The sequence below is a fragment of the Electrophorus electricus genome, chromosome 2 (assembly GCF_013358815.1).
Source record: "Electrophorus electricus isolate fEleEle1 chromosome 2, fEleEle1.pri, whole genome shotgun sequence".
NCBI lineage: Eukaryota > Metazoa > Chordata > Actinopteri > Gymnotiformes > Gymnotidae > Electrophorus > Electrophorus electricus.
In genome coordinates this window covers 10492140-10619948 of record NC_049536.1, presented here as the reverse complement: position 1 = coordinate 10619948, position 127809 = coordinate 10492140, and the positions used below count along the sequence as shown (strand labels likewise).

The 127809-nt window shown below is 40.4% G+C and overlaps 12 protein-coding genes across 18 annotated transcripts in view; 4 read left to right on the top strand and 8 right to left on the bottom strand.

The window, feature by feature from the left end:
- Window positions 1-15976, top strand: part of deaf1 (DEAF1 transcription factor) — an 18768-nt gene extending 2792 nt beyond the window's left edge. Inside the window, exons 2-13 of one of the 2 annotated variants that reach the window (XM_027021462.2) lie at window positions 1321-1418; window positions 1690-1819; window positions 2067-2213; window positions 2378-2517; window positions 2659-2724; window positions 3099-3137; window positions 3226-3349; window positions 3960-4088; window positions 6982-7226; window positions 8685-8750; window positions 11924-12013; window positions 12378-15976. In XM_027021462.2, coding sequence (XP_026877263.2) covers window positions 1321-1418; window positions 1690-1819; window positions 2067-2213; window positions 2378-2517; window positions 2659-2724; window positions 3099-3137; window positions 3226-3349; window positions 3960-4088; window positions 6982-7226; window positions 8685-8750; window positions 11924-12013; window positions 12378-12482 — 1379 coding nt within the window. In that variant the 3' untranslated portion in view covers window positions 12483-15976. Of the gene's footprint in view, window positions 1-1320; window positions 1419-1689; window positions 1820-2066; window positions 2214-2377; window positions 2518-2658; window positions 2725-3098; window positions 3138-3225; window positions 3350-3959; window positions 4089-6981; window positions 7227-8684; window positions 8751-11923; window positions 12014-12377 lie in introns of those variants that run through there. The other variant, XM_035523730.1, reaches the window with a different exon arrangement.
- Window positions 15977-18651: 2675 nt separating this feature from the next.
- Window positions 18652-23067, bottom strand: drd4a (dopamine receptor D4a). The gene is made up of 4 exons (XM_027021459.2): window positions 22834-23067; window positions 21820-21932; window positions 20782-21380; window positions 18652-19141 (listed from the first exon to the last, which is right to left on the bottom strand). Exons 1-4 carry the CDS (start codon window positions 23065-23067, stop codon window positions 18936-18938), a joined length of 1152 nt encoding a protein of 383 aa, XP_026877260.2. The 3' UTR covers window positions 18652-18935.
- Window positions 23068-38662: 15595 nt separating this feature from the next.
- cdhr5b (cadherin-related family member 5b) lies at window positions 38663-44807 on the top strand (the record flags this gene model as incomplete). Its single annotated transcript, XM_035523719.1, has 15 exons — window positions 38663-38747; window positions 39493-39665; window positions 39941-40000; window positions 40129-40218; window positions 40314-40400; window positions 40521-40622; window positions 40791-40973; window positions 41197-41287; window positions 41422-41519; window positions 41795-42001; window positions 42725-42838; window positions 42943-43009; window positions 43325-43456; window positions 43978-44156; window positions 44370-44807. Coding segments are annotated over exons 1-15 (2106 nt in total), but the record flags the coding sequence as incomplete, so codon positions are not given.
- Window positions 44808-48523: 3716 nt separating this feature from the next.
- On the top strand, window positions 48524-53341 carry LOC113584485 (brain aromatase). Of its 2 annotated transcripts, none has more exons than XM_027021421.2 (10): window positions 48524-48634; window positions 49129-49322; window positions 49550-49700; window positions 49833-49987; window positions 50248-50424; window positions 50738-50852; window positions 50946-51057; window positions 51162-51324; window positions 51427-51668; window positions 51906-53341. In XM_027021421.2, the coding sequence occupies exons 2-10, from the start codon at window positions 49187-49189 to the stop codon at window positions 52149-52151; spliced, it is 1497 nt and encodes a 498-aa protein (XP_026877222.2). In that variant the 5' UTR covers window positions 48524-48634; window positions 49129-49186; the 3' UTR covers window positions 52152-53341. The 2 variants fall into 2 exon arrangements, with proteins under 2 accessions (XP_026877222.2, XP_026877221.2); XM_027021420.2 differs by having other exon boundaries at window positions 50738-50882.
- Window positions 53342-53478: 137 nt separating this feature from the next.
- Window positions 53479-63482, bottom strand: ap4e1 (adaptor related protein complex 4 subunit epsilon 1). Of its 2 annotated transcripts, XM_027021418.2 has the most exons (21): window positions 63134-63482; window positions 62896-62967; window positions 62640-62763; window positions 62451-62524; window positions 62237-62358; window positions 61954-62113; window positions 61483-61649; window positions 61318-61391; window positions 61112-61234; window positions 60863-60972; window positions 60517-60656; window positions 60141-60253; window positions 59890-60008; window positions 58835-59137; window positions 58581-58692; window positions 57484-57622; window positions 57128-57377; window positions 56332-56964; window positions 55684-55874; window positions 54184-54344; window positions 53479-53969 (listed from the first exon to the last, which is right to left on the bottom strand). In XM_027021418.2, the coding sequence occupies exons 1-21, from the start codon at window positions 63272-63274 to the stop codon at window positions 53809-53811; spliced, it is 3489 nt and encodes a 1162-aa protein (XP_026877219.2). In that variant the 5' UTR covers window positions 63275-63482; the 3' UTR covers window positions 53479-53808. The 2 variants fall into 2 exon arrangements, with proteins under 2 accessions (XP_026877219.2, XP_026877220.2); XM_027021419.2 differs by lacking the exon at window positions 53479-53969 and having other exon boundaries at window positions 54261-54344; window positions 56313-56964.
- A 352-nt stretch (window positions 63483-63834) lies between these two features.
- On the bottom strand, window positions 63835-68596 carry gnb5a (guanine nucleotide binding protein (G protein), beta 5a). The gene is made up of 11 exons (XM_027021455.2): window positions 68298-68596; window positions 67690-67826; window positions 66838-66879; window positions 66676-66752; window positions 66344-66476; window positions 66071-66214; window positions 65841-65932; window positions 65639-65687; window positions 65449-65545; window positions 64925-65091; window positions 63835-64503 (listed from the first exon to the last, which is right to left on the bottom strand). Exons 1-11 carry the CDS (start codon window positions 68554-68556, stop codon window positions 64492-64494), a joined length of 1209 nt encoding a protein of 402 aa, XP_026877256.2. The 5' UTR covers window positions 68557-68596; the 3' UTR covers window positions 63835-64491.
- A 360-nt stretch (window positions 68597-68956) lies between these two features.
- Window positions 68957-86888, bottom strand: myo5c (myosin VC). Its single transcript, XM_035523591.1, has 41 exons — window positions 86762-86888; window positions 86294-86404; window positions 85975-86143; window positions 85559-85703; window positions 85238-85394; window positions 84924-85067; window positions 84636-84717; window positions 84361-84468; window positions 84078-84184; window positions 83576-83841; window positions 81677-81758; window positions 81418-81558; window positions 81102-81224; window positions 80903-80986; window positions 80360-80488; window positions 80123-80220; window positions 79955-80041; window positions 79587-79698; window positions 79123-79334; window positions 77624-77789; window positions 77332-77478; window positions 76692-76856; window positions 75395-75488; window positions 75252-75315; window positions 74937-75117; window positions 74098-74191; window positions 73749-73812; window positions 73492-73572; window positions 73138-73318; window positions 72671-72764; window positions 72494-72557; window positions 72233-72401; window positions 71998-72082; window positions 71799-71897; window positions 71473-71627; window positions 71221-71310; window positions 70938-71088; window positions 70424-70724; window positions 70072-70246; window positions 69866-69946; window positions 68957-69438 (listed from the first exon to the last, which is right to left on the bottom strand). The coding sequence occupies exons 1-41, from the start codon at window positions 86786-86788 to the stop codon at window positions 69286-69288; spliced, it is 5238 nt and encodes a 1745-aa protein (XP_035379484.1). The 5' UTR covers window positions 86789-86888; the 3' UTR covers window positions 68957-69285.
- A 1487-nt stretch (window positions 86889-88375) lies between these two features.
- On the bottom strand, window positions 88376-103403 carry myo5ab (myosin VAb). Its single transcript, XM_027021469.2, has 39 exons — window positions 103377-103403; window positions 102897-103007; window positions 101747-101918; window positions 101278-101422; window positions 100733-100889; window positions 100386-100529; window positions 99999-100080; window positions 99570-99677; window positions 99351-99457; window positions 98581-98846; window positions 98354-98435; window positions 98110-98250; window positions 97835-97960; window positions 97655-97738; window positions 96666-96800; window positions 96425-96522; window positions 96221-96307; window positions 96015-96123; window positions 95655-95866; window positions 95359-95515; window positions 94739-94978; window positions 94311-94505; window positions 93920-94013; window positions 93697-93845; window positions 93294-93434; window positions 92766-92822; window positions 92290-92514; window positions 92056-92093; window positions 91854-91934; window positions 91557-91749; window positions 91307-91400; window positions 91038-91178; window positions 90675-90829; window positions 90257-90346; window positions 90019-90169; window positions 89630-89912; window positions 89233-89407; window positions 88619-88699; window positions 88376-88528 (listed from the first exon to the last, which is right to left on the bottom strand). Exons 1-39 carry the CDS (start codon window positions 103401-103403, stop codon window positions 88376-88378), a joined length of 5286 nt encoding a protein of 1761 aa, XP_026877270.2.
- Window positions 103404-104340: 937 nt separating this feature from the next.
- Window positions 104341-106123, bottom strand: arpp19b (cAMP-regulated phosphoprotein 19b). The gene is made up of 3 exons (XM_027021448.2): window positions 105888-106123; window positions 105352-105474; window positions 104341-105189 (listed from the first exon to the last, which is right to left on the bottom strand). The coding sequence occupies exons 1-3, from the start codon at window positions 105948-105950 to the stop codon at window positions 105019-105021; spliced, it is 357 nt and encodes a 118-aa protein (XP_026877249.1). The 5' UTR covers window positions 105951-106123; the 3' UTR covers window positions 104341-105018.
- A 1343-nt stretch (window positions 106124-107466) lies between these two features.
- bet1l (Bet1 golgi vesicular membrane trafficking protein-like) lies at window positions 107467-109094 on the bottom strand. Its single transcript, XM_027021451.2, has 4 exons — window positions 108886-109094; window positions 108194-108279; window positions 108034-108090; window positions 107467-107808 (listed from the first exon to the last, which is right to left on the bottom strand). Exons 1-4 carry the CDS (start codon window positions 108905-108907, stop codon window positions 107641-107643), a joined length of 333 nt encoding a protein of 110 aa, XP_026877252.1. The 5' UTR covers window positions 108908-109094; the 3' UTR covers window positions 107467-107640.
- Window positions 109095-109147: 53 nt separating this feature from the next.
- Window positions 109148-114648, top strand: kcnj11l (potassium inwardly rectifying channel subfamily J member 11, like). The gene is made up of 6 exons (XM_027021450.2): window positions 109148-109236; window positions 110233-110420; window positions 110612-110848; window positions 111191-111460; window positions 111739-111946; window positions 112202-114648. Exons 2-6 carry the CDS (start codon window positions 110262-110264, stop codon window positions 112642-112644), a joined length of 1317 nt encoding a protein of 438 aa, XP_026877251.1. The 5' UTR covers window positions 109148-109236; window positions 110233-110261; the 3' UTR covers window positions 112645-114648.
- A 2296-nt stretch (window positions 114649-116944) lies between these two features.
- prdm11 (PR domain containing 11) lies at window positions 116945-126222 on the bottom strand. 4 transcript variants are annotated; one of them, XM_027021426.2, is made up of 8 exons: window positions 125999-126222; window positions 125128-125253; window positions 124846-124940; window positions 124477-124736; window positions 124330-124397; window positions 124041-124228; window positions 122579-123172; window positions 116945-122021 (listed from the first exon to the last, which is right to left on the bottom strand). In XM_027021426.2, exons 2-8 carry the CDS (start codon window positions 125190-125192, stop codon window positions 119860-119862), a joined length of 3432 nt encoding a protein of 1143 aa, XP_026877227.2. In that variant the 5' UTR covers window positions 125193-125253; window positions 125999-126222; the 3' UTR covers window positions 116945-119859. The 4 variants fall into 4 exon arrangements, with proteins under 4 accessions (XP_026877227.2, XP_026877229.2, XP_026877230.2 ...); XM_027021428.2 differs by lacking the exon at window positions 122579-123172; XM_027021429.2 differs by lacking the exon at window positions 122579-123172 and having other exon boundaries at window positions 116945-122018.
- Window positions 126223-127809: the final 1587 nt, after the last annotated feature.

The following is a 127809-nucleotide window of genomic DNA, read 5'->3' as shown; positions in this document are numbered from 1 at the left end:
TGGTCTTCATCAAAGGTCTTTAACAAAAGTCTTCACAAAGAATATGCAGAAATAGTTATGTGGAGACAAGAGCTGATCTGGTGTAGTGAGTACACTGGCAGTGTTTGCTGACTGGTGTTAGAACCTTTTTCTTCACCTGCAAAAAAATAAAAATTAGTGCATATATTGAATCAAATAACAGATAATTGGATAGCAGTCTTATAGCTGTGTGTATATAACATTTTATAAGTTGCATGCAGTGGCATAGGTTTTATTTAAACTTATATATGCCTATGTCTGCATGTGTAAGGGTTTTTTGAGAAAAGCAACATCATCTAAATTTTTACACTGTTGAACAGAAGGAGTCCTCCTCCTTCCTCATTCTCTGTGCATGTCTCTCCTACCTGACTGCCACTGGCTTTCTCATCAGAACTTGTGTGGCAGTCTGAAGAACATGCTGAGATCTCCTCCATTTTTCTTAACCTCTCTCTCTTCCCTCTACTCTAACTTTTAACATAAAACGAGATGAGTGTGATGCTCTGCAGGAAAGTAAATATAGCAAATGCTAAAATGTATTTGTCTGTACATTCTAATATCTACTTTACCTATATAAACATTTCAGCTCAATATCAGGGCAGGTCACTGGTTTTAGGTGAGGTGGGGTGGGTGGTGGTGAAGGGTTTTGAGGGTGGAGTGGGTGGTGTTTAGGGGGTTTGAGGGTAGAATGGGTGGTGGTTAGGGGTTAGAAGGTGGAGTGGGTGGTGTTTAGGGGTTTGAGGGTAGAATGGGTGGTGGTTAGGGGTTAGAAGGTGGAGTGGGTGGTGTTTAGGGGTTTGAGGGTAGAATGGGTGGTGGTTAGGGGTTAGAAGGTGGAGTGGGTGGTGTTTAGGGGTTTGAGGGTAGAATGGGTGGTGGTTAGGGGTTAGAAGGTGGAGTGGGTGGTGGTTTAGGGGGTTTGAGGGTAGAATGGGTGGTGGTTAGGGGTTAGAAGGTGGAGTGGGTGGTGTTTAGGGGTTTGAGGGTAGAATGGGTGGTGGTTAGGGGTTAGAAGGTGGAGTGAGTGGTGGTTAGGGGGTTTGAGGGTAGAGTTGGTGTTGGTTACAAGGTTTGGGGGTAGAATGAGTGGTGGTTAGGGGTTAGAGGGTGGAGTGGGTGAGGGTTGTGGGGTTTGGGGGTGGGGTGGGTGGTGGAAGGGGGTTTTGGGGTGAGTGATTGAGTGAAAAAGTATCTTGTGGTGCACATTGCCTGTTTGAGTGTACATTCCCACTGATTTGAGAATAATTTGATTGTCAAATTTAGTTTTCCAGCTATAAGTAAGGTCTCTCCTGCTTCTCTTCACAGAGGTAACTACAGTTACTGTTGGAGGTGTCCAGACTGCAGACGACAATGTATTCTCAACATCTGTCGCCGCAGCAACCTCTATCCCTGAGCATGTGCTTGTGAGTATTTGGGGTGATTTCAACAAAGTCTTAAAAGTGTCCCTTTTCTTATTTGGAATTGATGCAAATAATCAACTGCATCAAATTCAGAGGTATGAATTTAATTTTCTGACTACCAGTTTTAAGTCCGGTAAGCAAGATTTGCTCTTTTGCTGGTTTGGACCTACCAGCACCAACGATGTTTTTGTAAAATAATGGTGACAGAACACAATGCATTTACAGGACTAAAGAAGTGTACCATGTCTCTGACTGCTGTTTGTGGTGTGTGTAGTCAGGCAGAACCACCCTGCAGATCAGGGACAGTCTCAGCACACAGAAGGCCACACTGATCGTTGTGCACACAGATGGGAGTATAGTGGATGCCACAGGCCTGAAGGCAGCAGCTGCACCCATGACTCCAGGTGGGGGTGGGTGGCTGGGTGGCTGTTTTAAGTTTGCAGTAGAACTTGCCTTTGTGTAGACATAGATAAGGGAACTGGTTCATGTGCAACTATTATAAAGATCAAATAATTATCTGACTAACCCCTGTAGTAGTTCTTGATGAAAGCCTGTAGCTATAATTTAATGTTATCATATAATTGTTTCTGTTATGAGGAAACTTGGTGCTTCTCTCCCCTCATTGCTTAAAACTTTTGAACACCATTCTAGGATCTCAGACTCCCTCTACCCCGCTGACTGCGAGCCATGACAAAGATGTGTCCAAGTATAACTGGGATCCGTCTGTGTATGACAATGAACTGCCGGTCCGATGCAGGAACACTAGCGGGATCCTCTACAAAAACAGACTGGGTTCAGGTATCCTCTGCCCACTAGGTGGCACCAGAGCACTATCGACTGAGGGGCCAGTCTTGTAATCGAGCCTCAAGTAATCTGTGTACAAATAAAGAATGTAATACACTGTATTGTTATGAATGTATCTTAGTGTGCGCTTTGAATATGTATGTACACGTTGCTATCAGGGGGCAAAGGGCATTGTGTCAAGCACAACAATAAGTGGTACACTCCCACGGAGTTCGAGGGACTTTCAGGGAGGGCCAGCAGTAAGGACTGGAAGAGGAGCATTCGCTATGCTGGCCGACCTCTACAGTGCCTTATACAGGTCGGACTGGGAACAGTGTGTTCTCACCCTCACACGGTCCGCAACCAGAAGCAGTTGATGTTTCAAATGTTTTTGGAATAGAAGAACAGCTGCCGATTGTGAGGATGCAATTGTGATCGCGTGTTGGCGTTTTTTTTACAGGAGCGCATCCTCAACCCCCACGCTGCCTCCTGTACCTGTGCGGCCTGCTGTGATGACCTAACTATGGTCGGTGTCCTGGCCTCTTTTCCTCTCTGCATTATTAATACACAGACTGTCAGGGATGCAGGGTTTAGCAGTTTTCTCGTCATTTGGTAAATCAGTTTTGTTGTTGTTTGTTCGTCTGAATGTTTTTTAGCAAGGAGAACGGAGAACTTCTAAGCAACTCCAGGTTGTAAATCACAGGTTTTAAAATCTCAAGAGATAACAAGGCCAGCAGTCCCTTGACAGTTTACACTAAGCTTTTCTCTTGTTGTAGTAGATGGGGGTTCAGGCCAACATAAGCTGCTGGTAGTGGCTCATTCAGGCCCTGTCTGTCCATTTTGTTATTTAAAGACTCACTATTCTCCTCATTCTGCTATCTCTGTCCTCCCCTCATTCAGAGCAAGGATGGTTCGTTCGGAGGAGACAGCGTGTCCATGGTAAAGACAGACGGCTCTGTTGTTAATGTGCTGCTTTGCGCTCTCAGTGACGGTCGTGTCTGATACACGGCTGCTCCCTCTCCCGCAGACGGGCCCCGTGCGACTTTTCGTCCCCTACAAGAGGCGCAAGAAAGATAGCGAGCCTCCGGCCTCTCCAGAGAAGAAGGAGACCCCTCCGGCTAAGAGCATCGCACTGGCTCCAGGGGCCACGTGTGAGTGTGATCCCGCTGCTGCTCTCATGTGACATCACACCAGGCACAGATGCACACACACACACACACACACACACGCGCACACACACACACAGGCTTCTTCTGTTTATGATGTAGAAGCCACCCGATATTTTGTCTCCGTCAGGGCTCTGATCTGTTTAAGCAGAATTGTTAGTCTTACTCCTGACAGTCTGCATTTGTTTTCTGGTTTTATTTGACATGCAGGGAGGGAAGAGTACCACTTGACTTTATTTGGTTTGTTTTTCTTGTTTGTGTTGATCTTTTTTGGAGTGAGGTGGGAAGTAGAAGTCAGAGGTCACAGTTACACTAACCTTTTGGTATGAGAAGCACTGAATCCTGTTGGTTCAATCAGAGAAAAAAAACCTACAATTCTTTTGTCGTTTGAGAGTGTTGACATATAACACAAGAATGGGAGCAGATGTTTCCTGACACAACAGAAGACCTCTCTACCCCCCTACCCCCTACCTGTGTCTCTACATAAAGATGTTTCCTTTAGTAACCCCTGCCAAGAGGAACTAGCTCATGTGTCTGCAGCATTGCTTTATAGCTAAAGCAAAATCTTTAGAGTTGCATCTGTGTCTGTCTTCAGTCACGGTAACCCCATCAGGTCAACTCACTACGTCAAGCACGCTGACCTTTGACCGAGCAGCCACAGGAGATGCGACCGCCATCATCTCAGAGAGTCCTGCCCCGCCAGACGTCTTCAGCAACACAGCAGGTGGGTGATGGCCAATTTTACACAAGCATGCGTGCAAATATACATCTCCCCCGCAACACCTTTTCATTAATTGAGGTGTGACAAGAGAACAGTCCTGCCCTTGGGGCCATTCACCATCTATGGCCACTTTCATGCTTGTACATGCATATGTCCTGCTCTCCTTAGAGGTTTGTTGACTCTACGGGAAGAGTCCCGATTTAAAAATGAGTCTCTCCGCCTGGCTGGGTCAATTCAGGGGCTAGCCCCATCCTGATGGCTGTAATTGCAGGTTGCATTTAGGTACGTGACACCAGTGCACCCGTCCTCAGTTCAAAACTGATCTGTTTTGTACCTCTCAGTCAGCTGTACGAGTCTCGGAAAGAGAAAGGTGTTTTGGCAAGAGTATTGAATGGAGAAATAATTGGGTAATCAATCAGTGTGCTGGTTCTTCCTCAGGATGTGACTTTAGCTTACCACCTGTCATTGTAATGACAGGCTATACAGGCAAATTTTTACACACAAATAACTGGATCATTTTTTTTCCAGAATAGCCCACTGCTATCCAAATATCTCCACATACATCCTTCTCCATGTTCCTCCCTCTCTAAACTCCCACCAAACTCAGCTCTACATGCATCCTTCTCCATGCCCCCTGCCCTAAACTCTCAGTGACAGTTTTGACATGGCCTGATTCTGAGGGCCCTTCAGGCAGGTGTCTCCTGATGTTTGAGCATGGTGAGCCTGACACAGCACTGATGCCCTCTCGTTCACTTTTGGCTGGGGGCCTGACACACGGACACGGCCTCTCTCAGGTCACCTCTACCAGCTCACACTATTGCCTTTTACTCTGCAGTGAGAAAATATGGCTGCCAGGCTTGCAGACAATGAACTATGAACTTGGAAATGTGTTGGCTATGTTACTGGATATATAAATAATTCTATTTATAATTATAACTAAATTATAATTAATTATAACTAAAGAATATAATTGTCATTTTATTACTACTTGAATTGTCACCGGAAGAAGGCACATTAATTGCCATTAAAATGTACATGGTAGTGTTAGACATGCAACTGATCTTAATTGCTAGTAATGTTTAATACTTTTCTACCAAATTCCTTTTCCTTAATTTTTACTGCAGAATTTTGTGGAATCAGGTGCTACAGACCATGTGATCTGCCAGGGTCATCTTCCTTTGCAGGTTTCATTACATATTCTCTACACTGGCTTTAATCAGAATGCTGATTCAATTGCCATGGGCCAGTTAATCCACGTGGCCACCTGTGAAAAATGCCTTGGAATCAAGGAAAAGACAAATAAGAACATTATTGGATATATATGATCAGATTGGCTTGGCTTGTAACTGAAGCTGACTTTGCCCATGTGTGTGTGTGTGTGTGTGTGTGTGTGTGTGTGTGTGTGTGTGTGTGTGTGTGTGTGTGTGTGTGTGTGTGTGTGTGTGTGTGTGTGTGTGTGTGTGTATAAACACAGCCCCATATCTCTCACTCTCCTCTCAGAGAAAGAGGTAGTTGGGGAGTCAAGATTATGCTCGCGACTTTTCTATAAATTCCATAACTTCTAACTATAAGGATAGTGGAACCGTTAACATCTAACGTTATCAATACTACAGATTTTACTAATCTTTAACCAGTTTGTACTCAGGAACAGCTTTCAGGTGCATTCCTAGGCTGCAGTGTATCCGCTGCCCTGTAGAACGTCCTAGAGTACATGCACCAAGCTATGTAAGCTCTTCTGAGCAGAGCAACACAGAAAAAGCAGAAATGTTTTTTTCCCTTAGTGTTTAGCTCCCAGTTGTTCATTTTGGAACCCGCTCCTTTATATGGCGGAGATAGCCAGGAAACCTAAATGTAATTACAAGCCAATAACAGATCTAGTGTCTCAAAGTGTATATTGCTCCTCTCTCTGTGTGCTAAGAACAGGGATCAAGTGTCAAACATAATAGTGTACATATTGATTGAAGACTTGTTTGACTCTCATTTCTTAATTGATATTTTAATGTGCATGTGATAGTGGGTTCTGGTTTGTAGGTGCCTGATTTGTTTAAGGATCTGGAAACATAGGTCATAGCCAAAGCCCGATAGGTTCATCATGAATGGGCAGCCCAATTTCAGGAAAACAAGCAGAGCCTTGGTTGATAGCATAGCTGGTGAAGAGGCTCTGGACATGTAAATAAAGCATTACCGTTACACTACCTGTGTTCTAAATGACCTTTAATTACAGCAGGCATGGGTGGAGCTGATCATATGTCTGAGCTTCTGTCAGAAAGTTATAAGCACAGGTATAGAATAATACAGGGAGCTAAAGTAACATGCTGTGGTTATTATTCCTCTCTGGGCACGCCAGGCCAGCTGTGTCTCTGTGTGCAGGAGCCCCACGGTAGCTGCTGCCCTCAGTAGAGAACAAGGACAGAATGAAAATGAGGGTTAGCCCAGAGTCCTTGAGGACTGGGTTGGACAGCACTTCTCTACACTAAGGCGGAGAGAAGTTGTTTGCGTAGGACGCACAGCTATAGGGAACCCCGTGTCTGGGTCTGTAATGAATTATGTTATGGTTTGAGGTGATAAACTGTTGAAATGTGGAACACTGCTAGAACATTTAGGTCCCCTCCCCACTCTCACACCACATACTAGCAGGTTTAATGGGAAGATCTGTCCTGTGTGAGGTTTGTCCTTGGGCTGATAAATCAGGAACTGTTGAAATCTGTGGTGGGGATAAAATGTTTAGTGCTATGCTTTTTGACAAGTCACCTGCAACCAACCTTCAGCACAGCCTGCAGGCCCAACAAAGCAGCTTAATAGAGCCTGTCTTTATATTCCCTTTGCCCTCTGTTAGCTCCACCACTGCTGCTCCTAAACATCGGTGCTCTTCCACACGTTTCTGTTCCTTTTGCAGTGTTGGCCACACTGCCGGCACTGGCCGTCCTCCCTCAGCAGACCATGGTGCAGCCTAAAGCCGGGGCGGGCGGAGCAGAGGCGGGTGAGCAGCGCTCCACCTGGCTCTACCTGGAGGAGACGGCCAACGCTCTGCTCCACACGGCGCAGCATCTCCGGGCCCTCATCGCCCAGGCCAAGCAGGCCAGCCAGTCGTCTGGCACCGGCTCTGGAGGCCTGGAGAAGAGCGCTTGCTGCAGGAAGGACGTAAGTATCATGCGTCTGCGTGCACCGCCGCTGCACGGGGAAGAGGTTTGTGCTGAGCATGGATCAGTTTCCTTTCCTCACAGAAGCCCAGTCTTTCTTGGATAAGAAACTGCAAAACTATTTCCAGATCAGTGTAAAAGTGCATAGTATTAAATCTGCAAGTATGAAATATATTGATCTTTTAAAGAGTTTTAAAGGAATATTTAAGTAACCACACGTTTCTGATTGTCTGAACAGAGTTAAAACATTTTTTCATTAGTATTTTAATACCTCTCTAAAAATAGCTTGCGTCCCTTTTACAGATCAGCTCTAGTATAGTTGCTGAGAGGGTCCATCTCTGACCCACTGCCAGGGCTGATGAGCGGGAAGTTGTGACTGGTACACAGCTTTGCCAGCTTTGTGTGTAGCTTTTGAACACTGGGACTCCAAGGTGACCTGCCCAAGTGGCTGGTGTTCCCTAAAGAAAATAATTCAGTATACCAGTTCACTGGGTCCTTAATCATTTATTCATTTGTAGTGATAAAGTCTTGTACAGAATCCTTCATTAAGTCAGTAGTGTGACCCAGACTGCTTGAAAGAAAAAGCTCTAGACAAAGGCTACTTTAGCGAACAATTATTCTAACACCTTTAGCAAGTGGAATTGATGTATCATTATTATTATAAGGATGAATAATAATCTTAAAACCAAAGACCAGTATAAACATGAGGAAAGAGTCATTTTGTGCTTTGACTTACAGGAGGAGTTTTCAGACAGAAAAAAAAAAGATTGATACCATACTTTTTTACTAAATTTGTGGTTTTTCAGTACCATTAACAAAGATTTTACATTTAAATTCATGATCATAGTATGTTAGAGGAACTAGAGAAATTCCTGTGAATCACTTGCACTGCATTTAGTGGGTGAATGTGACTGCAGTAGTAGTAGTAGTAGTAGTAGTAGCTCAGTGGATAAAGTACTTGACTTGTAATTAGAAGGTTGCTGTTCAAGCCCCACTGTTGGGCCCCTGAGGCCCTTAACCCTCAATTGCTCAAGTTATACTCAGTCATAATTGTAACTTGTTTTGGATAAAAGCATCAGTTAAATATGTGCAGTGCTGAATGCTAGACTTTGATGTTGTGGGAATTTTCCTAAATAGAATGTCTTTTAGAGTCAGCCTGATGGAAAGACAAAATCTTTAACTGTTAATATGGAAGTAACCGTGCAGCATTGTAGTCTTGTGCAGCTTAGCTTTTACCATTCTGTGCAGAAATTATTCTCATACTAGTGTACCACGGCAGCTCAGTTCACCACTACAGAGACACCTTGTGATATGTGCTAAGAATGTGAAGGTGATGCTTAACAATGCCATTTCCCCTCCGCATCAGCTCTTAGTGGATCTCTCATCACTAAAGCTAATCATCACCTTTTACTGGGTCTGTCATCACTAAGTGGGCCAATCATGAGCTTCTCTCCTTCAGCCTTTTCCGAGCCAGCTGTCACTTGCTGATGACCCAGAGGGGAAGATTACTGAAATTATCATCAAGGCAAGTGGGCGTACTTCTTTCTCTCTGTCTCTCACCTTCTTTTCCTCTTTCTGCATCTCTGTGTCTCTGTTTCCCCCAGTCTTTCTCTTTTATGTACTTTTGTCTCCCACATTTGTCTTTGAACTCAGATTTCTGAAACCAAGAGTGTGTCTGTGTGTATTTCTGCCAGTATTTGTGTGAGTGTGCAAACACCAATCTATTCCTGATACAAGGAATATGCTTCTGTGAAGCTTCATAAGACAAATGTCTCTTCACAGCCGTGTCATGCCTTTTTGTCGTCACTACAGGGGGCTTGACTGGTATAGTTCTGATGTCCTGTAGTGCAGCTGACTGCTTTAGTTCACTATAACAGTAGAGTTTACAAAGAAACCTGCATTTTCTCATTACCTTCATTAGATCTGGTGCTTAACTACCATTATACTATATACAACAGAAGTGAGTACACCCTGTGCAAAATCAGTTAAATGTTCATTGAATTACAAATGGATCAATTTACAGTAATTGCATTATTTGTAAGTTGAACAGTAGGGTTGCACATATTTCTGGAGAGATGTTCTACCATTAGAGACTATTTTTTCAGCTGCTCTTTGGTGGAGGGTTTGTGTTGCTCTACCTTGCACTTAGCTTTAATTTTGGAAGGTGATAGTTTTCACCTTTTTTCTTCATTAGAAACTATTGTATGATTTTGGCAGTGAGATTTGGATTTTTATCATGCTGGAATATTCCTATTCTGCCAAGCTTATGGCAACTGGGAGTCATCCAGTATTTTGGTATATCCACAGGTATTCATGTTACCACCTATAAATGTCATATCCCCAACACCTTTTGCACTCATGCAGCCCCATATCATCACATTTCACAGTGTGCTGCACTATCTGAGCTGGGCGTTCACTGTGGTAGTCCTGGCTATGTTTACCCCAAACACGCTGGACCCCATCTGAGCTGAACACATTTACCTAGATCTCATCTGACCAAAGAATGAGCCCCCAGTATTCATTAGGCTTCTTACCATGTTCATGTTTTATGTAAAGTTTAATCTTGCAGTTTTGTGCCAAAGAGCAAGCAAAGCGTTTTTTTAGAGACTGACTTAATTGCAATGTCCTTCACACTGCCTGAGCTGTCAGAGAAACTCTGTTTTTCATTGATAGTCCCTGTAGCAAGCACTCTGTTTTTCAGAGCTAGACTGGGCAAGTAGCACACTGTGGCATCATTTTATGAGGACAGCCTCCACAGTTTAAATTAGTGCTCCTATATGGCTTGTTTTATACCTTCTGATTACTGCTGCATTTGTGTTTTGACTGATTTTAATTGGTGACTGATTTTATTGTTCTATGTTTGAGAAGTTTCACAATCAGATTTTTCAATACCTCTGGATATTATTTTCCATGTGAAGTCATGATACAGACATGCATATTGACACAGCCCATAGGTCAAATATTCTGCTGTTCAAAGGTCTCTTAATAACCTTGTCATGCAATTTGGCTAATGGGAAAACACAGGTGTACTAAATTTTGCTTCAGTGATCACAGATTTTCTAACTTTTGTGTCAGAAATCACAAGTATATTCAGTTGTGTTGCACTGTGTTCTACTTTAGAGCCTGTATTTTCAATAAAGTCTAAAGAATTTATTATTAAAGTATTTATTTTTGATTGTGTATAAGAGAAAATATTCTATTGTCAGCTTTGACATAATGCAATTATTAAGAAGATATTGCACAGGGGTGTACTCACTTTTGTTGTGTACTGTATATTTAACATAAACTATGGTCCTCCAGTAGTAATAAACTATAAATAACGCTAAGTAGTGATTAAATTTGTTTACATTTAAAGTGATTTTATTGTGTTAATATCACTGTGTTAATAGTCTTCTGTGAGCAAATTGGCTATTATGAACAAATTGGCTATTATGAGATGAGCAGGATTAGAACACTGTAGAGGTGATAGGAAGTAAAGACATATGGGGTTTCATGCGTTCTGGTTTATTATTGCTGAAGTGTACAGTGTGTTAATCTTAACTAGTTCCATAAATATTGTAAATTAAGGGAACCATAAACATAAGGTGTTGCTGCTTTGGCCTCTGTGTAGAGCTTGGTATCAGCCCTGGTGTCTGGATTCTATTTGATTTAGTTAACAAGGTCCTGTTGTGATTCTGTATCCATTCTATGTGATTCATTTTGGGACTAATGAATCGATACAATTCCCAAATTGTGTATGATGGTATTATAATTAGTGTTGCACATGGAACATCAAGTTATAATTTGTATATAGAGAATTAATGTAATGGGTAATGTTAAGCATTCAAAATGGGGCTCAAATCATTACATTAATTCTTTTTTTTTACTCCAAAATTTGGAATTGTTATGTAAGTATGCTAAGATTAAAAGTCTAAATATGTACAATGGAAATGACCACAACACCAAATATATAAGTTAAGTGTGCACTGTTAAGTGATAGGGGCAGAATTGCACGCAAGAGCCTGAAACTTATAAGCCAAAATCTTCACTGAAACAACAACACAAGAGTACACATGCTGATTATGAAAATCTGATTTATGAGATCAGTCTTATGATTTTAAGAATTGTTGGTAGATTAACAAAAGAAAATCATAAAAAATGTAAATGTTTGTGGTTTTATTTAAAGGTAGTTGTGTAAAGCCTTAGGCTGTAGAAACAAGACCTTTTGTGCTTCACAAACAAACAGTGTTATGTGTATTTGGAGCAGTTGCACAGAGGAATGGCAGTCCAGATGCCTATCCAGCTCACAGCTCTGTGTGTGGGGGTAGCTAGGAGGTCAACGGAGGAGGGGTTGGAGAATTGTTCTGTGGAGTATGATGTTGACTGAGTTGTTTTGTGGAGTGAACTGGGGTTTTGGGGTGTTGTTTTGTGGGGTGAACTGGGTTTGGCGAGTTATTTTGTGAACTGGGTTTGGGGAGTTGTTTTGTGGAATGTGATGTGTTTGGGTGAACTGGGGGTTTGGTGATCCCCAATATGGTCACATATATTAAGAAATTTTGTAAATTCTATATATTAATCCCGTATATACACTAAATATGTATCATTTTCTTTCATTTCTAGAACTTGTATTTAGGACTATTTTTTAAATCTCTTCTGCTGTTACCTGTCCTACATGTGTAAAAGTCTGAGCTGAAAAGGTGTTTGCCTTGTCCTTTACAGCACACCTGTGTGAACTGTGGCCGTGAAGCTTCGAGTGAATGTGCAGGGTGCCATAAAGTCCACTACTGCTCCAGCTTCTGCCAGAAAAAGGTGAGCAGCACCTCTCCAGAGTCAAAGACCAACCGCCTGCATCGTTAAATCCTGTGTGGTTGGTTTAGCCTCATATCATAATCTTGTCATATAATTTATACAAAATATTATATGGTTATATATTCTATAATTATTATATTATACTTACTGGTGACCTACAGAAAAACCTGATGCTTGGTGGTCTTCATCAATACCTAAAGAACACATTCACCGTAAATCTCAGTAACATGTCTCACAATCCAATGATGTTTCATAGCTCTGTGAAATACAAAGCAATGATTTGTTTGTCCAAATAATAAACTGTGTACATCCAGCACTGTGGTTATGTTGGTTGGGTGCATCCTTCTCAAATATCTCTTTGCAGGACTGGAAGGATCACCAGCACAGCTGCCCTCAGCCGAGTGGAGGTGTGGGCACACACGAGGAGGCTCACATAGCAAGCCTGGACACAGAGAAGGTTAAAGCCTAGCCCCCTCTACCACACAGCACATCTCCCCACACGACACTCACAGACTGCCTGGATCAGGACGATATGTGCATTTTCGATTCCCTGAAGATCTGACATGTGTGCATGCATGTGTGAGTGTGTGCGTGAATGTGTGAGTGTGTGTGAGTGTGTGTGCATAAGCGCACTTGCAAGTCCATGTGTAAAGCAAGAGACTGAAGCAAGCAGGAGAACCAACCTCATAAAGGATGGATGCATATTTCCCCTTCTGTATAACTCCAGCTGCAGCTGTAACGATGGATGCATATTTATGCCTCTGTATGACTCTAACTGCACTTGTAAAGCTCATTCACATAGATTTGGTTAAAGTTGTTTTTTACTTCAATAGTCATTGGCATTTTCAGAGCACACACACTAAACCAGGAGTCACTGCAACTGACAGAAGGTTTGTGATATGCTATCAACAGTAGCCTTTCAGGACTCTAACTTTACCCTTTACAGGGTAGCAATATCTATATTTTCCATCTATTTTAATAAATTAAGACTTAATAAACACAACTGGCAAAAATTAGAACTTTGCCAAGGTTTTTGTTCAAATAAATGTTAAGATGTTAGATTATTTTTTTCCATATTATATCCACACAGGTGTCCAACAGGAAAAGAAACCTTAGCACCAGCCCCTCAGTCCCAGCACTCATACACAAATAAATACATTTTACAGCCAGGCTTTGACAAAGCAGAAATAGATCATATGAATAAAATGAAATGACAAAAATAAAGGTTACATTGTGACTCTAAGTTTCTGTGCCCTCAACAAAGGTTAAAAAAGGATGCCAAATAGTATAAAACCTCCTGGAACACCCTCTGACAATGAAATTAATCTTCTCCAATTTGAGATGGTACATGATTTCTCTGACCCAGTGACTGTGTGTCAGTGAAATAGTGTCTTTCCATTTAAACTAAGAAATGTTCGAACAGTTAGGAGTTTTAATGAAATCATGCCAGTGAAGTACATCATCTAATCCAAATGTCAGGCCTAGCAATGTGGAACAGCAAATTAGTCTTGACCTAAAAATGTAATGATGTCATCCTAATTACTCAAATTAATGAATTTTAGACCTTCATACTGACATGCACTTATGATTACATTAGTAGCACCCAGAAAGCTGCAACACACCCTATGACCTTTTGAAAAGGAATTTATATGGGAATGTATATCTTATTTTTTTCATGCATCATGGTTATCCAGTTAGTCTGAATATAATCAGTATTAGTATTGACTGTAATGTTGATTTTATTACTGACACACTTCAGTTACTGGTGAACTTTGAGTTTATTGTCCCAAGACTGAATTCATGAACTGTATGTATTAAATATGCACAGACCATTTAAGATCTTTATTATGTCACTATCGCAAACTACCAGACAGGAGTAAAACCTGCACTTTCACATTCTTCAGGATTCAGCTTTGACACTGTGTGACCTGTAAAATTCAAGATACAAAGAACTACAAATCATCAACAATTTCTTGTATCATTGTTGCTTTATTGTTGAAAATATTTGCCATTTTCCCATACAGGACTGAATCCCTTTATTTATCTGTTGTAATGTGCCTGATACCATTGTCGAGTTTCTGTCTTTTGTAGCACATGCCATTATCTTCCCCATCTGTGGCTGTCTGCACTCTAATTGGCTTAGATGCCACATGCCTGTCAGTTTAAGCAAAAAATCTACAAGTTCTAATGGAGAATGAACACTATTGTGACATGTGGAGCTGTAAAGGTTTCATGAAGGTTTTGTACCAACCCACACTAATCAGCAAAAGTACAGGAAAACAACAAGTGTTCTGTTGTTATTTACATTTGTATCTCGGGTACAGAATCTCTGCTCTGTTATTAGGACTTGTGTCTCTTTAATCAGTGTCAGCCTGATAGGCAATCTGCACTTCCACCTGTTCCACTGAGCTGTATAAAATAATAACACACATGTACAAACAGATTAGTGTTTTGGAATTTATTTACACAGTTGGTCTAAGGCATGCGAGGCAGTGCTTGCCAGTGCTAATTGCCTTCCCACATCTTGGGTTAGTCTCTTGGTGCCAGGACCCTGGGCCTTGCCTCCTCTTTACAACATGGGCTAGTGTTGCTGTTGTAGTATCGCTAACTAGCAGTAGACTCCAGTAGACAGTAGACTAGCAGTGCACCAAGCAAAACCAGGCCAAGTAAAGAAAATTTGGCCATGAACCTGACAGAAACGGAGCAGGAGAGGAGGAAGAGTAACTGAAAAAGTAAAGCACTTTCTTTCTTGAAATTCATAAAGTTAATTTCTCTGGGTTTGCGATATTCAAACTGCATGAAAACTGAAAACTGCTCTTTGCTGTTAGTCTGCTGAGTTTTAAGGTGGATTTGACATTTTGAATAAGAAGCTGGAGAATAAGATAATGTTCACAAACTCTTTGTAGATTTAGTAGATTTTTGTTTGTTTTTTGCTAGAAAGAATAACCATTATGTAAACATTATCAGTTTAAATTTCTATTGGTTTTCAGCAGTGTTCGAGTGAAGAAAGATTCGTAGTACAGGTAGCTTCTCTGTGTGTTTGGTGCATATCTGGTAGAACAGCTGAAACAGCTGATTTACTGCTGAAGAACACAAGAAGAACAATTATAAGATTATTATTAAGTTGATGTTGTATTACTGTTGCATTCAGTAATGAGAAAAAATGCAGATGAACTATAATGGGAATTTCAGGACTGAGTGAGGCAGTCGTATACAGTGGAAACAGACAGACAAACATACCGTGTGGGTGTTTGTGTGTGTTGAGGGTCAGTACAGTAAAGCTGAGAACCAAGAAGGTGATGACCAAGGCAAGAAATATCAGCTCACTGAAACATTGACTCTAGGGTTAACAATTTTAGTTCTATTTATCTGTCATATCCATGCATGACAGCCGTAAAAACTGCATAATACATCCCACACAAAACAATTCCCCCAAACAAATGAACCACAGCTCCACTGTGGTTTTAATGAAAAACTATCACATTGGTGTTGATATCGGGTGACGTTCAAATACAAGATGTTGGTATTGGCTTGGTACAGAAAAACCAACTCCACCATTATCTTTTAATTTCAAGTATTAAGCCATGCACTACTTACTAATTTCAGCCAAAACCAGTACAGAAGACAATCATGACCTTGTGTTTCCTCTTTCTTGGAATTCTGAATTGTAAATGACACACACACACAGAGTAAAGTGCATTCCTGAAATGGCTTTTAGATAATGGCTGTGGCACATTGCAGAGATGACCTGGGCTTGCCCCTGAGGTGGCCATCCAATGTCATGCATCTGACATCATCCACATTAATCCAGAGCTGATGAACTATGCACCTCCGAGAATTACTACATTTGTACCTTTTCCTGAAAATGTTCACTTTTTGCACTATAGAAGGACAATTTGTAAAAGGTTTTCTTTGTAGTCGAATTGTTCCATGGATCTAGGATGCAAATAACAATAAAAAGTGCTGTTCGTACCATTTTGAAATGCTTTTGACTGAATATAGTTTTTGGTTTTAATGATAACCTTGGTGTTCTACGCTCATCTTAGTATAGCTCACCTTGCAGTTATAATAAATCCAAATAAACAGGTAAATATGGTATATTCCAAGGAGGTAATGACATTGTAAAACTTCAATGTTGGCCACAAGGTATGCCAGTGTTATGGGCCTGTTTTAGGAGGAACTCTCCAGGGTTGTCTAGTCAAATCTACCTGTGGGCGATTCGTGAGCCCACTATAATTTATTCTGCCTCTCTGTGTCCCTCGGCTTTCTACCTCTGTATGTATGCTCTCATGTCAAGGTCAGCTCCCTCGTGGTACGCTCATAACCAGACTCACAGAAACTACCCTGAACACACCCAGTGTTTCCATGACAACAAATATTACATCGTGGGCCAAAAGGAATTCAAAAGTGCCGTTTCATTGGTGTTTTGAAGTTGTCGAAAATCTGGCTTGGCTTCACTTTGCATTTGTAAGAAAAAGTTGATGGAAAAAGTATGTGAACTGCTAGAGAGGAAAAAGACACATTCTGGTGTTCTGATGAGTTCAGGTATGGGTTTGACCTGCCATGCTATAAAAATTTTCATTTTTCAAATTTGGCTACATGTTCTGCACCAATAAATTCTATTGCAATATTTGCAATATAGCTAAGGATCTGCAGATGTCCCTTACACTCGATAACATCTATGTCCGTGAGTACTATAGGAGCAATATTGTGTGGACAGATGATATAAAAGTTACAATTTTAGGTAGATCTACACAACAATATATTTAATGAAGGGCATATCACCAAACATGGGCCTGTTTATCATCTCAAAGCAGAATGTCAGGAGTTTGTTTCTAAAACATAAACAGGTTATGCAGCATGACAATAAAATAGGATCAACAGTGTCTCAAATATATTTTGTATTTTAGAACAGCCCTGCCCTAATCTTGAAAATGCTGTGCTGTGGATTGAAGCATGCCATTCATGCAAGACATCCCAAAATTATACATAAACTGCAATTTTTGGATAGAACAATATGCCAAATTACTGCTCTGTGGACTGATCATCTGCTCCAGAAAGAGTTTGGTTAGTTATCAATAATCATTAAGTATTTACCTGACACTTTTATCCAAAGCAGTTTGCAATTCTGACAGAACACAACTTGAGTTTAAGGGCCTTGCTCAGGGACCCAACAGTGGCAACTTGCCAGTGGTCAGGCTTGAACTGACATCCTTCTGATTACTAGTCAAGTACCTTAATCACTGAGCTTGACATCATAGGTACAAGTTACACTGAAATCCAGGTAATTCTGAAACATTTTCTTTTAACTGTTAACTTTATTGATATTTACCTGAAGACAAATTCAGAAAGAATTTTGAAGACAATAACTTCTTTTGACGTGATCTGTTGAACCACTAAAATGAGAAGGTGTATGTTTGTAGGTGTATGTTTCCTGCCTGTACTTGCATTATGTCTAGTTTCCATCTGTGCACCACAGAGAGAGGGCACAAAAGGTGTCGTCTCATTCATCAGCTAGCAATGACACACTGTAACCGTGATTGTCGTATGACATTTCATACTGAGGTGGTTTTATTCCCTGCTACCCCCTGTATTCATTCAGTGCTTCCGCTGGTACAGTTGTGTGGTTAGTTGCCATTGTCATATTTTAGGCTCCTCAAGACCCCACTGGGGGAAAAGCTTATTACTCGTTTTTCTCTTCAGGAGGTGACACCTCTGTGAGTTAGAGTTGGAGGCTTATTTTTGGTCTTTTGAAGAGTGCCAGAAACATCCTTCTGGCTTTTTAGGTGGAATCAAAAGTTCCTCCAAAAGACCAAATTTAAGTTGACGAAAGCTGATTGATTTGTTCATAGAAAAGGGAGTTGAGTAGAGTCAAAGACCAGGTATATATAAATTAAACCATAGGACAGCAAGGAAGGCTGAGCCGTGATGGACTGTTTCTCACAATGATAACAGAAATGAGTCCAGACATATGCACCCTGTCAAAATGAAATGACTGCATGCCCCCAATGTGCAGGAGGTTCAAATGTGGTCTGATGTGATTGGTTGCACCTGCAGTGCACTAGCGAGTCCTTGCTAATAGCCTGTGCTTGTGTTGTGAGAGGCCTAATAAAATCTGGTCACAGATTAGGTACATATTACCTATTATCACTTTAGATCCTAGTCACCTGTCAAGGTCATTTGACAGGACCTTTTTCTTCACTGGACAAAAGTTGTTCTGGAGTAATTGTGTGTGGCTGTTTCCTGAATTTAATGAAGACTGTCACTGTCCTGGTAAAAGCACTGAGAACTTCACTCACCCTGCCACAAAAGATGTACCTTTTTATTTTACCTTGATTCCATTACTATCTTTACTATCTTTGTTTTGGAAAAGTGAAAGGGATTTTCATTTTTTGATTTGGAAAAGGCTGCCTGGAGAGAATGACAAACATCATCAGAAAAGTGACAATTATTATCATCTGGAAGAACCATATTGACTCTTTATAAAAAAAAAGGTTAAAAAAAATTGAAAATGTGATTAATTGTCCTTTTAAAAATCCTATGATTTGTTTGTAAGTCATTTTAGTATTATTTCATCATCAACAACATCACAAGGTAGCTAGTGTGTCTGAAAAACAATGTATTTATTAGATCAGTCAAATACAAAGTCAATATCCTTCAAACAGCAGACTTGCTGGTACTGAAAAGCACGTGTCAGTCTTGAGAATGAGATCACCAATATGCAGAATAAGAGCCTGTGAATATGAGGTCAACAATAGCACTCTGCCCCACTGAACTGAAAAAGGTAAACTGTAAAAGAATGTAACAACAGTGTAATTGCAAGATATACATTCTAGCAGAAACAATGTATGATTACTGCTACACATGGCCTGCTGAACATTAGGCATGCAATTTGAACACTGAACATTATGCCAAATGAACATTAAGCATGCAAATTTGGCAAGAACTTTCTAAAGAATTTCCTGAACTCAGTGTTGAAGACGGTGTAGATGATGGGATTGAGGGCGCTGTTGACGTAGCCCAGCCAGGTGACGATGCTCATTAGGTTGCTGGGAATTTTGCAATCATCGCAGAGTGCACGCATCGTGTGAACCACAAAAAACGGAGTCCAGCAAACCAGGAAGGCACCTGGTGGATGAGAGAAAGGCACAGCCAACGTCAGGAGAAGAGCAAAGACTGTTGTGATGTCGGAACGCCCGTGTCACACAGCGTACTGTGAAGAAGGCTGGATGATTTAGACGATAAAAATGAGACATTTAGTGAAATTTGCTAAATTTGCATCTGCAAGATGCAGCCAGGGCAGAAAATTAGATTTGGCTAGTCGCTTCTGACAGTGGACACTTGAGTGGTATTGGCAGCCTGTGACTCAGCTGTCTTCGGATTATGAATTATAGACCAGCTATCTATCATTCTGCCTACTGTCAAATACTGAAGACCATCGTCACTTCATCATACTGGACAGGAAAAAAAAGGGTGGAGGGGTGAGAGGAAGATGGAGCTGGACAGTGGGAGGGCCTTGACACAGAATCATGAATGGGAATCAGGTGTCCCTTGGTATTACTGCATATTTATATCAGTGGTGCAGCATGTAGCAAGGGGAAGCTATAGACTTCACAAGACCCAGCATGTAAGCCCAACCTCTGAGAACATCCAGCATAATGAGTCTCTTAAGGGTTCTGGACAGTCTGACTTTCAGAAATACACTTACTGACTGAGTTTGATAAATGAGCCTGTCCTAGACTGAGCTTCTTAACAAGGCTTCGCTATATATGCTTTAGGAATAGACCATCTGCAAGACATATATATACCCAGGACAAGAAGAAACTTTCTGGATTTATGTGGCTCCAGTATAGGCCGTGTGTTCTGACACCTTTTTTTTTCATTACATAAAGTCTGTTGAATGTTTTAGGATATTAATACAACATAGCAATAGAGGAACTCTCTTGCATGGTGGTTGTGTTTTGACCTTTGTCTTAGCTCAATATGGCTGACCCTTGCGTCAGGCCTGGGATAAAGGCTAGGTCATAATAGGATTGAAGGATTTAAGTGAAATGATTAGCCAGTGTGGCCCAGAAGGGTTTACCTCATTTCACTGCATGTGTCTTTTTTCTAGATTTATAGACATATATGTTTTGCTTACCTGAAAATAAGGTGCAGTTTAGTCTACAGTTTAATGTAAGAGGTACAGCTTGAATATTATATTTTCTTACACACACACACACACACACACACACACACACACACACACACACACACATATATATATAAATCCAAAGAAGATTCCATGTGAACAACTGAAGTGTACTGTAGTAAGAAATGTAGAGATATTCAAAATTGTTGTACACAGAATTCCAGAGAAACAGAACATTTTGGACAGAGCTGTGCAAGCAAAGTGCTTCTGAATTTGTTGACAGGGATCTGTATGAAGTGCCAGAAGTAGGTTCTTTGCCATTCTTCAAAAGAAGGGGTATAAATGCTTGAGTCAGGGTTGGGGGAAATTAACTTTTGACTGGTGCTGTGTGTGTGTGTGTGTGTGTGTGTGTGTGTGTGTGTGTGTGTGTGTGTGTGTGTGTGTGTGACCTGTATATGTGGAAAAATATTAGGCAGAAATACATCCGGAAAATGCTCACTAAACTGGTGCTGTACACTACAGAATTTAGACATTCAGTCATTCAGTGTCATCCTCAGTGTTTTTTTTTTAGTTTTGCTGTAGCCATCCCCTGTGTGTTTCAGCAGTAGTGTAAAGTTCAGAATGAACATCCACTCACCCACTACAACAGGAAGCACCCTCATGGCCTTCCTCTCTCTCCCATTAATCTTTGCCCTCTTCCTCTCTTGGTTCTTATTCTGATCTGCATTATAACCTCCATGAGGGTAGGCGAGAGAAGGCATAGGCCTGTCCTTGCAGTGTGTGGGACAGTGGCTGTCCTGATAAGCATCCTGGTCCAGCTCTTCCAGGTTAATGTCTGTGAACTTTCTCTCTATGATTGGGGGTAGGGGGTGTGGTAGGGAAGACGGAGGGCTTAGTCCTGCCGGCAGCCGCTGGAGCTTCGGAGGGGGCCGCGCGCCTCTCTTCAGCTTGGCCTTCCTTAGCTCTTCCCATCGCCTCAGGCCCTGGAATATTCCGCAGTAGAGCAGCAGCATGATGGGGCAGGGCACGAAGAATGAGCAGACGGAGGAGTACACCACGTAGTTGTCGTCCTCCAGCTTGCACTCACCATGCCTTCGGTTCGGCACGTCGTTGATGCCAAACAGCACAGGCGAGGCCACCGCCAGCGCCAACACCCACGTGGCCGACAGCAGCACGACCTGCCGCTGGTCCACGCGTTTGCGATTGTAGTTGAGTGGGACAGACACTGCGATGAACCTGCGCCAAGCAAAGCAGAGAGGTCATTAATGCCGGCGCCAGCCCACACGTTTGGAAAGATGGCCCTCTCTTGTCCTGTATATTCATACACAACAGCAAAGGTCAGACAGATGACCTGCCAAATACCTGCACGAGCAGAACTCTTTTTGCTGCGTATGTTCCCTTTGACCTGGTGGTATGTTCTTTTCCTCTGATACAGCACAAAGGCATGAGCCCTGCAGCTGATCTCTGACGTAATCTTAGGGCAGGTTTGTGAATGAGGATTCCACAGGCAACCTCTGCGTTTTAATACTCATGATCCCCAAGCTCTCTGACTCACTTTCTCAGGCACACTCTTTTACTGATACTGTTTCTCTCTTTAACATTCACGCTATTTCATCAAGGACACACATATGACCATTTTTGAAATATTCAAAACTCTCCCTCTCTCCCAACTAACCTGTCTATGCTGATGGCACACAGGTTGAATATGGAGGCAGTGCATAGCATAACATCCATGGTCATCAGGCCATCACAGACTGTCATGTTCAGTGTCCAGACTCCATCCAGGAACTGCAACACAGAAGAACCAGATGCCTCTTATCTCTGCCTTCATCCCTTGACCATATCTACCTACTACTTGCAGTATGGCAGCACATGGGCTGTGTTTGAATCTGAACATCCTCATTAGGTACCTTGTCTCATCAGTACATGCACTCCAGGGCCCTTGAGTTCATAAATAATTCTAGGCCTGATGCAGATCTCATTGTCCAAAAAAAAAAAAGTGGGGGAAAATGGAAACCTTTGAGAAGAGCATTTAATGGCATTTTAATGATGAGGCCCAAGAAGCGGACAGACTTTTAATTAGTCTTGAGTAATGGCTTCTATGCCATGCCAGTGACCCATATTCCACCCAAGTGGCAAGCATGAGCCCCTGAGAACAGGGTCTAGAGTACGTTAATGGGGAATCTCTGATGGATTACATGGCGACCATGTCATGCATGTCCATGCTCAAAGGTGACTGCCAAGTGTCTAATGCTACCTCTTTCCTGAGCCTTCTTTTTCCATTGGGTAGAAAAGCCAGAGGGGAGTAGTACAGGTGTATCTGCATTTGAGACATGTTCGTGGGCTCCCAGCGCTCTGAGTTTCAGTATGGGACTGCACATTTATAAAAGCTTTGACAGCAAAGCATGTCTATTGTCATGTGACCACACAGTCATCCAGATCTACTGAAAACAAATTAGCATGACGCACAATTGTGTGAAGAAATGACAGCTAATTGGGTTAATCAAACGAGTCATTTTTAGATTTACTGGTATTTTTCAGCACCCTGTGAAGGATTCAGGTTGGTGTAAATAAGAATATACATTTTAAAGTGTGAGTATAATTAAAGCAGAAATAATACGAGTGCCCTAGACTGATTTTTTAAAGATACGAAGTAGCTAAAGCAAAAACAAACTGTTAAAATACTTACCTCTTCGTACACAAATAGTGGCAATACCAGCACTGCAAGTAGCAGGTCTGCGACAGCTAAACTTACTATAAAGTAATTTGTTGTAGTCTTTAGAGCCTTTTCTGTATATACACTGAGGCAAACCAGCATATTTCCGCATATAATCACAACAATGAGCAATATTCCTAATATTAGCGCGGTAAAGTTGTAGTCCGTGACCGAGAGTTCCGTGGAATCCGAAAGGTTCGCTGGCATTTCTGTCGAAAACCAGCCACTATCCAGGGTCTGGATGTCCCTTCAACATGAGCTGTACTGGCAGCATCGGCATTGCTTGTGGGCTGCGCTCTGATGTGGAACTTGTATAAAGTAGTGATCTGAGGACGGCATCTTTTTTGCCATAATTTAAACGTAACTGCAACTTCTCCAGTTCCCCTTCGTTCTTTGTAAGCACAACGGACCCACTACCTGGCGCTCACGGTGAGACGCGTGAAATTTCTTCGTTGCATATTAACTTGTACCTACATATTAACTAAATAACCAATTTCTCCAAATAATTTAAAAAGTTGAATTAAATTTAATAGAGTGCCTGCTTTAACTGTTTAAAACTACACCGTAATCGATGAGGCATGTTTCTACTTTGACGACTTAGAACCTGCTTGCGCAACGCTCTTGTTATTTCCAGCCACCTGCGTGAAGGGCTTATCAAGATGCCGCTCCAGTTCAGATAGCTGAAAGCCGCTTATTGCCCGTGGTTGCCTGCCCCTTCTTGAGAACAAATGCTGTTATTATCTGTCAATGGATGACACGGGTACACAAAGCCTTAAGATACTGAAAATTCTTATAATAGGGAGAAAATTTTTGCTTATTCGCAACGAGAACTTTCTTTGCTTTTAGTCTTACTTTCTAATTAAGACCAATCAGGCAATGACATGCTTTTCATTTGATTCCATAATGTAAGTGCATCCTGCGTGCAAGAATTAACATTAGATTGACATTTAGTAATTAAACTTTTCTAGCTGTTTTCTCCCTTTGTTATGTTGGTAGGTTGGGGAAAGAGGTTGTCATGCATGACATCTCATGTTTTTTCCAAGCTAAACAGAAAATCTTTGCTGCTCAACTGATCTTATTTTGGAATTAAAACAATTATGTGCTCAATAAAATCAATCAAATATGTTCTTTGCAGGGAAATGTCTTTAGAAGCATCATGTTCTTGCTTATGATTAATCAAAACAAATTAGTGCAATTTTAACTTACTGCATGTGCAAAGACCAGTGCAATTAGGGTCTTTCTGCATGCAGTAGTTTGGTATGCTAAATACAAATAAGCCCGTGTCTCACAGCACCTTTCAGATATGTCCTTGTGGGCTGGGACACAGAAATGGGCCTGTTTTTGAAATCTGATTTTTGGTATGTGGTTTATGATTGTTCTTGTCATGCCTGAGTGGTTTAAGTTTTTGATTTAAAATATGTAAAATGGAAAACAATTACACAAATGTTCATGTCTTTTCTAAACTCATTGTGTGAAGAGCCAGAAAAATCCTATTATTTTTCATTACTTGGTTGTTTAGATTTTCACAAATCCTGCTTCATGAATATAAAATACTTGTCATGTTGGCACCATTGTCAAACATATAGTTCTCCAGATGTCTATGCACCAAATACTTTCATTTTACCTATACTGAAACCCAGTGAGTAGGTATAAATTAAATATAAAACTCAGTACATTTTTCAATTTTGAGTGATTATTGTCTCTACATGTTTAAGAAATGACATAGCAAACATGAGATGATGCATTCTAGTGGCAAATTATATGTGCACTGAACAGTGTCATCCCTATTCCTCAGCCTTTAGGGAAAATAAATGAGTTTTCCTGGTTGAATTTTAAAATTTGTTCAGACTGAAGGAATCATTAAAATTGTGCCAGCAACTGTATATACACTGCAGTGAGAAACACTGGTTTGCAGCTGTCTGTGCAGATTGTGAAGAGCTTGTAAACTCCATTCAGTCAACACCTCCACATAGAATATATGTAAGGATGCTGCTTCATTTAGGGATCAAAGACCTGGAGACGTATGCATCATCCATCACATAAGAAACCTATGCACTATATATAAATAAAAAGAATTTAACCAATAACAACACACAACATATGTGGCAGGGCATTTTGACTGTCACTGTATAAAAGAGGCAGAATCCCCTCACCTACATCAGTGCCACCCACCTAGATGTGCTAGAATCCAGCCGTGAAGCAGCAGTGAGGATCATACCTCCCACTGGTGACCAGGTGCTGTCTGTGAATGTGAACCCCACAAACCTGTCAGCCTTGACAGTATTCCCAGTCATGCCTTCAAGGACTGGGTTCACTGCATCTTCCTGATGCAGGCTGCTCTCCTCAAATCAGCAACTATCATTCCAGTACAAAAATGCAGTCAATTTCTTGCCGTAATAATTATCATCCTGTTGGACTTACACCAACTGCCATTAAGAGCTTTGAGCAGCTAGACATGATTCACATTAAGAACTTCACCCCACCAATGGATGCCATAACATCTGCCTTCCAACTGGCTTTATCCCACTTGGAAAGTAAAAATGCTCATTAGAATGCCTTTTAGAGACCTCAACTCAGTTTAGCACCCCACACCATTATACCCCAGGAGCTATTAGCGGTTTTCACTCACTTGGACTAAGCTCTTCAGTCTACAACTGGGTTCTTGTCATTGTGAGCAATGTCTCACACTGGATCTAGTAGAGGTTTCATGCTCCTGACTTTGAAAACCAGATACCCTCAAGGCTGTGCATTAAGTCCTCTGTTATACACACTGCTCATCCATAACTGGGTTGATGTAAACATGATGTAAACATCATAGCAATGACATCATCATGTTTGCTGGTGACATCATGGTCATGGAGCTCAGAACTAAAAAAAGACATCCTACAGATAAGAGGTGAGGCAATTGGAGTACTGGTAAAAGGACAACAACCTCTCTGAATGTCAGTAAAGCAATAAAGGTGATTTTGGCCCTCAGAAGGACACAAACCCCCTCCCCCCATGCACATCAACGGTACTAAAGTGGAAACAGTTCACAGCTTCAGGCCTCTCATGAACCTTGAACAGCCATGGACCTTGAATAGGATGGGGTTCTAGCATGTATAAACCCATCCTCTACTGCTTCTACTTATGCGCCTTAGGGAACATCGTGACCTGAAGGATCACTGCCTGTATGTAAACGGCCCTACCTCAGACAGGAAAGCACTGGCTGGTAAAGGCTGCTCAGCACATTACTGGGTCAAGTTTTCCTGCTAGCAAGGATGTTTACACTAAGCAGTTTATAAAGCTTTGTGTATAAGGCAAGACTCTTGTCTGCCCTAACACATAGGTAGTGGAATGAATTTTCCCTGACTGTCCATACATCTTAGACACTGGCCGTCTTCAAATGAAGACTAAAGATTCACTTCTTCACTGAATGACTAAGCATTTATTTATTTATTTTCTACAGCTCTTGACTCTCTTCTTTTCCAGTGTAGCCGAGGCTTTAGCTCGATAGTATTCTTAACAGTAACGTATCTATGCTGATATGAGCATGTTTCTGATAGACTACAAAGAATGTCTGTGCATTGTTTTGGACAAGCGTATCTGCCAAACGATGTAAATGTAATGCAAATGTAAATGTAATGCCAATGTAAGGAAGGCTTGCAACATCTGGTAGTCTCTCTCTCACCCCAACACTGTCTGTTTGCATTGCTCCCACCTGGACGTAGGTTAGGGAACATCTAGGGCAAGCCCTCTACGCCCATGGACAGTTTCTTCTTGCTGAACAGACCAAACTAATTCAAACTGAAGTGTTGCTTCAGCCCTGTTCTCACAGGTATTGTACTAGCTACTGCACCTTGCACTTTACACTTGAGATTACACTTCACTCACTTTAATCTGTACACATTGTCTAATCCTCTGACAGTGTTAAAGCAGCTAAGGTATAATACCCATCATCAATGGGCACTGAATGATACCTGTAAAATAGTCATTTTCCCACCCCATTTCCCACTCCCTGACATCTAGTCTACTGTTCTGGGCTTTGTTATTGTTTAATCTAATGTTTTGTGATCTATTTAGTTTATTTTATAGTGTTTTTAGCTTAGCGTATTTAGCTCAGTGGTTAAGGTACTTGACTTATAATTGGAAGGTTGCTGGTTCAAGCTCCACCACTGCCAAGCTGCCACTGTTGGGCCCCTGAGCAAGGCCCTTAACTTTCAATTGCTCAAGTTGTACTCAGTCATAATTGTAAGTTGCTTTGGATAAAAGTGTCAGGTAAATGTAACTATTATCTAAAATGGAGTATTGGCTAGGTATCAACAGATACTCATTGTGGCCATGGTTAGTACTGAAGACCAACTGACATTCATCACTTTCCTGAATCCTGACAAGTTTTAGGTACTGTTTAAATCCATTTTTGGGAAGCACTGTGTAAATCAATTTTTCTAGCTCTCTGCAGTTGGTATGTAATTGCTGTGGCATATGGGGTGTTGAATCCTTTATAGTCTTTGCAGGGCAAATGATTACAAACCTGTTTTACAGTGAAAGAGAAATATGCTGATGGCAGAGAGGTGGACAGTCTGATTAATTCTGCCTGTATGATAAACTCCTCGATGGATGTTGTCTCCTTTTCAGAAAGCAAGTAGTGTCTGAGAGAGGGGGAGTGGATTTTTGAACAGGGCCATGAGGTAGTTTATTAGTAGTAGTGAGGTAGAAGTTTTGTAGTAGTAGTTTTGTAGTAGTAGTGAAGCAGTAATTTTGTAGGACTACTGAGGTAGCAATTATGATTCTCTGGTTTTACTGAACACATCTTCATGGTTTTGATATGGGGGAGGGTCACCAGCTACATCTCATGCATGGAGATCCTATCTGAAATAGGCTTGCTGGATGATGCTAGACGAGTGTGCACACATGACAGGATCTTTCTTTTGGACCAGGAGATAAATAGAATGTTTTTTAAGACCCTCTCCAAACCCAGGAGTTGACCATTAGGGCACTCACAAGGAAAGGTAGGGTATAGAAAGGTAGGTATAATTGGCCATCAGAGAGACTTAGTCAAGATGGAATCAATGTGCACTTTATAATTAGATTTTTAAGGGAAATGTGGTGTGAAAAGATTGTGTAACAAGATCACTGATTGGCTCCATCACTAGGGTTTTTGCTGTGATCCTGAATAGTAGGTCAAGCAGGGTAGATGGATTTCAGATGACCAGAGCCACTGCAGTAGCAACACAGGCCTGCTCTTAATCACCTCTGTCTCTCTGCTGGGAACTGATGAATCCTTGTCGCTCATTTGGTTGAGGAGCCATATTCTTGACTCCTGATTCTGAGGTCATTGAGCAGGAAGGACAGTGTGATGAAGTGTGATGAGCTGACCCAGGCACAGAAAGTGTCCCGCAATTCTGAGTGTGAATCGCAGGCAGGGCAGTTCCCCTCATTGCTTGCAGCCAGGGTGCATACAGTGAGCATGTAATTATTGGATTAATAGGGCTTTGAGGTTGAACTCATCTAATCTGCCCATGTTAAATCTTCTGGTACAGTCAGGAGTACTAAAGTGAAGATGAGTAAACAGGCTACACTCCTGAAACTTTTTTTTTTTTTTACATTTTGAAACCACACAGTAAATTAAAAAAAAAGAAACATTTGGACGACACTCATATAATATGCTTGTGAACACACTGATCAAGGCATAGAGGTCAAAATGTTCGTGTTTTGTTTTACTACAGTCAGGAGGACTCCAGAGGCCCAGGTTTGCTTGGACACGTGTGTGCTGGATGTTTACTGAATACAGTGGCAGACAAATACAAAACAGGTCAAAATAATGACCAAAACACGAGTCAACATATAATACGCTTATGACAATTAGAATAACAACTAAGTGACAAAGACTGACTTAGTTATGCATAGGCAAGACTTCACAAGACCAGGAATTATTTTTTGGTCTATTTATAAAGCTATGTAATAGGAATGATAAAGTACAGGAGCAATGAAGAGATATGGTGCAGAGACATGAGTAGGACAGTTAAGTATATATTTAATCTATTTTTCCTCTGATATTTTGTAACGGTGAGCGGTAAGGAGGCGGAAGCATATGCGGTGAGCGAGATTTATTAAGGGCAAATCCAAAGCGAGAGTCGTTATAGCAGCCCAGGGTCATAAAGCCAACACGGAGATCACGAGAATACATGACAAAACAAAAACACACGAAGGCAAACAGGGGAATGAGGCTATAACAAAAGACGCTAGGAAAACTCGGGGCTAAGAAACATAAAGGCTAGGATATACGGAGTACAAACCAACATTCAATACAGCGAAACACAATGAACCTAACACACGCATTCAGTAAACGCAATTAAGTAAACAATAAACAGCCAAGACACAAGGCACAAGACAGGCTTTAAATACATGAAATTAACAAGCCTAGAAACGAGGAACAGGTGTGGAAAATCAAACGAGGGGCCGAGAAAACGAAACTACGGAATGGAGCTGAAATACACAAGACAGAGAAAACATGGAGCATATAAACTGGGAGGGACTAATCGTGGCATATATTTTGATATATGTTTATATGTATGTATATATACATACATACATACATATATATATATATATATATATATATATATATATATATATATATATATATATATATATATATGTCACAATACAGCAATAGTACAGATTAAAGATATACTTTTTAAAAATACTTTTATATGTATATTTCTATACTTTTTTACTTCACAACTTTCAAAGTAAATTGACCTAAAAAATATTGGACATATTTTTAACAGTCATTGCAATAACTCTGGTCATGCTGTTTGCCTGGAGCTGATTAGATATTAGATCCTTGTATATTGTCTTATTTATTTGCCAGTGTTGTCTGTGACTCAAGATACTTCATTTCTATATATAATTTAAAGATTTACATTTTATTATTAAGCTGTTATTTGAAGTGTTTTAATTTCTGTAAACGTAACTAAATAATTGTTTAATGGACCAAGAGTAAACTGTTTATTTGATTCATTTAGTTACTATTTATTTATTTAAATGAATGTGTTTTAAAATTAATATGTTTATTTAAACTAATGTACCTCAATAAAGGATGAAATTCCAAGCATATTTTTAGAGCAAGATCTAGCTGATTAACAACAAAGGCTTTTTTCCATACTTTTCCCTTCATATTTAGGATGCCAATGCTAACCAGGATTAACATTAGTCAGGAATGGATTGCATCAACTTTTTTTTGGAGGAAATTTCTTTTGCTTGTCCCTTAGAGATGCTTGTGTGTGTAACTGAGACGCCCTCAGGCTGAGTCTTTGAATAAATGTTCTTTTTCTTTTTCACCCTTGCCTTCGAGTCATTTCATAGCACAGCAATTGCTGCGATCATTAAATTGTTTCTCTAACCTGTCTGGAAAGATTTCCACCACAAAACCTGGCACCCCAGATGGGACCCCGTGATTGAGGATGGTAGGGGAACCTCAGGGGGTATGGTGCACGTTACCCTGGAGGCTGTTACTCCATCCAGCTGACACCAAACCGTCGAAGGACCTGGGTTCGTGAGCCACCTCAACACTGGGGTCTCACCCTAAAAGGAAATCTCCAGGGCAGTAAGTATTATTAAAAATACATAGACTGTTCAGGATGTCTTAATGAAAATAACCCCATAAATCTGTTAATGGTTTGGGACCATGGGAATAGATTTCAGGGAAATCTAAAATATGGGGTTTTACACCAGTTTATTCTGTAAAAGACATGCAGAATCTATGTCAAGGTGCTCTTTCTGGTGGCCTGTGCTGGACCAACACTTTAATAGGATATGTTGCTTTATGTTGCTTTTTCTTTTGTCACACGTAATTTGGGAAACCATAGAACATCCAATTACATTGTCAGTTGCTTTTGGGATGTTCTGAACAAGAGCATAAAATATCCTACTTATATAGTCATTTGGGACAAAATGGTACATTAAACTGAGTCTTTCAATATGAGTGGGACACTCCCATGAGGGAACATCCACATTTATTTTAGATGGTATCAATTATTGGAATTGTTTGGAGTTTTCACATAAGACGTAGCTTTTCTACAACTAATAAAATACAATACACATATGCCTTTATAGCCCAGAGTGAACAAATAGCTAATTACTTTCTATAAAATCTGCAGTTTGTCTTATTAAAACATAACATCTGCCACTATCTAACACAGATTGAAACTGAATAGCTCAATGGCAATCCACTATTCTCACATTCACCCATACAGCATATTCCCTTTACTGGGAAGTGGCAATGTTAGATAGGGAAGATATGGCATGTAATATAGATGTGATGGGATACTGTGGCAAAATAAATCTACCAATCTTTCTTTGTGTCTAAAAGGTTTTTCCTTTTGAACATCTATGTCTGATTTGTACTTTTGTTCTAAAAGCTCATTTGCACCTTCAAACATTTACAATTTGAATTAATATTTTCTCTCGCCCTCCCGGTCTGGATGGATTGAAGCACATGGATGTATAATCCATCCAGACCCCAGTCCTGGTCTCCCCCAGTCCTGTTACGTAAATCTGTCCTGTGCAGGACACACACTCAGGACACACACTCTCTCCGAGTGCAGACCTGTGCAGGACACGCACTCACTTCGAGCACGGACCCATGCAGGACACACACTCACTCTGAGTACAGACTTGTGCAGGACACACACACACTCTGAGTGCTGTCTGACACACATGCCAATGTGAATCAAACTCCTGCTGTAATTACTGCAGCCTTTTCCAGCTCGCTAACCTTAGCGCCTGAAAGAGTGTGTTATTGAGATATCTGCCCTTCCACTGTCACCTGTCCTGTGACCCGGATGCATGACATGGCAGTTCACATTCAGTAAACTGTATGCTAACCCCAGGAGAGAGACTGATACCTTCAGTAACCTTACAGGAAACAGTATATTTTATTCCGCTCTCATTTTGTCATTACAATGAAGATGCAGACTACTGAAGCGTCAAATTAGGCAATGCTATTTACACTGTAGTAGGCACCATACCACTGAAAGGTCTATAAATCAAAAATGGGAAGTTAGTCTGTAGGGGTGTATGTGAATGTGTTGGTTTGGGGGCAGGACATCATCTAATAACTTAAATCATATTAAATCATATTCAGGTAAAGAACAGCAAATCTGGTTTGTTTTTGTGACAACTCTACAGTGTGACAAGAAGCATGAATTTTCTCATACACATTTTAATTAGTTGTTATTGCAGGTCCTGCTTTGCTTTTCAGAAATAACAGGCCATGGTTTTCACTCACACATAAAGTTTTTCTCCTTGTATTATATTGTGGATAATGCACTTTTGACAGGTTTTATTTGTTTCTACTAGTACGCTATTATAGCATTAGCCATAATATACACAGAAAAACTGGCATATGAAATCAAATTTAATTTGTTTGCTGAGTTATGGTGAGAGTATTTTGTAATTTAGTAATGCCTGCTAAAGCCATTCAACCAGCTCTATTTTTTATGCTTCAATCAGACCTAGAGTAGGAAATGCTTTATTGTTGTCAATTACAAACCTTGGGCTATCTTCTAATTTAAAGCTTTTCTTTCAGTTGTCGAGGTAGCAGAAAATTGTAAGTTAACATTGCCCCCTGTTGGCCACTGGCTGTTTTGAATACTAAGAAACTTCTTATGAAGTGAGTTTTTCAATGACAATGACTTTTTTATGAACACACTTTATGTGTGAACACACTTTATGACCTACCTTTGGACACTACCCACAAAAAAATATATAAAAACTTAAATCTGAATATTTCTTCTTATTCATAAGAAGACACACACACACACACACACACACACACACACACATAGTCTAGCACTGAGTCTAATATAATCACTTTATGAAACAAATCTATCACAATTTTGTGTAAATCTTTGTGTATTTGTGTGTCTGTACATACATGATTAGCCAATGTGATATTGTTTGTGAAACTGTTGAGGCACCTAATTTGTAATCGATGCATTGGCCAATGACATGGAAAAACTGCTCCAAAAACATCTCAGCATTTTCAAATACGATATGCAACACAGGAAGCCTAATCGGTAAGTCTTGTGTTCAAATGCAATGTTTCACTGTCAGTCAAACAATCCATTTCCCTCCCTGCATTGATTTTTCAGTGATTTCATCCATAACAAATTGAACTCTTAAATTTTATTATTTTATAGTCCACCAATTAAGGAAGTATGTATTACTAATGATATTTAACGTTATTAGCAAGCCCACACAAATTTCCCTTTAAACTCTGGAAAGTTAAAACTATGGAAAACACTCATAATGATGAATGTAAATAAGTAGAGTCATAAAGTCCTGGGTCTGTGGTTAATACATCCAGGATGTGAGTGCACCGCCCTCAGTAAGTCACCTTTCATTTTTTTTCCCCCTGGTCAATAATTTCTGGGGTACAAAAAGCAGTGCTTGGAACGAAGTCAGCACCATCACCCTGCCACTCCAGGTTCCTCGTAGCAAGCGGACTGTCTTGACTACCTCGTAGGTGAGTGGGACAGCTTCTCATTTTCGTCTTGGGTGTCCACATGAGCGAGGCTTCTAGGCCAGTCAAGAGTGCTGACCAGCTCTAGGACCTGATCCTGTTTCTCCAGAGTTGGTGTAACTGGGAACAGTGCCCCTAAGCTGATTTTATTCCTCATGTTCCTGGTAGGTATTGCCATGCCTTGTCTGCTGAGCTTAATGAAGGTTCTCCTGCTACCAGTGCTGCTCTTTCAGTACACGGCCACACTCCCAGCCCTGGACAGGTAGGACAGCACTCGTCTTCAAACTCGTCAAAAGAAGGAATTCTGTCCTTCTTTACCTTTGGGCTTTGTTTTTTCTGCCCTTGCTTGCATAGAAAAGGTAGATTTGCTGAATGAGAGCTTTGTCAGCTTCATTTTCATTCACATCTGATTCTCTCACAAAGGAGACCCTTGGCTTGCAATAACTTTGATTTCCAAACCACTTCTTTCTTTCTTGCGCTTTTACTCTCTCTCCCCCTATTGAGAGCTAATCATGGATATGGGCTAGGACCATTTCATGTGCTTGAACATCAGTGGGTCTACCACACTGCAGTGCATATTACTGCTGTCAGATAAACTGTGTGTTTTCACTAAAGGGGCACTGAGGAGGTTGACAGACTCATAAGAATGGACAGTCTTTCCTGCAGCAGTTGCTGTTTTCCCAGAGACGATGCAGATGCAGGTGGCTTTGTTGGAGAAGATAGAGGGTGGGTTGCAGATTGCCCTGCATTCTCTAGCCTCACCAGCGCTATGGAACTGTTCTGAGCAAATGTCAGACTGTTTTTATGAAAGCAAATGTAATATAAAACCTGTTATGTAATTAGATTTTTAATCTAGATTTGCAATCATTGGGCCAGATGAAGTTTGTGGTGAATAGGACTCTTGTGAAAGTGCTCTGCTACTTAGGTACAGGGGTGTGAAGCTGCACGCCAGGCAGCTGGGAGACCTGGAGTTCACCAACCGCTATGCTGAACTGCTTAAGTCTAAAGCCAAGCTCTCCTCTCTCTGCTCCTTCCTGCGGCGGATGCAGAACAGCAAGAAGAGGTAAGCCTTTTTTATCAGTGCACTGACATACCTGCAGCTGTCGCTCATTTACAGCTTTAGAACATTCTGGAAATCTCTAATCTGCACTATAGGTGCTTTCTTTATTAACTCTGTGAGAGTCATGCACATGCTATTTCATTATCCCTGTGCTATATTCCAGTGGACTTACTGGAGACACAGATCGAGTGAACATACTGATGAAACAATACATGTGTGCCAGCATCTACCAGTGACACATCCAACAGAACCATATCCAACAGTGCAACATGTGAAGACTGAACACAATAAACTGGTTATATTGGTTAACTTGCCTGACATTTATAATTATACAGGACAAACTGCTGTATACTTGAAAATAAACATTTCTTTTGTCAGATCTGTCACATGGACTTCTATTAGTCATACATACTATACACTGTACTCTAGTGAAAATGACTGTGTAAGACTGAATCCTGTTGAACTGTTGTGGAACTTAACTTTTAGTTCCTGCAAACTGAAATATGTAACTAGTTACATATACGTATTTGATCTTTTCAAAACTAACCAGCAGATTCATATTCCATCATACGCATTATGTTTCACATTTGCCTATACATATAATTTATAATAGGTAAAAAAAAAATAATTTGAATATTGTGTAGTGTAGCATTAATGGGTATATTTATTATACAATAATAACAGACTCTACCATGTGATGACACTGATAAGGTGTACATACCCACAAGGCAAGCACTTACCATTGAAGGCTATTACAGACTAGGTAAGGTAAAACCACATCAGGCTGCTTTAAAAGACATGTAAATGACAAAACCAGTTCATACTTTCATAATCTAAGCACTTAATGTGTTAAAATATGGGTATTGCTGTATCATAGCATAGATCATATGCTCAGGGAATGGCAAAAGCTACCTTTTAGAGTGAAAGGAAATTAGCTGTTCTGTTTCTCTTTTATAAAATTAAAAGTCTTTCCCAACTTTATACAGATCCAAAAGCTCAAATGCTATTACTCAAATATCTCCCTATCTGACAAAAAAACTATTACCTCAAAAAACATGTCAGCTTTGTTCACAATCAAAATTTTCCTTCAAAACACAAAAATAATGATACTACTGGTACAACTAGACAATAGTGCAATAAATTGAAAACATGGTATAAATGCAGGTTGGTGAAATGCATGGAAAAAGTCTAGCAGGATCAATGTAGTACCTGACGGATATTCCACTAAGGCTACTTCCCAGTAAGGGATATAAGGCACAAGGAAGGTATTTGAGACCTGTGGATTGTCGTTGAACTATAAGCTGAATACTGCAGTGAAAAACTGATTTTGTCCTAAATGACTATGTAAGCAGAATATTCTGGATGTGCTTTGCACTCTTATTCAATCATAGCATCTCAAAGACCATAGAGAAATATCACTGTACAGTTATCATAACTGTCGATTACTTATTAAAGTGGTGGACCAACGTGAGCCATCAGAAAGAGCTTTAATGTGCCATAACAGATTCTTCTGGTCTCTGGAATTGTACTGAAGGAATTTTCCAAAAGATATTCCTTCATTTGGTGATTTAATGGTGGTGGTGCACATTAATCCAAAATTGACCCTGTAGATGTTCAATTGGGTTGAAATCTGGTGATGGAAGTATTTAGATAATTTTTATGTTTTGATTTGCAGTGACCCTTACATACTACAATAGTGCGTAAGCATCATGGTCATTGAATGTACTCTTTGGACCACAAGTTTTACTTTTTTAACTATTTACTTTTATCTTTCCTATACATCTAAACACAGATGTCATTTTATTCAGTGCTGCAATATTAAATGTTCCTCAACAGTCTTGCTGAGCAGCTTTAGTGATTGAAACTCCTTCCCAAATAATTAACTGTCTCAAAGTTTCTAAGATTTTTTCCCCGTTCCATCTTTATCCAAAACAGATGTTAACCGGGCTGGCTCAGCATACTACTATATTGATTATATATCATGCAGTACACAAGTCTGGAAGTATCCACATGTCAAGTTTCTCCACTCATTTTCCATTAGTTTGTCACACATCTATATTGATTCAAATCACATTACTGTCTTCTCAATAGTTAACTGCATGTTTATAAAGATGTGTTAACAACTGTATAACTGTGTATTTAGGTCCATGAATAGTTCAATGACAATTCACAGTTTTCAACTGCCTTCTTCCCACCTTATTCCCCTTTTTGGGAAGGGGCCTTACTAGCCAGGGATCAAATCACACTTGATGTAGATGGAGGCCCAGAGATGGAATACTATGGCAGAATAAATCTGTATTTTCTGTCTAAAAGAGTCTTCTTATGGAACTTAAATGTCTGATTTGCACATTTGACTCAAAAACTGTTTTGTATCACCATAAACAAGAGTTTACAATTTGAATATCCCTTTTGTTCTACATTGATGCTCCTCTAATCAGATGGAATTCTCCTTCATGCATGTTTATACGTTTTTTCTCTTGTGCATGTATCAATTTATTAACATATTTGATAACAGTTGATTGCCCTAGTGTCTGATGATGAGTACTGACTATGCATTTGATTAATTTGTGTGTTTTGAAGGCAAAGTTTCACTCTGAACAAAGTTACCATCATTTTGAGTCAGTAGTTTGCGTTTGCCATACAATTCACTTGAAACTCATTTTCTCCTCAGCTAAGGCCTTCCTACTCCTACTCCTCATCTTCCTCGTGTAACTACGCCCTCCCGTCATTCTCTCACGCTACACCCACCCTTTTTCATTGTACTGTAAGATGCTGTTTTATTTGTGGTCATAGTTCAAACATTATGTTGATATCTATCCATCTGCACCATTTCTACATTAAAAGAAAATGTAATATATTTAATTTCTTAGACCTATCAGCCTGTGTTTGTCTTTGGTGTAATATTCTTTAATGAAATAACTCACGGAACGCTCCCATTGCCGCTGGTCACGTGGTACGGCCCACCGCGTGCAGTGGGAATTCACGTTGTCTCGCTTGTAGCCTATGTTGTACACCTATGTTGTTTAGTACCTGGTTCGTCTCGTTATGTCTCTGTGTATTTAATCCTCTGTTGATGTGTGCATCATTGTCGGTCGTTGTTCATGTTCTTGTTCACATCGTTCATATTAGCCGTATTCGTATTCATGTTCACTGTTTATTTTATATGTGAGCGGCGTTGTCTTTGTCGCGTGTCGGAGGGAGTTTGTACGTGCAGCAACTTGCCCTGCGGCACTCGGGCATTTACAATAACATTTTAACTATTTTGTCTATTGGCTTTGGGCATTTTCTGTTAATCTTATTAAAACTGTCCTAGTGTTTTGAAAAAGAGTATTGAGGGTCATTAGTAGTAAAAGGTGGTTAGAGTTTTGCACTACTGAAACAATCAAAAGAAACCTGCGCGTCAGTACAGACTCATATGACAGTTGTCAATAACATGTAAGCAGTAAGGAACTCTGTACATCTACAACAGCTCTGCACATCTGTAGCAATCACTTACATTCAGTTCGGTTTTTATCACTCATTCCAGCATGAATTATATTTAAAATAAAGGACAACTTATTTAAAGGGGCATGGACAGAGTTTCTTCCTTTTATCATTTCTTTCTTTCGTTCTTGGTCTGTATGTTGATTTGTTACTTTCTGTAAAAATGTAATATAAGAGAAATACCAGATAAGTGACAGTTGGCACAATCATGTCTGTATGGATAAGAGTTCAAGTAAAGCAGAGTTCTTTAATGCTCTACTTATGACAGTGTGATCTCATCAGTATGTTGAAGACAGTATGACAGTATGTCTGTCATTTATTTCCTCATGAATGTGGACAGTGAGTCCTGGACATGATCTGTCATTCTCGCTCTTTCTCTTTTTCTCTCTCTCTTAGATTCTTGATACATACTTGTGATGAAAACATTGGACACACTGTTAGCCTTTTTTTCTTTCATTATATATTTCCACCAATGCCCCTGCCAACAGTAAAAGCTTGAATACAATAGTTTGCATGATGCATGGTGAGGGTTTAGTATCGCTGCATAAACTACTTCCACATAGACAAGCATGTAAGCAGGGGGAAAGTCCATAGCTTTTATAGCCTATAAAGTTCCCATCTCAAAGGTTGGCTTACAATCCTGCTGTCCCTCTTATCAGCCCACACAAGAACTGTTGTATAAATATAAATCTGACAGCAGAGAAGTCTTGATGCTCCCTCACTTCTCATTCCTAATGTAACACGAAGCAATGGATCTAAAACATCTTCGTTTTTCACTCAAAACAGTTTTCTGTCTCCTGGCTGTGTTCTCTTCCAACACTTTTGGTCAAAACTGTAAGTGCTGTATCTGATTGAAAATACAATATATTGGTGTTAAACATGACCGTTTTCAAAAAGAATGTTTTAGAGTCTATAAAATATGATTTTGGTTAAGACTATGGCAATTGACATACAGCTCAGTTTTAGAATTGCAAAATAGAAATTTCTAGAAACCTTTTAAAGCACAGTATATGATGGTATACAGTATATATGATTTTATGAAATTATAAGAGGGTCTTGCATTCCATCTTGCCTTTAAAAACAAACATGTTCAAATATTCGTGATGAAATGCTGAAATTTAACCTTTTGATTACATGACATAACATAACATACTTCTTCTAACGAATAATTAATAAGAAGCAACAAAGCTTTAGACATGGCAGAAATCTTATCTCACATTTACCTGTAATAGGGTTTGTTAGGTTGAATTTGTATTATTTATATTTTCAAAGAAGCATGTCAGGCCAGTTCTCAGACCCAGATTAACCCTAAAGTAAAACTAAACAGAATTTCATGATTAGCAATGCAGTTTAGACTAGATTTAGGCCTAACAGATGTCCAGGAAAATAGCCCATTTTGTATTGTAATTCTGTAAATTGTAATTATTTTGGAAAAACCTCCCACAAGGGTTTCTGGTTTCTGGCTAATTTAAAAGTCTATATACAGGGACTATATATAGGACACGTACTACAAAAAGTGATTTTGATTTTCAAATAAATATAAATATAATATTATTTTTATTGTGTTCTCTTGCCACAGTATGCTCAGTTAAAGAGAATACATTTTTCATCAAAGAGAACAACATTATAGGGACTGAAATCACTTCCATAACCACTGAGGAAGGGGTGACACTTGCTATCACAGTCAACCCAGAGGAGGCTTTTGGCTTAAATGGCAATCTGCTTGTAGTAGTTAAAGTACTGGACTTTGAGGTAAATACTCCTGTTACCATTTTCAACTTTAGTTGTAATTTAAAGCCTGTGAGACACAACACTGGTGACCCAATATAGAAAATATGACTTTATATAACAAAAACCTTTTACAAGTTTACAGTGACTTGCTGGTGAAGTGAAATAAAGTTGATTTAACTTGGAAGATATCAGAATTAGATTAAAACACTTCTGCATTTCTGTTTGACTACAGTTTCTATAATTTGGTTTAAAACTTTACATGGATTAACATCTTTTTTAAAATTCATTTTCTCCAGGCCCTCAAAGAACCCAGTCTAGCTGTCAGTATACAGTGTAGAAGGGATGGCGGGACTCCGGTAGGTTCCAGCTTTTTGTACAAGATCAATTGTTTTCTTACTTTGTAATTCTGTATCTACAATCATTATTGTTAGTTTGTTATAAACCATGACCATGTTCCTATAATTCCTCGTGATGTTTGTTTCAGATAACTCTAACACTGTTTGTGTTTGTGGATAACATTAATGACAATCCCCCAGTGTTTAAACAAAGCCACTATGATCTGGAAGTTAATGAGGTAAAATCACAGTTCACTCAGACCCCACCTCTATGGGTTTTGTGAATGCTATTGGTATCAGGCTAGTAAAATTTGTGTTTCTTTCCTATAATTAGCTATCAGCAATTGATACAAGCATTGGTAAAATTGAGGCTATAGACCTTGACCAAAATAGGCTGTACTACATTCTTCAGTCTCCCAAGGTAAAGCCTTAAAGCTTTTCTGGAACCATTTTCCTAAATAATTATTATGCCACAGTTTAAATGGCCTAAATACTTGCCTAATCTTGGCCTAAAAGCACTAAGAGTACACCCTGCCCCCAGGATGAATTTATGCTCCGATCAGACATAAACCCAGAGATTCTGACACAGAAGGTCTTGTATTATGACACCACTCCAGAAGTCAATTTGATTCTCTTTGCTCAGGTGAGTGTTAGGTCTTTTAGGTATATGAGCATCTGATAACCTAAGGTGAAGTGATTACAGGTTAATCTTAAATAGGCTATTCAAATGGTGAAGTTATCTTTTCACTTGCAGTTGATCTGTTTGCCCCGAGAGATTGCTGCCTAACCCCCTTTCAATTTGACATTTCAGGACACACCCTTAATTGTACCTGAGTCACCATCTCATACTGCCTCAGCCACCATCAAAGTCACTGTTGTAGACATAAACAACCGTCCACCATGGTTTCAGCCTTGCACAGAGACCAATATTAACTCTGCCACAGTCTGCCTCAACTTCGGCTACCAAGGGACAGTCAACTTAACTGAGCAAGCAGTGCGTACCTCTCACCATGATTCCAATAATGACACTATCCATGTTGTTGGCTGGTAAAACAGACCCTACCAATTCTCTTCAGTTTTGAGATGTGTTTAACATACTTTTAAAATTTGTCTGCTGCCTAAAGCAAACCTGTGGATGGAAAGTGCTTTTATTACCATAGTTTGTGCTCTCGAAAGAGAGGTTCGCCAGATAAATAAGGTTGCTTCTGTTATCACAGACTGGTGTTTTACCATTGGAGCCTGCTCCACTGTATGCCATTGATGGAGACAAAGGCAGGAATGATCCAATCAGATACAAGATTTTTGGAGGTCAGACAACATATCTGATATTGTTGTATTGTGTGAACCCAGTGAACTGTGTGGCTTCGTGCATTTCTGCTCCATCCATCATCTGTTGAGTGGTTTGACTTCTGCCTGTTGAGTCTGTCACTATCCTTGAACAGGAAATACAGATGGAATCTTCAATATAAATTCAGAAACTGGGAGTATTATTATGGAGAAACCAGTGGGCGTAGCAGGACCCATCATATTATCAGTCATGGTAAGAAAATGCTTTATTTATAAAATAATAGGCCAATATAATATAATATTTCCCTGCATTTGCTCTGTATGTATATTTTCATTTGCACTGTTATAGAGGCAAATCACCTGTTAAATATATGCAGATCAAAATTTACTTTGATACATTATGTGAATGTATCAATTCAAAAACCTTGGTCCAAACAAACCAAAGTTTATGTTACTGCCACTGTATATTTATCCGGTCCACTGTGTGAGTTCGTGACACTCTATGTACACTATTTAAACATTCTGCAGGCCTTTGAAATGCTGAACCCAGACCAGTTTGCCACCACCAGTGTCACTCTGAAGGTGGTGAGAAAGAGCTTGCACCCACCACAGTTTGTCCAACCCAGTTATGAGGGCTTCATCTCAGAAGATGCAAACATGGGGAGCCTGGTGTTGGAGAGCAAGACCACCAACAATCCCCTCCAGGTTCAGGCAACTGATGCAGACTTCACTAATGTAAGAATCTGACTTCTAAAAATCAAATTCTGATTTTGACTTTTTTGTTTGTTTTTATTCCATTCTTATTTAGCCCAATGCAGTTCCACAAATACTAAAAGGGTCATGAAAATAATTGCCAGTAAGGGTGTGCTGGAGCAATATGCAGTATGAAAAATGCAGTCAGATTGGTGGTAAAGTTAATGAAGAAACTTACAAAGGATGTTACCTGGAGATTGAGAAACATACTTCTTTGTCTATACGAGTGAGAGCGCCTGGTAGGGTTCAGTTGTTCCCAGTGACGCATTCTGTAGCAAGTCTGAGCCCTTTTCTGCCCCAGACACAGCAGTCATAAGGCGTCTTATTGTGAATGCTTTTGGATGTATAAAAAAACTGGAATGTAAACTTTGCAGCTTGGGGGGGAATGGGACTCATGGGACACTTTCCCAGTCATGGGCATTGGACATTTGGCACTGGCATTTACTGGACAAAACAAGAAAGTTGATGACTGAAAATTTGAAGGCTCCTCTAGCCATCATCTAGACATATAACACCATGACAATAACGCTTCAAAGGATTATCCATGGTGAACAGCCAATGACTCCAGTGGACAGAGCCCTAACATTATAGTGTCACACCTTTTGAATGAGCACAAAGAAAAAAGAAAAAATTATATAGGCTTACTTTTACAGAAATCACCTTCACTGACTATATTGAGCTGTTTTATGTGACTCTCTTTTGTAGGGAATAAATCCTGACATTACATTTGAAGTGCCAAAAGACAGTGGCTTCAGAATTACTCCAGAGGGTTTTGTACTCACAACAGGAGCAGTTTCCACTGGCAGTGTTGAATTACAAGTAATAGTTTCATTTGAACCAGATGCTAACCTTTTAGAATTTTTCTTGGTTGTTTTTCTCTTACCTCTTGCAAAGTTGTAAAAATATGACTTTTTTTGTCATAGATACGTGTAATTGATACAACCAATGATGAATCCAGCACAGCTTCTCTTTCTGTAGAAATTACTCCAGGTGAGACCAAATGACCATGTGCTGTGGGAACATGTGATCTCACATTTACTACATAACAATGCCTAATATTATAGCCATAATAGAAACCAGGTGAAATCACCTTTATAATATAAGGAAATACATGGTGCCCTTTAGCCTTTTGAGCAGTCAGGTTTTTAAAGAATACCATCTACGGGAATTTGCATAATGCTGTAGACATCTTGCTTGCTTTTGGCGGGGGGCGTGAGAGGGGGAAATTGCTGGAGTTAACAGGTTTATGAGCAGGTCTCATTCTATCCAGCCAATTCAAGAAATGTGTTACTGCTCTTCCTGTAGGGATTTCTACCACTATGGATATGCACACCACAGTCATCACTAATGCTACCATATCCACAGACATGGCTACAACCCCTGCCATAACGACAAATATAACTGCAAATACTCCCATAGCCACAGACATGGCTACAGGTACTACCATAACCATAGCCATGGTTACACAGCTAAACGAGACCACCTCCAATCCCAACACCATCTTCCTGGTAGTACTCCCAGTCCTCACACATGTACATGCACATGTAGACAGGTGTACTTGCATGATCCACACTACTTTGTAATACTTGAGCAGCAAGGCACAACACACAATCTCTGCCTGCATTTGGTTGTCTAACGGGGTCCCTGCAATTCACTGCAAGTGCACAGTGGCTGACTGCTGCTACAGGCTGCTTGAGCTCTGTTTCTGCTGCTGCATGTATGTGCTGATTACAGTGAAATGCACTTAGGGATTACCTCTAGGGTCAGTTTAGGGTATATAAAAATCATTAGTTTTATCATTACAGTTAATCAAAAACTTTGCTATCAAGAACCTAATGCTGGACATTTGCATGCAGGCTGTTAAGATGTGTTGTGATTTGTTGTTAATTTTGTTCCCTCCCTATTGGTGCTGTTATGAAAAGATATTGGTTTATTGCCTGGTTTTTTTATTGTTTTAGATGGTCTGCCCGTGCTGGTTAGTGGTGGCTTCAGTGTGGAGGAAATGGTGGCCCTGGGAGCCAGCCTGGCTGTGGTGGTGAGCCTCTGCCTCGTGGTCATTGGGCTGCTGGCCCACCACCTCAGACGCCACCGTACCAACTGGAGAAAGATGTCTGAGGCTAGCGTCTTCCGTAGCATGGTGGGACACTTGTACATTAGTATTAAGTACTTCAGTATCTGCTCATGTACAGTGTAACTCTTTAAACCTAACCATGTTATGCATTATTTCTGGTACTGTATAAATATGCCTTAGTTCTTGAGGCAAAGCTGTAATGAAAACTTACATGGGTAAAGATAATGTGGATTATTGTTGAAAACGTTATTATAGTTTCACTCTTATTGATGCCTATAGCTGAGTGGGGGATCAGTTGGGCCTAAGGATGGCATGCAGTACACCAACCAGGGCTTCCAGAGTGATGGAGATGCAGGCAGCATAAGCTCCCAGAAGGCAGCAGAGCTGGACCTACCGCTGGGGCCCAAGCAGAGCTGCAGGGAGCTGGAAGAACAGGCAGCCCCAGGTGGTACTGTAGCTCTGCAGAGCAGGAGTGCTGAGCCCAGCAGCACTCCTCAACCAGACTCCAGCAGCCTCACCGCTTCAGACCACACAGACGGCGAGAAGGAGGTGAAGCCCATTCTCACCAAGGAACGACGTGTGGAGGATGGCTACAAAGCCGTGTGGTTTAGGGAGGACATCGATCCCAATGTCAAGGAAGAAGTGGTCATCATCCCTGACAGCGAAGAGCAAGACATCAGACATGAGGATGATGAGGATGATGAGGATGAGGATGAGGAGGAGGAGGACCTTACAAACACAGACATGGATGAAGTGTTGTCTGAGAGATACTTGACACAGCAGAGGGACTCAGACTCTGAGGATCAGGAGGGTATGACTTCAGACTTGTAGACTTCTCTCTGGAGATGAGTTGTCAGTCAGCAATGAACCCAATGCCCATTAAAATATCAGAGAAACCACTGCTGTGTCTCATCTCTGAAACAAAGATTCACTCTGGAGAATCATAGTATACTATCAATATTATGTACTTATGACAGCATCAACAATTTATGGGAGGTTGTTTCAAAATATATAGGACCTCTGGTACATTTGTCATTTTAAACTCTGTATTAATGCAATTATTTGGAAAGATGTGCATTAATCAGGACAAAATAATAGTCCACTGTAAATAGTTTTAACTGCCTAATAAAATAAATTAAAAACAGTAAATTATTGCAGGAGTTAAAGAATTAAATACAGTAACAGGGTTTGAAGACACATAAATAAGACTACTTTCAATTCGTGTCACTTGTCACTTGCTAATCCAACTCAAGGTAATAAATACTCAGATTATGAACATACTGCATTTGTGCTTTCATCCAGAACAGGTGCAGTGGGGGTTGCCTTAGCAACCTTCCACTGCAACTCTGTTTATAGGATAAGGTTCTCTGGAGCATGCAAGCTGTGTGGAGCAGTGTACAAGTGCCTTTTGGCCTCTAATCATAAAATCAATATTATAATTGCCTTATCTCAGAGACGCTAAGTTTTAATCATTAACCTGAGGTAAAGCTCCTGCATTATGATTAACCTTTTATTCTTTGCTGTCATTTAGTAAACTGGTGGGTTTTCTGTGCTGGATCCTATCACTTAAACATCAATTTTAAAATGCCTATACAAATGTAATACATAGAACAAACATTACATGCTGATATAAGTGTGATATATCATGCCTTTTACAACAGAGGGAAACAAACATTACAAACATAAACATCCTCACATGAGGCAAAACTAGTCTTTAACCTTATGTAATATACAAAGAACTGGAAGAACACTTAACACATCCAAATAGAATAATGAACCTTCTTGTAACTCTATACAGCAACCACATGTCAGGTGACAGAAGTTCTATTTAGTGTTGTATTTAGTCAGCCATTTTATAGTGTTGAATGATTTCTCTGAGATATATGGCTGAAGTAACAGGAGTTGGAGTTTAATAAAAGAAGGCCTGCTTCTGTTTGTCCTAATCCTCCCAACTTCTTATCTGCACCTCCTATACACACTCAGTGCTCTTCTCATGAGCCTGCTGGCACCCCTTCTCCTGTGTCTGAGTCCCGGATTTCTCAATCTCCTCTGTCTGCTCTATGTGCATCCATGAGTGCCTGTTCTGGTGACTGCACCTCGGAACGCCACACCTTCAACCTTCCACCATTTTGCTTGAGTTCAGTAGAGGAGTTCTTGACAATGTGCTGATATGTTAGACCTTATAGAGTCTATCCCAAGTAAGTATAAATGGCAATAAGTGTGAGGTCCTGATTTCATCAACAGGAGTTATCATGTGTTAGTTGTCTGCACTGATGAGCAGTCTCAACGGCTTGGGATAAGATCAATGTGCATTGAGAACCATTGTAGAAGTGCATAAGCTTCACAAGACTGTCCTTTATAAGTGAGTTCTCATTTTCAAGAGAGCTCTAGGAGAGTAACTTTGTGGGTTCACATAAAACATATTGTAATGTGCTGTTGGATGTACTCTTTGTTGACATGTAGAGCTCAGATGATGGCTATAATACTGTAAACTTGGTTTCCTGAGGGCACACACTTTTGCCTGGTGAGACATTGCACATTTCCAACACAATCCATTGCTCTTAATCCATTCCTTTATTTCACTAAGATTCAGCAGGATTTCTGTTTAGTCTTACAATATGGAGAGGACTCTGGGGTTTTGTTGGGCTTACATGGCCAAGACTCATGTTTGGTCTGTTGGAGAAAGGAAGTAGTGGGAGCCAGGTAAGAGGATTCAGTCAAACTTAGGTTTGACCGATGTGGGTCTATATGGCTTCATACTGTCACCACCATCCACAACTCTTGTGGCTATAACTTGACACTACAACATTTATCTGAATGCAATGATGATCCAATTTTGTATACCATGCAAATTTGGCAATTTAGTCAGTTTGAATTTCTGGTGTGAACAGTCAGGTTTAAGGAAAATAACACTGTGTATGAAAACAGTGGGGGGTAGGATGTAAGGTGGATGGGATGGAGATAGATGGTAGAGGTGGATGAGGTAGCTGTAGATGGATGCAGATGTATAGTTTATAAATACTACAGTAGAGGGAAACAAACAAACATTACCATATCCATCCTCACATATGGTATAACTAGTCTTTAACATCAGGTGCAACATTATAAAAAAATGAAGGACACTTGCATAAGACATTCAAACATGTTTATGAACACCTTCATGTAACTCAGCTATACAGCAACCACATGGCAGGAGACCAAAGCTTCCTGTTCCTGTTCCTTAGTCCCAACATGCTAAGCATGTGCCAGATGGACTATGGGTAATTGTTTTAGATTTGATGAATTTCTAACTGTGAGTGAAAATGACAACTGTCAATTTAATTCACAACCAACAGTTATCGAAAAACAGAACCATGTGTAATAACATTTTTATGCTACAGAGTTACTGTAATACTTTGTGTATATTGCAGGTTTATGTACATTTTGCATGTTAAGCATTGGTTTATCTTTTGCTTAAGATTTCAAACCAAAAAGAAGAATAAAGTTGAAATAGCCCCCTCCCCCTTCTCAACCACATGGTGAAGCTTGCCATGTGGCTTTGTGTTTGTGTTTAGTTTCTCCTTTGATGCATCTCCATGTGCTTGTGTGTACCTTTCCCCCACATGTTGGCATGACCCACTGTCTATTCCTCAGTTCACCTGCTCCTTATCCCAATCAGTGTGTATATATAAACCCCTTTGTTGAATGCAGTCGTGTCAGTTATTGTCTACTGTTTGGCAAAAGTTAGTATGTTCTTCTTCCATTACTGTTGGTAGTATGTTTTTCTTCGTTGTGTCTGCCTTGCCTTGCAAGTGTTTGTATATCTTTCATCATTGTGTTTCGTACTTTGTTATGTTTCATTTTTGTAATAAATGTTTCTACTTTGGATTTGTACATTTGCATTCTACCTTTCGCCAATGCGACAAAAAACTTTTCAGGAAAGAAAGTGTGTGAGATGGAATCTAATTTAACCTTTACATCTAGCAAACATCAATGCAGTAATTGGTTCCCTTCCTCTTCAGCTGGAGAGAAAAAGCTTCATTCATTCATGTGGCGCTGGGTCAGTCTGACCTGCCTCTGCAAATCTCTTCAGATGATGGATTGGAGAGGCCCTGGAACAAAAACAAAGGTGAATTAAACCCCCAGAAAATAACAAGAAAGGGATATCAGTACCATCATGTTTGGGAGAGCTAAGCACACTCATTGCATTGCCCTGTTTTATCTTGCTTTCTGTTATATAGGATTGCCTCTACTTAACATGTTCATCAGTGTTGTATTGTTCAGGACTGGATGAATAAGACAGAATGTGCAGGGTTTTCAATGACTCTTCACAAATAAAGTAGGGTGGTATCCAAGCAACGAGCAAAGTAAAAAGGCGTACAAGACTTTTTTCCAGCCCTGAAGAGACTTGATGTAAAATTGATCAGCTTTAAAATGAGGAGAGCAGACAAACTTCAGCTGGACTCAACTCACGCGGGCTAGTGAAGGATAAGCTGCTTATGAAGATATCAAATTATTCAGAGAACGTCTTTGAGTTTCTAGGAGACTATAGCTCAAAGCACAAAGTAAGTATAATTTATTTCCTTAAACTTACCGTATTTAAGGAAAAGTAGCTTGTAGGGTTTTTTGGGGGCTTTTTTTGTTTTAAAGCAGATTCACGTTTCTCCATTCAAGTTACGTCTCAATCTTTCTAAATACAACCCTATTGAAGATGTAGGAGATTAAAGCTTTATCATGTTGATAATATCTGTCTTATATTAAACATAACATTAAATTCACAGCACAAGGTCACTAGAAGGTTGCCTGATCATCTGAATTTTTCTCTAATGATTTTAATGTTATTAAAAAAACACAATAAAGTCCTTGATTTGAAAAACTGGAAATTGAATGGCTGACTGCCAAATCTCTTTAAATGACTCTTCTTTTTAGCGAAAGATAGAAAAATGAGAATAGGGAAGAAATCTAGAATAAGGAAGATTTTAGCTCACACAAAAAATCTTTGGAGCCATTAAAAACTTCCACACAGTCAATCATTTATTCACTCACTGCTGTTTTTTAGAGGGCTGCCCCCTCTGAGTCACTAAGACAGTTGACGTTAACAAATACAGAGCATTCAAATGGAGCCACAGGACCTGACCGAAACCATAACCACAATGGAGGGAACAGCATTAGAGGTTATGGCAGCATTACTGCTATTCCTACTCATCATTTTATTTGCAGCCTGTAACAGAAAAGACAAATCCACTGTACCAGGTGAGTGTCTACTTACTAGTTTAAAAAGAAATAATGGAATTTGCCTGAAATATTTAGGTGAGATTCTTGCACTTACATCTCTCTCTAGCTGTGATGAGGATAGGGCATGGGCATGCAGCAGTATTGATCAGCAAATGTTACAGATAGGTAAATATTAAGCAGAGAATCAGGGTGTCAAGTAGCACTGAAGTGATGCTACTTGACATAACCAGTTTCACTTCTGCCAGGCCCCTGTTGGTTGCTGGGTCTTGGTCCCACTCTGAGCTATTCTAGATTTCTGTGGACTGGTATTGGAACAGCCTGCAATTACTACAATGAAAGATATGGCAGCATGGTGCGGGTTTGGATTCAAGGAGAGGAGACACTTATTCTAAGCAAGTGAGTTGTCTAAAATGTGCATTTATGTATATGTGCATTCAGTCCATTTTTGCTTTCATTATATAACAGTAAATTCCAAGTCTGAGCATTTAACCCAAACCATCCCAATTGACTTTTGGAACTGTGTTTCAGAGCCTCTGCTGTGTACCAGGTTCTGAAGAGCAGTAACTACATTGCCAGATTTGCCAGTAAGAAGGGACTCCGATGCATTGGAATGGATGAGCAAGGCATTGTCTTCAACAGCAATGTTCTGCTTTGGAAAAAAGTGCGCACATATTTTGCCAAAGGTATTTTTATCTGGTCTCAGATAAATGTTTTGAAAAATATGCCTCTATTCTAATTATTTAGTTAATAGTTAATTAGTAATTCATTATATTATAGTTGATATATTTTTTTGCTTTATTATAGTCCAGTAAAAAAAGCTGAAAATAGATGAGTCTTAGTGTGAAAGTGTATATATATATATATATATGTGTGTGTGTGTGTGTGTGTGTGTGTGTGTGTGTGTGTGTGTGTGTGTGTGTGTGTGTGTGTGTGTGAGAAACAGCCTTAAGTGGTCCTGGTCTGCAGAGGACAGTGGGAGTATGTGTCAGTGCAACCACAAAGCACCTTGGCAACCTAAATGAGCTCACTGACTCCTCCGGTCATGTGGACGTTCTGAACTTGCTACGCTGTATTGTGGTGGACATTTCCAACCGACTCTTCCTCCGAATCCCTCTCAACGGTCAGTCTACAATCATTGGCAGCTGCAAAATATGGCCACTCAACTACTTTTAATAAGTACTGTTTATTGGAATAAGGTGAAAAATACAAAACAACTGGAGTTGCACTACTTCTGACAATGCATAAATTACTGCAGTTACAGAAGTGATCAGCTACGTCTGTGTTTTAAAACATGATCTAAGTTAGTACCTTTAGAGAGAGGTGCTTGGCGACACCTGTTTCAAAACCTGTGTTTTTAGAACCGATCTAGATTCAACATCCAAAACTTTCAACTCAACCATGTAATTATTTCACTGCCTCGTCTATTTTTCCAGAGAAAGACCTGCTATTGAAGATCCACAAATACTTTGACACCTGGCAAACAGTCCTCATCCTGCCTGATATTTTCTTCAGACTAGGCTGGATGTGTAATAAACATCAACAAGCAGCGTTAGTTCCCTATCAAATAGAAAATGACAGGTAATATGAACTTATTTTTTTTTAAGTCTGTAGAATATTCTAACCAAAGCTGCTCTCTTGTAGCATGGAACTACAGGAGGAGATGGGGAGCTTAGTGGAAGAAAAGCGCAATGCGATCAATGCCATGGAGAAACTAGACGAGTCTGACTTTGCAACAGAGCTGATATTTGCACAGGTGTGTTCGTGCTCAGAAAACCAGACACCACAACTGCAAAGAGTACACTGAATAGACTACAACTACAACTGTTGACTACAACTGTGTATGCATGTCTCCATCAGAACCACGGAGACCTGTCAGTGCATGACGTGCGACAGTGTGTGCTGGAGATGGTGATTGCAGCACCAGACACGCTGTCGCTCAGTCTCTTCTTTATGTTGGTGCTGCTGAAACAGAACCCAACAGTGGAGCAGCGTATAGTGCAGGAGATGCACTCTGTTCTAGGTAACACTTACAGTGGACCTTAAAGCTGCTAAGCTCCAGTACATGGCTCTTTTGGTAGTGGAGAACAATTAAATCTTAAAGCAAACCCAGCTATGCTTTCAGGTGAGCGGGAGTTGGAGAATGATGACCTACAGAAGTTAAATGTGATGGAGAGTTTTATAAAGGAGTCGCTACGCTTCCATCCTGTGGTGGATTTTATTATGAGGAGAGCACTTGAAGATGACTGCATTGAGGGCTACAAGGTGACCAAAGGGACAAACATCATTCTGAACATTGGGCGTATGCACAAGTCTGAGTTCTTCCCTAAACCCAATGAATTCAACTTGGAGAACTTTGATAAAAATGTAAGCAACAAGTGGAGCACATGCATGTGGGTAAAAAAAAATAATACAGCACAAAGAAAATAACATTTTAAAATATTTAAAATAATAGAATGCATCTTTAAAATGTTTAGACAGTCGCTTCACAATGACCATATCAGTAGGAGGGTGTACATTTGTATATTTCCCAATACTTATCAGCATGTCCATTACAAGTAGAGCTACATCCAGCAGAACCATACTGACTCTCCTTCCTCTCAGGTGCCGAGTCGCTTCTTCCAGCCATTTGGTTGTGGGCCACGTGCGTGTGTGGGGAAACACATCGCCATGGTGATGATGAAGGCCATCCTAGTGACGCTACTGTCACGGTACACAGTGTGCCCTCGGCCCGGCTGCACTGTCAGCAACATCAGGCAGACCAACAACTTGTCTCAGCAACCAGTGGAGGAGGAGCCGCAGGGCCTGGCCATGCGCTTCATACCCCGCACCCACACCAGCCAACCCTGATACCCCATGCCCACCCAGCTAGTCCGGCAAACCCGAGGCCACACCAACTAGCCCTGATACCTTGTGCCCACCCCAGCCAGCCAGCCCTGATACCACGCAAACACCCACACAGGCTTCTGTCCAGCCATCTCAAAACCAGGAACTCTTGGGCATCATCTAAGGATCAATATTTTCAATTTTTTCAAATGTGTGGCAGAGTGGAATGTTTATCCTTGACAAATTGTATACTTTATTATACTCTGTAAATCTCAAAACAGAACTTCCAGTTTTTAAATGGAAAAGGTTTGTGGATGCTTTCAGATGTAGATAATCTATTAGCATTTATTAAATTCTTATGTTACTTAGGCAGGTGATCAGTTGTGCTAAATATAATTTCAAAACTGAAACATATTTAGAGAACAGCAAGAAGAAAGACCACATCCCACAAATTAACAGAAAAAAGGAAACATTTGACAACTTTGTGTAGTGCTATGGTAAACAGTCAATGGCTTGAAATTATCGTCATTTCATAGGGCATGGCTCCACTAGCTCCAGTGGCAAAAATGATCCTCATAGGCATCATAGCAGATAAAGCATAACAGAGAACTCAGTGCCACCCCAGAGCTGTCTCCTTGGGTACACATGCTATTAGACCTCACTCCAGTCAGTGGCCACTTTTTGGTATTCACGCCACATCATAAAACCTTCAACTGAGAAAAAATGTTGCTCATTTAAAAAAAAAAAACAAGTTGTTTAATATGCCCCATCTCACCCAGATATGAATCTTAAACTAACGTAAATATAAAATAAAATAACAGGGCTGTCTGGTAACAGAGGAACTGAATGAACTGTACCAATATAACAATATCGTACAAAAAATAAAAGGCACATAGAACCAGATAATTATTTTAAATGATTGCAGAATGCCGTATCTCACACTCCATTGTGTATTACTGTAGGTGTAATCATAAAATAGCATATTTGTTTACATTCAGACTGTGCACTCCTTAAGGGTTGTACTTCTTATGAGCTCCACTGTATCATTCAACAGGTAACCAAACACTGTATTGCTTCATGGTGCATAGGCCAGAGTAACATTTTTCAAGGATTACCTGTATTCTTAGTATTTCATTAAACATCTCTTGTTGATGGAAGAGATAAATTTCATAACAGATGCATCTAAAAATAAAATTGCAGCAAACCAGACATGGGTATAGTTAATGTGTCTTATCAACAATATTAAAAAATATAGAATGAAACTAGAAGGACAACCAAGGGGTGAAAATGAAAAAGGACAAAGGGTTCAAAATATTAAAATCTATCTATCTATCTATCTATCTATCTATCTATCTATCTATCTATCTATCTATCTATCTATAGACACATACACACATCTATATACACACATACACACACGCACACTTGTAATAAGACAACACTGTAGCCCCAGGAATTTAATTAAATTTTTAAAATGTTAATAGACAATAAAGCTTCGCATTAGAGTGATATAATACACATATTGCTTTACAGATCAGTCAGTATTTCAAAGAAAAACACTATCTGCTTCACAAACAAACATGGGCTTCTTTAGCACATGCCCTTTGAATTCCATGTTCCTGGCAGAATGGAAGATTGTAAATCATTGCAGTGGATTGGATGTTCCAGAAAGTTCTAGATCTCAGTGTTCTTGCAGAGCTCTCTGGCAGTGGTAGAGGAGGCAGTCAGGGAAACTAGACAGCGAGGAACGCAGCCAAACCGCTAGAGAGGCACCGTGCACACGGCAGTGCATCAGACAGGGGGCGCCATCGAGCAAACGACAAGCCACAATACCCTCTGAACCTGCAAATTTCAGCAAATTCCATTATGCGCAAGAAAAACTAACAGTACAGTTATAAAATCCCCAAATGTGGTCTAAAATATATCATAACATGTACAGTATGGTTTTAAAAAAGAGATAAAAATTATCTGTTAATTAACCACAGCTGTGCAAAATCAGCCAAAACTCACTTCACTGTACTTCAGACAATTGAAATGGAAGTGTGAATGTTATTACCAATAATGTCTACTATGTGAAGCTGGAGGCAATCCTTCAGGACATTGAGTGTGGCTATGAGAGGATCTCCAGCATCTGTCAGGAGTCTCAGGTTCTGCTTCACATCATGAGAGAAGGACAACCACAGTTTCCCATACTCCTCGGTGCTTAGGACCAGGGGCCTATAGGCCAGGGAAGTAAGGAATACTCATGGTCATGTTCCTGGAAACAATTCATAACTATACATCCCTTGCAGCATGGTGCATTATCCTGCTGAAAGTGTTCTTCTGCCATAGGGTAAACAGCTGCCATGAAATAACCCCAAATTGCTGAATTTATTTTACTTTTTTTGTATACTGGCCCGTAACCACCTTTTAGGGATTACACTTTAAATAGTGTTATCTTTGACATCACAGAAAACGGTAAATCACGATAGCAAATTATGAGCTACTTTAAATCAACTCACCCTCCCATATTTCACTCACTCCGCATTGCTCTACTGGAGTAATAGAAATGGTGCTTATATACAAATGCTCAGTGTTTGGATACAAGCAGGAGGTTACTCTACATTTTACTGAGGACTCCTTTGCAAATTGGGTTCCATACAGCTCCGGATTTGCCTGTAGATTTACTGGAGGCAATGTGGTTAAGTTGGCAATCTCCAAGTCTTTGTTTTTAATAACTGTTTTCATTTGACACTTGGTCAATAATGTAGACAGTAATGAGAATATAAAAATGTACAGGCTAACCTTGTTCATTTTATGTAATTTAGCTCAGTTACAAAGTTATTTTTATAACTGATTTACACTTTAGCTCCCAACTTGTAAGTATAGTCAAAGCCCGTTAGCTAGACCTGGTTAAGCAGCCGAATACAAGATCACAAGCTAACACTAGCTAACGTTAGCCGATAGCTTTAATGTAAATGTGATCAATATTTAAGAAATGTACAGATGATACCACTCTAAATACGTTCTTAAAATGTGCATTGTGGCTTCTTCTAATTTAACCAGATAACTTGATTTGAAACAGACTCCACAGTTGATAGAGACCCCTAACTTGCAACCTTGCACCTCTTCAGGTTTGTACAAGTAGAGCCGCGTTGAGTCGATCCCATTTCCAGCCTGCTCTATACTAACTACGCGGTTACATTGGACACTGAGGCTGTCAAATCAATGTGCTGGGGACCACGCACACAGTAGAATGTTAAAAGGCAACAGAAAAAAAGCACTACTTTTAAGGTTGTTTTAAGAAAAAAAATCCGAAGGAAACTGGATTATTGTAGAGCATTCTTTGCGGAAATGTTTATTTTGTACAGATTTTAGAAAACAACTGTGCAGCACCTTTAAAATGAGCAATTCCATCTCCTACGTTGCCTTATAGATACTACAATAGAATAATCCATCTACACAGTCCACAAAATAACTTCCTGCTGATGGCATCCACTAATCAATCATAAGCTAAAAATAATCAAAGATCAGAATAACTTCATAATAATTATTCTCATGACTGTAATTGTCATACCTGATAAAGTCAGCTGTGGTGAGCTTGCCAGAAAAGTGCAGGGTGTGTTTGTGTCCAGGCTGTGTTTGGTATGAGACCGTGCCAGTGAAGGGTACATGAGTGTGAGGTCTCTCCATAAAGACAGTATAATGGCACACAGATGAAGTCCTGCCAGCCATACTCTCCATCACATTTCCTCTTAGACTGCCCATCTGGGAGGGGATAAAAACGGTGATGAGGCTGCATTCAGTTAGGACTCTGAGGGCCATGGTATTCTGACATGTTATCTCTTTGGTGCATGCAGAAATCAGTTAATCAAGCAAGTATGCAGAGCTACTTGACAACTGCATATTTTGTCTGATCTGATATGAAATCAATCACACCAGTTTAGAACTTGAAAAGTGCTACTAGTGAAATATGAAGAGAAACTAGAAGAAGCAATGTTAGAGTGACCAGACAAATTCTTTTTTTTGCTAAGGGTAATTAGATACATTTTACCACATCTGGCTAGATTTAATATAGCAAGCAACATGTTAAAATGGTAAGCACACAATATGATGATCAGTGGCTATATTTCAGTAAATACACAGTCAGGCACTAACGGATCCTTCCTGACCAATTAGCAGATGCACCTGGTAGACACAATGTACCTCCAAGATCCCAGCATACCTGCAGCTCCTCACAGCTGAGCTCCAGGGCCACGTCGCACAGCACCATCTCCGTGGAGTTAGAGAGGAACAGCACAATCAGCAAAGCATCTTCTCTGAACACACGGCAGCAAGAGATGCACAGGTGGGAGTCAGAGATCAAGCTTATGATGTCAGAGTGAGGCAGGTTTTGTAGTTCAAAGGGCAACTTAAGAACTTCAGAGTCAGAGCCACAGGAGGAGGTGGACGGCAGGTGTCTGCTGCAGTTTTGAGGGGGTACTACGGCACCTTCTGCTAATGCGTTGGGTCTCACTCTCACCATATCACTTTCTATAAGCTGAGTCGGGTGCGCTCGTTTCTCCTCCTTTGCACAGACAACAGCACCACCCCTGTTTTCATCCACACCATTGACTGTGAGGCCGTGCTGCCTGGCTTCACAGCTGCCACTGGCTGCGATAGGCTGTGGGGCGTGGCGTGAGCTCTGTATGGGTGTAGCTGGCTCCTCCTCTAGCAGACCACCATACAAGAAGCTGTCTGCTGTGCTGTGGGAGGAGTGGGAGGAGTCAGAGGACCTCTCACTGGTGCCTGATGATGATGCATCATTTAGGTGGGGCTTCCTTCTGAAGCGGGGAACTGTAGCTTCCGTTTTTCCCAACTGAAAGACACAGAACACATGAACAGAGCTTCAAAAATTTACAGCTAAATTACAGCTGGATTTGTAATATTTATAGCTGGCTGATGTTTCATAACACAAAATAAAGATACAGACACAGACCACCACAAACTTGTTATATAAATGTTATTTGCAGCAAATTCACCAAACATGCAGAGTTCTGGGATCCAAGACCAACAAACAGAGAGGAAGCCAGTTGCTGCTTCTTGTCCAGCTGTGGCGGCTCAGGTTCAGGCTCTGGCTGTGAGATGTCTATCACCACTTGCTGGTGGGAGGACTGAACTACATCACTAGGCTCCTCTACTGTGGCTGGTGTTTCTGAAGTATCTCTCTGAGGCAGGTATCCCTCTTTCCCCCACACTCTCTTCACCCCCTCCAACATGAGCGTGGCCACACTGCAAAAAACACACACACCAATCCCCTCACAACCATGTAAAGGTCCGAACAAACAAACACTGCTTATCCCATAGCTATAAAGATATAGAAAATATACACACGAACCCTGCCCTCTGGGATGGCTCAGTGCTGTTGGCAGAGAGGCCAGAGCTCATGGACAACACGCTGGGAGACTGTCTGTCTGTGACGGTGCATGACGACAGGCTCATGGGCAGAGACAGTGCATATGGCTCCAAAGTCGGGGCTAAGCACACACACAGGGAGGAGAAGACATTCAGGATTCTCTTATTCCATTACTACTCACCCAAGTCACGTCATCCTGTCAGTTAGCAGATGTTTGTGTATAATTACTGTAATAAAAATACTAAAATAGCAAATCCTAAAACAAAATAATAATATAGACAAAACAGTAAAAGATGGATATAGTAAGACTGCAACAAAATAAAGGATATAATAAACATGCAGCAGGGCAAGTCAGAAGAGGAGGGGTGAGAAAACCCTGCCATGTGCACACTAGTGTCTTGCAAAGCAGTAGAAAAGCGGTATAACGGAAATTGGCCAACGAACACTTTAATGTATGTGAGTTTTTCCAAAACAAACTTACACAGCTAACAGAGTTCTAAAGAGGACAAACATTCAGTGTGCAAACCGCAGGTATGTCGATCACAAAACCCACAAAATAATTTAATGTGTTGAAAATGAATGTCTTAAAACTCATGACAGCATATGCCAAGCACCAGAGTCATAGACCAAGACGGAGCTAAACAGACACAGCTAAATACCACAAAACTACAGCAAGCCAGCTATAAAAAAAAAAAAAAAAACCTGTGTAGTGGGAACTTCAGAAAGCTTTTTTTTCATTGGTATACTACTAGTATCCTCAGCTAATGCACATTCACAAAGAGCACAGGACCAGGAGCACAAGCATATACAAGGAATGTGGAGGGGAAAGCTCTGGGTGCTTAGTGAGAAGAGTCATTTCCATCTGCTTTCATCCTGAAAACTGGTCCAGTATCATGCTATACACATTATTTAGTTATGATTGCATTCCAAGAAGACTACCACTACATCAACACACTGAAAATATATTGCACTGTTATTATATTGTGCTTCTGTTATTTTGTTCAGCATTGCTGAGTAATTATACAGGTTACACAAGTGCTGTCAAGTTTCAGAAAATAAAACACATCTCATGGCAGTACCTCTCTGCTGACCCAGCTCCTCCTGCCTCTGGTGGGGTGGTTTATATGGAGCGGCTCCTGCTGCAAGAGCGTCAGACACAAAACCATCCAGGAAGGAGAGCGAGGAGTCGACCTGTGTCACAGTCCCACCCCGCACCCAATTAGAGAACGCTGCAACAAACAACTAGCACCCCTTCCTAGAGGGATTCAACACGTTCTATATGCATTTCTGTCTATAACGAGTAGCATGCAGGAGCGCGCATTTCCGTCTTCACCTCCAGGCTGTTGGCAGGAGCAGGCTGGGGCAGCACCCGAGCATGGAGGCTCCCGTCCTGGATGAGGTGGCGCAGCTCATGGCCCTGCTGCCGAAGCACTGTGTCTAGGGTGGAGGAGAGGCTCTCTGCTACTGCCAGTGCCAGCTCTGCCCGCCCGGAGCCCCTGCACAGCTTGGTGAGGGCCGAGAGCACCCAGCTGCGGGTCTCCGCGCTCACTCCTCTCTGATCCAGGAGCTTCTTCAGGAGCAAGATGACCTCCTCCTGATCCAGCCCCTCCCTCAAGTAGGAGTACTCTCCCAGCACCTGAGGAGAAACACACAGATGACCCAGATGATGTCAGACCACTGTTGTTCCTAAATCCCCAGTCAGCTAGTTGTTAAGTTAAACATTCAAATATAAAAAGATGATGCAGACTTCAGAATTAGTTAAAGAGAACAGCTGGTCCTGTCCTTTATTGCAGGTTAACATTAACAAGCATTATTGAGGCACCCTCCAGAGAATGTATAACAATCAAACAAAGAACCCACATTTTTATACATTAGTCAGAAGTGATTATGTATTCACCCCACCGTTTTACATACTAGTGTTTGCATTCGCCACCATTACATCCAAACTATTCATTAGTCAACATGTGCAAACAGATTCAACAGCCGCACCAGCTAGAACGCGTTACCACCACATTCCAACAGAAGACTTCTCTTAACCTTGTCCTAAAGAAGATTGTTTTTCTTTATCATCATGACCAGGGTGGAGAGGTCATATATCTTACCCTGAGGTCCACCAAAGCCTACCCAGGATCCTTTGCTGAAGCTTTGTACACAATTCATTCTGAAAGGAGAAAGAATCTCTATACTCCTTTATGTTTTACGTTATTAATATGTCTATTAAGCCTCTTTTCCCTGTTAACACTCCTTTTATTACCTCACCACTAACCACAAACCCTGACAACCCAGCTCTGCAGCACTAATACCCACACTGGGCTGAATCTGCAGCCCTCCAGCTGCTCTGTCTGTGTGTGTGTGTGTGTGTATATATATATATGTGTGTGTACCCACCCAGCTTATAACCTGCAGGAAGCGTTGGGGCAGGTGAGAGCAGTCATCATTTAACACTGACAAATAGGAGTTCACTGCATATACCTTCAGCTGCCTGTCATCCACCTCACTCTGGGACCCTGAGAGAGACACACACAAGCGCACACAAAAGCAGTACAGCTACTAAATACATTTTTAAACATTGTATGCTAAAACACAGCAAAGAGAATCTGCTTATAAGAGTATAAGTTCGCACTACACTCCAGTCTTACCCTCGGCAAGCAGTCTGAGGAAGCTGCTGGGAATGTCTGGTGGCATGAGGTCACCACCGAGAGAAAACACCACAGTCATAGTCTGGATGAACCACTCGTTGTCTGGGGCATACGTACAGGGATTTTATAGGAATGCAACAATATGAGACTGTACAAGTCATCTGTAACTTACCAACTCATTTATCATCCTATAAAATAAACCCAATTGTACAAGTCCCTTAATATATAATATAGTGCATTTAAATATATATATATATATATATATATATATATATATATATATATATATATACATTTACTTCATATAAATGGTTTTAGAAAAAATATAATTTAATCAACAGATGGAAGGAAACTTCTGGCAACAATAAAAAGATATTTTTCAGCAAGCTCTGCCACTTTCCCCACAAGATCAATGATGGTGTAGTCATCATTACAGAGACGCAGGAAGCTCAAGATCCTCTCCACAATCACAGTGACATTCTGAGCATTAGTGATCCGGAAAAGTAGCTCTAGAGTCTGAGAGACAGACAGACAGAATTCTCAGGTAATCTAATGCAAATTGCATCTGAGCAGTTTCAGACGAATGAAAAGTTGGTGAATTATAGCACTACTCCTGAACTCATTGGTCACAAAAGAGTGGCGTTGGCAGTGTTCTTTTCCTATACTCTCAAAGCTATATGATGTAGGATGACCAGGTCAGAAGCCAAGCATGTCCTCCTCACCTCTCTCTTGATGAGGAGATCCGAGTGGTCCAAACATTCTATAATAGTCATCTGGTGCTGCAGAGCCAGACTGGCGTCATGCTGAACTACATACGTCAGAGCTTTCAAACCTACACCATACAAACAGAGGGAGAGGAGCTGCGGTTCAGTTATAGCAGAGGGTTCATGAGTGCTTGGCTTGGAGCTCTGCTTCAGTAGTTCATAGGAAACAGCGCTGGCTGGAGAAGGTGGAATAGGTATAACCCTTACCCAGGTACTTTAGGTTGATCTTCGGAGACAGCACAAAGTTTCCAATGCATTTAGCAGCTTTTTCCAGCAGCTCAGCTTTGGGGTGTATTGTGTAAATAGCCTTGACACACTCATACAAAATAGCTGAAAAAGTTATTATGTGCTGTCAGAGCCATGTGACTGCAAAATAACTACATTTACAGTTAGTTTACCCAGCGAGAACCCACCATATGTAATATTGTGGTTCATTTCTGCTCTCCGCAGCGATTCATTTAAGACATCGTACATCGTCTCGCTGGTGCTAGAAATGCAAAGAGCATCTTTGACCATCAATCTCAGCAGCGACCAATGATCAGCACACATGTGCAACAGGCTGGCTGTGCTGTAGCTACCTCTGGTCCTCTCTACCCAGCAAGGAGAGGATACGCAGCAGCTGCATCTGCAACCATGGAGCTGGAATACTGTGGTAGTTAAAGTCAAGCGGCAGCTTGCCTCCCACCACCTGCCTCAGGATGGTCACGAAGCTGCCCACCAGGTCCTTGTAGCTGTCTGGACTCTCCTGATGACAGGACAGAAGCAGGTAGTCACTCTCACTGGACCAGACCAGAAACAGAAAAGGATGGGGTGTGTTAACTGGGCTAAAGCCGTGACCCAATACACAAGAGGACTTTCAGAAAGAGCCATGTTGATAGAATGAGCGTGAGGTGAAAGCATCACACTCGTCCCTCAGTGCTTCCAGTGACAGTTTGAAAATGATGATTCCTGAAGTGAAAAGTAATGCCACTTGCTGTTTAGGTGCCATCATATCAAGTTTAAAAACACAAAAAAATCTAATGCTGAGAGGAAATTGTTAAATGAGTTACCTGTATCATCTGTAGGTAGATGTGTAAGGATGATGTCATGACACCCGGATCTTTGTCACACAAGGCTTTCCGGAACTTGCCATGAATGTGCTGAACTTGATTCGGTGCAATCAGGTAAAACTTGTACAAAGCAAGCACTGCTTTCCGCCTTATGATTTCCCTAAAGCAGAGTGGCTCAAATATCAGAGTGGATCACATACCTTACTTAAAAAAATGCAAGACTAAATAAGCAAAGGAAGTCCAGCAATGGAACTGACCCTCTATGAATGTTCATCAAACTTACTTTGGATGTGACAGCTTCTCCTCCACCAGTGGTAGAACAGCCGGAATCATATCTTTAGGAAATATTTGACTAACAACAGTCAGAGCCATGCAAACCTCAATGATATTGGTGCTTTGAAGATCCTGTAAATGACATATTTGGTTTCTGAAGTGAAATTCTTTACATAAGATCACAAGAGAACAGAACTGTAATAAATGTACATTAAGACACATACCTTTAACACTGTATTAACTAGCAGCAACAGCAGTTCATGATTCTCATTAAGAAACAGTGACACTGCAAGGTAACCTGAGACCATATGGAAATAAGATATTATACGATATTGTGACAAATAATAAAGATTAGAATTCTAAAATGTACTGTAATAGTGGCCTTTGTTAAAAGATCAAGTGGGTGCACACACCAGCTCTCTTCTCCAGTACTGTGCCTTGTTGTGCCAGTTTGATAGCATGGATGTAGGCAAAGGAGGCTTCATATCCAAGCATCTCGCAGTACATTGATCTTACCATGAGTTCCCTCATCTGTCTCTGAAAATACAATTTCTCTGTGTTGGGTTGGTGCCTCAGAGCAGGAAAACACATTCACCAGCAAATAGCTGTGCAAGAACTGTGCAGTCAGGTAATATAAACCCCAGACTAGGGTACAGAAAATAGACTCACCATCGTCGTATAAGGTGAAGACACCTGATCTTTGATGACAGCAAGTTCCTTCTTAATAAGCTTCTCCTCTTCCTAAAAAATCGGTATATTATAAAGCTAGGTAAAGTTGCTAGCTATCCAGCGAAAGGAGTAGCCAAGTCAGCACATCACTACCACAGACTGCCTGCTCACAGGAGAGGAAAGAGCATCGAAACTCATAAATAGTGGCATGGTATGCGTTGTGTGGACACATACTCACATGTTTCGATGTCAGTTCAGTGATATTTCTAATGAACTGTCCTAATTTCGAGGTAGATGAAAGTTTGCCGGCCCCTGGTTGAGAGTCCAGCGATAGCAGACTCGGGAGAGCTGTGAGTGTCTTCTCAACGACATCACTCATTGCAGCTTGGAAAGACACAAATTAAAATTAGCCCTATTATTTTAGACACTTCCTCAGAGAGAAAGTATAGAATCGCCCCCAAAAAAGCTCAAAAAACAAATCCTGACATTGCAGAACAGGAAATGTTTACAGTACAGCTAGGATATTACTAAACACAGCCATTACTTGACAGGACAGCAAAAAAAAAAAAAGCTTTTACTTCCCAGTCTGGCTTGTTCTTTTCCTGTGTGCTATTATGAGCAAAAATAATTAGTATCGCCACCTCCTGGCCAATTGCAACAATACAGCACAGGTCAAATCTTCCAAAGTAACTATGGGGAGCATTTATGTCCTTGTTAGAGGAGACGTGTGTCTACAACGTATGTAATATGTTTTTAACTATTGAATGAAGTTTAATGGGGAAGGGGGGCCAGCTTTATTTGAATCACCTTCAACTTTTTTTAAGAAACTAAAAACTGAGTGAGGTGCCTAGACATCCAATAGGGCTCTAATGTAAAATAAGATGAACGCTCCTTTAAATAATTATTTTGTAATATTACAAACAAGATAAATCACAGATCTTTCAATATGTAAAACCCATTTATTTTCATTGATGATGCTCTTATTGTGGACATTATTATTTACACTTCGCTACAACTGGTACCATAGTGCAAGTGTTACTTAATAACAATTAGACATATATATTTCAGAGGATAATGTATACTTTCTACTGAGTAAGGTTTGTTTGCATATTAGATTAACAATCTGCACATAAATCTCTGCTTTCTCTTGCTGCTTTGCTATTTGAGTCTAGGATCAGATACAGTAAATTAGTTAAATGGATCAACACACCAGCCTCTAGCAAAGATCTACACTATGTTACATACAGTTTATAACCATCTGTGTTCCTAACGTTATTATTATGTCATCAGGGAACAGAGATACATTTGCAGATTTGTAGTTTTTAAAGAGAGGGTCATCTTTTATTAAAGATAATGGTATAAATGATTTTAGGACAGGGGGCAATACACTGCACAGTTGTATAGACCCTTGTTTTAATGCTTCCTGTAGGTATCAACAAGCAAATGATCTGCATGTTGGTGTATAAACTAACATCTCCCTCAGTCCTGTTCTACTCTACTGTACATTTCTTATGAATCCCACACATTGACTTTCTGGTTGTTCTTGTAAATCTTGCTGATATTACTGAAACCAGCACTGAGCCGCTTGTAACGTTGTTAGGCCCAGACCTAGAGAGACCCCAAAAAAGGAAAGAGAAAACAGACAGTGTTAGGTAAGCCTGGATAAAGGATGCGGCAAGTTCTCTTTTGATAATCTTAACAAGCCTGTGTGTGTGTGTGTGTGTGTGTGTGTGTGTGTGTGTGTGTGTGTGTGTGTGTGTGTGTTATAGCTATTGTAGGTATGTATCCTCTTCCTACATACATATCATTTCAAGTGGTTTTCAAGTGGTCATTTCAAACAAATCTCTGAATAAGAATCAATGGATTTTTGATTTTTTGGATTTTGTAATATTAGTATTAACTGCTGGTTAATTGTTTCCACTCATTCAGAGCCATGGATTAATGTTTTACTGTGTTATGTTTTAAAAAAAAGATTTGAAGAATGCTGCAGGGAATTGAAGAATATGCACATGCTGCTGGGTCCTCTCACCCGTAGAGTGTGGTCCCAGGACCCAGAGCAGAATGCTGTCCCATCTGGGGACACCCGCAGGGTACTGACTCGGTTCTCATGTCCGAATAGAATGGCCACACGAGTTCCCTTTAGGACGTCCCACACATTGATCGTATAATCATTATAGCCACCAAATAGTAGTCTGCCTGCAAGACGAAATTTACAATGACATTTGCAGTGGGCAGTTTCATAAGAGTTATAGGTGTTATCATATTAGGTAGTTATGGTTATTATCAAATTAGGCATTATATACTTACATAAATGTAATTTATGCACATTTCACCATGTTATTAAATTAATTACCAATGTTACGATCATCATTACTGATGATATCAAATTAGGTATTATATACTTACAAGTCTATACAAATACACATAGGACCACTGAAAGACGAAATCTGATCATAGATCAGTGCTTTCTCTTTCTGGGAAGTCTGATGATATACATGTGCTCCTTAATAACTGCAACTGCAGATTCACATGGACAGCATAAGCAGCACTCACCACTGAGAGAGAAGTCCACACTGGAAGCTCCAAAGATGATGCTCTCTTTGGAATAGATTGCCACTTCTCTATCTGCTCTCAAGTCATAGAGACGACACTGAAAACAAAGCAGAATGATGAAGCTGCAGTAGTGCAATGGCATCTCACAGGACTGTGAGTTTATGGAAAGGACGGGATAAGGAAAACTCACAGTAGCATCATCTGATCCAGAGGCAAAAGCATCCCCACTAGGATAGTATCTACAAAAACCCCACAAGAAATCATTTGTTATGAATGCAAAAGCACATTTTTAGCAGTGCAAACACCTTCTGAAGGAACAAAGAAGCAATAAAGGAAATCTTAATTACAGTTGCTGCTTGGCTCCTGGGTTAATAAACCCAGGGCAAACTCACCGCACACTGTTAATATCTGACTCATGCGTCTCGAATGACTGGATGCACTGGCCCGTGCGCATGTCCCATACATTTGCCTTCTTATCACAGCCCTGAGAAAGAAGTGAGAGAATGAGACAATACAGGTCCCTGCTCACACGCCACAACCCCCTGTGTGGGAGTGTGTGGTGGGGAGGGCAGATATCAAGAAAACGCTGATTTATTTCTAGTGTATTTTGGCATCTTCTGACCCCAGAGACAAAGGTGTTGCCCGTTTCTGAAGGAGCAAGATCCAGGCACAGCACATCAGCTGCATGACCATGGAAACTCTGCAGAAGCTGCCCACTCTCCACATCCCACAATGCACATGTTCCATCACCGCTCGATGTTAGGATCTGGAATAAGAAAGGAGCTTTTGAACAGGTAAAATCCATAACTGTTACTAAAACTTTGTGATAGCAACGGTGTGGCACATGTGCTGTGTGTTCATTTATTGTCCATCTTAAATGTCACATGTTCTGTACCTGCATGTCTGAGTTGGTGAAGCTGCAGGCAGACAGATAATTGGTGTGCATGGCAACAGACTTCTTCTTAGCTGCCAAGTTCTCGTTCTTGTCCAGGGATAAAGGGTACACGGAACACTTGTTGTCAAGGCCACTAAGAGACACAAAAAGCTCACTTAACTCACAAGTTAGGGAGCTTCTAAATGTTAACTGCTTAACTATGTGGCTCTGCTGTAAAGTCCAGCACTTGGCATTGGCAAAGTGCAATTTATCCTATATATTACTATGAACACAGCATTCTGAGGACACATTCCTTTGAGTGCAAGAAACCACAGAGGGCCCAATGTCCTTACCCACAAGCCACTGCACACCCAGAAGGGGCGTATGCACAGGCCATCACCCATGTACATGGCATAGTCACAGCATGCTCCTATGGAAAGCAGAATGTAGATGAATCACTGTGTGCATATGAGCTAGATGAGCCTCAAACTGTCAACATTTTGTGCTTAATTTACCTTATTGGTTGTAAATGCATCCCATACGATCACCTTTCCATCCTATAGGGTGGACATACAGGTTTGAAAACTCAACACTGGAATACACAACATGAAACACTCAAAACTCAACACTGGAATACACAACATGAAAGTGTGCTGCCCTGAGGCTTCTTTACATGTACAAACGTAACATTTTTTTCTCAAAAAAATGTAATTTATGCACATTTCACCATGCTTTTAAATTAACTGCTGATGTAAAATGGAAAGCTTCTTTAAAGAGAATGTTTTAAAATCTAGGCCTACAATGCGTTCAAATTCAGATACAGTTATTTCATTTCCTTAAGCTTCCATGAGGCACAGAAAGAGATATTAAAATAGCCTTTAGAAACTCTGATATAACATAACAGCGCAGTACTATCCTAAAGTGTTGGTATTTACATCTTATATAATTTTAACTCACATGAGAGTATTTCGTTAATCATTGTGATTCGTCACGGCTTTCCGATTTAATTGAGCGTGTAAGCTTCAGCGTGTATACAAGCAAGAAAAGCCAAACGTAGGCGCACAGATAACATTAACCGAACTGCTAATTCTTTTTCGTTATAAAACCATATGGAAAGCTCACTGAAAAAAATACGCCGTACGGAGGTACGGTTTGCGGTTACAGTTTTATATTTTAATTACGTAACCATAAATTGGACATTAAATTGTGCTGTGAAATGTGCGGTGGAAATATAAGTCCTACACATTGGGGAAAACATTAGACTTTTACGTTAACAGAGATCCTATTTGGGACCACGGACAGCGCTAACTCTGGACAACTCTTTAGAGAACATGTATGGATACGTTTTTAAAAGAAACGTTAACCACCTGTGACGAGCTCACAATTCTTCTCTTGTCCTTACACCAGTCCATGCAAAGTACTTTATTCCCGTGTCCTTTCAGAGTCCTCCTCGTCTTCATGACAAACTGGCCGAGCGGCTCCACCTTTTCAGCCACTTGGTGTACTGTGTATAAGGGATCACGGTTTTAATAACACTCTGTTAACACAGGCTATTTTACCATTCCATGGAAACTTTAGCATTAATTATTTCCTCATCACCAAAGGGCACGTAGACGGTCAAGGAAACAATGTTATTAAATACACGCATTCGCATGATAACCTTTAGAAAGATTGAACAGCGATGTTTTTATCCTCAGCGAAAGACACGGCAGGCCTAAAGCTCAGAAAACAAATTAGGATGCAGCAATAACGCCATGATAACCTCATCAGGTAAAGGAGACCCACAAGCATCCATCTCGGTGCAGTAATGTAATATGAAAACACGATCCACTAAAGTGATGTTTGCTATATCCGATAAAGCTACACAAAGGCTGCGGATGTTTTAAAACGCTATAGGGATCATATGCTTTCTAAATATTGGTGTAAGTCACTCCAGATTTTGATTTGCCAGGCCCGTCTTCTATAGGCTACTTACGCTCGACATCGTGCAGTTTTGCTCTTTCCTCTTCAAGCTTCGTCTTCAAAGTCTCCGATTCCAATTTTAACTTGGCTATTGTTTCACTAGGCTGCACCTCCTGTGCAGCCATTTTCCGAGGAAGATAGCGTTCACCTGGCCCACTATTGTTATTATTAATTTTCCCGACGGGAGAAAGCGAGCCACGGAAAGACCGTATTACACAGCTAACAGCTGATGCAGCTGGTGTTACGTCACAGGAGGATGCTCTACCCAGCATCAACTGTGGCCCTCGCTCTTGCCTCTGGGGTATTCTGCCACGATCTTTAACGCTCTCCTTCCGCCAAAAGTCGATATGCAAATTCCAGCCTAAATAGAGCAGGACAGATCGTAGCGCCTCCTTTCACGTATTAGCCAGATCCGTGTTTGACAGTAACTTAATACGTGAATGTCTTTTTATACGAGTAAAAGTGTGTACATTACTATTTATAATGACCCACACGTGGAAGATATACTGAAATATAAATAATGAATACTTACAGGTTGCATCAGCCATAGTGGAGGTAGTAAACAGATTCCAGCAGTGATATTGATTTATTTCAAACAATGTGAAAGTCACAAAAATGATTTTAGTACATAAGACTAAAAAAAAAATACATTTAATACATATATGGCTTTTGTTGTCAAAAATATTGATTGGCACAATAAAAAATGAACACGATTGTTGGTTATGTTGACCATAACATTTTAAAAAATAAAATATATATAAAACAAAACAAACCTAAACAAAATATGTGCCTTTTACAGGAACATTTTCTTTTCATTCCTTGAAATATTAGAACTATAAGATTTCATGTCACAACATCTAAAATAACCAGACAGCCCCTTTTAAAGAGTGAATCAAAAATAATCATGAGGTTACCAGTTTGTGATTATTATAATACCATGTCGATCCAAGTAATTCTTGACGCATGAAGCTGAAGAGTCAGTGGGAGGTCAGGGTCAGAGGTCATATGCGGGTGAGAAATCCCAGGTGAAGACTGCTGGGTACTTGCAGGAGCTCCAGTGCTTGTGTGGAGTGGCAGAAAGGGAACGTGACCTGGAAGCGATACTGCGCATCCATCATGAGCTGGCTTGAGCTCTCCCGTTCCTGCAAAAGTGCCTGTCACCATAAAAACCATAAACAAGGATGAACCAGGTGGCCAAGGACACTCTTCAACTGCAGTGATTACTCTAATCTACCTTTCATATCATGAGATAAACCACTCAACTAGCAACAAAACCCTGCAATCCAACATTTCTGTAAGAAGATTAATGTTTTCAATGTGAAAAATTGAAAGTAGCAATGCCCCCCCCCCCCTTAAAAAAGTGAACATACGTGTGTACGTATGGTGGGGGTGGGGTTTATAGAGATGAGCTGAGTACTATTAAGCAGATGAGCAGTTCAGTGTAGAGATCCATGATTGTTTTTGTGCCTAGATTCATTCAGTTAAGATATACTGTATAATATGTATTTTGTGACAATTTTCAATAAAAACTGAATTACAAAAGAAATGTTTGCAAAATGATTATGGCAGCTGTAAACTTACCTGCACTTTACGCACAAACGACGGTGCAACCCGCTTTTCAAAATCATCAATAGGGGTGTAAGAGTTGAGGATCTTTACAATCTGAAAAGGCCCAGAGGTGAGAAACCATAGAGTGGAGCAGGCAGAAGTAGGCTTCAGGCCTGCATAACAGCTGAGAGGATGATGCACGTGTGTGTGTGTGTGTGTGTGTGTGTGGTCTGCTCTACCTGGACGGTGTAGAGTTCGCGACATCTCTGCTGGATCTCGGCTGCATCCTCGTCAGTGGTTTTGTTGACCTGAAGGAGCCAGGCAGCCTGTGCCAAAGGCCCGAGAGTCTCCATAGCACTGCAGGACTGCAGACCTTTCTCCCGCAGCCATTCCTCCAGGTAGCTGATGTTACACCTGCAGGAGAAATACAGAGGGAACCCACCACCGCCCGTCATTAACATGTAAAATCTTCTGTGTTAGGTCATAGTTATGCCAAATGCTAAAACTAAGTGGAGTGGCATCTGATCGATTGTGAACAGCATGCAATATTAGTTTTATTCGACTAACATTTGACCGCACCCCCTGGCTCACCTGATCTGCATGCCCTTGCGGCAGGAGCAGAGGTCCTTGCGGAGCAGGATGCTGTTGAGCGCCGTGGCTCCTATCAGGTAGAAAAGCTGGCGGAGCACCTGGTCCTGCAGCTGTGCCTCCATGCCCTGCTGCGCCATGGTGCTGTGGAAGCTGGAGAGCAGCTGCAGGATGGAGGCCACGCTGCAGGCCTGGCTCTCGCCCCCACCGCTCTCGCCCAGCACGCTGCGGGAGCGCTTGCGCAAGCCCGTGGGCTTCATGCTGGAGATGCCTTGCAGGCTCTCGTGCTCCAGCATCCCGGGAACTGCAGTGAGATGTGAACTGCATTTGCAAGTGGTTTTTTTCCCCACTGTGATGTTTCAGTAGCAATACTTACTATGTATACAAACACCTCAAGAGGTGTTTAATACTACTTATGGTAAAATCTTTTTATTTCGCTATAGATATTACTATCTGTCCATATACGCCCAATTTTGGATGTTGACAGGAAACACAAAACTGCTCTCAGCATACATACCAATCATAGGGAAAAGGGCATCTTCCATGACATTGATGAACTGATGATAGATGTGAATAGCAAGATCACTGAGGATCTGCCTGTGCTCAGACAGGTCAAAGTTCTGAAGGCAATTCTTATTCTGCCGAGGTGTGTTGTGCTTCATGAACTCCTGTTGGTGAGAGAATATGACACTTCTTCACTCCTGCATTTCCAAACAAACTTCCTAAGTGGTAATAAATCATTAATAAGACGTTAATGCTGGGTGGAGATGATGGGCTTTTAGGGTGGTAATGAAACCCACTTCCTCTCCACTGTACTGTTTGAGGCAGTTGAGCAGGTGGTAGGTGTTGGACAGCCAGAAGGACAAAATCCCAAAGTCCTCTTCATGGTCCTTAAAACAGATGGACAAACAATTATCATCATCATCATCATCACCAGTCCCATTGATACCTCTGTAGGTACTTTCATATTTAGTAGACCATTTAAAGACAATAAGGCAAGCCCCTATCCTCTTCCTCTCTCATGAAGATCTCCAGCACTCTGGATGCCTTACCATGATGACCTGTTTGATGCCACTGATGATGGCATGCATGAGGGACTTGAGCTTGGTTCCATCGTTAAGGTAGTCGGCGTGCCGCATGCACATGAAGAGAAGATGGGCCACCAAGCCAGGGATCATATTCACCACCACACCCCTCGGCTTCAGCTCTGCAAAACGACACATGCAGCTGAAAGTGTGTGTGCATGTGTACGTTCATGTATGCCCTTGAAGGCCTCTCTTTCACACACTTTTCAAGCCATACAATTCAGAGGAGAAGGACTTGGTTGTGTGTTATCTATATAGGGTTGGAAATGTGGTGGTGCAGAACAGGAGAATACCAAGTATGAGTGTTCGCACAAGCCTGTCCTCATCTTGCCTCTTATACTCCAGCATGCCAAGGTATTCTTTAGGAACGGCTGGTGCTGCCTTCTGACTGACTGTTGAGGACATCAAGCACAAGGAAGAGTAAGCGGAATCTAAACCCAGATGAGAAGATGTCTAGGTATGTTGAATGTAAACCCAGGCGAGCAAACCCACCTGTCACAGGTGCCTGGAGGGCTTTGACCTGGTCCTGCAGCCTCTTTATGGTTCTGTCCTTCATGTCCATTTGCTCTTCAAAGTCCTGAAAACAAAAAAAGAGTGCAATATATGCAATCAGATACATTATTCATGAAATGTGATTCACACGGGAAGCAGCCCCCCCCCCCCCAACCCCCACACCCACACCCCCCAACACACACACAGGCACAGTCACACATAGGGGCAGACACACCATGTTTTCAGCAGTGAGGCGTGAGGTCTCCTGTCGGAGTTTGATTTTCACTTCGTTCTCTGTGTCCTGGAGTCTCTTCAGCTGCACCATCTCTTCCTTGAGCTCCTCTAGTCTCCTTTCCAACTCTTCTCTTTCTCTCTTGCTCTCTCTAGAACCTTCCTCCAATAGCCTGTGTGCATGCAGTCAGTACCATTGGTTTTCCAGGTTTAAAAAGAGCAATGTAGACCATGAGTAGCTGCTTTATGACAAAACGCCATTTACCGTCTTTTGGCGCATTCCTCCTCAAGCCTGCCCTGAAGGTCATTGGATACCTTCGTCATTTTTTCTATCAAATAAATTTGAAAAAACTCTTTGGTATAAGAAGAAAGGTTAAGAACCCAGTTGTGGCTTGGCCAGCTGTTAAACCATGTTTGAGCTCAGTGGTGCTGTAGAGCTTACCAGTCATCGCAGTGCTTTGCTCCTTTAGCTGAGTTTCCAGCTCTTGTCTGTGGCGTTGCATCTCTGATAACTGCTGCTTCAGTTCTGGGATCACCTACCCACAGCACGTGGAATATCAGCACTCTTTAAACCTTAATAACCTCATTAAAACGGTGGTGACAACAGTTTGTGTGTTACAGATTCCCAGTAGTATCATAACAGTGATGTGCCACAGAAGCACAGGGCTGTGCCACACTGCACACACATACAGCATGGTTCTACACTCCCACTCAAGAACAAGTATAGTACTCTACAGTTTAGGGCTTTCTCAGCTCTGACACCTTTTGAAGCTGAATTAGGTGATCAGGAGATGTGAATAGATAAAGAGCAGTGTTGTGTCCAACCAGGAACAGGACTGAAGAACACGACATACGGTTTGTTTAGTGACAGTATTGCACGGCAGTTTGGATGGATGTATTGAACAGTACCATGTTCTCAGATGTGAGGCGTGCCACCTCTTGTCCAATGCTGTGGTTGACATTGCTTTTCTCCTGAAAGAGGGCTTGCAACTGCTGGTTCTCTCTGGTCAGGTGATCGTTTTTGAAGACCAGTGCCTCTAGCTGGCTCTCATAGTTCTCCTTCTGCTCCTGCAGCTGGGATTCCACCAACCTGACACACAACACGAGAGAGAGAGAGAGAGAGAGAGAGAGAGAGAGAGAGAGAGAGAGACAGAGACAGATAAGGGGGGAGGCAAAGAGAGAGAGAGGCAGGTAAAAACAAACATATGAAAATTTATGTTAAAGAGAAAACATCCACAAAGTTGCACACAACGGGGCTTAAACCTGGTAGCATTCTGCAGTCCATCAAAGGCAAACAGGAGATTTCCTTTGTCATTAGCAGCCTCTGTGGTCTCCTTTTTCAACCTGCAATTAGACCTTCAAAATCAGTGAGACATCATATACATCATCCTTTAGCATTTTAATAGCCTAAAGGGCTTGCATCTCACAAATGTCTTTTCATAGAAAACGTGCATATCAATGTCAGCTCATGAGAAAGGGAAGAAGGATGAAAAAAATCAGGCAGGAATGTCTGTCAGAACCTCAGAATGAGCTCCTCTTCTTTCGCCTCACCAAGAAGCTGCCTTGTAATCAAATTAATTTTCTCTAAGGAAAGAAAAGAATCTCTCTCACCACCTTACAAGTAACTGTAAAATACTAGCTTTAATTTGATTAGCTTTAATACTAGGACATGTATATTGTACATGTATATTGTACATGTATATTGTACATGTATATTGGGCATAAACCATAAAGGAGTGGTTTAATGCATGCGAGCATTTTATTACTGGTTTAAGCAAAAAAAAAAAAAAAAAGCATTCTTAGAAATCACAAAAAATGTACATGAAATATTTTATATTTATTTAAATATTTTAGCTCTTTCAACAGTACCTGAGGTCTGCTGAGTTTGCTCACTCAATTTTCTGTCTGTTTCATCTTTCTCGATTTTGAGGCTGTTAATCTCCCTACGTAATTCTGGTATGACCTGCACAGACGACAACAGACAGTCAAATCACTTATGAAGCCCATCATTCCTCTCTGGATTATAACAATCTCACCTTAATCTCTCTTCCCCTCTGGATTATAAATCACACATCCTCAATCAAGTGTGGCATCCACCACTGACTTTGTGGCTGAAGCCAATAGGAGAGCAGCGCCTTAAGAGCATTCCCTTAATGCTGTGCGCCTCGCCACGGTTTATTTAGTTAAAAGTTAATGTTTTTGTATAATGTGTGGTTAAAATGTTGATGTGTGTTTATGTAATGGTTCTGTTTAGTCGCATCTCTTTTGCTCTCTGTTCGTTACCTCGTTCCATCGCCGCTGTATTGTTTATTTCTCTTTTTGCTTATTTGTGCTGTGTGCAAGCCTTGTTAAAGGCTTCACCATTTGGTAGAAAACAGAAATGTTTATTAGTGTGCTACAAATTGTGTACCTTCCCCTCCGGATTATAACATCATCATCCTCAGTCCACCTTCCTCTCGGGATTATGGCGATCTCATCCTCTGACCACTTCCCCCTCATAATTACGCCCTCAGTCAACCTTCCCTTGGGATTACAGTGATCTCATCCTCAATCTACTGTCCCTTGGGATTACTGCAACTTCATCTTCAGTCTACTTTGTCTCGGGATTACAGCGACCTCATCCTCGGTCTACTTTGTCTCGGGATTACAGCGACCTCATCCTCGGTCTACTTTGTCTCGGGATTACAGCGACCTCATCCTCGGTCTACCTTGACATGCTTGGCAAGTTGGCTGAGCTGCTCCTGGAGCTCCTGGTGGAGGCGTGTGTCCTCCTCGGCCTGCCCCTGCAGCCGCACCTTCTCCTCCCGCAGTCGGCGGCTATCTTCCTTCAACTTTGTGATCTCCTTAGCCACGTCCTCCTTCTGCAGCTCGCTGTTGTGCTCGGCCACCCTGACAGAGCAGAGCCAAAAGGCTGTCACTGGGCGCAGAGGAGGCTGAAAGACAACTGATACACTGCGGTGGCAGGAGAGGCAGAATGTGGTCTGCCAAGGTGAGGTTTTTTATTTATTTATTTATTTTTTTACTTGCGAAGTCTCTCCTCCCGCTCCAAGTCCTCCATGAGCTTTTTCTTGACGTCCTCAAAATTGTCTGAAAAAAGAAATACATTTTAACATCTAGCTAAAAAAAAAAAAGTGTTGATATTTTTAAAGGAGATCTCAGAATGTACTTGTCATCTGCTGTAGGGAGTCTTTCAGTTTCTGCTCAACATCCTTCTTCTCCAGGCTGATCTTGTCCCTCTCGCGCCGAAGCTGAGCAATAACCTTTTGGAATAAAATGTACAGTTACTACGGAAACAAATTATCATATGTTTTATGTGGAGCATACCAAATGTTTCATGTGGAAATATCCAGGCAACATTCAGTGATTTACAGTCTGTGACTGTAGGTTTTATGAAGGATGCAATTAGAAATTAGAAATCTTAGCAGACTCTTAGTCTCTGCCTTAACTTTTAAATCACACATTGATAAATGTTACAAAAACTACATTTTTCGTTTAAGAAATATTACATGAATTAGACGTTTTGTCAAACTACAAGATCCTGAGAACCTGATCCACGCTTTTGTTTTTTCATGTCTTGACTACTGTAGTGCGTTACTTGATTACCAAAAAGCACAACTGACAGACTGCAATTTGTTCAGAATGCTGCAGCCAGAATACTAACACACACACAAAACAAAACACCTGTTTTATCTTCACTTTACTGGCTGCCGGCCTTAAATCCTATCTTGAATAAATGAATGAATACAGTTTATCTTCTTCATTTGTTCTTATTTTTCATCATCCTGTTTATATTATTCTATATTCAATACCTTTCTCATAGATCTATTTAACTTTTTGTTATTACTGTTTTTAATTAGACAAACACGTCAATTGTTAATTTACTTCTTACTATTTCTTTTTGTCCTAATTGTTTTGCCTCTATTTCTGTGTTTTATTACATTTATTATTATTAGTAGTAGTGTCGGACTGCACCTGTCCCACAGGTCACATGGTACGGCCCGCTGCGTGATGCGGGAGTTTGTCTTTTCGTTTGTAACCACGCCCATGTTTGCACACCTGCTTCTGTGTCTAATGTTTGCATGTATTTAAACTGTTGCAGGAGAGTGCAGGGTTGTCGGTCTTTGTCCATGTTCATGTTCATGTCACAGTAGCATCGCGGGTTATGTTTGTAACTTGTTGTCCGTGTTCACATACATGGTTTTCTGTGAGTGCCGATATGTTCGTCCTTCGTGTATGTATAATAAATGTCTGTCTACATCAAGAGAGCCTGTCTGTCCTGCTCCTCGCCCTGCGGCACTTACAAGTAGTAGTAATTGTAGTAATTGTAGGTGTATTAGTATTTACACACTTTTTTTCAATTGCCTTTTATTTTGTTACTGTTTTAGGTAAATTATTTTTATTGTGAAGCACTTTGAGCTGCATTTTTATGTTTGAAAGGTGCGATATAAAGTTATTATTGTTACCTGATTGCTCTCCTCTTTAGCTTTCTTTTCCCTCTCCTCTACAGATGCCCTCTCATTGGATGCTTTGCTAAGCTCCACCTCCAGAGCCTGTATCCTGTCCATTGCCTGAGCATGGGTGTTTGCCAGACTCGTCAGTCTCTCCATCAGACCTCGGTTCTCTTTATTCTGCCGACAAGAAGACAGCTGTTTGTACTGAAAGGCTTAAAGAGCATTTCTGTTCAAAATAAATACACTGAAAAAACAAACAAACAAACAAAGAAAATCCCCCCAAAATATCTTTTTTGCCAGAAAATCCCTCAAAAATATATTTTTTGCCAGTGTTGAACAAACCTTGTATATAAATAACGCAGATTACAGCCCTCTTACAACAATACAGAAGATATAGAAGATACCTAATATATTAGTGCATTTATAGAATTAGTAATGCTGATATAATACCCAGGTGAGTTTATGGCCTCACCTGCTCCTCCACCTGTCACCCTTCATTATGAGTTTATGGCCTCACCTGCTCCTCCACCTGTCACCCTTCATTATGAGTTTATGGTCTCACCTGCTCCTCCACCTGTCACCCTTCATTATGAGTTTATGGTCTCACTTGCTCCTCCACCTGTCACCCTTCATTATGAGTTTATGGTCTCACCTGCTCCTCCACCTTCTTGCGCAGCTGCTGAACTCTGTAGGACAGCTGCACATTCAGGACAAGCCTGCGCATGGTCTGGAACCGACGTCGTACCAACCATGCTCGGGCATACTTCTGCAGAACCAGCGCTTTATGCTCCTCCACCATCTATGAGTGGTGCACACACGCATGTACACAAACATATAAAACAGATTCAGGTACAGAATACGTGCAAGCAAAGTTAAAGATGACAATTAAGCTGATAATTAAATAATTATACGTTTAATTATATTGCAGTATACAAACGCTTTGCCTTTTTGTAACGCTTGCGGGCCTTCCACCCCCTGACATAAGACTGGACTGTAACCGTGGCGATGAGGAGTAGCTGGAAGACCCGCCGTACAAGATAGCCACGGCAGTGTCTCTGGATGACCACCGCAGCCCAAGCCTGCTTCAATGCCAATGCCGTCAATGAGCGTCTAGAAAAAACACACACATACAAGTGAGGTGAGCACACAGAGATTCTAGCAGTGCTGTCTGAAGGCTTCTTGTGTAGCAGTAGTTACACTTAGGTGTAACTAAGTGCACTTAGTCAGGAATTAATAACTGACTTTTAATTCATGTCTCTTAAAAGAGACACCTTAATTCATGTCTCTTAAAAGATATCTCCAGGCTAATATGATACAGTGCAATTAGATACAATCCAATCTTTCAGATTTCTCTGAAACTTGTCTTTTGTCCTATAAGCTCCATTATAGAAATTTGCATACTTCATAGAACACCGATACATAGTAGCTGAATTCAGGGTAGGTTGGTTTCACCTAAGGGAGGATTAAATAATATATCTCGTGCCTGTCTGATTGTGAACTATCTTGAGGCTGCACACACTGACCCCAATACTACATAACATCATATACATAGTTTGATCAAAAAGGGATGCAAAGTGGGAATGGCAATTTTACAAGGGGGAGAGATTCTGTCTCTGTTGGGGGTATGGCATTCACATACAGCCCCCTCAAATGAACCACTGCCTACACACATAGTTACAACACACACTCTCCACACATAGTTACAACACACATACACCACACAACACCTACACACATAGTTACAAGACACATGCACCACACAACACCTATACACAGTTACAACACACACTCCACAGAAAACCTATACAGTTACAACACACTTACACACTCCATACTACCCAAACATAACATTGTACCTTTCTCATTGTACCTTTGCTAGTGCATACTACAGCTGAGAAATATTACTACCAATTTATGTAACTAAACTACACCACTTATTAAGTAGTAGGATTGACTGAGTTATAAAGGAGTCTTAAATCTATTTAGGCTTATCCTTGGATAATTTAAACCATCTATTTGAGTACTATAAGGCAGAACACTGTATTCACTGTGCAGCACACATGATGGATCAGATGAAATGCCACTCATTAGTCTGTCTGTGCTTTTCCTGTATGCAATTATAAAACCATTATCTAGACATTGACTCACAATCTTGAAGCAAATTCATACTAGTCCACACCTTCTGTTCCTTAATTTCACTGAAAGAAAACTGTACTTTGTTATAGGACAGTACAACAAAACACTGTATAAGAGAAGTGTAAAACACTTAAGGCATACAGTGAATCATTCAGTAATTAAATATATATGAATGCTATATAGATAAAGTGAAAAATGAGATTCTCGCAGCACCAGTCAGACCAGGGTATAATTTGTTATAGGTATCATGGAGCTGTGTGCACAACACCTCTCAGATTGACAATGTTGTCATGCTTCTCCCACTCACCTGACCTGCCTGGTGCCGCGGAAGTACTGTTGGATGGTGATAGCGGCGTGCTTCATGAGCAGGTAGCGCCGTCTCTGGCTCCAGCCTCTCACGTGCTTCTGGATGGTAATGCAGGCGGTGCGCAGACAATCCAAGCGCAGCTTCTCCAGGTAGGCCACCTGCCCTGCCCGCAGGAAGATCTTGGTTCGCCCAAACTTATACTGGTTCGAGTCCTGTTAAAACCACAGTTGGATATGTTCAGACTTGACAAAAACCTTTTTTATCTGGTGGTATCTGTTAATAATGCAAGCTCTTAACAAAAATACATATAGAGTGAGTCAGGCTTTTGTTTGTCGGGAATAAAAGGGATCAATAGGTGAAAAAAGAATCAGAGTGTACTGGAACTTAAGCAGTTGGTACACGAGGTTAACAGACTAAAAGTGGCCTTGTGTATGGTGAGAGGTGCGGGCGAGGGCGCGTCTTACAGGGATGAGTCTCTGCAACACGGTTTGACATGTCTGCTTCTTCTCTCCCAGCCTGAGCTCCACCTGGCTCATCAGAATACTGTAGCGGCTGTAGAACTCAATGTACGTCCACCTGCAAAGCAGCAAGAACAGCTCACGCCTTGATCCAGGTTCAGAAGTGTGCATGCCGGAGGCACTGAAGTTGTAATACCTCCTAATTCAGAAACAGGCCACTAAATACAAAGCTTTTGCAAATGCGATGCTGATGTTGCGGTAAATGTTTGTTTTTTTACACATTGGCCACCTATGGACCTACAGTGAAGAGAGCTAAAAGGCAGAAAGGTTATCAAAGCAGTGGTGACATTGGTGTGATTGGCCAGTGGATGCACCTGGATGGGTAGCTCTGAGCACTGATGTGAACAGTCTCTAGTACACCGCAGGCTCGAAGTTGCTGCACCACACGCTTTGAGTCATATCTGAACACACACACAAAAAAAATACATGAAAATAAATAGAGACATGCCATTGAATATCAAAAGCTGGTTGGGATCACTCACTCGAAAGGCAGTTTCTCCTCATTAGGTTTAATACAGCGGACGTAATGGGGTGTGGTAGCATTGAGTGTCTCCATTAACAGATACAAAGAACTGCGAAACTGCAATGACAAACAGAAAGAATGGAAAGATTTTGCTACTGTGAAAACAAACCGGATGACAATATCAAGTTGGCTAGTTACTGAGTTGTGCTTGCTATAAAAGTCACCCACAATCCACCAGGCATATGTGATTGTGCACCTTGTCTCCTACTGTGCTTCTAAGTTGCTTATTGACTGGTTTGACTCCAGGTCGTGCTGCTTTCACTTTGACAGCCTTTGTAACGGAATTATGTCTCTCTTCATTAAAGAAATCTGCCAAGAGAGGAACCTAACAACAACAAGTTTCAATCATCTTCAGCCATGCACATATGAGAAAAGTTGTTACTGTGCAAGAAGAAACATCTTTTCGCATATAAAGTGAACTTAATCTCAAAAACATTAAACAAAATTATTGGATACATTTTAGAGACGAATGTATCTTAGAAAGCCCCATACATCTTAGATGTCTATTGGTCAATCGGTTTATAGTGACAAATCCTCAGATCCTTATCCATACCCTGCACAAGCTGCGGTACACAGAAATTTACAACAAATGCCTTTATATTTTGAAACTTAAATGACACCTACTGGTCAAATCTGTAATCTGTAAAGTATTTAAAACTTCTGACAAATATAACTCTTTCTTTAAACACTCAGTCAATTTAAAGAGAAGGTTTGGTTTAGTGTAATAAGTTGTTTTTACCTTACTAGCTCGCATTATGTCCACCAACTCTTCATACAGGGTATCTCTGTTCTTTTCAAGAAAACCTTTACACTGATATTCTACCTACAGAAATGACAAGTGGCTTGAATAACATCTTCATACTGTCAATTATCCACTGGAGAGTAATGTGTCATGCTGATGATTCACTCATTACAAAACGCACAGTACACCTTCTCACCTTGTCTGCAAAGTGCTGGATCACAAACGCCTGATTGGACAGGCGGGGTTTCTCAAACATGGGCCTTGAGCCCAGATAATTATAGAGCTTCTGCAGCCAATTTTTATCAGTCCCCTGAAGAAACTGTGGACCATACACAACACATCTATCAAACATTTGAGCAAAGTCTAAATTCAGCTAGACATATGAGACAAAGCTGAACAACTAAAATATAATAATTTAGTCCTCAGTGAGATGTTATGTTGACTGGCTAAGGTCTGTTGTCAAAGTGAAGTGCTTCATTATAGTAACTATTGTTTTTAGAGAGGTTTGTCACCAGACACTCCTCATCCAGCAAGTCCAGGATGCCCATCTTTGCCTCAATAAGATCAATGACTGGCTGGTTGTCATAGAAATCGATTAATGTCCATGGGATGCCCTCCTTCATGTACTCATCTTGCTCTAGCTTAAACACGTGCTGGCAGGAAAAAACGAAGCACCAGGTCAAAAAATTATGCTCATGCTAGTTTGACATTCATTAATTCAATGAGCAAACTAAAGTGGAACGCGAACACAGAAACAGGGAGGCAACATACCAAGTTGAACTGCTGTTGCAACTTCTCATTTGCATAGTTGATGCAAAACTGCTCAAAACTATTCACATCAAATGTCTCAAATCTGTAATATCCCAAAAGCATGGTAAAGTCAGAAAAACCTTGATTATGTAATGAAGTACACTGTGAAGTTAGAAATATTAGCCTATATAGAAATGTTACTGAATATACAGTTGTGTTCAAAATAATAGCAGTGTGTTTAAAAATGTGAGTAAAGCTCATAATCCTTACAATAGTTTTTCTGTCCATGCATTGGGAACACTGCACATTATATTCTAAATCAGAACATGTATCAATTTTTAAATTACTTTACAGAAAATGAAGAAAAAATGAATATAGGGCAGTTAAAAAAAATAGCAATGTCCGCATTTTTCTTCACAAACTCAAATATTTGCTGTATAAACTGAAAAATCTTTAGGATTTAGCATTGTTGTGAATCACTAAACTAATATTTAGTTGTATAACCACTGTCTCTGAGAACTGCTTCACATCTGTGCTGCATGAAGTCGACCAACTTCTGGCACCTGTCAACAGGTATTCCAGCCCAGGATGATTTGACGACTTTCCACAATTCCTCTGCATTTCTTGGTTTTGCCTCAGAAACAGCATTTTTGATGTCCCCCTACAAGTTTTCTATCAGATTAAGGTCTGGGGATTGGGCTGGCCATTCCATAAGTTTAATTTTGTTGGTCTGGAACCAAGATGCTGCTCGCTTACTGGTGTGTTTGGGGTCGTTGTCTTGTTGAAACACCCATTTCAAGGGCATTGCCTCTTCAGCATAAGGCAACATGACCTCTTCAAGTATTTTGATATATACAAACTGATCCATGATCCCTGGTATGCGATAAATAGGCCCGACACCATAGTAAGAGAAACATCCCCATATCATGATGCCTGCACCACCATGCTTCACTGTCTTCAGAGTGTACTGTGGATTGAATTCAGTATTTGAGGGTTGTCTGACAAACTGTCTGCGGCCCTTGGATCCAAAAAGAACAATCTTACTTTCATCAGTCCACAAAATGTTTCTCCAATTCTCTTTAGGCAAATCCAAGTGTTCTTTGGCAAACTGTAACCTCTTCAGCACGTCTTTTTTTAACAATGGGACTTTGCGGGGGCTTCTTGCCAATAGATTAGCTTCACACAGGCATCTTCTAATTGTCACAGTACTCACAGGTAACTTCAGACCATCTTTGATCACCCTGGGGCTGATCATTGGCTGAGTCTTTGCCATTCTGGCTATTCTTCAATCCATTCGAATGGTAGTCTTCTGTTGTCTTCCACATCTCTCTGGTTTTGCTTTCCATTTGAAAGCATTGGAGATCATTTTAGCTGAGCAGCCTATCATTTTCTGCACTTCTTTATACGTTTTCCCCTCTCCAATCAATCAATCTTCTGTTCTTCTGAACAATATCTGGAACAATCCATTTTTCTCAGGTTTTCAGAGAGAAATGCATGTACAACATGTGCCACCTGATTGACATCTTTTTTTTCATAGAATGAATGACCTCACTAATTGAACCCCACTCTGCTATTATTTTGAACACACCTGTTTCAGTGATTTATTCAATTACACAAACTCAGGAGCATACATATCATAAATGTTGGGTCTGATGGTTTTCTATGACTCTACCACACCTACTGGTAAGTTATTTGCCATGTAGTAATATAATTTCTACCAAAAACAGTGATTGATCTGGTTAGTCATGTTGGACTGCTATTATTCTGAACACAACTGTAAACAGAATTGCTCATCCATTGTTTGTAGATATCTGTAAAGTCAAATGAGCCGAGCCAAAGGGGAAAATCCCCCAAAAATTGTACTCAGTCAGGAAATGAACAAATAAAACAAACAAACAAGAATTACATTCCTTTATTTACCCATAGATATCCAGCACTCCGATGAAGGAATGCTGCTTGCCAGGGACCTGCAGCGCCTGGTTGATCCTGCGGATGACGCAGTCGAAGAGGAAGGCGTACAGGTGCTTGGCCAGTGCATCACGGGCGTTGATGGCGCGCTCCATAGGCTGCGGCTTCACCACAGTCTCAGACGACAGGACAATACGCCGATGACACAGCCAGCGACACATTTCTTCCCCTCTGACTCCAAGCAGGTCACAGAATGCAGTCAAGTGAGCGTCTGTAGTCTGGGAGAAAGAAACAGAGAGGACTGATGCCACAAGAAGGAATTTTAGTGGATGTGCTGGATTTTCATGCGCAACCTACAAATCTTGTAGACCTGCATTTTAAAAAGTGATCAACCAATAAATGAATTGGTTGAATTGTAAAAGAATACTTAAACACTGGATTCTGATGAATGGGTGCTATGACATGGTATTGCTATAACGGGTTATGTAAAACACACAGCTGAAATATGTCTTACATTGACGGATGATTTATCTGAGTTAACTGCTTTGATCACCACATTGCCCAAGTGCAGAATCCCTGCCAGCATCTTAAATAAATCGGCCTGAAAGTCCTTCTTCAGCCCTGTAGAGAGGTCAGGACAATACCACCACACAACTACAATCAACTGGCTAAATGCTCAGTGTATGGAACTTTCTGCAGTTCTACTTTATGAATGTTGATGTCTCAATAATATAAAACTTCAAACTAAGTCATGCTGCAGAAAAGGAAACAGCCAGACAAAAGTCCAGGTATCCTACCCAGCAGGGTGAAAGTTCGGCAGGTTTCAGCCATCTCGGCGCGATCGTCCACTCCGGGGATCTCCATCTCCCCTCCCATATTAGTGTAATTAAACTTGTCGGCACTCACTGAAGTGAAATGCAGAGAAGACACCACATGAGTGTCATCTGTAGCGAAAATAAACTTAATTCACTGCTTATTATTCTTCTACTTTCAATCACTATTGTAATAATATACTGACTGGGTATAATATACTGACTGGGAAAAGCTCTACTTAAACAGAAAACATACTCACACAGTCTTAAGCTCTTAAAATCTGGTTGGTCTGCAGAAGCACACATCTGGTAGAAGATGTGATAGTTTCGTTCATTCTCCGACTGCAGGGTGTACAAAAATTAGCTAATAAGAAATCATTAAGCATATAAATTCAATGTTATATAAAAGAGCAGAAGAGGGCCATAGTAATAGATGTAGCAATTCCAAGTGTAGAGGACCTGACCTTGAAGCATAAAGAGACCCATCACATATACCCATCAAACCAAACCCATCACATATATCAACATTACTCACTTAAGTTCATTACCTGAAAAACAACCCTAGACTTTTCCAGAAGGTATGTCCTCATGTTGGCTCCAATAATCTGGTATCTTTTATCAAAGCTGATTTCTGTGTACTTCCCAAAACGGCTGCTGTTGTCATTCCTCGTTGTCTTTGCGTTACCTATAGCCTTCAGAAATACACCTGGTTAACTATTGCCTTAGCTACTGCCTCCAAATATACATCTAAAGCACTGATGAGTGACCAAAGCAATGCACAGAATGCTCTTGAACTTTTAGGACTCCAGGTTATTCCCTTTACCTAACAGCAGGCCATAAGTGCTGCTGAGATCAACAGTACCTCAGTGACTGGGTTTGATGCCAGAACCTTGTCCTCCACATGTTTATTGCTACCAGACTTGCTGACCATTGCAAAGTATCTCATGGCATAGCGAGCAGACACAGTCTTCCCTGCTCCAGACTCCCCACTGACTATGATAGACTGGTTCCTGTTGTTCCTGGATAAACATGTTAGGAGGATGAAATTAATAAATGGGAAGGAAAACTGTACAATTATATTGAATCTTAAACTCCACAACCACAAATCTAGTGAAGTTGAAAGAATGTTTTAACAGTAAACCCACAAAACAACTGGTTTGTTTAAACACTATAACACTCTTGCCTTGCCATCTGTTTGTAAGCTTCTTCTGCCACTGCAAATATATGAGGGTCCAGATCTCCCATATTCTGTCCAGAATAAGCATGGATGACTGCATCTCCATAAATGGGCAGTTGTTTATATGGGTTAACAGCCACTAGGATAATGCCTAAAGGATATGATGGTAAAGAGATGTATGGGAAGATAATGTTTATCTGATATATGGGAAGATAATCAGTACAGAAAGAGGAATTGTAAAATATTTCCTCAAATGCCACCCCATGAAGTTGTAAGCCCCTGGCCAGTTGTAAAGAAGTTCCAAGTCAGTTCCGAGTCAGGTTCTACAGCTTGTGTTGTTATCTCTAAGTTAGAACCACTAAATATCAAGGTTCTCTGAATGAATGACATGTTTATTGGCTACTTGACACTAATTTACTCACCACAGTATGTGTAGATGATTTTAGAGTCCACAAATCTCACGCGGAGGTTGTGCAGTACTGCTGGCTCGTGGAGGTAGCTCAGAGCAGTGAGGTCATTCTCCCCCACCAGGATATCTGGGTTGCGGAGGGGAGGTAACCGCCCATCCCCCTCCAAAGGCAATTGCAATTCCTGTTGCACAGAATTATTCATACTAATCAAACATATTAGTGCATAAAAATCTCACTACAGCATAATACATTGTATTGGTCTTGCTACTGTGTAAACCTATAAAGGTTTCCACAAATAAGTGAAGTGCTGGCTAGGCATTTAGATATTTACTGTTCCATCGTCAAGATGCAGCTGTAGAAAACGATCTCCCGGTGTGAAATCCTTTAAAATTTCCGCCGATTTCCAAACATCCTCTGCGTCGGGAATCCAAACTCTGTTGTACTGAAGTAGAGACAGGCAGAAGAAAGATGAATACGCGTTTATGAAAGAGTTGATCTTTGAAAAGTCGCTCAGGAGATGCATAAAAAGAACGAGTACAAATGAGTACGTATAGGCCAGTTGGACTTGATTTTTACACTTATAAAACAAGAGTCACGTGGAGCCTGCTTCCATTTCTACCATATGTTTGGGATTCAATAGAGAGTTTACAGTAGCCTATATAAGTTGTTGCTAAAAAAAAAAAAAAACCCCAAAAAAACCCAAAACGGTAGACTACAGCGCCTAAGATAGTTTTGGACAGATATAAAAAGATTTGTTACTTTGTTAGCTAAGCTAGAGCACTTTCGTTTTCTATCTTACCTTAGTGTACAACTCCAACAATGCCATGGCAACAGGTTTCGTTTCACCTGACACCGTTTTGTTTCATGTTCTTTGCGTCCCTCGGCGTAAGTAAACTACATTATATTAAAATCTCAGAAGACTGAGGCGTCATTAAGCTCATTAGGTCACTCTCTAACCTTCCTTTACACACCTACGTACTTCGCGTCCTGTCGCCCTCGAGTCTTGTGACACCTGCTTGCAGTAGGGGTGTGTTCATTTGAACAAGGACTTAGAAAACAAAAGAAACAGGATCCTCACTCGTGTGCTCCCGCGACACGAATTCATACATTCTTGAAAGCAAAAAAATAAAAATTAAAAAAAATAACTGATGAAAATGCAACATAGAATTGGTCGATGAAGGCTATAATTTGCACATTTCAGTACAAAAAAAAAAACCACAAAACACAAAACACACAACTCGATGGGACAAGGAATGGATTTAGAACACATTTAGAAGTAAAAAAAAATAACTTTTATTTTTACATAATGCATTTAGTTTTAGTTGAAATAACATTTATTTAAAATTGTACCTAAATGTGTGTAAAGTATCTCTAAAGTTTGCACTTTTAAAAATATATCTTTATTATTCATATAAATGTAAAGAAAGATATTACAGATTACAAGGCTATCAAACAAATTAAAATTTTACATTTTAGCTTTAGAGAGAGTGAAATTCAACAAAAGGCTGAAATTCATCCAATCACAATCATCTTTTAATAAACAAACAATCAGTAATAAGTTAATGCAATAATTTAATCACCATATCACCTAAAGACTGGATAATAGTATTCAATTTCTGCCAACTATGACACATTAAAGGAGACTAGTCCTGGTTTCTTAGGTGCTCGGACATGAAGGTAGACAAGAGAAATGAAGTCATATTTAAAATGATCAATTTTGCATGTTCCCAGTTAACGCAAGCATGTATTGATATGTACCAGATAAGAAACAGCATACAGCAGAGATGCATCGAGTTCAAGAAACTTTTCATTTCAAACTTAAGAGGCAGAAATCCACAGACACCAAGTCTAAATTCAGTTTACAAAAGTAAATTCTTCAATCTGGGAAGGCATGACTGCATGAAAAATCTGTATCTGCTGACACATCAATATCCCTATTGTCACTTAAGTAACAGGCAACATGCCTGTTTTTTTTGTTTGTTTATTTTTTTAATGGAAAGTAACTTTTAGTGAGAAACTGAAGTAGGTTAATCTATGTACTTTTTAAAAAAACGTGCTTAAAATTGGGTGAAAAATTATTTTTTACTAATGTAGTTTTTGTGAGATTCTTCAGAACCATGTGCCTAGTAATAGAAGGTGAATACATCTGAAGATGGTGAGGGAATTAACCTCTTCATTTCTAAATATGTTCAGAAACAGCATTTTCACATTCCCATATTCCAAATAGTGAAGGCTACATCAAGTTTTGTTGTAGATGGTCAGAACAGATTGTTACCAATCATGCACCTCAAGACTGCAACTAAACGGAACACACTTTAAAGTAATACGGGCCATTCTGCAACTAATGTAGTTATCCAAGCTTACGTCTCATAAGTGCACCGGGTATGACTCCCCACTACCCCCTGCTCAGTGGTCAGAAGCATGTGAGGAAACTGAGGTTGAGGCTAGAGGGGATCTGGAGGTTCTCTAGGGCCACAGCAGATGGGCTGAAGGGAAGGAAGATGGGGAAGACGGTCTTACTATCCATCAGCAACTGAGGAGACTCCTGACGGCCCTTCAGGAAAGCCTGAAGAGAACATGTGCAGCAGAAAATTACAACACACGCACACATGCGCGCACACCCAGTAATGCACAACACCACGAGCAAAAAACTCACCTGTACAGATTTCATGAAGGAGACAGACACTCTTTCCTCAAACTCATTGAGTGGTGTGTAAAGGTTGAGTATCTTCACAATCTTTTGCATGGAAAGAAGATACATAAAAGGATTCAAAAGGTTAAAATAAATTTCCACAAAACAGTGTGGAAAAATTGGCAGCTACTGCACAACATGCATCCCCACCAGCATGCCAAAAGCATTAATACATTATATAGTTTTCATATTCTCTCTCTCTCTCCTCAGCCAGAGTGATTGTCAAGTTTAAACCATTATAAGGACACTTTATAGGGCACTGCATCAGGTTTTCTCCACTAGAAGGAGAAAAGGGCATATCAGGGACACGTCAGCGAATTTTCTTGCTCTAGAGGGCGGATCATAATTTATTACATGAACAGGCACTCTAGAGGGTACTCAATCATTCCCCCCCCCCCATTAAGGTCACTCAATAGGGCACTTCCTCTTATTTTCACATCTCCAGAGTGCATTATAGAAATGCATCATCAACTATGGGGGCACGAGATGGCTCCGTCCCCCAGCGCGTCTCTCTGAAACACAAACCCCCATGCTACATTGCCATACCTCCCCACCTCTGCATGTGTTTGAGTCATTACCTGTGGAGCTGTGAGGGCAGTGCACATTGTGGCGATGGCCTCTGCATCTTCCCCACTCTTCTTCTTGACCTGCAGCAGCTGAGCAGCCTGGATGAGGGGCTCCAGTGTCTCCTTCACCCCGCCCCCCTGGACACCCTTATCCATCAGCCACTCCTCCAGCTGACACACGTTATACCTGTGCATACGCACACCAGACCCGTAATTCAATCCTTATCTCTAAACAAAGATAATCAGAATAACAACAAGCTTAGACAGGGCTTTGGACAAAAATGTATTGGAGATGACCACTCATTCATGCTCACCTTAAAACTTCAATTAAGAAAACAAAAACAAAAAAAGTGTCCAAACTTTATTGTGCATAAGACATGGCACAGTGGTGCACCCTGCTGGCCAGTACCTGATCTGCAGCCCTTTGCTCCAGGAGCACATGTCCTTGCGCAGGAGCAGATTGTTGAGTGTGACGGCACAGATGATGTGAAACTGCTGTTTGACAGCCTGTCTGATGAGATCAGGGTCATTACCATGCTTGACCAGGGTGGAGTGGAAGGAATCGAGTTGTTTGACGATGGACTCCAGTGTATAGGAGACCTCCTCAGGGAAACTGGAGGTACGCTTTCTAAGCCCAGTGGGCTTCAGCCCCAAGACACCTGGGATGGTGTCCTGTTCCAACATGCCCGCCGCTAGGCGAGAAGGGCAAAGGTAAGGGAAACATTAGGACAGAGGCAAGAGAAACTGGAAGAAAAGTTCAACATTAGCAGCTCCGAGGGAGCAGAACCTGGCCCTCACCAGTCATAGGCTGCAGGATGTTCTCCATGCACTTGATGAGCTGCTGGTAGATCTGGATCACCAAGTCACTTAAAACCTGTCTGTACTCAGTCAAGTCAAAGTTCAGTAGGCACTGCTCATTCTGCTGTGGAGTGTTGTGCTTCGTGTAGGCCTAACAGTGTTCAAACAGGGGTCAAAGATCAGGGATCAAACACACAAAAAAGCATGAGAATAGAAAACAACACACACCCACACCTACCTCTTCTCCACTGTACTGTTTCAGGCAATGTAGGAAGCGACAGGTGTTGGCCAGCCAAAATGAAACTGTTTCAAAGTCATCACCTCTTTTCTGTAAAGAGAGGACAGATTCAATTCCATTTAAACTTAATCCTAATTACAATGGTGAAAATCTAAAAACAGTATATATCATTAAGGGCTAAGATGCTCATACAAAAAGACATTCTGTAATCCCCCCCTGTGCTCAGGCTCTCCACAGTGGCACCCATTAAACTAATGAGCTCGCCTCCTTAACAAAGAAGGGAACTCAATTAGTGAAATCTAGTTTTGTGGTACACAACTGGAACAAGCAAGAAACGGATTACCCATGGAATAACAGCACCCTAGGACCAGCCTGCTAAAAGGGCGTGCTGTGAGCAGCATCATTCTCGTTCTCTCACCTTCAGCACGTTCTTGATGCAGTTGATGGAGGAGTTGAGCAGCGTGTAAACCCTCTGGTCATCAGTGGTGTAGTCAGCATGACGCAAGCACATGAAGAGGAGGTACGCTGGCAGGTCTGGGATCAGGCTCACAGCAGACGCTCTGGGCTTCATATCTGAGGCATACAGCAGTGCATGCATCCAACAATAATATAAACACCAAACTACAAGCTACTCCCCCAGGAATCTGTCCCCAGATGAGGTCTAAAGCCACCTCACTGGCTCCAGGACAGGCTTTGAACTGTCGGTTATTTGAATACTTCAATTCCACAAATGTCAGAGTGCAAGAACTGCAGGCGAGTTGGTTTAATGAAAGCTTGTCACCTGTGATGAGGGTCCTGAGCAGCTTGCTCTCGTCCTGCTTCTTGTACTCCAGCATGCCCTCGCAGTGGCGCGCCTTACGCATGAGCGCCGGCAAAGCTGCACCCGCCCGAGCCTCTACACTCAAACCGCACTCGGCAGAGCCTTTCAGCATGTAGTAATGTGTCAGTAAACACCACATGAACTACTGCACCACTGCAACATGTCTAATAGACATTCATCATAAGATTAGATAGCATGAGATTAGATAGGGTTTATTGTAATGAACTTACTGTCGGATGCCTCAACCTTCTTCAGGTGAATCTTCAGCTGTTTCTTCAGCTTGCGAATGGTCTTGTCCTGCTTGTCCATCTGCTCCATGAGGTCCTACAGTTATTAAAATGATCTGTCATTCATTTAAAGGACAGAAAATCCCCCCCACCCAAGACCTCATTTCTAAAAGGGGAGGCTACATAGGGAAGGGCCAAATCATGCACGTGGGTGGAAGCTGTCTCTGTCTGCCTCACTGCATCTCCATCTCACCAGGTTGTGACGGGTGAGGCGGTTGATCTCGCACTCCAGGCCAACGTTCCTGCATCCGTCCTGAGGCTGGAGGGTGTGCAGGAGGAGCTGCTGCTCCTTCCTCTCCTCCTGGAGGGCATGCAGCTCCACTCTCAAAGCCTCCAATTCCTCAGTGTGGGCCTGCCTGTCACTCTGCAGCTGAGACTCCAACAACCTACAGCGAGGTAGGTCAGATATGGTGCATGAGGAACAGAGGGTCCTTTTCTTAAAATGAATTGTACATAAATGGACATGGGCAACTGTCTCTTTGCAGCTCACTTGTTAGTTTCCTTCAGGCCCTCGTATGCCAGCCACAACTCTCCATCCTCATTTAGCTCATGCAGATCCAGAGTTGGGGATCTTAATACGCAGACACATGAAGAGAGAGGAGTGGTCTCTGACAATTGCTGGATTTAGTAGGGTGGTGAATGCAGCCATGATGGGAGCAAGTGATCAGAGTTAGAATGTGGTAGGAGGGTACCTGCTAGCGTGACCAGAGTCACCTTCAGTCGCCGCTTCCTGAAAGAGAGCAGAAACGTGGTGTGGGAGTGAGAGAATGAGCAGGACCCGGCGGTAAGCATAAGCAGAATGGCTTCACGTCATAGCTGAATGACAGTTCCAGAACTAGTCCTGATGCTGTCATGTACGTGTACATGTGTGTGTGATATTATATATAAAAATGCCATATCTCTGGACCATGCCTTTATGCCTTTACCTTATTCTTGAAGGCCTCCAGGTTTACTAGCTGAGTGCGCAGAATGAGCACCTCCTCCTTGCGCATTTCCAGCTCCTCATTGGTGGAGTTCAGCTGTTCTAGAAGCACATTATAGGCTGGAGCTCCAGGGGACACCAGCCCTGAGCCCTCCCCAAGACTGAGAGCCACCCGCAGCTCCTTCAGGTCCTTCTTCAGCCTCTTATTCTCTGCCTCCAGCTCCTGCCGCTGTCATCAGGGAGCAGACCACAAAATGGATATTTCAGGGGTGAAAAAATAAAATAAGTCACAACCTGAGATTGAAGATTTTACAGATAGCTCATAGCATCATGTAAAAATGTACTACTAGTGATGGCCAGTAAGTGAACCAGACATTTTTAGATTTTATTCATAAGACACTGCTAGTATTGATCATAAATAATAAATACAATACAGTTAAAGGCAAAAGCTGCAGTACACATGTCTGTATATGGTCTTACCTTCTGTGCTTCGTAGTCTCTCTCAGCTCCTATCGCTCTCTGACACTCTTCCAGGTCCTGAAGGCCAGAAAGCATACACATTCATGAATGATGCTCATGAATAAAGCTCATCTCCTGAAGCAAGATGTGAAAGGGTCTTACAATATCTTTTTCTTTTTACAGATCAAGGCATTTATTCCCCACACCAGAGATGTAATTGCCGGCGTTCCTCAAAACAGTAACACTAAGCATGACAGGCTTGTGGCAGCCTGATGGAGATTACATTAGTAGACTTCCCTGGTCTTAGCGAGGCAGTATTCATGTGTTCTGGGCTGTGTGGGCACTACATGATGAAGTGGTGTACTTAAGCTGTGCCAGTGTGCTGATGGGAAAGGAGATTTCAATTTAGGGTAAATTTTATTCTAGATGGAGCACTTAAATTGTGCTCCAGTAACCAATAACAAAAGTGGAGGATTCCACTAAAACCATTCCAGTTTTGAAATCACATGCAACCTCTGAAGTGTTGTGAACCTGGTCTGATGTGGTTACATTGGCACGGTCCTGCTGGAGCTGCTCCTCTCTGGAGTCGCACTCGTTCTGCAGGTGGAGCCTCTGCTTCTCCAGCTCAGCCACTCGCCTCTGCAGCTTCAGCAGAAGGGCCATGTCCACGCCTCCATTCAGCTCCTCCTCCTTACAAGGCAAGATAAGGCAGTTATGCTGTGCATTCATATTTGTTACCATTTGTCAAATAGGTATATGTATTGTATAGTACTGACTGAAGCATAAAGCACATTAATTGAGAAACGAAACTCTCTAGATGTGAACATTGGCAGTAGCAAATGGGGCATGCTCAGGGAAAAAGACCACAAAAAGAAAAATAATTTCTCATTTTAAGCATTAAATATGCTGAGCTTCTCAATTGCCAAACATTTTATGAAAGCATGGGCCTTACTTTTGCAGCCTCTCTCTCTGATTTCAGATCAGCATGCTGTTCTTCCAGTCGGAGGTGTTCAGACAGAAGGTTCTGGTAGTGAGTACGCTCTTCATTTAGCTCCATCTCCAGACGCTCAGCATATTCCTGATGAGTCTTCTCCAGCTTATCTATAAATGTATTAGAGAATAAAAATATAACTGGAAAAATAACTTGACAGGGAAACCAGCGGGATAAGACCAACCAGTAATCTGCTGGCCCTGGTCCTGGATTAGCCTGTTCAGTTCATCTTTCTCACTCTTCAGCATACCATTCTTCTCATTCAGCTCTGCAACCACCTTCAAGGAGAGCACAGAAGATCAAAGCCCTTTTATATTATATACATACACACACACACACACCCCTATTTATTTATGTGTTTTTACACTTTGCTATCCTTTCATGACACGTCAAGACTCTTGACCTGCCAGTAAGTAAGTATTAGTAGATCTAAAAGAACATGAACTCATTATTGACATAATTCAGTTGTCTTGATGTTAAGGCTGCTATTCTGTGCATGAGCACCATCACAACTTTGTTCATAGTGGTTAAAACTCTTAGAACTGCCCTTCTGTTGCATATTCCTTACATCTTACCTTTCTGCTCCTATCCAGTTCCTGATGTACCAATCCCAGCTCCTCTTCCAGGGCAGACACCCGGATGCCAAGGTGACGTGCATCCTCTTCCACTCCTTGCAGAGTCTCTAGGTGGTGACGCAACTTCTCCAGCTCGGCCACACTAGTGCTCTCAACCACGCTCAAGTGCTCAGACAGCTGCCTGTTCTCCTTATGCTGGACATGGGGAGCATAAACACACATGCACACACGCACCTTTATCAGTAAAAAAAAATAAATACATTTACTCCTTACTTTAAAAAACAAAAAGCAAACAACAACAACAACAACAACAACGACGCAGCCTGAGATGCCAGGATAGACTCCACCCCCCCCCCACCACTATGACCCTCAGTTCCTAATAAGTAGTTTAGAAGATTAATGAAAACAAAAATGAAATAACACCACACCTGCTCATCCACTTTCCTCTGCAGTTGTATGATCTTGTTCTCCATTCCAATGCTGAGTTTCTTGTAGTGCTCGATGGAGCGTGCTTCAATCCTGAGTCTCTTGAGCTGTCGGCGGGCCAGTGTGCGGCGCACGCAGCACTGCAGGTAGATGACCGCCTGCACAGAACGTTTGTAGTGCAGCCGAGCCAGCCAGCCCCGCACCCACCTCTGTACCACCACCGCCTTCTGCTCACAGCGCAGCTGAACACGACACACAAACACATTAAAAATGACTGTGTATAATGGTCTAAATCCTAATGCAAACACATTAATTACATTTGTGTAGATCTCAGTTGTGACCTTTTTCTGTTCTTCTCAGCATTGCCAGTTTAAAGTGTCTGACTTGCATTCTACTCAGTCAAGCGTTAATTAGTTAATACCAAAATACCATACCCTCTGAGGCTGTCACACTGGTATAAAAATAAATTCCAGTGTAATGACTATGCTCATGTTTTAACCTAAACAAATCACCAAAACTATTGCTTTGAAACTGGTATTGTCCTACGCTCAACAACTGAAAAATAGCAGCACGCGTTTGGTATGACCCCGACACTGATACTATAGGAGGCCGCGGGCTCTACCTGTGTGTACCGTAGCCGTGCTGCGTGGCCACGGAGCAGACGCTGGAGCAGCACTGCGGCAGCTCGCTGGCGCTGGAACAGCCGCCTGGCTACACACATGCGCTGGTACTTTTGCAGGACCACCACCGCCCTGGTCCGCCTCAGCGACTTACAAAAGCTGACCAGTAGGAAGGTAAAAGCCGGTTACAGCGCTGCCCCTGAACAAAAGCTACACCACCAACAGCAGCTGGATGACGTCTAATGTAACAGAGGCACTGGTAATACTCAAACAATCAAAGCTTTGTGGGGGAACTCACGCTCGTGCCTGCTGGCCCCGTGCGCATCTCTGGATGGTGACCGCAGCTCTGCGGACACACAGGTATTTCTTGCGGGCAAGCCAGCAGCGGATGGTCTTCTGAATCATGACGCAGGCAGCACGCAGCTTCTCGGCTCGCAGTTTCTCCAGATACGCCACCTGTCCCGCCCTGAAGAAGATCTTGGTCTTACCAAATTTGTACTTATCACTGTCCTGTGAGAAACGAAAAGGAATGTTACAGACCGGCATGGCCAGCCTCATTCAACATATGCTATTAAGAGAGTTAACAAGTAATTAAAAGCAGCAGTGTTTACATTTGGTGTCCAGTGTTTTTTCACCACTACATAAATAACCTTGTTACCTGTATGAGCTTCTCTAGAACATTCTGGCATGACAACTTTCTGTCTGAGAGCACATCTTTCTGTTTCATCAGCACTCTGTAGCGGATGAAGAACTCCTGATATGTCCATCTGACAAAAGTGTTTATAAAACATCAAAGTCATCCTCCAAGGCATTTTAGCAGTTGGTCATAACCATTTGTATTGGTTTGGAGTAGAATAAATGAACCTGGATGGAAAGCCTGCTGCCGAGATACGGATAGTCTCCAGAACACCACACGCTCTCAGCTGCTGCGCTGCTCTACTGTTCTCCATCCTGAAGAGATAGCGAGAGAGAAAAAGAAGAAGGGGCAAGAGAGAAACTGTAATGCATCTGAACAACAGAGAATGCATCTTAATTAAGCCATCCAAGATGAAAGTTCAGGTTACTGACATGAAAGGGGATTTGTGGTCATTGGGTTTAATGCAGCGTACATAGTGTGGGGTTGTAGCATTCAGAGTCTCCATGAGCAAGTGGAGAGAGTTCCGAAACTAAAACAGAGAAGGAGAAGCTAAGCAAACACTCCAGCCGTGGCTAACAAAATTCAGATCTCTTGAATGGTGAATTAAACAGCTGGGACTGACAGGTGGTTTTAGAGGAACATGAAAGGTCAGTATAGGGTTGTCCCTCGAACCTGCAGCCCAACCGATTTCTTGTGCTCTCTGAAGGACTGCCCCACACGCGTCATCTTTGTGCGGCCAGATGCTGCGATGCTACTAGGACCAGAAGCATTTGCCTCTTCCTGGAAGAGCTCCAGCAGTAAAGCAAACTGAAAGAGGGAATTTCAAGGGAGATGCATTGAAACATGAGCAGAATCAAAACATATCCCACGTGCACACTGCACTAATATTCATTCAACGAACACTGTTTAAAAAATAAAATAAATCTAAATACAGGCAGATTATTATTCAACACATATTAAATATTTCCGGTCTTAAAATCACTTTCTAGTCTGCAAGATAAAATTGTTCTAAACCACAATTAAACCATTGGGAACTTTATAATGGCGTGTAATTTGCATTAGCTGTAATACATAAGTCTCAACTATGCATGTGTCTGAACTCATGACAAAGAAGTGCTCTCACAGCGCTCACAAATACTAAGAGTAAGCATTTTACTACACCAAAAAGACATCACAGAGACTAAAATTTCCAAGAAGTTCCAAGATAGGGAGTTGGGTGGAGGGGGAGGGGTTAATTCTACAAATCTTGAAAAAATGGCAACTGCACAAAGATCGTGACAGCAAAAACGACAGCAGTGTGGCAGATTCCCAAGCTTTGAATCAGCAGGAGAGATCGTACTGCATCTTACTTGATGTGATGTGTGGTACTGTGCACTACAAATGATCTATAAACTGACACCCTGTATATAGCCTCTCCATGGCAACAGATTAAATAGACAAAACAGTCCAATTGAATTTAGAAAAAATAAATCACAAGCACATGAAATTTAAGTGATTTTTAAAATTTAACCTGTTAAAATTTTAAATCTGTCAAAATGTCATGATGGCTGTTGCATGAAATTTGACAGCAAAGTTCAACTTTACGCTATAGCATGTTCCTCACAAGAGCAGAACTAACGGGTGACTTGGTAGAGTGGGTAATACTCCCAGGCTGCACAGACCTGACTCAACTTCAGCACTTGTATCTGCTCCTCGTTGACAGTGTCTTTGTTCTTCTCCAGAAACCCCTCACACTGATACTCCACCTGAGGTATAAACAAAAGTACAATAAGAAAACAAAAAGGAATAAACTCATGAAAAGAATTCTGGTTGTAGTTCTTGAACCAGAAATATTTCTGTACCTTGTCAGCAAAATGGTGGACGATGAAGGCTTTGTTGGACATGCGTGGTTTGTCAAAGTGACTGCTCTTCTTCAGGTGGCTGTTATAGAGCTTCTGAGCCCATGAGTCATCTGATCCCTTTGGCATCTGAGGAAATTATGGCAAGTTAGGAGACTAAAGCATCCACAATGAAGTGAAAAACCATCACACTGTTCATCTGCAAGGTACACACGCAAGATAAAATAAAAGAACATTTGGTTTGGTTTGGAGAGAGGGAGGGATGGATACATGTTTACCATGCATTCCTCATCAAGCAGATCCAGCAGTCCCATCTTGGCTTCAATCAGGTTAATGCACGTCTGATTGTCATAGAAATCAATTAGAGTCCATGGGATCTGCTCTCTCAAATATTCCTCTTGCTCCAGTTTGAAGACATGCTGGATAGAAAATGTCCAAGTTAAGGTGATGAGATGTTTCAGAAATAGTAAATAGTTTCGCTTATCTAAATAATGGAGAGCACATGCAACATCCCGCACTTACCACATTAAACTGTTGCTGGAGTTTCTCATTGGCATAGTTGATACAAAACTGCTCAAAGCTGTTGATTTCAAATGTTTCAAACCTAGACATATGAAATATTTGATTAATCGATCCTAGACTAACAAAACAACGCCTAGTAATCAAGCGGGCAACTCCCTCCAACAACACTATTCCCAACAATGTTTTCAATATTAAAGCCACAAGCATGTGTAAATCTTTTCACTTGCCCATAGATATCCAGCACACCAATGAAGGAGTGCTGCTGGCTGGACGAATGTAGAGCCCGATTGATCTGGCCGACTATCCAGGTGAAGAGCCTGGCATAGATGAGCTTAGCCAAGGCATCGCGCCCGTCCATTGCCTCTGCCTTGGACAGGGGTTTGCTGAAGGTTTCTGTGACTGTCTTCAGTTTTTTATGACACAACCAGTGGGCCATGGGCTCACATGACACCATCATCAGCTCACAGAACTTAGACAGGTGGCTGTTTTCAGCCTAAATATTGAATAGCATAAGCAAAAACAAGGGGAGAAGCATATTAAACAGGCTGTTCACGATATACGTTTGCATAATGGTAAAGGATTGCCTATAACAGTGATAAGTCACTCCTTGAGGCCAAGAACATAAGAGCACTGATCCACTCTACTAATGTTTCTGGTAATGTAGTTCATTCATCAGTCAAATGTACTACAGAGGGTCTAACTACCATTAAGGATAAATTCCATATAGATTTGTACCATGACATCATTTAAATGTGAAGAAACAGGACCTGAGTTTAGGTGTTTTACTTCCAAAAACAATGCTACTCTCAGGCAACTTAACATTAAAATTTTGGCCATCAGTTTGAGCTCCATTCAGATCAAGCCCTCTTCCATAAATATGCTAGATCTTAAAAATGTGTACTGGTATTCAGATTTGAAATTCCTTTTGGAAATGGTGTTCTGAATGGAGCTCTACTGCATGCTCACTGCAGTTTTATTTTCTCCATCTAAAACTCACTGAGATGCTGCAATTGGCTGAGCCTCTCCCCGACACCGCCACGTTGCCCAGGTGAAGGATGGCTGCCAGGACTCGGAACAAATCCAACTGTTGCCTTTCACCAATTCCTGCAGGTATCATTCACATGAATCTGACATTGCACAAGACTGGTCCACTATGAGGCCTTCATTTGGTGAAATCAAAACTACCTCCAATAGAGAGAAAAAGAGACTTTTTTACCCAGGAGTAAGAATGCCTTGCAGGTGGCCTGCATCTCCTGGGCATCATCCACTTCTTCTATGATGGGGCTTCTGCCTTGGTTAGTGCAGTGGAAGTCACTCGCGCTGCCTTCAGAAAGAGACTGCTCATTCAGTGGGAAGTGGGTAAGGTACTAGGAAACTGGTCCAAGCTGATGCAGTAGGTGGGTGGGTGGGGAAATAAGACAATCTACTGTACTGGTGTCATCTTCCCCATTAACTAGAATATCTCAATTAACAGGCTTATTCACTCATCATATTTATCACTTATGTTTAAATCATAGCGATACTTCATGAAACAGGCAAGGTTTTTTGCATACATTTTGTTTCCTGAAACCTGTATGAACTTGAATGATCTTTAATGAACAGTGAACCGCATGTTGATGTAGATCACACAGAACGTGTGTCATACCTAACTGCAGAGCTCTGAACTCAGGCAGATGAGCAGAAGCACAGAGCTGGTAAAAGATGTGATAGTTGCGTTCTTCAGCCGCCTGAAATGCAGGTTATGGTCATTAAGGTTATGATCCTTATTGATCAGTTATTGAGCTTGTTTAAAGAACAAGTTGCAGTTTTTAAAAAAAGACCACATTATGACTTTTGGGAATTATTAGTCAGCTTGACTTAGGACATAACCAGCTTCTGCTTTTATAGCCAAACAGTATGCCAAAAACAGGGAAGCAAAGTTACTCTGGAAGTCATCCAGCATTAGGACAGAATAATGAGCATCTCAGTAAAAAAAGGCCCTCCAAAGCCAGTGAAGTACTGCAGTGAATAGTCAGCAAGATAAACAAATGACCTGAAACACCACTCTTGACTTCTCCAGTAGGTATGTCCTCATGTTGGCGCCAATGATGTGATGCTTCCTGTCAAATCCGATCTCTATATACTTTCCAAAGCGACTGCTGTTGTCATTCCGTGTTGTCTTGGCATTTCCAATGGCCTGGTAATGAATGTATCGAGTGTACATAGAGAACAAAATTTACTTGCTTCATCATAAAAATGCAGACAACACATTTGTAATACAGTTAAGTGGGCTGCTATGGCTTTACCCATCTGATAAGACACTAACATTTGTTCTACCATAGGCTTTCAAAAATGATTAATTTTCAGTACATTAAAAGATTAATAACAATAAATAAATACCTCCATTATGGGGCTGGAAGCCAACACTCTCTCCTCCACACTGGCCTTGGTAAAGGAGCCACTGACGGTTGCAAAATAGCGCATGGCATATTTAGCAGAGACAGTCTTCCCTGCTCCAGACTCCCCACTAACTATGATGGACTGGTTCCTCTCATCTCTAATGAGAGCGGACAAGATCATCCATTTCAGAATATACAAGCAAAGGAGTGCTCCAAACAAACAGGGAGAAAAAAAAAAAAAAAAAAGATATTCAGGTATAAAGGTAATCTATTTATACTGCATTAGACTTCTTATTAAATGGTTTTTGATTAATGGCTTATCTATACTCATTAGGAAGGTATTGCTTTTACAAAGCAATTTAGTGTGCAGATTTACCTGTCCTAAGTGAGTGAACAGTGTTAAAGAACCTCAAACCAGTAAAGTGCATGAAACAGAAGTGTTTGACAATAAGATAATAACTAGAACTGGACTGTACAAGACACAGATAGGGCCTTTTTAAAGGGGAGAACTTTAACAACTGAAAAGCCTAGAACAAGGTCACAAACCTGGCCATCTGTTTATAGGCTTCCTCAGCCACGGAAAAGATATGAGGGTCCATGTCCCCCATGTTCTGCCCACTGTATGCATTGATGATGTCAGTTCCATAGATTGGCAGGGGCTCATAAGGATTGATGGCCACCAGGATGATTCCTAATTAGAAACTGCCATTTAACCCAAGAAGCTTCAGTGTGGAGTAGCTCAATAACGTGAAACTGAACAGCACAAGTGACAATTTTGCAAATAAAGCTACCAAGAAGCGCTCTCCTCCTCTTAGCAGCCTATTACTCAGTGCTGAAAGACTCAACAGCTGCCTGTAAAGATCTCTACACAATTATCTAAATGCATACTAAAGTTTGCAGCACACAGCTCTGCAGTGCAATATTCATGGGCCAGGCACGTAATCAAGCAACTCCAAAGTCTACAGTACACGCGACTATGGCCAGAGACCAGCTGACGTCAGAGTGGGCAACTCACCACAGTACGTGTAGATAAGCTTTGAGTCGATGAATCTCACGCGGAGGTTGTGCAGCACAGCCGGCTCATTGAGGAAGCTCAGGGCAGTGAGGTCATTCTCCCCCACCAGGAAGTCTGGGTTACGGAGGGGAGGTAGAGCGTTGCCTTTGGGGTCCAATTTATACTCCAACTCCTTTATTAACGTCAAAGGACACCATAAAGGAATGACCATCATAAATAACAACTTATGTAAAAATAAATCACTTTATTAGAAAGGAAGATGACAAACAGATCAGCTAGTCTGTAATTATACATAAATAAAATGCACCTAAGACAGGTGTAGTTTACCTTACAAAATGGCCAGTGACAGTAGGTGCAGTATATGTAGTTTCTAATATGGTTGGTGATGCGTGTATATCAAACTTTTTTGGAGTTTTTGTGGTGGTACGTTGTGGTGGATCTGCAGATTTTGTGCTACTTAGTCGAGTGAACTGGATCATGGAAGCATGGGCCCTGACACTAGATTAACAGCCTCAATTTGTGAAGCTTGACTAAATTGACTTATAAAGGAGCCTTGAGTACATTTGAGCTAGACACCCTCTCGACTGCGGATTCAGCAGGACAGCGAAGCTTTGGATAAAACATGCAAAGCAGCTTTAACTCATCAGTAAGACATATGCAGGCTACATCTAAATTTAAACGGACAGCTGTGGCACACAAATGACTCAATATCTTGATCCCACTGCAAGTGTTTTTTAAACAAGGATTCAATTATTGTGCAGTAGAATTTTGAGTATTCACAAACAAACTTCCTGCCATCTTTCACAATTAAGTCACTCTTTCCACCTGGGCTTGCTTCTCATGATATTTTTGTACCATCTTTGTCTTCCCTTCTCTTCCTTCCAAATGTAGATACACTTGTGACCAGTTACATACTGGCATCAGTTTCATTGTTATAACTGTTGTTTTTTTTACTGAGTATATTGGTGTCATTTGTACTTCACTCAGTAAAAAGCATTTTCTATACTTAGAGCTAGTTCATTTGTCTTGCAAAGAAAAATACTTCAGTACCTAGTAATGGATCAAGTCAACTTCTAGCTTGAGCATCAGGTTCAGAATTTGAGTCGATATTTACAGAAAGAAAAGAACATATGCAACGTTTCCCACTAACCGTGCCGTCCTCCAGTTGCAGCTGAAGAGCACCGTCTCCAGGGTTGTAGTCTTTTGTCAGCTCTGCTGATATCCACACCTCCGTAAGGTGGGTGATCCAAACCCGAGCATACTACAGAAGGAAAGGCTCGGAGTTCTCATCTCAAGCATAGAACCAATAATGACAAACGCCGTTTATACAAATTGGTTGCCTTTGTAGTAGTACAGGTTCTTTAGCACAAAATTTGTTCACGGACGTTTTTTTTTTTCGTAGGCCACACAGTTGGCGTCTAGGGTCAGGTTACACTGACATGTAGACACGTGCAATAATGTTACCAAAAAACAAAAAGACAAAAAAAAGCGATTACAGACCAACTTAAACGCATATTGAGGGCAATTGCTGTTTGTTGCAGAGCTTTAGAGAGCACTCGAGTGCACTGGCAGTGAAGGTACAGATCCTTCCGATGCACTGATCAAAACAGCATAAAATGGAATGATTTACCTTTGAATACAGAGCCGGCGATGCCATAACGCTTTCTAAAAAATTATTATAATTTATTTTAGGAATAGGACGTAGTTCTTCATGTGGCGAACATTCACAAGTGTCGACATCTGTAATCTCCATGAACTTGCCATGCACTCTTTAATGAGTTGTATGAGTGCAGGCGAGTTTAAGATCATCCTTACAAAGTCTCTAGGCATTCTGGGTATAACGCTTAATGGATTCTATGATAAACCGCTGCTTGCTGAAGTTGTGCAAAAATCGCCACCCAGTCGTAAAGTAACCTGTTTCTTTTCCAAGACATATTAGGTGGATAGTAAGATCATAATTCTAAAATGACTAACAGGCAGTGTAAATACAGACACATTTTGAAATGTTTACTTTGATGTAATAAATGTCATTTTAAGCACCTGCACAACCTGTAGTGTATGCAACATTTAGCTACATAAGTTAAAGGTTGTGATTTTCCTACTTACAGGCATTAAATCAAAGCTTAAATTTTAATTCATGTTATGTCTTTTGAAATCAGTTGCAATACTTTTGGGAGTGGACAGTCTCGGTAGTCTACCTCCAAGTTGCAGTATCTATTTATCCACTGCTTTGAAAATTAAAAATATTTTATCAAAAAGACTAAACACCTCTACTAACTTTGTCAATAAACATTACAGGACATAGAAATTACAAGGGAAAAACATTCACTGCTCATTTGCACTTTGGACAGTGAAAGGAGTCAGAATTTATTTTCTAGTGAATTTATCAGTTATTAATTTTTTGCAAGTTTGTGTGGTCACATTAAAATGCAAATTAGTTTATGCATCTATGACAAGGGAGAACAATATGCTTATTAGGCCACCAATATTCAGATAAACAGACTAAAAAGTAGTCTGTCAGCTTTTTTTTTTTTTTTTTTTAAAATCACTCTGCATACCACCGTGCAGATACAGGGATGACAAGAGAACATAGATCTGTAAGTTTATGTGCAAAACTATTTTATTTACAAAACAAATGGCACAGTTGTGACTAAGTGCTTGTGCAGTTTGAATATTATTTGCTGCACCAACTAGAAGACATAAGAGATGAAAGAAGATGAAATATCAGCACAAGCTCCTGACCAAAGCCACAAATGCCCCCCACCCACCCAGAGTGGGCAAATATTGCCCAGGAGAAACTGTGCCAGATACAATTAAGGCCGTTAACACAAGTCACAGACAGGAGGCAAGCAGCGCTAATCAAAAAATCCCTCTGCTTTTCACGAGACATAGTTTAGACAAATGAGATCTGTTCAAGCCTTTCAATCAAACAGCAAAATACACATAAATCACTGCAGGGAAGTGAGTACTTAAAAATCTAAAATCCTAAAAATGTTTGTTCAAGTCAAGATTACAGTGTGTTTAAACCTGAGAGTAGACTTTATAGCTACATCTACTTCTACAGCCAAAACCTTGATACCACAGATGAATAGGTTAAGAGAGCACCCAGCAAACAAGTGTTCAATTTTATCAAAATGTTTTCCCAATCAATTAAACAGGCAATAAGGGGGTGGGGTGGAGGCAAGGGAAAAAATAGAAAAATGGAGAAAGGGGTATTAACAAGCTCAAGACACTAGGAATGGTAAAGGGACACAAAGTCCACAGGGTTCATATCAGACAGCCAGTTTACTGGCAACCAGTGAGGGCTTCCTTTGGGGTAGATCCTGAGGTGTGGGGATGTGGTCTCCAGTGATCTCAGTTTTTTCAGCTGTGGCTGATGGAAGCTGTTTATTCTTCATCTTGGCTTTGGCCATATTATAATCTCCTGAATCAAAGTATTTTTGCTGCAAAAAGAGTAAAAACTAGGTTATACAGATACAATTACAATGTTTTTGGTCTGGTTTGATACCCCCCCCCCCCCATCACGACACCAGCTTCCCCCAAAAAGTGTTTGACACATCAGTCTGTAAAAAACACTGGTCAGTTATTTTGGGATGGAACCATACCCCTTTCTGTAGCCTTTTCCTCAGCAGGTCTGACCCGCCAGGCTTAGTGCCGAGATGGGGGTACCGAGCCTTTAGTTTGGCTTCCTCTGCTTTCTCGGGACTCACAACCTTATCCTGCATCTCCTGCAAAATACGATATTGTTAATACAGACTGCAAGCATTAACTAAGCAAATACCAGATAAACAACTACAACAACAAAAAAAAGACAAACAAAGCTATCCAATAACAGAGTATAACAAATACAAAGCTAGCCTACGCCTTGGAACTTGCAAGGTATCGAGCATTGTAGCTAGCTAGCCAGGCAAGTTAGACAACATTGCCAAAATTAATACAATTTAAAAAGCTAAAGCGGGGTAATATAAATCTAAAAAGCTAATTAATGACTTGGCATAACAGTATATTTAGCTATGGTGATATGATGCATTTGCTTTCGACTAAGCTAACATTAGCTTCGGGACATCATGGTAACAATTAGCAAGCAAGCTAGGTTAGCGACCTAGCTAGTTAGCTACGTTGTGAGTTCTGATCAGCTAACCTGCTGCTCCTCCGTGGTCGCCTCCTCCATAGCTTGATTTGCAATTTCAGTTTCGTTAGACATTGTGATTAATTTAACTGTGACAGATTTAGTGTAAACAACACTATTTCCCTTCTTTACCACGACACCGCTAGCTAAGTCGTCCGTCTCCCACTGTCCAGAGCCTCTGCCACAATGCTGGTAGAGGTAGGTAATCTAGCTATTTTAGCTAAAATAACTTTTATTAACGGAGTAGACAGGCGTGCGTTGTTCAGTGCAATACCGCCCTCTATCGAAGTGGCGGTACCACTAGAAAATAATTAGCTACAGTACGTGCGAAAAATATCTTAGTTGTGGCAGCGTCACGTATGAATAAGTAAAATCATACCCATCTAGTATTTTTGGTATTAATAAACGTAGACTACCAAAGTAAACTTTCCGGGCAGTTTTGGTAGTCAAAATTCTTTGCATATTGATGGCATTAGAAAGGAAATAGTGGAAGTTTTATTTCCTCTGCACATAGGGAGCATGTCATAATGACAATAAAACATTTGCTTTATATAGCACCTTTAAGATACTCAACCTCACTACAATACATTCTTAAATTAGAGGGAAACAACTGAACACCGTTACAGTGACACACACTGACAGTTCAAGGGTTTAGAAGGATAAGGGCTGTGTGTCTGAAAAAACTGGATTTTAAATTCAGAAAGTGATAAGGAGTGGCTAATAGTGAGGGGAAGAGAAATCCATAGTTGCTGATCAGCTCTAGATAAGGCTTGCAAAAATGTTTAGAAGAATAGTAAAGAAGTCAGAGATTTAAGACCCGAGTGTGCAACATGGTTGGTAGAGAGAAAAGGAATCAGACAGACTGGAAAGAGCGAGGCTGATGACTGCTGTACAAGTGAGGATAATGATTAAGTGAATGTGTTACTTTATAGGAGTCAATGAAGGTCATTAAGCACAGGTGTAATATAAGGTTTGGAAGAAATGTTCAGGAGCCAAGCGGCTGTTTTGGAAAATGAGGATGTTAATAGCCACTGATTTGGCAGCAGCAAGTAATTGAACATCTTAACCACATAGTCTTTCAGAAAAGGTTCATACATATTGAGCTAAAGGTAAGCTGAAAGATAACCTGTTCCAAGATGTTTGGGAAGGAGAAGCTAGTGGTGGTATTGCAATTACTCATAAACTCCAGTGTCTAGACAAAAAAAAGGCCTAGTAGAAAAATCATACAAGAAAAATATTTTATTGGATAGAAGAAAAAAAATCTTCTGAAAAAGAAGAAAAAGAAAAAATAAATAACAATATCCCTTTGCCTATTCATAGTTACATGCTCCATAAGCAATACAGCCATAAAAATTCCACGATTTTAGTTAATATCCACAATGAGATTTTATTGACGCATATCATGTGGAAATGTTTAAAATAATGGAAATTAGTTCATAGAGTATTCATAAGGGAATAGTCCTTATATTTTCCAAACATACAAAACTTTGGTAAACAGAATTTTATTTTGTTACATTACTGATTCTACTGTAATTGAAGCAGTTACTGTTAAGCTTCGCACACATCTCAGAACAAAACAGACAGGAATGTATTCAGGAGCTCTCAATTTTATTCACCCCTTCCTTTCAAATGAACCAGGATGAAGCAAAATGAGATCAGCGAAAACAATTCCTTGTGTAAATAAGGATGAAGTACTGTATTGAAACAAAATAATAAATTTCTCATAAAACTGAGAACACATAGCAGAAAGGTTTGGAGAAACATCTCAGTTCTGTATTCGCCTAACTAGGTAGTAAAGCACAAAGAATAATAGCACCAGGCCTACTGATACATAGCACAGGATCTTCCGGTTATCTCTACCAGAGCGAACCATTGTGGAAAACCTCTTCACACTCCCTGTCAATAGTCCAGTTGCACTGAGGAAGTTTGAATCCTGAAAAAAATAAAAACACCTATGAATGTTACTGAAATGATCAAATAACTAAAAAAGGTATTCACAATTTTATTCCATGAATTATTAATAAATAAAAAATTTCCCCAAGCACATGCATGTATGTCTTGGACTACGTTATACCATTTTTCTAAAACTAGACTTCTTAGATTTTTAAGGTCAGTGTGTGTCAGCAATATCCTGGGGGTCATTAACAGCATAACACACCATGCCATCCAAGTATGAATTCTGGTCTTCTGCCTCTTTATCAATATCATATGCAAGCTGTGGATGAAAAGCAGAAAAAGTTCTCATTGTGAACTGAGGAACTCTAAATATACAGCATGTAGATGGTCCTCATTGATTGTATTGAGCAATGCCGACATACAGACTTCAGCCTGGATACTTTGCTTGCCAGATTCTCAGCCAGGAGTTTGTTTTCTCCATCCAGCATATCATCTACAGCACCATGTCCTAAAAATGCAATGGTAGAACAGGGACACAGTTCCTTCATCTTAATAGAAGTAAAATAAATGCATGCAATATTACTCTGTTAAAAGCAAAAGTGCTGCAGCCACCTGTCATGAAGTATTAAAGTTTTAAAAAGTGATAAAATGGAATGGAGTTAACTCTTTAAGGGTTGATGTCAGACTGACATTAAATTTGATTATCCAAGATGTGTTAACAGAGAATGCTAATTTAGGAGGTACAAACACCTGCGACCAGAAATAATCTATGCGAAAGACAAAGATTGTGATTTTGAATGCAACTCGACTGTGGATAGCATGACAATCGCATACACGAATTTATTTGGTTACTCGGATTGGCTTGCTAGCTAGCTAGTCGACTAATCTAGGTTAAATCAGACATAAAATACATTCCGATGTTAACCTTGCTAGCACATGCGTAAAACTTTAAAGATTCTATAATTCGTGCCCTCTTTGTAATTATTATTCTCAAGCAACTAATGGTTATTCTTAGATGTTAAAGAAGAACCAGAAATGTCCGTATGGACCAAAATGGCAATACACAATCCAACTTTAATAAACAGCTGTGCCTAGCTGGCTACGTGTCACTTACCCCTATTCCAGTTATCAGCCATTTTAACGCATAAACTTTCAGTGTTCTGCCAACGCTGAAGCCGTCAAAACACGTCGAAGAAGGAGTAGAACTAAAACCTAAACGCCTTAAAACAAAAACATTTATCAAAACTGAGGACTATCTGTAAGACAGTTTCACTATAAATATCAAAACAAGCCAGGTAAGCTCCGGAACTCTCCAAATGGAAATGTAGGAAGAAGGCATTGTGGGATATGTTAGTCCGCCCGCTTGAGCGCGTTCAGATGGACCAGTAGGAACGTCACCCAGCCGCCAATGCGTTTCATAAGATGTCTGGCTGGAGCGCATCCTCAATTTAAAGCCAGCCAACAGGTAACGAAGCTAATACTCTGCCTTTATATGTGAACCATGATTATGATTATGCATATAACACTTTAGCATAATACTTGTAGCTAAAATATATCTTATATTTTTGAACGGATGATGACATGTTGTCTTAACATGTTGCTATTGATAAGGGCCGGCTTGATAAACGTTACCTAGCTAACCTAGACAGGCTATCCATTAGCAAGTGTGATAGTTTAACTCGGCTTCTGCTATTCTTTAGCTATGATGGGTTGCTATTTACTCTTTTGTATTTGCTTATTACATTTTCTATCTTGATAAATTACCTTTTTAAAAAATATGTCTTAGTAAGTAATGGCAACATTAACGGTAGAATTATTACCCTTATTTTACATTCGTCAGTTATCTGTTTATTTTTTTGTGGATTGTTGTTTTATTTTATAGTCTAGTTCAGAAACACTAATCACGGTTTAATCTTGAAAAAAGTCCATAATAACCTCTTTTTGGTCTGGAGATATATATTTTTGGATATGTGCTCACTTTTTCACAAAGGCCAAAACTTCCGGTTAACGTAGGGACATTTAAACAAGCTATTGAGAAGCTCTTATGTTAGTAAGGTCCTTATGTTCACATTGTGTGTGAAATTCCCTGTGTAGTGTTCTGTATTGTAGCCTGGTTCCCATTCTGTCAAATACAACAAAATAAGTGACAATTAAAAAAAAATCGCCTCTCTTTTATATAATAGTCTATAACCCTATCACAACTGAGTATAAAAAGGACATATAAAGCTGTGATTAGAAGTATTTTAAATTTAGAACCCAAAACATTCTAGCATAGACTGTGCTGTTGTTTTATAGCAGCATTTCATGCTAAATAATGTTTGTAAAGTAATCTTGGATGAGTTTTGCCAACAATATTTGGCATTCTATAATTTGGCTCTCTAGGCAATTATATTACTTCTCCACCAAATATACAGTAATTTTGACATGAATTATTGATTCAGTATCATATTTAATCTCCTAGTTTAATAGAACAAAGCTAAAAACCCAGCAATGTTGGCCCGAAAAGGCCTGCTGCCAGAGGGATTTCTGTTGACCCGACTGGCTGAAGATGCCACACAGCCCAGCCGCTTTCGCACCAAATCACAGCGGGCTCGTTTCATTACCAAAAGTGGATCATGCAACGTCGCTCATAAGAATATAAGGGAACAGGTACAACACACTACTCATTGCTTTATGTATTGTAATGCATTCTCAGCCTTCATAGTGCTTTTCAAATAATTTTATATTGAAGACCAGTTTTACTCACTTCCTTTTGAAGTGAGCAAGCTCTTTATTTCAGACTATAGCAGTACGTTTTAGATTGTTACAGAAAAAACCTTCATTTTCATTTCGCTTTGTAGGGTCGGTTTCTCCAGGATGTTTTCACCACCATGGTGGACCTCAAGTGGCAGCATTCGTTCCTCATCTTCACTTCAGCATTCCTCTGCTCTTGGATGCTCTTTGCCATGGTGTGGTGGCTCTTGGCCTTCGCCCATGGCGACCTGGAACCGCGTGACCCCAACGAGCCTGGACCTGTCCCCTGTGTCACTGCTATTCATTCATTCACCTCAGCATTCCTCTTTTCCATTGAGGTGCAGGTGAGGAAAGGGTGTGATGGAATGAAGATGAACTGCAGTTCATCCAGATAGCTTTAAATCTGCACGTGAGTTTGAACTGTTCTTTGAAATAATAAATGAACGTTGCTGGACTGATTTACACCAGCGAGAAGCTGATTTTGAGACCTTTTGGCCTGTGTGCACAGATCATGATAAGATTATTATGGATGCAGCTTTTGTGTACTGATTGACTTATTCTAAATGAGCCTTCTACCACAATTTGTACCACCTATATTAGTGATGTATTTTCGTAGCTAGTTCGGTAAAGATTTGCTTAAACGATTCCACATTGTACCATTTTATCTCCTATGTTAATAATGTCAGGTGACCATTGGCTTTGGTGGAAGGATGGTGACCGAGGAATGCCCCCTGGCTATTACAGTTCTAATCATCCAGAATATTCTGGGCCTCATCATCAATGCTGTCATGCTAGGCTGTGTCTTTATGAAGACAGCTCAAGCTAATCGTCGAGCAGAGACGCTCATCTTCTCTCGCAATGCTGTGATTGCCCCACGCAATGGCAGACCCACATTCATGTTCCGGGTTGGAGACCTGAGGAAGAGTATGATAATCTCAGCTACCATCCAGTTGCAGGTGAGCAGGAATTCACAGGGGAAATTGAAGGAATTTAATTCAACCTATTTCTTGCATGGTCTTACAGTATACTTGCCTGGTTATGCATTATTGCACTAGGATCACCTTGTCTGATGTGATATATATATATATATATATATATATATATATATATATATATATATATATATATATATATATATATATATATATATATATATATATTATAGGAAATATGACAAATGATGGTGAAAATTAACTGGCTGCTGATAGGTTGCCCTTTTCTACTCAACAATCAGGTCATTCGTAGGACAGTGACTGCAGAAGGGGAAGTGATTCCAGTATGCCAGCTGGACATACAGGTTGAAAACCCACTCAGGAGTAATGGCATCTTCCTTGTCTCACCCCTCATCATCAGTCACACTATCGAGAGAGGAAGCCCCCTTTATGAGATCTCCGCCCAGTCCCTGGCCACAGAAGATTTGGAGATCATTGTTATACTGGAAGGTAGTTTGGTTTCTTCTTTAACCATAATTCATACTATTATGAGTGCTCTGTGTGCAAAGTGATAAAGTGTGATTAAAGACATTGTTTGCATGCATATCATAGTTGCCTTTCACAGTAAAAGCACTGATTTGTACATGTTGGATGCAAAAGGCAAAATTGTCTGCATTTTGATGCACTCAAAGTAGGGTTGCTTGGATCCAACTATAATGTATTGGACAATGTTTTTGACTCCCTGTATGTCTTTGTTATTGACAGGCGTTGTGGAGACCACAGGCATCACTATGCAGGCACGCACATCTTACATACCAGAGGAGATCCTCTGGGGCCGGCGCTTTGTCTCCATCATGACTGAGGAGGACAGCCGCTACTCGGTGGACTACTCCAAGTTCGGCAACACGGTGCCTGTTCGAATGCCTGCCCTCAGCGCCAAGGAGCTGGACCAGACCCGTGGGGTGCAGGACAGGGGCCCCCACGAGGGCAAGCCACAGGGTTGGGGCCTGGTGCGAGCAGGTCGTGGGGGCTACAGGAGGGGTGGGGCACAAGCTTGCGAGGACACCACCACTAGGCCTTGGTATGCCCCCGCAGAGAAAGATGAAGATGAAAGGGGCAAAGAAAAGAAGGGGCAAAAGAAAATGGTGAAACTAGAGGTGATTGGAAGAGAGATCGAGGAGGAGACCATGGAGGATATGAGTGATTAAACTATAAATGGTTGACATAGGTTATTGATATGGAGATTAAATAGTGTGACTACATTCTGCGAATGCTTTTAATGGTGTTGAGATGTTTCTTTTTAAAATGAAGCATTATGTTGTATTTTATTTGGCAGTTTTTTAAATTATTTTTTTAATGAATGAATGGTAAAGCTGTTTGCTAATGAATTGTACTTTTCCTCCCTTATCTGCATTACTGAATTACTGGGCTATTCTACTTTTTCCTCAGGACCTCAACAACCTATTCTTGTAAAACCTGCAGAAACATCCACAAGCACACACAGTCCAAACAATAGAAAAATATTAATATAAGGCAGCTGTACATGGTGTTTTATTTCTACACCCCCATATTTTAAGAGAATGTTATCATGTTTTTTTTTTTTATCTTGTTGTTTTGTGCTTTATTTTGTGGTCTTGTATGTGCCAGTATTTCAGTGCTCCAGTTTTAGGAATCCTTGTTACTGTAACTGTTATTGATTTGTTTCCTTGTACTTTGTATGTCTTTGTAACCTTATCGTTATGGTCTTGTGCAAATATGTTTTGTAAATGAAGCACTGAATTTGACTTTTTTTACTTGTTTAAATTCCCTTTTTTCTTTGTGATACCACTGAAGCTACTATATTGTGTGGACCTCCATACATTCTTCACCAGTATGGTTGTAGGTTGAGGTATGAATCAATTTATTTGTGTATTTATAGTCTAAATTAAATACTTAATAAATGATTTTTATCTGAGCATTCTCGTGATTAACCTTTTTTGTTAACAAACATTGTAAACCATAATAGCTGATTTTGATGTTCACATTTTGTCCCCTATGGTTTTTAAATCTGTTTTTAGATTTGGTTTTAGCATTAGTTTAGATTTGGAGTATTTTTTTCCACAAACAGCTTTCAAGTATTAATGCAAGTTTATATAAATTTACTTCAAAAGCTGATGCTGAAACCAGATGATGAGACTTGTGGCATTATGTGCTCTAATGATGCTGAAGCTCTCTGCTAACATTGCACATTATTAGATTTGACCTCTTTCATTATTTGATAGTGTTTAATCAGACTTCAGTATCCATATTTTTAGTTAGGGAGGAAATTATGTTCTCCCCAGCACTGCTGTAAGGAAATAGATTTTTTTGTTTCGAACGTAGAATGTTTTTACATATTTAAAGATTTTTTAGAAGATAATCACATGAAAAAAACTTCAATTACCTTGAATGGTTAGGAGCAACCCATATGTAAGGCTGTGCACTTGATGTTTAGTCAGCAAGACTTGTTTTTGCAGATTGTATCTTTTAATGGATATATTAATCCCTAACAGTTCACCATTCCCAAGTCAGTGAACTTTCAAACTTTGTTCATTTTGAATAGTTTGACCTTTAAACCACAACTCTTTGTGTGAGTGGCATACACTACATCTCACGTCAGTTTATTCAATAATTAATACTGATTCTAAGATTTAAACTTTTTAGTTGAAACATAGTCACTTAAAATAATATTTGAATATTGGAACTTTTTGACTGGTATTACTTTGTCCATTGCAGAGGTTCATACTTTATATTTCAAATGTTATTTAATTTTTATAATAAAATTAGTATTATAACAGTAACTGTTAGAATAGATGTTACTCCTTTGGGAACAAAAAAGTAATAGTCTCTTTAACTCACTGTGGAGCTATCCATGGTGCTGAAACGCCCTTTTGCTTTGTTAGGTAGTATACACACACAGCAGGTGGAACTAGCTAGAAGTGTTTGGGACCTAGTTGTAGAGTCTGAAAGAAGAAACAGCTAATAAACATTTTTAAATGTTCTTTTTGTAACTTTTTTTCCCCTCAGAATACTTTGTAATTAGATATAACCTTTAAACTTAAGTTTCATGAAGAATGTGAACACCACATTAGTTTGTCTTAGTGAGTTTACTGATATAAAAACAAACTGAGACAAGATCCAGGATAACCTTTAGTTCCACATTTACATGATAATCAGCAACAAGCAAAGTGAATTAAAAAACTGAAAAAGTACAAAACAGGTTTTTTCATTAAAGTTCTGAAAATTGTTTAATTTGATTAAGCTCAAATGAGTTAATTTTCAAAAAAGGCTGTGTGGTTGTTAATTTAAAAGCATTAAGGTTTTCACTGTCTACAATCTCCCAGTATACCATACATATAAAACGTTCATATGAATTTGTAAGTTGGCCACAAAAGTTTTTTATAACTTTTGTGCAAAAGCTAAACTCTCACACTGCGTTCCAGCACCACCATAGGCCGAGAAGGGAGATCAACAGGCAGAGGAGAGACATACCCACAGTGTGACCACTGTTGCATAAATTACTGTTGCAACACCTGTAAGTAAATCCGGACACCGCTGGAAACATCTGAGACAGGCGAGAGTTGTCGCAGTCGGTGTACCTGATGCATTGCCGAATCGTTTTCCCTCCTACCACAGATACATTTTACGCATAAATGGCGGTTAGGTGATGATTTTGAACTAATTATTTGGTTAAATTAATGTTTCAACTAAATCCCGGACAGGCCTACCTTTCTCATGCAGAGACAAACAGGAGTCCTCGTAAGAGCATTCTTGTACGTTTTCACACCGTCCACCGTAATAATCCGAGCATTTATAGCATCGGAGAGACGAGCCTACAGAGGAGAAGCGCATTCCATAATGCTTATTGCCTGTTTCGAATAAAAAACACCGGGGTCATACACAAAACAATAGATAACGGTCGAAAATTCAAGGTATCGATTAAATAAACCTACCAAGGCTGATAGTCACCAAACATACTAAAGCGAAAAGTCCAACGGAGTATTTCATTGTGCTGGTGCTGGATACCTACACATATTAAGAAACCCTTTACATTCTAGCATAAACATCAAGTAAAAAAGTAACCAGACTATGCAGAGTTCAAATGAATAATAAGCCAAATATTTTTAAAAAATATTACTCTACTTACAAAAGTGGTTAACGTTTAATGAAGCTTTCAGCTGAAAAGAGTCAAACCCACACAGAAGACACCCGTTCACTGCAAAGATCGCCAATCATTCCTAATGCCGCCTCTTCTCTGCACGAGCTCTCGCCCAAGCTCACCCTTGCCCTACTTGAATGATGTCATTGATTGCAATTGTAGGCATCCTGGGTTTACCCATGCCACGCCGCACATGGCAAATAAAAGCCCAATCACTGACTAAGATACAAACCTCCATTAGTAGCCAGAAAAAAGACTACTACCCACGATGACCCTCATTTTATCTAAAATCACTGTCCAGTGTCTGTAATAAATATTTTATATATGCACAACATTGCTGTATGTTATTACTGTCGTTACTTTCCTCAACATCTCAACAGACGTTTTAAACATTGAACATGGGAATCAGGTTGCTGGCTACAATGTGGTGTCAAACAGATCTAAAATGCTATATAAGATTTACAAAGTCTGAAGTAAATGACAGAGTTTTAGTAAAAGCTACATAAACTGAATATCAATAGAACACTTGATATAGTTCCAAACAATGTTCTGTATAAGTACATGGTGATGACTGGTCTTTGGGAATGAAAAAAGGATTCAGCCATGTTTTTTGTGCTGCAGCTGTGGTGACAATAACAGCGCTGTGTCAGATTTTCCATGGACTTGCTGCAACAGACATTCAGGCGTCTAGCTGAACTGGGTTTTCTTTTTTCTTCAATTGGTTGCTTATAACTCTTGGGACTAGTAAAACCACTATATACTCTTGTAATTCTGGCTGTTAAAACATTGCTGAACTGAGAGCACAAGGTTTTATTTTCTTTTATCCTGGAACTGCTTTAGTTTCATTAAATCAAAGTTCTGATTTATTGCTCTTTGTGTGTGTCTCATCTCACAAAACATCATAGTAACAAATGTGCAAACACACATCTACCCAGTCATCAGCATGCTGAAACAATGTGACAATGACATGATATTTGTTCTAATGCCAGGCATCAGCATGCAGCGAGCGGAACTGGGGACAGATGAACAATGAGGTCGCGGTTGGACTTCAACAAAGAGGACTTGATCTTTGTTTCTGTGGCCTTCATTACTTTTCAACCATCTGAAGGCTACAGAATGAGACGCTTCATGTTTTCAACCTGATCAACTTTGCATTATCATTCAGCATTAATGCATTCATTCTTAAGAGAAATACTTTTATTTAAAAAGCTACACTCATGGGACACTCTTGAATTAGACTATCAAATTCCTTAAGACTGGATTACTGAAAAGACAGTTAAACATGGAAGCTTTTCAAATTCAGACAGATCAAAATAACACAAAAACTAAAATAAATAAAATACAAAATCTTTATTAACCATTATATGCAGAGGATACATAATTAAGCTTACATTTTGAGTGGATTTACACATTACTACAATCTTCAGCTATATAATTTCTTAAGTTCACATATAGTTTGTAACTAAGTATTTCCAGTGTTACAGTGTGTTCATGCAAATACAAAGAGTGCGATGTACAGAACTGTGTAAATGTATATATTTAGTGACAAAACGTATGTCTTCACAAAAATAATAAAAACATTCATTTGAATATAAACCTGAAATCAGAAATGTTTTTGTTCCTATAAATCTTAAAATGTTGCTCCCCAAAATTGGTTAATAAACAAAACACCAACAGCATATAGTGGGGTATCAATACAAAATACAATACAGATTATTGTGAATACAATTACAAAAAGATGTGAATCATGAAATACAAAAGTATGAATTTTGACTTGGAATTTACATTTTGGTACGTAATGTTTTTGAAGAAACAGACAAACAAAGCTCGCCAAGAGATAAAATCCTAAGATTGTTTTTGGCTCATGTTATAAGAATCTAAAAAAATGGGGTTGGGTGGTGAGTAAACAGATACATAGAAAGACTGATTCCTAGAGTGTGTGTGCGCGCGCCATTTGGTTAATTAAGGTAGACAACAAAAAGTTCAACAAATGTATATCATAACATTAAATTAGAAAAGAAAGCCCAACAATTATTCTTTACACACCAGGAAGACCATAAGCAGCAATGGCAGTTCCACACCACCCTAATGATAGAGCGTACACTGAACACACAAAAACTAAACAGAGAAATAGACCACTACTACAGTTTGTTGAATTATAGAGCTAGAGTACTGTATGTACAAAAATGCAAAAGCTATTCCATTTAATGGCATACCTCATTATGAGATAACAGTCTGTACAACAATAAAGAACATATTACAAAACATACAAACAACTAAATAGAACACACCGTACTACTATCCAGTACAACAGAGCCAATAAATTGGGCTTTAACTAGAATTAAAATCAAGGAATGCTATGCTATTAAATGCTACCAAAAGTAACAAAGTACACAAATATATATGTAGATAACATGCATCACATGGAAGTATAATAGTTTAACATACAACAGTAGAATGAGGTTATTTCTGGAAAAATCAGATGGTGCATTTTAAAGCTTTATCAAGGTGATTATCTTAAATCACACTTAAATCAAAAGCAGGAAGATTTAAATGCAAAATAATTTTCTAAAGCCATGAGCACATGCTTAAAAGTCTGTAAAAGACCAAAAACATTACAAAATAAAGACTATATCCATAATTTTATATAAATTCCTACAGGTGTTACAGCATAAAATCTTTTTTTGCAAATATAAAAGCTTTGAACAGTATTATTTGAACTATATATAGTAGTTGTGCAGATAACATGCAAGATTACTTACTGCATCAAATTTCTCTCAAATAAAGTTAAAATAAAGTGTATAATCAATACATAGTGTACAACAAATACTGCATAGGGGCATATTCTCCATTTAAGTGCTTCTTTTAAATGCAAGATATGTTACAGAGTTTCAAAGTAATACCAAAAATTATAAGGATACATCCCACTTTATTTCTAAGTTTTTTAATTATCGTTTCCGCAGAAACTTTGGCAATAAGGGTTAAGACTTTTTAGCAGCATCATAATGATTAAAAATCTACTAATTTCACTTTGTCCACAGAAAAGAGAGTGAGTGACTCACCCACTATAAGTAAAAATAATCAATGCCAGTATACAGAATTTTTAGATGACACGAGCTTTTTAAATCCACAGTATTCCGCATAAAAGATTTTTCTAACTACTTAATGTCCACAAATGTATAATAATTCATTGCACATGATAATGATATTTAGTGGCAAACCAGAAAGATTGTACACTGTAAATAATAAAGTAAAATAAAACAAGTTGTACTTGAAAGTATAAAGGTATTCCATGTATACCATGTATTCAAAATCTTTGTTCTTACAATCTACTTAAGTTTATAAAAGAACTGTTCGGAAGTTTAAATGTCCAATGTTGAAATGTTCATCTTAATACTTATACAGCACAAAGGGATATAATTCCACAAGAACAGCAAATTCTGTAAGTATAAGGCATTAGCATTTTGCATATTGCATTTCAAACAATGTTGAAGATTGGACATAAATTGCACCTTGCACGGTTATGATTGCATAATGCATAATGGCACATCCATAATCTAATCAATCAGTAATCATAAGAATTTTGCTTGAGCAAAGACATAAGAGACATAAAATAAAATGATTAACGAAATGAAAAGATTGGCTCTTAGTTCAAAGAACAAAATCTTTGAATTTCACTTTTTAAAAGGGAACATTTTATGTCCAAATGCATAACAGCAAGAAAGATGGCAAACAAACATTTCCTTCCATCTAAACAAATGTTTGAAACATGCGACAACGATCAATTGCCTTGCATTATATATAATTCTCATAAGGTAAGTAACCCCCCAAAAATATATATATATAAAACAAATAACAAAACAAAATGCAAAATATTGTAACTAGATGCTGAGAAGATAATATCTAAAGAAAAGAAATTCCATAAATTGTAGTATCCAATTTACGTATTTCCACAATTTTTTATACCCTCAAACAATAAGTGCTTTCCTTTTTCTTTGGAGCATCAGATCACATGAAATAACACATTCCAGAATAGCTGTAGGCGTGCAAGTGCCAATGTCCTGCAAAGGCATTCAGACTACTCTTATACAAGAATAGTATCAATAAGAACAGCTAACCAGGCCATTGTAGCAGCAGGGCCAATGTCATATATATATTGGCCAATCACATAATAGCCCCTAATCAGCTTACACCTACCGAGATGGCTTTTTGGAATATTACTGGTTAAAGGACAGGCTCTGTTCAGTCAAATATCAGGATAAAACTCTGAATTCACATCCATAGTGTGCAGCACAGGCTTTTGTTCGGTGTTAGACATTTTGCTTAGCACTTCTGATGAAAGTGTATAGCTGTTCCCCGACTTCTCCTCAAACCAGCTGTCTAACGACCTCTTGCCATCGAAGTTGGCAATGGGTGGGCCATTAACAGCCAGGTTGAGCAGGTCATTCATCTGCTCTAGGGTTAATCTGGAGCGGTTGTTCCTTCTCAATTTGTGTAAAGATCCACGTCCTTTATCACAGCAGACAGTTGATGTTGGCAGAACCCTGACCACCTGCAGAATCTGATTGAGCCAAGGAAATCGTTGTTTGTTTCTGCATATATGATTCATCACTTCCTTAAAGCCATTCATGCTATAATAGTCAGCTTTGAGATCCCTCCATTCTCCTATCAAGCTTCCTCTTACATCCATTCTGTCATGTGACAGCTCATGACCCGATGAGGGAATTGTTTCCATGTGGTCATAGATGAGGAGAATCTCTTCTTCTCCATAGGTTCTGAGGTCATTCCTGTTGCATGGCCACGAGGCCAGATCAAGCACACTGCAAGCTTGCACAACAGAACGGCTACGCTGGTCAATGCGCTGGGCCAGTATGCCCTGGCTCCGCTGGCAGATCTTTTCCCGAATAGACTGAAACTTGGATTCTGCTACCCGCAGGTTCTTGAGGTCAACACCATTGAAGCTTTCGCGGAAGTTCTCCTCAAACTCTTGTAGATACTCTCCTGGGGAATCTACCAACTGGCCAATCTCATGAATGGCCTCCTCAATCTTGGCATCAACATGAGAGACTAGAAGATAGTCTCCCTGAAAGACAAAGGCAAGGCGTGACAGAACAGCAATGATATCCAAAAGGAAATAGATCAGCTTTACAGACTGATAATCCATAAGGAATTGCAAGAGAGACAGAGCAATGGCTGCTGCATCTGCCCGCTGGGTCTGAGTGCTGATACACTTAAGATGAGTCACCACTTCCAGGTAGTCTTTGATGAGGGCATTAAGAACATTAGGCTCCCCAATGATCCACCGAACTGCTCGTATATCCCCAAGGAACTCTGTCTCCTCTGACAGAGTAGGTGCTGTTGATCTCAGCTCAGCCATCATACGCGGTGAGTATCTGTAGAAGCTCAATAGCTGCTTCAGGTTGTTCTCCAAATCATCTAAACATGACAATTCCTTCCCACATATGGCATCTAGTATCTCCAGATGGGGGCGATGGATCATAATGGGCAGACACAACACAAATGGAATAGTCTTCCGTATGGCTACATAGAGGTTTGCCCTAAGACTACAGGAAATGTTGGAACCATCTATTCCCAAACCCACCACTAGCATGTCCTGTAGCTTCAGGCCCAATACACCAAAGGCACGATCAACAGCCTGGAGGTAGCCATCTACATTGCAACTATTCAGCCTCTGTAAAGAGAGAAACTCCGTAGCAGGTGGGCCCTCTGTGGTGATGAACTGCACATAAACAGCAACAGTGTCTGCCAGCAAATCATCATTCTGCCCATCCATGATTACGCCAAGGTATGGTGAGAGGCGGATCTTCTCTGCCAAGTCCTCTTTGAATGCCCGAGAAATGTGGTGGATAAGTATCTGGCAATCACTCTCGTTCATGTATTGATCAACTACTTTAAGTTCACACTTCTTTAGGAGCTCAGCCAAAGGTCGAAGGTCAGAAAATGGCCTACCTTCAACCGCAAGATGGTAAGCAGCATTGAAAAGTGTCATCATGTTCCGACACATCTCCTCCGTCTTCTCGGGATGCATGCGTAGCTTGTACAATTGCAGACATTTCTTGTGAAGGTTGCTCTGGCTATGAAGCTTGATAGTGTGAATTTTGAACTGCTTGGAACCAATAATGAAAGCGGAAGTCCTTGAGGACTGCACAGTATACTGCCTGCACACGTGACACCACATCTCATTTAGCGTGGGAGAATAACGCAAGAACCAGAATTTCTTCAACCACTCCTGCTTGAAGCGGCGAATCCGCCGACCTGGACCAACAGACAATTTAGACGAGTCGTCAGTAGCTACCAGCATGTCAGCGGCAATGGATTCGTCTGCGGAGTCGAGGTCCTGGTCATCTTCCTCCAACACTGCTGGGATGGCTGTCATGCCTTCCACTGCTGCAAGAGAACAGAAATGTTCAGTTTACATAAACCTCCTTACACTGCTTACAATCAAACCGCCTGGTTTTCTTTTTGTCATATGCTGCTCTATGATAAATCCCTTACAAAAATCTCAAAGCGAAAAACAATATCATTGAACTGTTTCAAACACCCACACCTGCTCTTAGAACCTTTAACAGCACTGCAGTGCAATTCGTTTATTTACTAAACACCTAGTCATCTAATTTACCATATATACTGCAATATACCATTAAAAGTTGATCAGACAGCAAAATGAGAAGACAATGTTTTTTTTTTCAAATATTTAATAAGAAAATTAAGTTTACAATTAAATATGTTTACAATTCAATAAAAATCACACCGACAAATGTGATACACCAAAGCTTTGATGGAAACATTATTACCAAAGAAAAAACAGAAATGTATCCAAGCATATAAGATCATGCGCAGGAGAATGTATATGGACAACTAATTATATGAATAAGGTGCCAGTAGACATCTAAAACATAGCATGACATCATTCCACAGTAGTTTGTGCCCAGTAACAAACCTACCTCTGAGGTCATCACTGGGCAGGGGCTCAGATGGGGGTAATGCCAATGTCTCAGCCTGTTCCTGTTGTTTAAAACGGAGCAGCTCAGCCTCCAGTTCTCGTATACGTCTCTTCAGTCTCACACAGTTTGGGCAGAAAGATGTAGATGGGCCTTCACTAGTCATATTCTGTGGTGTAGGCTCTTCCTCTGTCTCCTCCATTTTGACATATCTTTCATTAAGGCTACTCTCTAACTGCTCCACAGGAGCCAGCCCAGAGGCCAAAGGAGCCACCTTACACTCCGTCTGGCTGAGGAATGTCTCCGCTACATGGTGGGAAAATGTCCCAGATTGGTTGAAGACATTGCTGACTTGTGCTCTTGCCCTCGGTAATGATAGAGTGCTATTTAACGGATTGTCCTGACTTTGGCTTGCTTCCAGCGAGGCTTCTAGAACATCTTTAAATATAAGATCAATCTTTTTCTTTTTGGCTTGAGGCTGGCTATCGGCCTCATCGCTCCCATGCTTGCTAATGGTCCTCCTCCCATGCAGAGCTGAACGTAGAATTGGACCTTGAACTTCTTCTTGGTATTGGGTGAGGCCTTCTGAATTTAACCCTAAAGAACCAAAAGACAGGGTTAAAATAAGGGTACCATTACTTACTAACACATCAAAAAGTGTGTTTACAGGAAAATAATATAAGAAAAGACATTTGAAAACAAGAACAAACAAATTGACCAAAAAGAACAAAACCTACATTACTTACCTGTAAAACCATTGTAGGTAAACCGCCAGGAACATTTCCTCTGTGATAATTTTATTGTTGACAAAAGTTGTTAAAGCTCAGTTTATATCATAACAATTAATTATATTTAGAAAGGTGTGTTTATCCTTAATATGACAATTACACTTTGTAGGTATTATATGTTTACTAAAAGATGTAAAACATACTATTTTGCCCCATAATATTTGATGGTGTTTGTCCATGGAAGAAGCCATATATAACATTTTCTTGCAACATATGATTTCAGTCTATTTAACATATGAACACACACACACACACACACACACACACACACACACACACACACACACACACACATATATATATATATATATATATATATATATATATATATATATATGTGTGTGTGTGTGTGTGTGGTAGAAATGTTGCCATGAACATTACATTTTGAAGTTTGTATCTGCTGCATTTTATGTTGGTTGTTCATGATCCTATGGTGAATATACAGATTAATTTAAAACCAGTGCCTAGGGAAAAAGGCAACCTAAACTACACATTTAGACATTAATTTTAAAAACGTGACTATTTTAAGGGTTAGTGTCAAAAATCCACCAAACATATCTCAGAAGTTGATTACTGGGCGCTCAGGACCCCAGTAACAGCTTAGTACCATAGCAAGCGTTCACCTAATAAAACTGACAGGTTTTTTTTTCAATCAGAGTTAGCAGGAGGTAGCTCACCTGTGTCCAGGTGATGGTCGATCCTGTCCTGGGAGATGCTCTGCAGACGTTTCATGTAGTCATCACTGTACCATACACAAAGCCTCTCTCCCACTGCCAGTCTACGACACACACTAAAGTAAATGTGCTCGCCATGCTGGAAAGCACTCAAGTTCCTCTCATTCTCCTCGGAAGACACCCGGACATACCTGATAAAAGCAGCACATGGAGGAGGCATTTTTTAAGTAGAGACAGTTGTGTCTGTATGGTGCTTTAATGTACTGGGTAAAGCCAGAACTGTAGCCTTTACCTCATCCAATTTGCTATGGTTTCTTCACGGCCATCAATAGATTTGTAAGTGTTGTCCTCATTAACAATCTAAAACAAACCATTTACATCTCAAAATGTTAACAGAAATGTTGGTCAATTCAGAAGGAACACTTAAAAACAGACATACCATCCATGAGTACTTTCCTGACTGCTTGTCATTGGTTATCAGCTGGCCTTGGTACGGACCAAAGAGTGCCCCCTTGGGGATATTTTCATCCATGCAGCAAACTTCCACCTCCTGGCCCTCCTCAATAATCTCAATTCCTGAAGGCACAGTGAGGGCTGCCCGATTAGGCACACCCAGTGCAACAGGTGTATCAGGCACAAAGACAGGGGGACCATGGGTAGGGCATTCCTCCAAAAAGAACTCCCTACAATCTTCACAGACTGCAAGAACAAAAACTCATTTAGAATCTTTATTTGTAACGTACACTTCAAAACATGAATTATATGATCTTTGATCCTGATTTATTTCATTTGAAGACCCAATACCTACACCAGAAGTCAACATTTTGTTGTCCCACGTTGGCACAATGCTCATGGTTCACTTTTAACTTTTTGTGTGGCTCCTCAGAACGTTTGTTGATGACACTGAAATTGTACATATTTTACAGTTAATGAATGCATTAATTATCTTAATCACTTATATTGTCCATGCAGGTTGAACAACTAGAAAATGGAAGTTACTTCTCGATTCATCACTGTAAATGACATGTCTTTGGCACCCAACTTGAGGGAAGCCTTCAAGTGTGTGTTTGCTTAGGGTTAATTTTATTACCCTGTGTTGCAGTTTGGCTCAGTTTCCATACACGGCTCAGTTGGAAAGGTGGCAGGGTCTGCCATGGTCAGTACAGGGAGGAGGGCCAAACCCTGTGTGTGCCCCTTTCATGCAAACGTCATAGCACTGAGGAAAGAAATTGAAAAAGTAAACCTACAAACCCACTTAAATTATGCATTTAGGATAAAGGCATAGGTAAGATCTCTCTGCTCCAAGTTTTATATTCTGAGACACATGTGAATATCTTTATTTCGGTTTTACAGCGTATATGTCAAATCAGTAGCCAACGGGAGATTTAGGAAGAGGTGAAACATGATATATTACCATCATTTTAATAACAATGAAAACAGGAAAAGACATATAAGAAACTTAATCGACTTAAGAAAAGACAAAACAACAAAGCAGGTAGGTTTTTGATTATTCACTTTGATTAAGTGCGAAATAAATGTGAAACTCCTGTATGCATTTAAAAATGTACATAGCAAAAGGGCACACGCTGCGTTTCCTAATATACCGATCTGTTCATTTTTCCGATGTGAAACGATCACTTTCGAAGTAGTTCTGTTAGAAAGCTGAATTGTGATTGGCCATGAGCACTGTCGCTCTTGGTCCACTCACGCTATGAACACAGTACAACAAACAAGACAGTCATGGTCCTCAAAAAGAGTAAACTTCACTCCACCGGTTGGATTCTCCAACAAAATGAAGCAAAGTAACAAGGGCCACCGTGCACATATGATGTCCGTAACTATGAGCGAGGCTTTCGACGCTAGTCTACATTCGCAATTCACTTATGCAGACAACTGGCAATTTGCCTAACGCTTTCGGAAGCCATTTTCATTGGCCACATTGGCTAGTAAGAGAAACTCACCTTTTGGAGAATACGCAGTCCGTTGGGGGGGTCTTTGCTAGGCTCCCTAGCGAACAACCTATGCTGTACCCACATGTAAAGCGATGGTGACACAATAGTACAGGTTCATTTCACTAGTCCAAGGCGATGTAAAGTTTATCATCTCAAATATTTGTAACGAGTCAGCTGCTTCTCTCAGCTTTGACCACCATCTTTTTTTATTACAGGAAATGACATGGAAAACGGAAGAAAGCGGCGTTTATGGAGAAGGGGGTAAAATGCAAAAATGACAAGAAAGTTACATTTTACACACAAGTGTTACAGTGTTTAACCAGTCATACGTCTATTTCTGTTTAGGGAAAGCTATATCTGTCATAGCGTGCCTGTAAATACGTTCAGGTCGAATTTATCATCAATATTTAAAAATGTAAGTATTTCTACTCTTAGAGCAACAAATTAATATTATATGAACGTTACTTATTGCCCAGAAATGGGCTTTCCGAATATATTGTAAACATAAACCTCCATAGTTTAGACATGTTCATTGCAAAATGAATCTGGCAGAGCTCCTCCAAAGATGATCAATTTCTTAATATTTGACTGAAGTGCTTTTTTCGCCTCAGCACTGAATTGAAGTTTTGATCTCAAATCTGGCCAATCCATTAAAAAAAAACAAAACACGTAGCTAATTATATAGGGTTCATCGCCCTCAGAAGCTGTCAATCTGCCAATTATGTGCTCTATCAGACATGCCTAAGGAAGGTCGCCCACTAAAACATCATGCTCTTTAACAAATTTAATAGGTACTAGTAAAGTTATCGGTACCAAATAGTATGAAACAGCAGTGTTTGGTTACTCAAAATATGTAGAAGGAGACTAATTTTCTTGGTCAATTTATTAACAAAAATGATAAAATAAATAAATACAAATTGATCAAATGCTCCTAATATTAATTTCTTCTCACGGTCCCTACAGTATTTCTAAACACTGCATACAAACAACTCAGCACAGGCTCAAATACAGGAGAGAGGTAAGAGAACCAACCGATTCACTCACAATGTCAGGCGAACGAACAAAGCAAGAGCTCTGTAACAGAAGTCAAAAAAATAAACACTCCTTTTTAAAATCATTATTAAAAAATACAAACAATTTTACAAATATTCATATTGTGTAATAAACAAATTTACACATAGTTCAGCACACCAGGTGAATGTTTTGTAATTACTCAAATCGCTACAATGCATCCTCTTTTGTGTTTTATTAGTGGAAGATTTTTTAATCCTTTTTTTTTTTTTGCACACGTAAACAAAAGTCCTCCAATTTAACAGCTGACTGCAGATGAGGTAAAGGACAAACACATACCCTCACATACACACAGACAGACCGACAGACACACAAAAAGGTGTACAACATCAGGGAGGTTACAGCTGTATAGATGAAATGTATCAACAATACTAGAAGGCCACAATCATGACTGAGTATAAGGAAAAATAACTAAAACTACAGTATCACTGAGGGAATATAATGCACGTTAAATATGGATCTAAATATTAAAAGGAAAAAGTAACTAGATGTACGGCTGGAATGAGTCTGCAGAGGCTCCCATTTACGTATAAACATGGTAAATGGTCCCTATAGTCCCACTTCTCAAACATTGTAAACCCTCAATTACACAGCATTGAAGAATGATGGAGAAAACTTAAAAAGCTTAAAAAATTAGACACCAGGCTAGTTCCACTTGTGACACGATGCTGTAATCCATTACTCATAGCAGAAATAGTGTGGGATTTTACTGATACGTCTTAAAAATAAAAATGTTTATAAAAGGCTTC

Coding starts and splice junctions, on each gene's coding strand:
- prdm11 (XM_027021426.2), bottom strand. CDS start 125,192: ATGGCAGACCCTGCCACCTTTCCAACTGAGCCGTGTATGGAAACTGAG. Junction 124,941..125,127: donor GAGCCAAACTGCAACACAGG/GTAATAAAATTA, acceptor GTACAATTTCAG/TGTCATCAACAAACGTTCTG. Junction 122,022..122,578: donor GCCCAGTGATGACCTCAGAG/GTAGGTTTGTTA, acceptor GTTCTCTTGCAG/CAGTGGAAGGCATGACAGCC.
- arpp19b (XM_027021448.2), bottom strand. CDS start 105,950: ATGTCTAACGAAACTGAAATTGCAAATCAAGCTATGGAGGAGGCGACC. Junction 105,475..105,887: donor CGACCACGGAGGAGCAGCAG/GTTAGCTGATCA, acceptor CGTATTTTGCAG/GAGATGCAGGATAAGGTTGT. Junction 105,190..105,351: donor GGAAAAGGCTACAGAAAGGG/GTATGGTTCCAT, acceptor CTCTTTTTGCAG/CAAAAATACTTTGATTCAGG.
- kcnj11l (XM_027021450.2), top strand. CDS start 110,262: ATGTTGGCCCGAAAAGGCCTGCTGCCAGAGGGATTTCTGTTGACCCGA. Junction 111,461..111,738: donor CAGCTACCATCCAGTTGCAG/GTGAGCAGGAAT, acceptor CTCAACAATCAG/GTCATTCGTAGGACAGTGAC. Junction 111,947..112,201: donor GATCATTGTTATACTGGAAG/GTAGTTTGGTTT, acceptor TGTTATTGACAG/GCGTTGTGGAGACCACAGGC.
- drd4a (XM_027021459.2), bottom strand. CDS start 23,067: ATGCCAGCGAACCTTTCGGATTCCACGGAACTCTCGGTCACGGACTAC. Junction 21,381..21,819: donor TGTGCCATCAGCATAGACAG/GTTAGTTGGGAG, acceptor TGCTTGGCGCAG/GTTCATCGCAGTGTCTGTCC. Junction 19,142..20,781: donor GGTGCTTCCTGTTGTAGTGG/GTGAGTGGATGT, acceptor CTCATCCACCAG/GTGCCTTCCTGGTTTGCTGG.
- myo5ab (XM_027021469.2), bottom strand. CDS start 103,403: ATGGCATCGCCGGCTCTGTATTCAAAG. Junction 99,678..99,998: donor GTTCAGAGCTCTGCAGTTAG/GTATGACACACG, acceptor CTCTTTCTGAAG/GCAGCGCGAGTGACTTCCAC. Junction 93,435..93,696: donor CAGAGAGAGAGGCTGCAAAA/GTAAGGCCCATG, acceptor TTGCCTTGTAAG/GAGGAGGAGCTGAATGGAGG.
- ap4e1 (XM_027021418.2), bottom strand. CDS start 63,274: ATGAGTGATGTCGTTGAGAAGACACTCACAGCTCTCCCGAGTCTGCTA. Junction 60,009..60,140: donor CCTCAGACTGCTTGCCGAGG/GTAAGACTGGAG, acceptor TGTCTCTCTCAG/GGTCCCAGAGTGAGGTGGAT. Junction 59,138..59,889: donor TCCTGCAGGTTATAAGCTGG/GTGGGTACACAC, acceptor GTTTCTCCTCAG/GTGCTGGGAGAGTACTCCTA.
- myo5c (XM_035523591.1), bottom strand. CDS start 86,788: ATGGCATTGTTGGAGTTGTACACTAAG. Junction 79,335..79,586: donor TGTTGCAGAGACTCATCCCT/GTAAGACGCGCC, acceptor TGGTTTTAACAG/GACTCGAACCAGTATAAGTT. Junction 71,898..71,997: donor CCTCCAGGCACCTGTGACAG/GTGGGTTTGCTC, acceptor TGTCCTCAACAG/TCAGTCAGAAGGCAGCACCA.
- gnb5a (XM_027021455.2), bottom strand. CDS start 68,556: ATGCTGGGTAGAGCATCCTCCTGTGACGTAACACCAGCTGCATCAGCT. Junction 66,880..67,689: donor GAATTGTGAGCTCGTCACAG/GTGGTTAACGTT, acceptor TCCACCCTATAG/GATGGAAAGGTGATCGTATG. Junction 65,688..65,840: donor TCAGATATTAACAGTGTGCG/GTGAGTTTGCCC, acceptor GGGTTTTTGTAG/ATACTATCCTAGTGGGGATG.
- bet1l (XM_027021451.2), bottom strand. CDS start 108,907: ATGGCTGATAACTGGAATAGGG. Junction 108,280..108,885: donor GGCTGATAACTGGAATAGGG/GTAAGTGACACG, acceptor TTGCATTTTTAG/GACATGGTGCTGTAGATGAT. Junction 107,809..108,033: donor ATTCATACTTGGATGGCATG/GTGTGTTATGCT, acceptor TATTTTTTTCAG/GATTCAAACTTCCTCAGTGC.
- LOC113584485 (XM_027021420.2), top strand. CDS start 49,187: ATGGAGCCACAGGACCTGACCGAAACCATAACCACAATGGAGGGAACA. Junction 50,425..50,737: donor CCTCCGAATCCCTCTCAACG/GTCAGTCTACAA, acceptor CTATTTTTCCAG/AGAAAGACCTGCTATTGAAG. Junction 51,669..51,905: donor TGGAGAACTTTGATAAAAAT/GTAAGCAACAAG, acceptor CCTTCCTCTCAG/GTGCCGAGTCGCTTCTTCCA.